The sequence below is a fragment of the Glycine max genome, chromosome 5 (genome assembly GCF_000004515.6).
Source record: "Glycine max cultivar Williams 82 chromosome 5, Glycine_max_v4.0, whole genome shotgun sequence".
Lineage (NCBI taxonomy): Eukaryota > Viridiplantae > Streptophyta > Magnoliopsida > Fabales > Fabaceae > Glycine > Glycine max.
Genome location: NC_038241.2, coordinates 29,158,274 through 29,302,452, shown reverse-complemented (window position 1 = coordinate 29,302,452; position 144,179 = coordinate 29,158,274). Strand labels below are relative to the sequence as shown.

Here is a 144,179-nt window from a genome sequence, read left to right as displayed (position 1 = left end):
GTCATGTGGAGGGAAGATTTGCAAGTTTATCCAGCTTGTCCCAAAAACTTGTTGTGAGGTTGTGGATGTATGGATGGGGGTCTGAATGACGTTAACAAAATAAATTGTATGGATGTAGGCATGAGAGACGGAATCACATTAAATTTTTCTATAATGTTTATGGTGTTACCTTTTTCTTCTATTATGTATTTTCTCATCATTGTTGGTATAAAAGATATAAGTGTGTTTTTTCCAACAATTACAATATGTCAAAATTAAAATGTAATTCGTCAAAAGATAAGTCATTTAATTTAACTGAAAACATTACTAAAATTAATCAAGAAATAAACTTATCCTATTAATTTAAACTTTGTAAATTTGTTCACTTGGACAACAAATCTACAAGATTTAATGTCTAGAATTTCAAAGCAAATTAAAAATTATAACACATTTTAAAAAAATTAACAAACCTAATTACGTCATGAAAATTATAATTACCTCTCCAAATTAATTAACAATGTCTACATGGAATAATTTTGACAAAATGTCTCATGAAAAAAAAATTATGACTTAAATATGCTGGAAATCCCTGAAATATACCTGAATTTTGCAACTGATCCCTGAAAAATTTTTGCTTCTCGTTGGGTCCTTGAAACTTCAAAAGCTTTGTGGGAGATTCTTACCGTTAGTCTCCATCCAAAACATGATGACGTGTATGTTAGTTGGGTCCCTAAAACTTTAAAAATTTTGTTGGGAGCAAAACAAATTCGTTTCATTTTCTGCAAGAGTTGGAAAGCGAGGTAGGGTTGGATGGCGTGGATGTAGGTGGTGAAGGAGGTTTTGAGGAGGGGTTTAGAGAGGGTGTGGCAGAGGTCAGAGGAGATGAAGGAGAAAAGGAGGGACTTAGCATTGAAGAACTTGCGGCAGGCGAGGAGGGGAAGGAGAAGGGAGCTGAGGGATGATGACACGTGGGTTTGGAGCCACCAGAAGAAGGAGAAGAGAGTTATGGGGTCGGAGTTGAGAGGCTTGCATGAGAGGATGGAGAGGATGAGAGAGAGAGTGAGGTGAAGGATGAACGATTCTAGTTTTTGGTGTGGCCCCAACGTGTATCATTGACGTGTCCAACTAACGAACACGTCATCATGCTTTAGACGAAGACTAATGATAAGAATCTCCCAAAAAACTTTTGAAGTATTAGGGATCCAACGATAAGTAAAAAAAATTTAGGGATCAGTTGCAGAATTCAAGTATATTTCAAGGATCTCAAACATATTCAAGCCACTATTTATATTATGACTGTCAACTTGTTTACGAAATTATGGATGGACAAATATTATGTTGTTGTAGTTTTAGAGAGTTTCAAAAGGTCCATGTTCTTCATTACTTGATTTTTTGCTCTTCGAGTGCTTACTTATCAATACACTATAAAAGAGTTAAAACAAGTAAACAAATAAAAGTGGGTCCACTCTCACGAGATTGAGTTAGGCAGGTCTCATGTAATTCAAATCATATAATTTTAACTTTTGACATTATTTATGAAATTATAACGGTTACATTAATACCTCATTTTAATTAGCATTAATACAAGTTTCAATTTGTTGCAAAAAAATTGCCCAAAATCACAAATATCGACTAACTTCACACAAGCAAAGCTTACTCTAGGATCAGAAAAAATGAATGATAGAAGAATTTGAGTGAGAGAGATAACAATCAACACTTGGGAATATAGAAAATCAGTATTTTTTATTCATCTTTATTGTTTACACATAACAAACATCAAACTACACAATAACTAACAACAAATTTCCTATAATAGAAATTCTAATTGAATTAACTGCCTAGAAGCCTAAGTATATACCTAAGTTACCCTTATACAACAATTTTCCACCTTAACTTGGTTTAACACACTTAATACTAACAAAGACTCAACTCTTTGTCCCTTCAAGGCAAACAACCAATATCTTATCTAAACAATAGTTAAACTTGCTCCTTGGTAAAACCTTAGTAAGCATATTAGCAAGATTCTCCTTTGTAGCTATTTTCTCATTTTGATCGAGCCCTTTGCAATCATATCTCTAATGAAATGCAGCTTGACATCTATATGCTTGGACTTATTATGGAATACTTGATGTTTGGTCAAATGAAAATTGCTCTGGTTATCACAATGAACTAAGATGGTTCCTTGCTTAAACTCCATTTCATTTACCAATCCCTTCATCCATAAGGACTCTTTTACTGCCTTAGTTACTGCTATAAACTCAACTTTAGTTGTTTTCAAAGCCACCACTAAACAAGGTGAACACAAAGCCAGTCAATGACTTTCTTGTGTCCATATCCCATCATAGTCAACATCTACATAACCTATCACAACTTCTTTGAGTTAACTTGTTCCATAAAACTTCAATCCTGACCCTAGTGATCCTCTAATGTATCTAATGAGCCATTTCAATTCCTACCAATGTTCCTTTCCTGGGTTTTCCATGACTCTACTCACTACATTGATGGCATAAGCCAAGTCAGGTTTCGTGCAAATCATTGCATACATTAAGCTTCCCTCCACATTTGCATAAGGAATTGTCTTCATGTAATTGCTCTCTTATTTTGTTTTTGGTGATTGATTCAGAGACAATTTGAAGTGAGGTGTTAGTGGTGTGATCACTAGTTTGACATCAAATAGAGAAATTTTTTATAGAACTTTCTCCAAAGTATTGCTCTCATGATAAGAACAACTCCTTTTTTCTGTCTATTTTTTATGATATCCACTTTAAGGATCCTCTTATCTTCTCCAAGATCTTTCATTGGACCATAACCTAATTTATCATTTTAATGTCTTAGACATATCATCTGTCTATTTTGTTCTTGGTGGTGTGTGTTTCAATACTAAATTTTATTCTATGAGACTTCCCACACACATAGTGCTCACAGAAATCAAGGCTTTTAAGTTTTGGCACATACTTAACATCTTCGAGTATTCTTTCAACTCCATCATCAGCTCCAATTTGATTGTCCCAATCCTAGCCACCTTGCATGATTTTGTGTTGCCTAATGGAATTGAGCCACCTTCCTGATCATTATAAGTTTCAAACCATTCCTTATTTGGGGTCATGTGAAAATAGCAACCTAAATCAAGTATCCACTCCATATCTACTTGTTAGGTTGCAACTGTTAGAACTTTAACACTTTCATACCCTTTAGCCATCGCTGTGTTTCCTTCAACTTGAGGTTTTTTCTTCATTTTTATTTTAGGGTAATTCCTCTTGAAGTGGCCTTCTTTATTGCAAAGATACCACACCTTCTTGTTCTATTGCTTTTGTTGTGACTTGGATCTTGATTTGCCCTTCTTTTGGGAATTCTTCTTTTCTGTATGTCCTCTTGCTAAAAGACTTTCAACATTTGTTTCTTTTGGATCAACCTTCATGGTCAGCTCCTTAGAGACCAAGGTTGTTTGGACTTCATCCATTGTCAATGACTTTGTTCCAAACATAATTATGTCTACAAAATGCTCATAGGAGTCAGACAAAGAGCTAAGAAAGATGATTGCTTGATCTTCAATGTCAAGAATCAACTTGTTGAAATCGTCAATAAGACCAACAATTGACTTTCCCACTACCATCTAGATGGCGTGTAATCTTTCCTTCAAGATTAGTCTGTTTGCTAATGATTTTGTCATGGAGAGGCTTTCAAGCTTGCTCCAAATACCAACAATTGTCTTTTCCTTTGAGAACTTTCACAATATTCGATTTCCAAGATTCAAGATGATGGCACTATGTGCCTTGTCCACGATTGTCTTCCTTTATGCTTCAAACATTTTGTTTTGAAAAGCTTTTTCTCCACCCAATATCTGATCAAGATCTTGTGTAACAAGCAACACCTACATCTTCAATCTCTATATTCCAAAATCATTTTTTCCTGCGAATTTCTCCACATCAGACTTTGTAGTTGCCATAATCACCTTGTTGAACCAAGCTTTTAGATACAATTTGTTGTGAAAACTTGTCCAAAATCACAACTATCTGATTAACTTCACCCAAAAAAATCTTACTCTAGGATAAAAAAAAGAAGATTTAATGAACAAGAAAACATGAATGACAAAAGAATTTGAGTGAGATAACAATCAACAATTTGAAATATAGAAAATCAATATTTTTCTGTTGATCTCTCTTGTTTACACAACAAGCATCAAACCTTTTATATACAACAACTAACAGATTTCTCGCAACATAAATTTTAACCAAATTAATTGCCTACAAGCCTAAGTGAGATACCCAAATTACCCATATGCAACACAATTACTATAAACATTTATTTTTAAATTAAGTTAATCCTTGTTTAATCAAGATCAATAATTTTTTTTAACATATACACTTAACATAAATAAGTGGACAAGCATTTCCATTTTTCGGTTTGCCAATTTTGTTATCCCAATATTTCTCGAAAATAACTTGTTATATTTTAAGGGAATTGTGCATCATACAAATAAGTCTTTGAGACAATGCTATTGTCATCCATTTCAAGTTTTGATTCCACTTCAGCCATTTGTATCTTTCACCATCAAAGATCAACAAAATAACCAAAAACAAACGAAAAAATGACCAAAATCGGAGGAAAAATATGAATAGTATAAATTGTATAAATAATTCACAACAACTCAGCCCCACTTAAGCTTGTATCCTTTAGTAATTTTTTCTTTAAAATAAAAAACTACGTATCATCTTGTGCATTCATCATTACCAAACTACATTGGTTGTGTCATGCAAAATAAACCCTGAAGGAATAATTGACATTAAACGAAACTTTGAGGGTTGTAGAATGAAAGCTTAAATGGCGTGACACTTGATCAAATGCTAATTATATATACATTACGTTTTTCTTCACATATTTCACGCCTACACAGGCAAACAGAATAAGATGGCAGAAACGATAGGAAATAAGATGACTTTAAGGGGGTGTTTGATTAAGGAAGAGAGAATAGAAATAGGAAAAATATTATGTGAGCTTCATGTGGATGTCAAACATTTTATATTCAACTTTAATTCAAAAAATTATTTTTTATTATTTTTTTATCCTTTAAATCAAACATGCCTTAATTGTTCGAAGATTTTTTTTTTTTTAAATGAGCACGACCGTGAAATTAAAGGTCAAATTATTAAAAGGAAACTGATATAATTAGCAAAGACAAACTAAAATATCTTTAATAAAAAAGAAGAAGCACAGTTCATAAATGGGTTATGCAACAGAAACCTCAAAACATGCACTAGGCATCTTAAGGAGAGCTTTTTTCTGGAATTACTATATGTTATTATAATATATATTTTTGAATTGTTGTGTTTTCTGAGTCCTTTCACTCACTCAGGGTCAGTGCTCAGTAGCAGACACTCAAATATAGAGTTTGATTTCCATTTCCATTCTCAGACAGAAAATGCGAGTCCTCGTCTTGTTCTTCCTTTTCCTCCACTCCCTCCAAGCAGCGCGCATCTCAGAGTACCGCGCGCTGCTCTCTTTCAAAGCCTCCTCCTTAACCGACGACCCCACCCATGCTCTCTCCTCCTGGAACTCCTCCACTCCCTTCTGCTCCTGGTTCGGCCTCACGTGCGACTCTCGCCGCCACGTGACCAGCCTCAACTTAACCTCGTTATCTCTCTCCGGCACTTTATCCGATGACCTCTCCCACCTTCCGTTCCTCTCGCACCTCTCCCTCGCCGACAATAAGTTCTCCGGCCCCATCCCCGCCTCTTTCTCCGCCCTCTCCGCCCTCCGCTTCCTCAACCTCTCCAACAACGTTTTCAACGCCACCTTCCCTTCCCAGCTCAATCGCCTCGCCAACCTTGAGGTTCTCGACCTCTACAACAACAACATGACCGGAGAACTTCCTCTCTCCGTCGCTGCCATGCCCCTCCTCCGCCACCTTCACCTCGGCGGCAACTTCTTCTCCGGCCAGATCCCTCCCGAGTACGGCACCTGGCAGCACCTCCAGTACCTCGCCCTCTCCGGCAACGAGCTCGCCGGCACCATCGCGCCCGAGCTCGGAAACCTCTCCTCCCTCCGCGAGCTCTACATCGGCTACTACAACACCTACTCCGGCGGCATCCCGCCCGAGATTGGAAACCTGTCCAACCTCGTCCGGTTAGACGCCGCCTACTGCGGCCTCTCCGGCGAGATTCCGGCGGAGCTCGGGAAGCTCCAGAATCTGGACACGCTGTTTCTTCAGGTGAATGCGCTCTCCGGCTCGCTCACCCCCGAGCTGGGGAGCCTCAAGAGCCTCAAGTCCATGGACCTCTCCAACAACATGCTCTCCGGCGAGGTTCCGGCGAGTTTTGCGGAGCTGAAGAATCTTACTCTGTTGAACCTGTTCCGGAACAAGCTCCACGGCGCGATTCCTGAGTTTGTTGGAGAGTTACCGGCCTTGGAGGTGTTGCAGCTTTGGGAGAACAACTTCACTGGGAGCATTCCTCAGAATTTGGGGAATAATGGAAGACTCACTCTCGTTGATCTTTCTTCGAACAAGATAACAGGGACGCTTCCTCCTAATATGTGTTACGGGAACCGTCTTCAGACTCTGATAACTCTCGGGAACTATCTGTTCGGTCCCATTCCTGATTCGCTTGGGAAATGCAAGTCTCTGAATAGGATTCGAATGGGAGAGAACTTTCTGAACGGTTCTATTCCGAAGGGTCTATTTGGGCTTCCGAAGCTTACCCAGGTTGAGCTTCAAGATAATCTTCTCACGGGGCAGTTTCCGGAAGATGGTTCCATTGCCACTGATCTTGGTCAGATTAGTCTCTCTAATAACCAGCTCTCTGGGTCGTTGCCATCTACCATTGGCAACTTCACTAGCATGCAGAAGCTTCTTCTTAATGGTAACGAGTTTACGGGGCGAATTCCTCCTCAGATTGGGATGTTGCAACAACTTTCTAAGATTGATTTTAGCCATAACAAGTTCTCGGGTCCCATTGCTCCTGAGATAAGTAAGTGCAAGCTTTTGACCTTCATTGATCTCAGCGGTAATGAGCTCTCTGGTGAGATTCCAAACAAGATTACTTCCATGCGGATTTTGAATTATCTCAACCTTTCAAGAAACCATCTTGATGGGTCCATTCCAGGCAACATTGCCTCTATGCAGAGTCTAACTTCTGTTGATTTTTCATACAACAATTTCTCTGGTTTGGTTCCCGGCACTGGGCAATTCGGCTACTTTAACTACACTTCTTTCTTAGGGAACCCTGAACTCTGTGGCCCTTATTTGGGTCCTTGTAAGGATGGTGTTGCCAATGGCCCTCGACAACCTCATGTTAAAGGTCCATTCTCTTCTTCTCTGAAGCTTTTGTTGGTTATTGGGTTGCTTGTGTGCTCCATACTATTCGCAGTTGCGGCAATATTCAAAGCCCGGGCTTTGAAGAAGGCCAGTGAAGCTAGAGCATGGAAATTAACCGCATTCCAGCGTTTGGACTTCACTGTTGATGATGTTTTGGATTGCTTGAAGGAGGACAACATAATAGGGAAAGGGGGTGCTGGCATTGTGTACAAAGGGGCAATGCCGAACGGGGGTAACGTTGCTGTGAAGAGGTTACCAGCTATGAGCAGAGGATCATCCCATGATCATGGTTTCAATGCTGAGATTCAGACATTGGGGAGGATTCGACACAGACACATTGTTAGACTGCTGGGTTTCTGTTCAAACCATGAGACAAATCTCTTGGTGTATGAGTACATGCCTAATGGAAGTTTAGGTGAGGTTCTTCATGGCAAGAAAGGGGGCCACTTGCATTGGGACACTAGGTATAAGATTGCTGTGGAGGCTGCTAAGGGTCTTTGCTATCTACACCATGACTGCTCACCACTCATCGTCCATAGAGATGTTAAATCCAACAACATCCTTCTTGATTCCAATTTTGAAGCACATGTTGCTGATTTTGGGCTCGCTAAGTTCCTGCAAGATTCTGGAGCATCTGAATGCATGTCTGCTATTGCTGGTTCTTATGGATACATAGCTCCAGGTAATATATTGAAATTCAACATAATTGATGATTATATGTGGAACTAGTGTGAATAATAGTAGTCTTTATTTCTGCCATATTTCTATCTAGAATCCTCAACTGTCGGAGTTTGTCTCGTTCCACTCAACATCATTGATTTAGGCGTAGATGTGAACTGTAGATGTTACTGTTTGGTGTGCCTAATTCATTAATAAATGCTAACATGCTATGTTGCCTACCTTGACTCTATTTTTTTTTTCCTTATCATATACTAATGTCCTCTTGATTTGTCCTCTAAATTAGTATGCTTCCAATTACTATTACTATTTAAAGCAAATGATAGCTAACTGTGTCCTTTGAGTCTTGATCGTAGCCCCCAACCTATAATTAGTTAAGTCCTGTAGTTATAGTTTAGAGATGTTCACAGTTGGAAACTGATTAATTGTCAACATGTACGTCAAAGTAAATGGATGCTAATTTCCTTTGCTTTTGTCACATATTGACTTTATCTTAATTGTCTTCAATTAACATGGCTGCATTATTTTTGTTCATGGTCGTTGATTTAAGTTTAAATTTTGACTGCAGAGTATGCCTACACTTTGAAAGTCGATGAGAAAAGCGATGTGTACAGCTTTGGAGTGGTTCTTTTGGAGCTTGTAACAGGCAGGAAACCAGTTGGCGAGTTTGGTGATGGTGTGGACATTGTGCAATGGGTTAGAAAAATGACAGACTCAAACAAGGAAGGTGTTCTAAAAGTTCTTGATTCCAGACTTCCCTCAGTTCCACTTCATGAGGTGATGCATGTTTTCTATGTAGCCATGCTATGTGTTGAGGAACAGGCAGTGGAACGGCCTACAATGCGCGAAGTTGTTCAAATTCTGACCGAGCTTCCAAAGCCACCAAGCTCAAAACATGCAATCACAGAATCCTCTTTGTCGTCATCAAACAGTTTAGGGTCTCCAACCACGGCATCAAAGGAACCTAAAGATAATCAACATCCTCCTCAGTCGCCACCACCCGATCTACTTAGTATTTGAAGTGCTCAGTTGAGGAGAGGGGTGTGTTTGATATTTGTTTCCTTTGGGTTGTGATAGCTTATCTTATCTACTTGCTTTCTTCAGTTTTTTTCATTTGGGGTGGGGTTTTCTTTTAAGGTGTTAATGTTTGAATGTTTATTCTCTCTCTTTATTGGTTTTGTAATTTGTACAGTAGGATTGGTGGTGGGAGTATTTTTCTTATATAAAGTCTGTCTTCATCATGTAGCACTTGTTTTATGGTACGTACAGCGCTGTTGCTGTTCTGATCCTGCACCAGGGAACAGTGTAAACATCGTGAGAAAGTTTTTTTTTTTATGGGGTACCATTGATAAGGAGAGTGAGAGGGACATGCAATGACACCATCGGGTTTTTGGTATTAGAAAGAGAGTACATCGCTTATAACACTATGAAACCAGAGAGGACAGAAGCACCGAAAAGAACTTTGAAAATTTAGAGTCACAACAATAAACTTTATGGATGTAATCTCGTTATATGACATTTGTAAATGATAAAAACCATTAGATTTAGGGTAGAGAATTACTTCCTACCAACCCTTCTTTTATATTTAAAAATAAAAGAATTCGCAATTAGATTTGCACATGGAGAGGAATTACTTTTTTTTTTTTAAATGCATATCAACATTATGATCATATGGTGTTAATTATGATACAAAAATGAGAACGAGTCTCCCCTCCTGTGACAATATAGGATTATCTACCCACTCTGGGAAATTCATTATATAGTTTACATACTTCAAGCTATGTATACACGAGTTTAAGAGATTATTATTCTTCAAAGACAAGTAAGTTTATATGAATTCATTTTTGGGTGGGCATTTCATATGAACTAGCAATAGGCATTACACATCTGTGTGAAAAAGAGTTGTCTCTTAGCTGGTACTTAGTACTCATAGCTTTTATTAGCGGGGATGTTTGGCTTTTAAGAAAAAAAATAACATTTCATATTTGATATTCAATTAATTTAGTATTAGTGTATTACTAATATTTTCAAGTTTTGCCAAGTGATTGAGGCCTGCTACCCCGAGTAAAATGAAGAAAATGCTACCATTGCTTCTTTGTAAAGTGAGAACAACTTTAAAATGGATTCACAGTTCTACAACTTAGTCAACCCCACATAACAAGTTGTGGAGTGTGTGGACCATGCTTTGAAGTATGGTTGCATTGCTGCCATGCATAGGGTCAGGGATAGATAGTCCTAAAGGGGAATTCTGGCATGGACATTTCACCTTAGCATTTTAGAAAGGGCCCCAAGTAAGGTATGCACATGACACACACGTTAGAAAAGACTTGGTCTGTTACGGCGAGTTAAGTGAAACTGTATTTGTGGTTGTTGAACCTGTTGTGGCAGATTCATCTTCATCTAGGATAAGTGTCCAAACCCTTTTCCTTGGATGGCCAATCTAGCTACCAATCTTAGGTCTGGAGAGGTTTGATGTAGTTAGAATTAGAGAGTTACGCTGGCAGTGTGATATCTCTGGTTGGTGTGTCATAACTAAAGAGAGATAAACACATGTGAAATTAAAAAATTTGGGTCCAACTTGCCCCCTGCCAATCCTAAAGGGAAAAACTAGGACAAAATTCCACTGCCTCTTTGGTTTGGATGATTGTGGAATGAGGATCTATAATAATATTAGAATAAATAAAGATAATTAACATGATGTAACAGGGTTGATAACACATAACCTTATTTCTTAAGAATGTAGTTAGGAATTCAATTATTGGATCCGTGTATTTAAAAAAAAAAATGTATGTTGAGAGAAGTGAATCTCTTAATTGAATCTTAATATAACGAAAAATTAATCTTTAACTGTAAATTCATCCAAAAAAATGAATTAGTAAAGACAAGGGTGCTTGCTTAAACATCCCTTTTGATCCTGAAATGAAACCAAATTAAAACGACATTGCATGCAGACAGATTGATTTTGCTTGCTACGACCATCATGATGGGATGTGATGGCATTCAATGGAGGGGAACATTTGGGCCACAAGTGATGGAAAAAGGAATCGGGTGTACGAATGATCGGGTTCGTAAGGTTTGATCATTAATATTATTGGAGTCCAGAGAAAATCCCCCCACCCCCCTTTTTTTGACTGACAAATTCCCCTTTTTTAAAAACAAGGTTATGTGGTAATTGTTGTGCTTTAAATAAAATCAAACCCTTTTAAAAAGGAGAAACATAGATAGATACTATAAAATTACGGAAAGCGTGAAAGAGAAAGTCATGTTTAAATTAAAAGGGATTAGGGATTGGTAGTATACATTAAAGTGGTCATTGGTTATATAAATAAATATGTTTTTTTTTTACATTTATATGTTTAGTAAGTTCAACAGGAGTTGTTGTACATTCTTTTGATTTTTTCATTCCTACATAGATAAAAAAAATATGCTAAAATTTTCAGTTTGTTCAACGATGAAATTGGGTATGAAACACTAGAATCAAAATCCATGGGTGTATGAAACCTCTAAAGAATTAGAATTCATATTCCATGGGGTGGCTGCTAGCGGATACCAAAATTAATTCTTAGAGAATGTAATGGTTTTCGAAGGGTCCTAAGGAGAAAAAACCAAACACTTGGATGCATTATTATTATTACTCTATGATTGAGGAACTGAAATTCGGAACATGAAATTCAACCCAAGATCTTGACCCTGAATAATACACCATTTAGTAGATGACAAATCATTCAAAGTTTTAGTACTAGGGGCAAGAAAAATCCAACATGGTTCACACACTAAAATTAAATAAAGCTCATCAACACGGCTTTGAAATTCAAATTGTTTGTGTTGAAAAACGAACAAAAGAATGAAAATCCAAGGTAAAAAACAATTGAAACTTGAAAGACAGCAAAGCTAATTCGGTACCAACATGACAAACAACTTTACCCCAAAATCTATCAAAAGAAGGGGAAGCAGTGGAGGGACCTGCACTTTTGGTACAAAGGTTTTCTGTTTGCTTGGACCTATTACGTTCTATATAAATATCATTTCACCCACTATATTCTCCCCTATTTTAATTTTGATGTTATCTGTTACTTCTACTGTTTTTCTTTTGTCTTATGTTACTTTTGAGATTCAATAGATTGAAAAACCTCACTTGCTATATGTTTATGTGTATAAAGATCCGAACAGTGAATTGGCATTTGGGTGTCCTCTTTGCTCCGTGTAGCTGACTAAGATATTCCTTCCATGGATTTTTCACTTAGATGTTAGTCATAGGAAATTGTTCAAAGTGAGAAACAAGGGATAATTTGTAAGACTCGCAAGCAATAGCTGGGTCAAGAACCAGAATTTAGTGGTATAAATAAACAATCAATTTTATTCTATTGGTATTTTGAAATAATACATTGTGTGTAACTAGGGTAATGATTATATACCGTTAGTTAGTATGAATTTTAAAATAATTATTTTAAACGTAAAAAAAAATGTCATATATAATAATTTATAATTGAATGATAATATAATTTTTTTTCAATATATATCCTATTTTCTCATGTAATATTATATATAATTGTTTTTAATTTTTTTTATATACTCATCCAAAATATATCTCAAACTAAAAAAGAGAAAATTTTCTTATCTCATTTTGATGTTTATAACATATTTTTCTAATCAGAAAGTTACATGTTAATATGCTCATGTGGCCTTTATTGGTAAATATTGAACTAATAATCTATACTAACCATAGCATAGTTTTAATTTTAGTTTTATCATGTAAAGTTTATATTGTTTTATGGTAAATGAGAAAAAATATTATTTATGTCCTTAAATATGTTATTCATTGCTACTTTATTGATAGAGTTGTGCTATTTGGTACAAGCAATTGATACGAAAATAACATGAATGAATTTGAAATCAATTACGAATAAGAGAGGATACACCGATACACCTATAATACCTAGAAGTACAAGAGAAAATAAATAAATCAACGTTAACACCGTGTCATTTTGTATTGTTCATGTTGATAGAATCCGTACTAAAAATATTCCCCTTGATTATTTTTTTTATGCATTATTTAATACAAACACTACGGTATGAAAACCATTACCAAAAAACTATGGTATGAAAACAACACAAATGAATTTGCAACCAATCACCGGACAAGAAAATACACAAGACCGATTTGTTTTTGGATGAAGAAAGGATACACAAGATAGTTAAGAATATACAAGAAAATAAATTAAATAAATAGCTAACACCACTTCATTTCATTATATTCATGCAAATAAATAAAATTCATACTAAAATCATTTCGCTTACTCTTAGACAACTTTAGTTAATATATAATTTCATCCTTAAAAGTTGTAGTAAGTTGTCCAGTAGTCTTGCACTATCCGTAAGACGTTGACCTCAAATTAAAAAAATGATAACTAATACTTATGATTGATATTATTTTGGCACTATCTTCTTTTAACTTTAATTCCTTTAACTATTATTTCTATCCTTGGATCCATTAATCCTTTTGTGAATTTCATGTAAGGGTTTCTCCCTCTTTAAATTTGTACATTATTATAACTCAGGAGTATGCATTTGAAAAAATCGTTAATGAGAATTTATCAAAATATAAACTATGTCAAAAACTTGGTTAAGACTTCATTTGGGTTATCTAATACTTTTCAATACAACAAGAAGGGATTTTTTAGGTATTTTTTTATTGAAAATAATTTTATTTGAGTTGAATGAATTATTATTGACGATAAATTTTTTTCTCAAATCTATAACGTAATTACATATTTATGACACAAATTCAAGATTTTTGATTAAGTTAAAATAGTGTCATATGAGTTTATATTTGGTGGTAAGAAGAGATTTGACAAAAAAAAAGAGTAAGTAATACATTAATTTAATGTTTAAATTGATATTAAAAAATATTAGTAGAGTATAATTTGAATCACCTACCATTTAAATATTATCTGAATAATAATTAAAACAATAAACAAACAAATTGTACTGCAAGTCGTCCAAATTATGTGAGTAGTCATAGAAATAACGTTCCTCCTATTTATGTTGTCAACAAAACATGAGGACTTTAGGTACCTTCAATAAAAGCAGTTGATACAGCAAGTACAATTCCATATTGTAGTTGGGCTGATTGATTATCCCTGTGGTAACCCACACCATTGTCATTTTATCATTGCTTCATCTCATTACTCTCCTTTGACTTCATTTAATGTTGCAGAGAACTCAAGTAATTATAATCTGCTGTGCATTGTATTGTATTGGATAACGGTGAGGGAACCCAGCTTGAATATTCAATTAATCTTTGCAAAGCACCAAACCATAAAAGTAAAAAAAAAAATGCACATTAATTGAAATCTTGTGCATTTGTCATATGTGATTCCTTTGGTAGTAATACCACTTTTAAAACAAAGTCAATGCAAGAGGGAAAGCCAATAAGTGAAGTAAATTAAAGTTGGGAAACTTTTCCCCTATCAATTTTATTTGAACTTGTTTTATTAATTCGACCATTAAAGTTAAGGGCTAGCGACTTTGATTGGAAAACTATAAAGTTGAACATTTGTGATGCACAACTTTAAATTCCAGTTTTAACTTATTTCAATTCATTCTTTAAAGGGTGAAAAAAAGAGGAAAAAAAGAAAGTTGTGAAAGCTAGGTCTTGACTTGATAGGTGCACATGGGCTGCGAAAAAAATAATAGCAATAAAGCAGTTTGCCCTCAATGCAAGTCCACTCCCACAGCCCCACAGTTTTACCCTATTTTAAACCATTGATTTATTTTGGCACAAAAGGAAAAAACAAACATTGATATAAATACTATTTCCTTCGTTCCATTATAATTCTCATCTTATCTTTTTTTAAATAAACCAAGAAAAACCACTAAATGAATGAGAGAGAATCACAATTTTATAAAATTAATATATTTTTAATTTTTTTAACTCATATAATTAATATTATAAGAGATATAAATAAAAAAAAATTAATGTTACATTAAAAAGTTAAAATAATAATTATTTTGAGATTTTCTTTTCTTACAGCACCATTATTATAATATCAACTTGGGGAGATAGGTTTCTCGTGAGAAGACATTTGAAGCTGATAATAATAATTTTGCTGTCAATGAGGGGTGAGGAGTGAAGAAGTACGAGTTATGGATGTACAGTGGCAGACATGCCAAGCATTTGTGGGGTCATAGCAATGAATTTGAAGGCCAAGAGGAGATAATAACTTAAAAAAATATAAAAGTGGAAATTAAAAAATTCTTAAGTAAAAGATAAGAAATGAATAAAAAATAAAAGAAACCCAGAAATCATGCAGATGATCCACGAGTGTTTCTGGATCATTGTTGTGGCAATCATTTGCGTTGCTCGTTCTCATGAACACTATGTTACTTACCATGTAGTAATCAATTACGAGCCCACGATGGTTAAAGAAATTAATAAAGAATGCATCTCTTCGTAGGCAAATGATAAGTATCCTCCTTTCAAAGATAAAAATATTAAACAAAAACTAACTTTTAAAAAAAACAATTTAGACTTTTTTATTTTAATTTCTTAATCTATTAACAATTATCTTTATAAAATTCGTACGCATAATATTTTCTTTTGTTATGGTTTTTTACCTACCAATTGCTGGCACAGTTTCGCCCAAGCACGAAAGTGCCTCGGCGTCAACATTATTGGGAGAAATGATAGACAATTTTCAAAATTTGTGTCTGAGTCTGTCTATTTTCTTGTTTCTCGGTCACACTCAATGAAAATAAAAATACAAAGAGAGAAAAACTTTTTACAAGAAACAATTGAAGCCCGGATTTATGCTAGCAGTTTAGGAATATATTGTCTAATGCGTTCATTGTTGTAGTATTCTTTTATCATAAGAATTAAAGAAATATTTCAAAAAATTTACAATACCTCACACATCTTATTTAACTAATTCAACTAAATCCTTTTAATATTCATAGTTACAGTATATGCATACCATATAAATAAAAGTTTAAAATAATGGCAGGTTTGGATCCATGTGATGAATTTCTCGCAGACCACTTCAATGAATTTCTTGGCTAAATACCAGTTTGATTTTAATGCTTGCAAATTTTTGCTGTTACTACTTCACTTCATATAATATCATCATGCTATTATCGTTGATAGTAATAATAGTAATAATGCATAACTGTTTGTTTTCACAAGAGAAAGTCTCTTTGTGGGAAGAAATTCAGTTATCAATATAGGAATGACTGGAATAGTGAAGATGATCAATTTAAAGAAGCAAACTTGCAAGAACTTGAAGAACAGTCAAAGGCTCTTGCAAGCTGCAACTATGAGGAAAACACACAATGGGGAAAAGAGGTGCCTCTCCCTTTCTTTCGCTAACACACTTTTTTTTTTCTGCGCATATGATTGCGAAGGAGTATCCAGGTCAATTACCAAGATTTTTAAACTCCTTTCATGCACTTCTCATAATGTTATGTAAGAGTAAATATGTTAAGCTAATTTAGTTATATAATATTGTTTTAAATTGTAGATGAGTTTAAAATATGGGTGTCCAATGGAGGATGTGATAACAGGATTGTCTATACAGTGCTAAGGATGAAAATCAGTGTACTACAACCCACCAAGGAAGGCTTTCTTAGGTTTAGCTCCTACTACCTTGCCTCAAACACTTGTTCAACACAAGAGATGGTCTGAAGGAGACTTGTGAATTTTGCTTTCTAAATACATCCCTGCATAGTATGGTTTTGGAAGGATCAATTTTGGACTTCAAATGGGATATAGTGTTTATTGCTTATGGACACCTAATTGTTTAGCAACACTATATTTTCTATCATAACACCCCATTTATTACAATTAGAATAACTCAAAATACTTAAATAAAATTTAAAAATAAATCAAATTGCAAACTCATAATTAGCACATTGTTATTCCACTTAGATCAAATGTATTTTGGGTTCTTCTTTCTCACTTTAGGCTTGAGGTTGTAAATGTTGATCTCTTTTTCAAGCAATATCTATTTTTCTTTCTTAGCTCTTGTCTTTGTTGTTGGGCCTCCTAGTTCAATTAGATTCTTTCTATCTCAAGTTTTTTGTTTTTTCTTCCAAGACTTCCCTAGATCTCCATCATATATTTATAAAGAAAAATAGTATGAGACCAAGTAAAAATGGTAATGTGAGCCCAAGTCAAAATAAATATGTATTTTTTATAATCACTAAAATGATAATGTGAGCCCAAGTCAAAATAAATAAATATTTTTTAAAACACTAAATTAATTTTAAAAAGAATTTAAAATTAACTATTAGAAAGTCATTAACTTGTTTAAATTAACCTTTTGAAATATTCAATCAAAATAAATATTTATTTTTTATAAGGATTAAATTAACCTTTTGAAACATTCAATCAAAATATACCACACATACAAGATCAATGACTAGGTTAAATTCTCAAGGTAATTCTAATTTTCAATTTATTTTCCAAATTCATTCTTCTTTAACTCTTTTAAAAAATATATGGCATTACATGAATTAATTAAAATAACTTGTTTTTACAGGGACTAAAAGAATTGTATTTTATTGAGACCAAAATGTTGATGAAGTCCTAATTTTATTATAGTTTTAGGAATTTTTCTAAAATTATTTATTTAAAAACAATTATTGCCAAAGATATTAAAATTTTAAGTTTCATAATGAGTATGTAGGAGAGCTCCTCTCTTCACACACTTATTTCCAAGGTACTTTTTAGTCTTCTTCAGGACTTTCCATTAATTTGTAGAAATTAGAAATTTTCCTTAGCAGGAACACTCAACCTCAACTCAACTGGCAAATAGCAACAAAATTGGGAATTTCAAAGTGTCTTGGTACTAGTAAATACCTTGGAATGTCTTCTAGGATTGGTAGAAAGAAAAAAAAGAGTAGTTTTTTGCTACCTAAGGGATAGAATATGGAAAGAAAAAATCAGCATCGGTGAGGGAAGCATTTACCAAAGGTTGGCAAGGAGATTCTCATCAAATCTGTGGTCTAAGGCTATCCCTTCTTATTTCATGAGTGTTTCTTTTCTTCTCCCCTCAACTCTTCAAGATGATCTACAAAAAATAATGAATTCCTTTTGGTGGGGAAGCAACAAAAACACAGACAAAGACATAAACTGGCTTAGTTGGGACCTTTTATCTATTAAGAAGGAAAATGAAGGTATGGGTTTTCAACATCTTTATGCTTTTAATTTGGCTATGCTATGAAAACTAGTTTCCTACTCAACACTATTAGAAAATATGCTTTCTACATCGGTTATTTATGACTTTCAACATCGGTTTTTCAACCGATGTTGAAAGTACCGACGTTGATAGTATTATCGTTAACATCAGTTTTTGAAAAACTGATGTTAACGTAAAATTACCAACATCGGTTATATAAATAACCGATGTTGCTAATATGAATTACACTCAGAAAATGTATATTAATGTTGATAGTTAACATCGGTTTTTTGTAAAAATCGATGTTAACGAATGTGTTACTGTTGACAGTTAACATCGGTTTTCTGTAAAAAATCGATGTTAACGAATGTGTTACTATTGACAGTTAACATCGGTTTTTTATAAAAACCGATGTTAACGAATGTGTTATTATTGACAGTTAACATCGGTTTTTATAAAAAAAACCAATGTTAACGAATGTGTTACTATTGACAGTTAACATCGGTTTTTATAAAAACCGATGTTAACGGATGTGTTACTATTGATAGTTAACATCGGTTTTTTCAAAAAACCGATGTTAACCCACATTAACATCGGTTTTTTATAAAAACCGATGTTAACGAATGTGTTACTATTGAATTTTAACATCGGTTTTTTTTTTACAGAAAACCGATGTTAACGAATGTGTTATTATTGACAGTTAACATCGGTTTAACGAATGTGTTGCTATTGACAGTTAACATCGGTTTTTTTATAAAAAAAACCGATGTTGTTTTCAGGAATTTTTTTTATATAATGTCTTTGTTTTTACAAAAAAAACCAAAATTTAACCTGTAAATTTAAAATCAGACCACACAGCACACAACATATATCATTTGCATTCAGTTTTCAAATAGATTTTAGCAAAAAACTAGCTATCAACAAAGGTTGTTCAATGTTAAGATGAAACAACAATTGTAAAAAATGTAATGCAAAGTACGTAAACTAATTAATTAACCTAAAGTTACATAGTTGCCTAACATCCTATGTTTGATTTCTAACTTTTAGATAATACTGTGCCCACTGTATGCGAAGTGCCTTGAATCTCTCTACTTCCAATGGTCTAACTTCATTAAAATACTGCATGATCAAATAAAAAAATAAATTAATAATGTAATAACAATTATAAAAAAACCAAATTTGTTTGTAATAAACAATTACCGTCTCTCAATTATTCCTGAAAGATCCTAAGATTATCGTGGACATCCAGTGCATCACATAGTAGCCACATTCAGTGATTCCTTTTTGTCTATTACACTAAATACATAATGAAATTTGGATATTAATTAAACGTTAACTACAATTAGTGTACACACACATAAAATCTATATAAGTAGAACTTTTATTTAAATCACGTACCTTAACAACAATCCACCTAGCAGCAGCCTTGGATTTCGGTTGTGGAGTATCATCAAGTCCTTTCAAAGCACTAGTGTTGAATATAAGGAACATTAAAATATTGATGTTGTTGAGTTATGCCAATGAAAATGTATTGAAAACAATACTGACCTGTTAATTATTCCCTTAAGGTAGTTGTCTGGCCTGTTATGCAAAGAACAAAACCAGACAACTAGGTTTTCCTTAGGTAGAATGACGACCATTTGCCAGTGTCCACTGCAGTAGAGACGAATATGAGTTATTGTAGTAGTATAGATTATTTAAATTCAATTATTGTATTTGACTTACCTATTCAGATAGGCTCCAAGGTAAACATCTCGTTTTGAACTCTGTATCCAACTCTTGATGTAACTTTCGGATTCAAATTGTGATTGCCCAGATCTCTGAATGGACTGTGGCTCGAGGAATACCAGGATTCCGTTTCAGTATAGCTGCATGGAGTGGAGAGTTTCCAAAGCACAGTGGAAGCTAGCTTCTCAACAGATAGCCTGTTTAACCAAGTATGATTAATTAATTAATTAATTAATCAATTTCTGTTCCTTGGAATAACTATAAAAAATAAAATAAAAAATTGTTACAGAGCAATCGTGAGCCACGATCAAAGGCCAACCAAGTCCTTGTATACAAGACAAAAAATTAAAATAAATATTCTCATTTCCATGTACCAAAAAAATGAAAATTCAATATAAAATATTCTTCACCGTCTTAGAAATATCCATATTCCAAGTGAATTTTGCTAATTGCCAGCTCTAGTGGTAAAGAGTGTGTTTGTTGCTCTTATGACTTAGTAAGTAATTGGTTCTCTATATACACCGAGTAGAACCTTAGTTAAGATAGCTTTCAAAAAGAGACCTTAGAATTGAAACTTATTCCCGAAAAAGGATAACCAAAATGTTAAAAAATCTGGTTCTTCTTCATATTACAAGCAGAACACCAAAAATTGAGACAACCATATGCATAAAAAATGACAAAAATTGGATGTGAACAAATTAGAATCCGAGTATTGGTGCAAATTTATAAATTAATTATTAAAATGAATTCTTTTAAAACATATTCTTAATCTGAGGTTATTTTTACTACATTAGCATAAAAATCACAACCCAATAAGGTTTAATAGAGTTGATAAATCCTCTCAAAAAACACAGTAGATAAATAGCAATTTTTTAAGCGTATTAGTAGGAGTTTGATCCCTGACAATGTGAACACAATATGGTTAGCTAAAAAAGTATCAAAAGGAATTTTTTAAGTGCATTGGTAAAATATCAAAAGGAAACTTATTTATATAAATTGTATGGTTAGCTAAAAAAGTAAACACAATATTGTAATTTAAACATAAAATCCAACAATTAAGATTTGGAAATTGCTACCCGTTAAATCATCAGAAAATTAAGTAGATTCGGTAAACTTTTGACAATATATTTTTTATTTTGGAAACTCAATCTTGTTAACAACTACCAGCTACCAAAAATAATAATTACCCTTTTTACGTTGATTTACGAATTATCTAATTAGTATCCAATTTAAATTGTCATATAATTTAAAAAATTAGTACTTAGAATAATATAATTACTAAGTCATATTTAAGGTAACCTTTAATTAATTAATAATAAAAAATTTTATACTACCAATATATCAAAAGTGTTAAGGCCCTTCGAAGTATTGAGTGCTCTTTTCTATAAAGTGGAGCAAATGATTCTAATAAAATTGCATGGGTTCGGTGGTAAAAAAAATTTGTCAATCTAAAGAATATGATGAATTAAGAGTAAAAAATTTAGAAATATTCAGCCCCAATCTCTTGGCCAATAGAAATGGCATTGTCTTGTTGATTAAAAGTTAGCTTGGTTTGGTTTATTACCTCAGAACATAGATATGAATCCATAATAAGGTGCCTCCCAATGAAGGTGGAAAATACAAAATCTACCTCAATATAGTGACAACATTTGAACAATTTTGCAAGGAAAGTAAGAAACAGGGTGAGTAGTAAGTTTTGGCATGACATATGGCTAGGGAATGCACATCTCAAACATGTTTTTCCTAGAATTTTTCAATTTTCACATGATAAGAATGCACTAATTTTTAGATGGAAAGTGGCGAGGCAATGATTGAATCTAGACAAGGAATTGGAGGAGATGAGATATTCTTGTGGGAGCATGAGTTATTTTCATAACTTTGATACATGATATCCTCGTTTTCACCATATAAAGATTAAATGATTTCTTAATATAGATTGGTGAAAGTTTGCAATCGTTTTCCACCAGATCTGCATACGATCACTACTTGTCTTCATATTTTGATTTCTCTAACCCTTCTCTTTAAGCTCTGTACAATAATAAACTGTGGAGGTATCTGTGCCTCTTAAGATGAAGACTTTTTCATGGAGATTGATGTTGGATAGATAACTTTCTAAGGTGATTCTCTTCAAAAGAGAAATCTTACAAAATGCACATGAAAATTTATGCTCTTTCTATTAAAAAAAACTGTAATCATATTTTTTTCTATGCAAAGAAAATTATATGCTCTACTGTTTATTATGTAAAGAATAAAATAAAAATTACAATAAGAAAATAAGATTAATAGCACCAATATTTTCAAGTATGTTAATTTGTTTTCTCTCTCTTTTAGAAACTCAACCCCCCGCACTCAATACTATACCACGCATCAAACATACGTCATCTCATTTATCTCTCAGAACGTTCATCAAACACCAGGTATGCATCTTATTCAACATTTAAATCTCAACACAAAGGAATCAACAGTAGCCTAAGAATTCTTGCATTGCATTCATTACATCAAACACCAGGTATGCATCTTATTCATTGCATTACTATCACTAGCCAAGCAAACAACGAAACTGAGAAATTTGAAGATAACCTGTGTTTAGTGAACGATTCAAATCAGAGAGATAATGAGGCTGCTTCTTGCCTTTCTTCTGGAAGTTTCACGCCCTTTTGCAATTCCCTCCCCTTTCTGCGGTGAAGTCAGTCCAATGAGGCTGCTTCTTGCCTTTCTTCTAGAAGTTTCACGCCCTTTTGCCAATCAAGTCCTCTCCTTTCATGCCCCTTCCGTTTAAGATGCAAAGCATCGGGTTTCTTTACTTATTTAAAAAACTATTTTGGTATCGATAATTTAATTATCAACAATTATAAATTAAAAGAATTCGTATGCACGTCTGAGTGTTATTTTATCATCATGGTCACTTTATTTGCCTTTTTATTTTTCCTAAAATATAAGCCAGTAACACATTTGTAATGTGAGGAGCATGCTTGTTGTGGACCCCTTAACAGTAGCAAATCCCCAAGTTGTAGTTTCCTTAGATTTTTTATTTATTTATATATAAATTTAGTATACAATTAATTTTGAGAATGCTTTGTAAATAAAGTAAAACATTAACATGTTGACGTTTTTTAATAAACGAATATTATATATATTAAATTAATATCCATCATGTTTTTTTGGCATGATACTCGTTATACAAATAATTCTAAACATTTCATACCAAAAAGAATATTATAATTTCGAACATTTAGTATAAAATCATTATTTAACAAATAGTTAATAACTCACCGTATTATTACATAATTACGGCATGAAGTACAGACATGAAAAAATCATGCCAAAAAACATGATGGATCTTCCCTTATTTTTAAAAATGAAAATATTGCAAGAAGTACAGACATGAAAATTCATACTCCACTAAAAATATTAATTAATGTCAAAAGATTATATTCTTCTTCAAATACTTGAAACTATTGTTGCTGTTAAAAGTAATTTTATAAAATTAAATCTACTCAAATCTTATTTAATATTAATTATGTTTAGACGATAGATTGCATTTTTTTATTTTATATTAAGAGTGGAATTTTTCTAATGATTAATTATAAAATTTGATAAATAATTTTGTAATCAATAAAAAATGTAAAATGAGAATTTATAAGTTATATCAAATAAACTTTAAATAAAAATGTTATCTTTTTATTTTTTGCTGATTTAAATAAAATGTTATCTAGGCCTTGTCATTTCCAGACTTAGCACTGAAGAAATTATAGTTAACATAATATTTTAAGATAACCTAATCATTATATAGAAAATTATTCAAGCTTTTTTTTTAATGCAGAAAATTGTTGAAGATAAAATGCATGTGTTTCGGTGCTTTTTGTTGTTTAATCTTGCCTTAGAGTTGAGTGGTTGGCTGGATGACTAGGGAAATCTTTGGACAGTGATCATGACTCATATAAGAGAGGCATTGAACCTATACAATAAAAAAAAAAAGCCTCTAAACCAAAAGCAGCCAAAATTAAATTGGAATGATAATATTTACCGATATAAATTAATTAATTGTTGTTTGTGTCGAGTTCCATCAAGATCTAATTGACCTATCTCAGCGAAATTTCTAATGTTAAAATTGGAGGAGATACCTACAAAAGGGACTCCAAGTAAGTTAATAATACTTTGAGATGTTTATATATCTATCCTGGAGTAAAAAACGTATTTAGGGATCTTTCCTGTGACTTATATATACATGTATGATATCAAGCTTAACACATTTAGTATGATCCATCATGTTTTTTTGGTATGATTTTTTTATTAAATTTATTAACAAAAAATTCACATAATTAACAAATGTGGTTAAAAATAATAAAAAAATGACAAATGTAATAAAAATAAATTTCATGTGGATTATAATTAACTCTAAATTTAAAGACTTAAAACATAATTTTCGTGTCTCATGAAAATATTTTTATTTTTGTTCTGAAAATTTTGTTTAGAAATAATGAAAATATAATTTTTTTTAAATCCTACAAATATATGAGATAACTATAATTATTTAAATTAAACCACTACAACATATATTTTCAATAAATCAAATTAATATATACAAAAATTTTAATTTGTTTTTAATTTAAAGATAATACGATAACATAAATATAGTAGGATTTCATAGAATTTTTAAACAATATTCTCCATTTACCTTTTTATGAAGATTTTTTTTATTTTTATAATAATTATATCAAAATATATTAGTAATAAATTTTAATTTTTTTACGATATAATTGATTTTACCAATATTCTATAAAAATTCTATAAAAGTTAAACTCTATTTTTAAAAACAGTTTTTTTTTTCAAATCAACTAATATCAAATAATTTATATAAATGTGTGTTATATTTAAATGATAATCATGAAATAATAAAATTAAAATTACGAAATTCATTTTAAAAATTTAGTTTAATTTTTAAATGTTTACCTTTTGAATTTATTATTGTTTATTAATTATTTTTTTAATTAAAATATAATTAATAACGCAATATATGTTTTTTTTAAATATATAAATAATTAAAAAAAAGTTTATATTAACATCGGTTTTTCAAAAACCGATGTTAATGCATACACGTTAACATGTGTTTTTGGGAAACCGATGTTAACATATCACGCGTTAACATCGGTTTTTTCAAAAACCGATGTTAACATTATTAGTTAACATCGGTTTTTGAAAAACCGATGTTAACGTGTATACATTAATATCGGTTTTCCAAAAACCGATGTTAATGTGTATGCATTAACATCGGTTTTTTGGAAAACCGATGTTAAGAATAATACTTTATTTAAAAATATGTCACCGCGTTTAACTTAACATCGGTTTTGTCCAAAACCGATGTTAATAAACCGATGTTAAAACTGCTTTTTGTAGTAGTGCAAATGCTATAATTTCAAAAGTTTTTAAGGCAAAATATTATCCTAAGGGAGAGTTCTTGGGTTCCTCTGTGGACCATAACTCAAACTATACATTGCATGGTATCCACACCTCAATGGCTACTGTCAAAGAAGGTATAAGATGGAAATTGAGAGATGGGACAAATATCAAAGTTCGTAACGAACCTTGGCATCAATAATTAGACAACTCATGTTGACACTCCTGTTATTGACGGTCTGGAGGATCTCACAGTAAGTTCTTTGATTGATCATTCTAAAATTACATGGAATGAAACTCTTGTTCATGATCTATTTTTGCCATATTTTGCTGTCCGAATTCTCTTTATGCCAATATATCCTTCAGATGACCAGGACAAGATTCTATGGAAGTTTAGCAAGGATGGGTTTTCTTTTTTTCAATTAAGTTTGCTTACTATTTTATTACGGAGCATATCCCACCTTCATGAAAATGGGAATTGGGTGTTGATATGGAAGCTAATAATACCACATAAAATGAAAGTGTTCTTGTGGAGGATTGCTCGTGAGTGTCTACCTACTAGGGACAAACTCATTCCTGATGGAGTTGATTGTCAAATGCAATATAGACGCATCAATCTTTCAGGGGCACCAAAAGCATGAAACTATGGCTTGTTTGCAAGATTCTAATGGCCATTTTATTTCTTCATTGTCATCTTGTTTCACAGGGATCCTTTCTCCTCTAGAGGCTGAAGCTAGAGCTCATAATGTTGCTCTTCATTGGCTATCTTCTCGAGACCAGAGACATGTTATTATAGAGACTGATTGCAAGCAAATCCTTGACATTATGAAGGCCAGAAATTTCCAGAACAATGAAGTAGGAGATATCTTAAGTTGCGTTCATAAAATATCAAATTTGCATAACTATAGGATTTAGTTTGAGTCGTGAAGTCAATCAAATTGTTCATTAATTCCTTAATTAAGACATCTAGATTCTGTACTTGTTTTGATCATGGTCTTCTTGTATTGAACATTTTGTTGTCAATGATTTTGATAGCAGTGGCTATCAATGAAGTAGAAGAAAATAAATGAAGAACTAATAAAAGATAAGTAGGTTGATTTTTGTTTGTGCCCTTTCCCTCATTGATATGGTATTTATAGGATTCTTACAAATTATTAATGATTAATATAATATCTATTCTGTTATAACAGAATGGGATGAGCACTAAGTTTGTCCCTTAACGAAAAGAAGGCATGAATGTTTTCCTCTAACAAGCATAATCACTTAGGTACGTAGGCTTGGTGCGATTTCTGGTTTGTCTGGTAGTGGCTTGGTTTCCACTAATGTTGTTGTTTCTATCAGTACGTTTCCCTAGAAACGCAACCTTGCCCTCAAGGTTGTAAGCAACGAACAACTCATCCCAGTTCTCCCAAGTGGTGTCCTTTGGTGACAGATCATGCCACTGAACAAGCACTAGTTTGGAAGGAGGAGAAGTGGAGTAGTCGTACTTCCAGTCCAGAATCGAAAGAGGTTTGATGACAGGGTGGTTGTCAGCCTATAAAGGAGGAAAAGAGCCAGGAGTTATGGGTGGTGGGCCCTGGTGCAGCTTCAACAGGGAAACATGGAACATCGGGTGTATTTTAGAATCCGAAGGCAAGGTGAGTTGATACGCGATAGGGCCAATGCGACCTGCTATCTGAAACAGACCATACAACCGTTTGGATAGTTTAGAATAAGCGGGTTGTAGAGAAAGTTGACGATATGGCCGGAGTCGCACTTAGACCCAATCTCCAACTTGAAAGGATAAGTTGCGGCAATGGAGATCGGCGTAATGTTTCATGGCTTCCTATGCTTTCTACAGGCGTCTCTGTAATTGGACCTAGATAGTGTGTCTAGAATTCAGGAGGGAGTCAACTGCTTCAATTGGAGACGAGCCCAACATGTATTGAGGGATTGATGGCAGCGATTTGCCATAAGTGACCTCAAATGGGGGAAAACCAGTGGTCGAATGAACGAACATGTTATAGCACCATTCCGCTAAAGTGAGATAATGGGACCATGGAGTTGGGCGATTATGAATGAAAGACCTAAGGTATTGTTTAAGAGTTCAATTGAGAACTTCGGTCTAGTCGTCGATTTCAGGATGGTACAAGGTACTCATCTTCAACTCAGTACCACTTAGGCGAAAAAGTTCACGCCAGAACGAGCTAATGAGCATTGGGTCTCTATCGGAGACCAAGCTCTTAGGGAACCTATGTAATTTGCACACTAAGTCCAGAAAGAGCAAGACCACTTCATATGTTGTGTATCGCGGCGACAAAACATCAAAGTGGGCGGAGCCTTTGGAGTAACGATCAACCACTACCAGTATTATAGAGAACCCCTATGACTCAGGGAGACTGAAAATGAAATCCAAGGATAGGTCTTCCCAGATACCGGCCAGAATGGGTAATGGATGCCGAAGGCGTGTGGGTTTGCAGGTCTCGTACTTAGTTTGTTGACAAACAAGGCACTTGGTGATGTAAGCTTTAACATATTGGCACATCCCTGTCTAATAGAAATTGTCTTGAAGACGATTTATGGTTTTGGTGACCCCCATGTGACCGCCCAAAGGAGAAGTCTGAAACTCTTCTAGAAGCAGAACGACAAATGGATGGTCCTGTGATAGCCATATTTTGCCTTTGTAGAATAGTAAATCACGGTGGATTGCAAAATCCTAGTGATCCTGTGGGTTTGCTTGAACCTGTTGCATCAAATTAGTGAAAGGAGCAAAAGCATGCAGAGAAGTGTGTAGCTGTTCTAAAAAAGTAAAATTGGGTATGGAGAGTGTTAGACATAAGCCCGAAGAAGGGTGTCGGGATAAGGCATTTGCCGTGGCGTTGCCGGTGCCGGTGCCGGGGTGGTATTGAATGGTGTAATCATATCCTAGTAATTTGACTAGGTACGATTGTTGTTCTGGAGTTTGAAAGACCTGCGACATAAGCTCCTTTAAGCTCCTATAGTCTGTGATGATGGTGAAAGGGTTGCCCAACAAATAGTGTCTCCATTTATGCACAAAAAATGTAATTGCGTGGAGTTCTCAGACGTAAGTCGAAGAACATTGCAAACATGGGCAGAGCATCTTACTGTAGAAGGCGATTGGGTGGTTGTTCTAGCCTAAAACAGCTCCCATTGACATGCTAGAGGCATCCATTTCCAGGGTGAAGCATAACAGGGGCTTGAGTCATTACTTGCTTCAGGTTGTCGAAGGCAAGTTGCGACTCTAAGGTCCAATTGAATTGGTCATTTCATAATAAAGTTGTCAATGGAGCAGCGAGTTGGGCGTAGCTGCGAATGAAACAACAATAAAAGCTGGTGAGACCCAGAAAACCTCTGAGTGCAGTGGTGGAGGAAGGTGTGGGGCAGTTGACCATGGCAGATATCTTGGCGGGGTCTGGGGCAACACCAGAAGCTGACACTATGTGTCCCACGTACTAGAGATTATTTCTGGCAAAAAGACACTTTGACTGTAGTAAGTGAAAGTAGACCTTGGCTAGAACGACAAACACTACCTCCAGGTGTTGCACATGCTCTAACAAAGAAGAACTATAGATCAATATGTCGTTGAAAAAGACCACGACATACTTGCATATGAAGGGCTTGAGTACTTCGTTCATAGTGGCCTGGAAGGTTGTCGGCATGTTATAGAGGCCGAAAGGCATAACTCTGTACTCATAATGTCCCTGGTGAGTGCAGAAATTCGTTTTGGGTATATCCATTTCGACCATGCAAATATGATGGAAGCTCTATTGCAAATCCAGTTTGGAAAACCATGAAGCTTCACACAATTCATCGAGAAGTTAGTCGATTGTCGGCATCGGAAATCTGTCCTTCACAGTTATCGCGTTCAAGGCACGATAGTCAATGCAACACCGTTAGCTGCCATCTTTCTTTTTTACCAGCAACATCGGAGAAGAGAAAGGGCTCTGGCTAAGTTAAATTAGACCAACATCCATCATAGACGAGACTTGTCTTTCAAACTCCGCTTTCTGGCTATGTGGGTAACAGTATGGTTTGACGTTAACTTGGTTTGATTCTGGGAGAAGGTGAATGTGGTGTGTTATAGGTCTGTGTGGGGGAAGTCCCGAAGGTTCAGTAAAGAGGAACTGTAATTTGGCAATAAGAGAGGTAATGGGTGGATGAGTGGTGATGTCGGAGATTGGGGAGGAAGAAGTTGGAGGTTGGGTTTGGTTAGGTACATTGGTGCTATGGAACAAAGCCGAGAGGAAGGGAGTGTGGAGCATGCGCTTAAAACGATGGGTTGAAGCTGTAGCTAGTCTAATGGGTACATCTCTAAAAAGTTGGATGGGTTGGCCCCAATGGGTGAAGGACATGGAAAGTACAGTGTAATCAATAGTTACGGGCCCTAATCCTTTAAGACATTCAACTCCCAGAACGATGTCGGCACCAGATAAGGGGAGTGCGAAAGACCTATGGTGAAGACATGGCCCTGTACTGTTATCAGAACCTGGGTGAAGAGGGATTGGCACTGCATGAAATTGCCATTACCCACCATCACCTGAAGAGGGCCCATAGGGGAAGAGGGTAACCCTAGAAATTTTGCGACCCACGTCTGAAAGAAATTGTGGGTACTACCCCCATCAACATGAATGATCACGCGTTGGTGGTTGATGACACCATAAACGCAAAAGGTCTCCAGCGTCGGCATACCAGTCATGGCGTTCAAGTTGAGCAAAGGTGTGCCCAAAGAGGAAGGAAGTGGTGGTGGTGAGGAATCTGAGTCGATAGGAGGGCTCGAAGGTGAAAGGAGAGGGTCAATGTCGTCATCTATGATAAAAAGGTGGATATGGGGCTTACAACAAAGTCCCGTAATCCATTTTTCTTTGCAATAATAGTATAAACCCTTATCGTGACAAATGGCGATCTCTTCCGAGGTCTATCATTTGAGGGAAAGCTTAGCCGTAATGGAGGGAAAAGTTATGGCCGTAGGGTTACCGTGAGTGAAGGAGCGAAGGCTACGGCGTTTATCGTTGAGTTTGTCTTCTTGTAACTTTTCAAGAGCAACTGCTTGCGAAAGCGACATTGGCTGGAAGGCTTGTACCTCCCTACAAAGCTCAGGGTTCAATCCAGAAATGAAACAACTGAGCAAGAATTGAAGGGCTAATTTGGCGACACGATTCACGAGCTTCTCGAATTCACTAAGGTAATCATTAATTGTACCTAGGTGTTGGAGTTTAAAAATGGCTCCTTGAGGGTCATCGTAATACGACGAGGCAAAGCAGGATTCGAGGGCCTGTAGCATGGCTAGCCATGATGTCAGGAAACCATTCCTGGACATCCATTGATACTAGGACAGGGCCGATCCATCCATATAGAACGACGCAATGGTAAGGTGTTCTGCATCAGGAACACACTGGTAGTCGAAGAACTGTGTAATTTTGAAAATCCACCAAAGTGGATCCTGGCCATCGAATCGTGGGATGTCGAGCTTCATATGAGGCCAAAAGGGTGATGGAGGGGATGTTGATGGTGGGGAAGTGGGTGGTGATTTCGGCGAGGAGGGAATCATTGTGAGAGCAGCGAGTCGCTCCAAGATGGAGTCTATTTTGCTATTTGTGAGGGATTGAGCTTGGGCCAGGGCTACATGGTTCTGGGTCAAGGTATTTTGCCCCTGAGTTAAGTTGTTATGCCCTTGGGTTAGGCGGTTCATGACTTCCTCGAGCCTTTCAATGGAAGATTGGCGAGTATTGTGTTTTGGCATAATGCAGGGAAAAGGATAGGTCGGACCAAATTGATAGCAGTGGCTATCAATGAAGCAAAAGAAGATAAATGAAGAACTAATGAAAGATAAGTAGATTGATTTTTGTGTGTGCTCTTTCCTTCATTGATATGGTATTTATAGGATTCTTACAAATTATTAATGATTAATATAATATATATTGTATTATAACAGAATGGGATGAACACTAAGTTTGTCCCCTAACGGAAAGAAGGCACGAATGTTGTCCCCTAATAAGCATAATCACTCAGGTACGCAGGCTTGGTGTTGTTTATGGTTTGTTTGGTACTACTGGCTTGGTTTCCACTAATGTTGTTGTTGCTATCAGATTTAATATAATTATCTTTTCCAATAAACAAAAAGAATGAATGTTTTTAAGATGAATTTATTTGAATTGTTTAACAAAATATATTTTCATAAGAATTTTTGAAAATATTTAATTGAAAGTTGAAAAGTTAATTTTTAATGAAAGATGTTAGTTGAAAATTGAAAATATTAAGTCAACCTATCAAATTAAAAATCGTTAGCCCACTACGGTTATCTTGGTAGAAGGTTTGGGTGGTTAGTGTGGATTTTAGGTTCAAATCTTATTACGGCTAGTGACTCACTATATATAAAAAAATAAAAATATATAGAATTATTTAATAAATTTAAAATAATATAAAAAATAACCAGATAATTTTAGTTTTAATTTTTAAGATAATTTTAAAATTTTATTAAATTAAATATTAAGAATAGATCATTATTGTCACTTTAAAATCAAACATTTGTTAAATTTAAAGATAATTACTATAAATAGTACAATAATTAGAAAAAAATCATATAATATTAAAAGATATTATAAATGAAGATTTTTATTAAAATATTTAGAATAAAAATAATAAAAATTACAATAAACTATAAAGTATAAATTCAAATTTTATCCTAAATACAAACTTATCATTAGTTTGAGTGGAATTGAGTTGAACACTCTTAAGTAAAGTTTTTGGTTGGAACCTTATGAATGAAAAAATATGATTAAAAGAGAAAAAAAATTCTTGAATGTGTATAGATATTGACCAAAGATTGAAAAAAACTTTTAAGGATTTCCTAGATTAACAATTATAGGAAACCAACAAAATCTTGAAACATATGATTCTCATAAATAATAGATAAAAAGTGCGTACCTTTTTCCATAGTGAAACTTCTCTTCAATTTACTTTGATTTCCTTGGAAGAAAATAAGACACAAACAAGAGTTTCGCTTCCTTGATTATTCTTTTTGTCTCTCTATACGTTCGTGATGGTTAGGGGTTACAGAGAATACTTTTATGGGTATTAACCCCTTTTATAACCACTACTCTCATTAAGTAGCAGTTACCTTTAGAAACTTAGCCTATTTAACCTAATTACAATTTAGTCCCTAATTATTAATTATTTATTTATTAGTCCCTATATAAGTCGAATGACTCTCACATGAGACATTAATTTTAGCATTCTTCCACTTGACTCATGTGACATTACTAAACACTATGGACTAAATAAATAAATAGATTAAACTAATATAATGCGCATTAAAATGACTAAACCATTCTATACATTGGGTACATCATAATTTCATGATTAAGAATATGAACCAATTTGAGTCATGGCGGTTGTACATCACTTAATCGACATAGTTCCTTCCATGTACTACAAATTAGTTTTCTCCATAATATGACCATTAGTTAGGAGTACATAATTGGTCCAACAAATGTCTTTATTTAAGACAAAACTTGCTAGCATTATTCTAATACAAATATGCATGCAAACATAGAGAACAAGTAATCAGAAACATATCATAAATGAGTTCAGAGTGTCACTAAAATGCATAAGGTAAATTACACTTAATGATCATTAATAACAATAACGTTCATACTTTCAACATGTTCTATAAATGTCTTGGGTGTTAATTCCTTTGTCAAAGGGTCAGATATCATAAAGTTTATGCTATTATGTTCTATTGACACTCTTTGTTTCTGAACTTCTTCCTTCACGACAAAGTACTTCAATTCCATATGCTTAGTACCCTTAGAACTTGTCGTTCTTTAAAAAAAATACTATTGTGGAGTTATCACAATACATTTTCAGTGGCCTAGCAATACTATTGACAATTCCAAGCCCTAAAATAAAGTTTCACAACCAATTAGCCTGAATTGTAGCCTAAAAAATACTACAAATTCAGCTTCCATGGTAAATGCAATAACATCTAATGCATACGAAATTGCTTCCATTTGTTTTCATTCCAAATCATTTAGGACATTGTGCGAGACTAAATTTGTCTCCTTTCTAAATTGGAACGGGTGATGCTGAACACTTTTCCATCCCGAATCTCTCTAGTACTTTATTGATATATATTTTCTGAGATAAGCCCAATAATCCTTGTGATTTATCACGAAATATTTCTATTCCTATCACATAGCCTGTCTCACCCATATCTTTCATTTCAAAGTTACTAGAGAGAAAATTCTTAGTCTCATGAAGAAGACTAAGATCATTAGTTGCAAGCAAGATATCATCAACATACCAAATTAGAAAAATAACCTTACTACCATTGACCTTCAGATGTATACACTGATCAAAAGTATTTTCCTTTAATTTAAAGGAAGTAATGGTTTCATTAAACCTCAAATACCATTTGCGGGATGCTTGTTTAATTAAACCTTACTACCATTGACCTTCAAATGTATACACTGATCAAAAGTATTTTCCTTTAATTTAAAGGAAGCCATGGTTTCATTAAACCTCAAATACCATTTGCGGGATGCTTGTTTAAGACTGTATATTGATTTCTTTAATTTGCACACCATATGTTCCTTTCCTTCAACTGAAAACCCTATTAGTTGGTCCATATAAACAATTTCCTCTAAATCTCCATTATGAAAGGAAGTTTTCACATTCATCTGATGTAGCTCCAAATCATAATGGGCTACTAATGTCATGATAATCCTGAAAGAATCCTTTTATGAGACCGGTGAAAACGTCTATCAATGTCATCTTTCTGAGTAAATCCCTTAGCAACAAGTCTAGCCTTGTAATGTTCAAGGTTTCTATGAGAGTCACATTTAGTCTTGAAGACCTATTTACAACCAACTCTCTTACAACCCTTTGGGAATTCTAGAACGTCCCAAACACCATTATGTTTCATGGAATTTATCTCTTCTTTCATGTCATTTAACCACTTCTCAAAATTATCACAACTTACAGCTTGTGAAAACGAAACTGGATCATTATCATTAATGCTTAAGTCTATTTTTGTTTCATGTAGGTATATCATATAGTCATTCAAAATAACTGTTCTCCTTTCTCTTAAGACCTCCTTAATACCACTTCTTGTGGTTTTTCCACAATAGGTTCATTATGTATCATGGGCTCATTCTTCATTATTTTTTAGAACAACAACTAAAGGAGCAATCACCTTATTGCTAAAGGCACAAGCTAAAGGGACTTGTACTCTAACTTCTTTAATTTCCACATCTTGTGAAACTATACTCCTATTGATTTCACCATTTTCAATGAACCTTGCATTTCCAGTTTCAACAATTCTCATACTGTGATTAGGAAAATAAAACATATACCCCTTTGACTTTTCTGGATAACCAACAAAATATCCACCGATTGTTCTTGCATCCAATTTTCTTTCTTGTGGATTATAAATCCTTATTTCTGCCTGGCAACCCTAAACATCTAGGTTCCTTATACCAGGTGTCCTATTCGTCCACAGTTCAAAAGGTATCTTTGGAATTGCCTTACTAGGAATCCTATTTAACAAATACATGGCAGTTTTCAAGGTATACATTCACAAAGATATGGGTAAAGTTGAATTGCTTAACATACTCCTAACAATATCCATTAAAGTTCTATTACACCTTTTTGATACACCATTTTGTTGTGGTGTACCAGGTATTATGTATCGCACACAAATGCCACGTTTCTGAAGGAATTTAGCAAATGGACCTGGATATTGCCAAGTTTCATTATATCTTTCGTAATACTCACCACCTCTATCAGACCTTTCAACTTTCACCTTTCTGTTTAATTGTCTTTCTACTTCATTCAAGTAAGTTTCTAAGGCATCCACTGCTTGAGATTTATCATACAGTAAGTAGACATAACCATAAAGTGAATGGTCATCAATAAAGGTGATAAAGTATATTTCCTTTTCAAAAGAATTAACATCAAAAGGTCCACAAATATCAGTATGTACAATTTCAAGAAACTGAGTGTTTCTTGTAGCTTATTTCTTTGTATATTTTGTTTGTTTTCCCTTAATACAATCCACACAAATATTTAGATCCGCAAAATCTAGATCGTGAAGAATTTCATTTGTTATTAATCTTTCAATCCTTTCTCTAGAAATGTGACAAACTTTTATGCCACAAGAAAGAATATCGTCCATTCACTAAACTACGTTTAGTGCCAACATTACGATGCATAGTTAAAACAGTTTCAGCATACAAACCATCTAATTTATATAAACCATCACAAAGAACATCGGTACCAATGAGATGATTATGCTTAAATAAACTGAAACATCCATTACCAAAATTAAAAGAATATCCAGTAACATCAAGTTTAGATAATGAAACTAAATTCCTAGATAAACTAGGTACATAAAAAGTTTCTTGTAAATCTAAATGATGTCCAACGTCGAGTTTTAAACAATAAGTCCTGACTGCTTCCACTGGAACTTTCACTCTATTTTCCTTGAAGACGAACTTCTCATTTGGGCTTATGGCTTGGATTGTAAGAAATCCCTACATAGTATTAGAAACACGTGTTGTGCATCCTGAATCAATCCACCATGTATTATGGGGAACTTCAATTAATTTTGATTCAAAACATACATGAGCATAAAGCTCACATTTCTTTTCGAACCAAGACTTACGCTTTGGGAAATCTTTCTAGAAGTATCCAGATTTTCCACAAAATTGACAATTATTGCTCATTAATACCTTCTTCTAGATTTGCAAAGCCATTGATATTTAAAGGTCATTTTCCTTTAACATGCTTCTTCATAAATTTCTTTTCAGCTCCTTAATTCCCTTGGTGGCTTACATAATGGCCTGAGTGACTTGCTTGATTCCTAAGCCTCGTTTCTTCCTGAACTAACATACTGTGCAATTCATTCACATTCCATTTATCTTTCATGGTATTATGGCTCATTTGGAACGGGCCATACTCAGACAGTAATGAGTTCAAAATGAATTGAACAAGGAAGTTCTCATTCACAGTTATTCCCAAGGTCTTAAGTCTTGCTGCAATGTTTATCATCTCAATGACATGTTCATGCATAGTACGTGAACCATCAAACTTCATGAAGGTCAATGTACTTATTAATGTCCCAGGAAGAGGCTTATCAATTTTTTGAGAGCGTTCTCCCACTAACCCCATAAATTCTTTAGCATTATCGATCTTAGGGAGAGTTGTCTTAATACTTTCTGCAGCAGTCATTCTCATGAACATTAGGCTAAGTATGTTAGATCTTTCCCAAGTTTTATAATGAACTTTCTCTTCATAATAAAATTCACATAAATGTTTTGAGAAATAAAACACATGTCATACATATGATTTGTTCAAATAACGGTTAATGTATATTGATGTTCTCCTTTGGGTGATACACCAACACACAACATACAAACATGATGATGCTAATAAAATTCTTAACATTATTTGGCAATTAAATATGCACCAATTAGTAGTACTTATTTTCTTTGGGTATATAAATAAAACTAATGATGCACATAAATTGGCTACAATTATATTCATTAATTATAAGAATAACTAATCAACCTTTGGGTGATCCATAAATGCCTTACAACAATGAATTTCAATCTACCCATAAACCAATAATCATATAACTTAACGTCTATTATTCTATGAGTAATTGAAATAATCACTAATTTGGAATTAAGTAACCTTATAGATTTGACCAATTTGGTGACTAACAAATCTATCATACACTTAATTCAAACCAAATATATGCCCTGCACATACTTATTGTTATTAATTTCATTTCAAGTCATAAAATAATATTCACATTTATTTGTCTTTTGCATTCAAACACGTTCAAACAAATATGTAACATATACATATTTATTACTATTGACAATTTCAAAGCATTTACGTTAATTTAATTCCTAAACATAAACTTTAAATCCTTTAATGACATTCAACAATAATATTTTAAAAAAATTAAGCACATGGGATTGAGAATAGAAAAAAGTTTATTGGAATAGCAATTCCAAAAACTTCCTTTCACTTGTGAGAGGAATGTACAAGAGAGAGGACTTTTGCTTTTCATTCCATTCATTCCAAGATATCACGTACGTAAGGTTCAAAAGAATTGGAAAACGTAAAAGCTTTGGCTTAACGTCCAAATCCAGGAAAATTTACTGTAGGGGGGTACTTTTAAAAACTAATTACCAAAGAGGGTCTCTTTTTAAACAATTTTCAAAGGGGTCTGTTCTTGCAAGGATGCCGCCAGAAGAATTGGCGAAAAGCTCGTACCGCCATCAGCAGTGGCGAGAAAGTTGCTGACATGGCTGGGTGCCTCCATTGAAGATGGCGAGAAGCCTGCTGAGCTGGAGGGTGCCGCCAGTGGCACAGGCGAGATGCACTCCATCACTGATCTCGTCAGTTCTTCCTGCGAGACACGAGCCCATGCCGCCAGTACGAATGGCGGGACATGCCAACATGGACAATCCCGTCATTGGCTCCTGCGAGACCAAGGTGGCCATGACTCAGGCTAAGCTAGGGCACGTTCTTGTTTTGGAGGAGACTAGGGAACTGTTGTTGCATTGGTTAGGGCAATCAGAAGCATGCAGCAGGTCACATGCATTGTAGGTTAAAGATTACGATATTCAGGTAGGCATGTAGGAGGTGACATGCATACAGTTTTTCTCTAATGGCGTGTAAATTTACGTTGCAGATAGCTTCAGCTTTGCTGTAAATTTTCTTTAAATAGAGCACTTGCAATGACACTCAGCACTTGCAAAATTTTGACACTGAAGAGAGTAACAAATAGTGTGAAGAGAGGAAGAAAGTAGTGTGAAGAGAGGAAGAAAGACTTTCGTTTGAAGTTTGCTGATTCTATAGTAAGGATATTTTGTATTTATTTAAAGAAAGCCTTCTTTCCTTTTATTTATTTATCATGTACAAATTTTTTATTTTGAAGTAATAATTTTTATGGTTAGAATCAAATTTGAAGCTCAAATTTAATATACCCTAAAACCATTTATTCTATTGAAATGAAAGACACTTTTAAAAATGAATAACTTGTGCCCCAGTGGTTTATTTTCTACTTGGGAAGGAGTCCTCTTTGGAGCCAAGGTTGGACATCGTTCTCATACCCACATTTGTAGTAAGATGCACATACCTCCAATTGATTTAGTTTTATAATCGGTGGCACTGCACATCTCTCTGTATAGAAAACCAAGTACAGCAGCTCCACATGCATATGTGCCACATTCTTCAAAGTCACGTAAAAATTGAAGGTACCATAGAGAAACTTTGTTACTGCTTTTGTCAATGAACAAGACACCTCCAATGAATCTCAGTATCCATGCACGGGCAAACCTTCGTACTTGTTCTTCGTCGTCGTCGTTATTTATTTGTGCAAAATGGTGAACCAGCCAACTTAATTTAACCACACTACCTTTAATTTCACCTTCTTTTGGTCTGACTCTCAATAATTCCTCACATAAATCAGCCCAATCAAGATTTATTGGACCGATTAATGGTAAACCATCCACACGTATACCTAACAATACAGAGACGTACGTCTTGGAGAGTAATAGTACACTCTCCGCATCTCATGTGAAACGTATGTGTTTCCGGCCTTCATCTTTCTATCAGAGCACTAATTAATGATACATTTATTTTTAAGTATCTCATCTTCATAATCGAGTAAAAACTAGATTGTCGAAGAAAAGGAAAAATTTGCTCTGGAATTTCTTCTTCCCCTTGATACGTGGGGACAACTCGTCTGATATGTAATTTCTTATCTTCTTCCCCATTCCAAACATGTTCTGAAACATGCTTAGGTTGCATCCATAATACATCACCATCGATGGGGCCGGACTTAATTTTAATATGTAATGGACATGACGATGAAGATGCCATTACTACTACAAAATAAAATATAATACAATCAATTTACAAATCAATTTATACATTATTTCTAGATAATATAAATTAAACTACGCACATTTATAAAAACATTATTAAATATATATTATACAAATTTAAATAAATAACAAAATATTATTATTTCATAACAAAATATATTCTACAAATAATAAAATTTAAATATATTCTACAAATACTAAAATTTAAAAAAATTCTACAAATACTAAAATTTAAATATATTTTACAAATAATTTCAAATACATACACACACAAATTTAAATAATTAACATAATATATTCTACAATTAACAAATAAATAATTCAATAAAATATGGACTAACAAATAAATTAAAATACAAACAAATATTGAAATGCCAAAAATTATTTAAACAATATATATACAAAAATAATAATAATGTACAATGTATCATATATTTAATAACGTAAATTTCCTAAAACATAGAATATTAACCTGCAAACTAAAAATAAAACCTACCATGTACTAACGTAAACTACCATATCATATATATATATATATATATATATATATATATATATATATATATATATATATATATATATATATATATATACTAAAAATAACTAAATCAAATAATATAACTAATCAACTCATTTATTTAAAATTCAAAATTATTTAGCCTAATATTATTACAAAACCTAAAAATTATTTAGCCTAATATTAACAAAGTTCAAAATTTACGTGTGTCTAAATTTTAGATAAATATACCTAAGCTAATATTAACTTGTGTCTAATATTACAAAAGCTAATATTACGTGTGCCTATCTAAAGCTAATATGTCTAACTAAAATATTATATATATATATAACACATATAATATCTCATAATATGTATTTAATAACGTAAGTTTCGTAAAACAAAAAATATTAACCTACAAACTAAAAATAAAACCTACCATATACTAACGTAAACTACCCTATCATATATATATATATATATATTAAAAAAATTCAAACTAAAAATAACTAAATCAAATCATATAACTTATCAACTCATTTATTTAAAACTCAAAATTATTTAGCCTAATATTACAAAAGCTCAAAATTTACGTGTGTCTAAATTTTAGATATATATACCTAAAACTAATATTAACTTGTGTCTAATATTACAAAAACTAATATTACATATGCCTAACTAAAGCTATATTACGTGTGTCTAACTAAAATATCATACATATATAACACATATAATATCTCAGGTTATATACAACAACCAAATAATATTTTCATACTAACTAACTAAATAATATTTTCATGCTAATTAACCTAACCTTCAAATACCTATTAATACATAAAAATTAACAATAGAATACATTTTAAAACTAACTAACCTAATCTTGAAATACCTATTAATACTAACTAATCTAATCTTTTTATAATATTAAGAACAGAATACATAAATATTAGACACTTCAAAAAATACTTACCAGGGATTATGGAGGAGAAAAAGCACACACGAAAATTGAAGAACAAAGGAAAGGGTAGCACACTGGAGGAGAAGCTCAGAAATTTGGGGGAGAAGAAGCTTTGTAACTTTGAAATGTAAGTTAACTTTGTTCATGGAGTTTTTTTTTTTTATAGCAGAAAAAGTAAATGCTCAACATTCAAAAACGTTCAAAAGCAACGCTAAAAAACGTTCACATGCAAACCCTGCAAGCCCTAAACACTGCAACACTAAAGCCTACCCTGGAACACTGCAACCCTAGCAGCAACTGTCTCGCCAATGGGATAGGTGTGACCCTCCAGCTCAGCGCTTCTCACCAATGCAGTTGGCGGATCCAACGTGGAAGCATCTCACCTGTGCGACTGGTGGCACCCTCCAACTCAGCAGGCTTCTCGCCATCTTCAACGGCGGCACCCAGCCATGTCAGCAGCTTTCTCGCCATTGCTGATGGCGGTACGAGCTTCTCGCCAGTTCTTCTGGCGACATCCTTGCAAGAACAGACTCCCTTTGCAAATTGTTTAAAAAGAGACCCTCTTTAGTAATTAGTTTTTAAAAGTACCCCCTATAGTAAATTTGCCTCCAAATCCATTCTCAAAAGGTAAAACATAATTGCCATATTTTATGGCCTCACAATAAATCACGTACAAGTAAATGTGTGAGAGAGAAATTGTTTATCATCCCAGGAATTGGCCATGTGCATTCAACACCAGCGTACCTTTTTGCTTTCTCCATTAATCACGTTCAAAATAATATAATTTCACGCGGTAAAATATCATTCATACGTGTGATTTAAAAGTCAATTTAATTGATATCTTTTTTAATATAAAATTTCATACTTGCACCGGAAAAAATAAAATAATTCATAAATTTCATTATTAGAGTTCATGCATAATTGGAAGAAAAAAAAATCATTCTTGGAGAATCATAAATTTCATAACAGATGTTCCGATGCCACATGTAATTTTTTTTAAGGATTCCCTAAATTAACAATTATACGAAACCAATAAGATTTTGAAACATATAATTCTCAAAGATAATAAATAAAAAGTGTGTACCTTTTTCCATAGTGAGACTTCTCTTTGGCGGGATACTTTGATTTTCTTGAAAGAAGAGAAGACAGAAATAAGAGTTCCGCTTCCTTGACTATTCTTTGTGTCGTGGCTACGGGTTAGAGAGAATATTTTTCTGTGAGAAAGGAGACTTTATTTCACATTAGTGAATATTAATGTCTTTTATAATCACTACTCTCATTAAGTAGCACTTACCTTTAGAAACTTCTCCTATTTAATTCAATTGTAATTTAGTCCATAATTATTAATTATTTATTTATTAGTCCCTACATAAGTCACATGTCTCTCATATAAGACATTAATGTTAACAAAAATATCATCATCAAGGCATTGGTCAAAGTTAAAAAAAACAATAAAAATAATTTTGATATAGATTGTAATGCAATTAATCATTATTATTATTATTGATGTTTGGAGTTTATAAATTGCATAAAACATTTATCAATATAAATTATACATAACATTTGATAAAATATCGAGAAAATATATTAATAATATTTATTTATATTTGACAATATTTTTTAAATGATACCAAAAATATTTAACAAGATTTTTATTAAATATTAGAAGAAAAAATATTGTTAAAGGTATAACATGTGTAATTGTGATCGGTGAAGTTTGGATATTGTTCACAATTTATAAAGGCAATTCTTAACAAGTAGAAGGGTGGCAAACAAACGGTTTGGATAAATTTTGTCATATTATAATAGATAGATTAAAAACAAATAATAATTCATTAATCTTGCAAGTATAAAAAAATTAATCAACTAATCTACTTTGATTCATTACAAATTCATTAAGAAAACCTAATCTATTTTTGAATCTTTTAATAAAAATGATTCAATCAATCTATAATTTATTTTTAAATTATAAAAAATATTTAATTGTTTAATATTCTCTATGTTTGATCTCCCCTTTTTTTTCCTCTCTCACCTCTGTTTCTCTTTTCTCTCTCAAAAGATTTATTTCTTATGTATAAATATTAATTTTGTTAGAAATATCAGAAAAAAATTCGACAACCTCTTCTCCCTTCTTCCTTCACCCTTTAAGTCCTCTCTTCCAAACCAAACCACCGGGCAACCTTATATCTACTTCTCTCTAGACACATTTGATCTTACGTGTATTTTGATAGAAATTATTCCCTGTTGTGCGCCCGTGAAGCCGGAAAAAATTGTAGCTAACAGTGGTAAAATTTTGCTTAAATTTGTGCGTGAATGGGTGAGAAATTTAACTGCTCTGATACTCCAATATTGGGCCAAGAGAGAGATGAAAACAGTTTGGTTTTTGTTTCATAAATTTAAAAAATTAGGTTGCATTGCAGCGAGGAAAAGTTGATGTACATATTATTCAGCGTGGGCTTTTACTTCCTGCATCTTCCAATTTGCTTCCTTCACCTGCCAATTTTAACTAGCGGTCTCAGATCATAACTTTCTTTTTTCCTCAATCTATTTCTCCTAACTCACCTCACACCCCATCTCAGCAGCCTCAGCTTCATTCATGTTCGAGTACTTCCAATTTCCTCTCCGGGAGGGCTCAACGTAGACAATTTTAAGGTACATCATTTTTAATTTTTAATTACATTCATTTTTTTGGATTATGCATTCCAGAAGAGGTATTTTGGCAAATAATTCAGAATAGGTAATTACATTCATTTAGTCTTCCGTAATGCTCATTCCAAAGTAGTTTTATAAGGCTTCTGGATTACCTGTTTTCGAAAAAATATTCTCGAATGATCATTCCCCCACGGTAAATCAGACATTAAATAAGGCATTTTATAATACCAATACTGATTTCTACCTTTATGTTTATTTGTGGCATGATTGGAGCTTATTTCTACCATTATGTCCGAATATAACTAAGCGGCATGGATAAGGAGATGTTCGATATTAATTCTGCTGCTATTAACTTCAGAGGCGCTGGGAGAAAGAATTTGTTTCTGCAGTTTTCTATATACAGAATTCTAATTGATGATTTGAGGTGTCACAACTTGGTGGGGGATGGCCTCGTCAGATAGTTACATGCCGGTTTGTTGGAGTAGAAATTCTGATTTTCTGTTAATGCGTTTCTCTTATATGTATGTATATAAGTATATTTCTATGTGGGGTATCTCTTATATGGTTATTGCATATTTATGTGTCATTATCTCATAAATATTTCATAACCATTGTGACCCAGAGCCCTATTTTAGAATTCCGACGAGGAATGAGAGGTACAGCTTCTTCATGGCTGGCAATCGGAAGGAAATTGACGGAGGGAGAAGATGCACGACAAGGGTAATTAGGGGATATTAAAAATTTAAGAGGTGCAGGAAGCAAATGCCTGCAACGTGATGGTTTGGGGAAAGAAATTAAAAATGTTTCACTGGACCCAACTATTTGGATTGGGACATCAACAACTTAAACCGGTTTTTTTTTTCTATTGTTATTTTCACATTCCCTTTATACTAATGCACTCCCCTTTCTAATGTTTTTCCCCAAACTACTACCATCTTCAATACACTCCCTTCAACTCTTTCTTCATCCCATATATTTCTCTTCAAGAAAAAACCACCCCCCTCCAAACCTCTCCAAATATAGGAAAGCAACACATTTGATAATTATCAATGACATCATTAGCTATTCTTTCAATCTCTTCGTTAATTCCTTCCCAACCCCAAGAAACAAAAAAAAATCCCACCACTTAACAAACCATTAACACCAATGCACAAGGAAACCTAAGCCTCTGAATCTACAAGTGCTAATCCCAATGGCTAATGTGCAATAAGTTTGCAGATGCATTAATGTGCAATAAGTTTACAAATGTATGTCCTTCACATATTACACATGATGTCCTACGCATCCTCAAAAAAGTAAAAAGGCACAGCCGCCCCAGCCCTTGAAGCCAACCCGTGACCAGAAATTGGTGAAAAAATGTCAGGAAGAAAATAACTACCTACAATAATTACCTCGAAAACTACCATTAAAGAACATAAATTGGGCATTCATATTTTCATTTATAATCCTTCATAGCAACAATACCCCATTTAAATATAACATAATTGGGCAATTTTAGGGAAACAATAAATAACATAGTAAATGAAAATAAATAACTAAGTCCCAATTAAGATGAATGGATCAGCCCTTTATCAAAAAAACTCCATCAATCCCGTGCACGTCATTGTTAGTGTACTCACGCGCACATCTCTGCAAGGTTGAGATGGGCACTTGCAATTGGGAGAGGCACGAAAGGGAGTGTGTTTTTCCAAAAAGCTTTTTCCCGAAGAGAATTAAATAGGAGGGAGGCACAGATGGGAAGAACGTGTTTAGCAGGGTCATTTGAGGAACAAAATGAGAAAGGGAAGTGTATTAGGACAATGGGGAAATAACAACTACCATTTCTTTTCTTCCTTTGGGCTCTATTATTGGCATAGCCCCAAATTGCTATTAAAACTTGGGAGTTGCTATTGGGTACTACTAGAATTGCTAATGCTAATGCCCACGTGGGTGTCTTTTCATGTTATTATGAAATTATCCTCTTCCATAGAAACAATATTTTGTTACAACTTGTACAACATAATTGTGTTTCTATTACACACATGGGGTTGAAAAAAATAAAAATAACGAAAATACAATTTGATTGTACACTATACAACAAAATTATCTTTTTGTTTTACATACGGAGGTGCAAAAAATAAAACAACAAAAACACGATTTTGTTGCATAGTCCGTTGTTTTATTTTTTTCACCCCTATGTGTGCAAAGGAAAAATGGTTTTATTTGTAATTTTATCAACATAATTGCATTTCTGTTTGTCCCTCTCCCTCTTCCTCCTCGAATTCCCCATCTTCTTCCCTTGCCTTGTATGCTCCATCTCCCTTGTCCTATATTCTCACACACACAAAAAAAAAATAAGAAACTAATGTTGAACAACATACATCAACCTTGGTGGCAATTCAAAATAACAACATTCATAAACAATGGCAACGAGGCGCAAATTTGACCAATGCATTAAGGGCAACGAGGCATAGATCTGGCCGATGAAATCGCAAAGGGATCCAAATTTGCAACCTTCAAACTATGGTGGTGGACAATAGGGTCATGCGCATGATGGTGGATGGGGGTGGGGTCACACGTAGTGGTGGTGGATAGTGGTGGGTTCGAGTGTGTCTTTGATTAGCCAGGAATCTAGAAAGGAAGGTTGGATAGATTCTTTTGAAAACTTTTTACCTAATCATTGTGTAGATTCAATTAAAATCAAACCCCTTATAAAATCAAGGTTTTCTCAAAAGTCTCGTTGTAAACGATTAACAACAATAAACCAAAAAATTCAAAAACCTTAGAAAACAAAATTTTATGGCTCACACATATCAATTACAATCTCAAGATTGATTCATAAAACCGAGTGTTAGAGAAAGAGAGGATCACAAACAAAATTTATATCGGTTCAATTCTCAAGAGGACTACATCCAGTTGTTCTAAACCCCTTGGAACATTTCACTATTAGAGAATCAAGTACAAATATTATGCACATACAATTCTCTAAACAATCTATTTTTCCCTTGAACCCTACAAGATAAATGCCAAAACCTTGTTGAACCTTACAACAAGAAATTTCAAGAGTTAAAACCCTATCAACTCAAAACCCCTTGGTAACTCTAACCAAGATTAAAACCTACAAAGAAATCAAAATTGGATTGAATACACATCTAATGTACAAATAACAACTTCTTAAAGTTTCATCAATGATCAACCCATGATAGAGACTCCAAGATCCTTGCTATGTTGATCATCATCATCACTCTTGGAAAACCCTCATGATAACTTCCTCCCAATGAGTCACAAAATTGGAAAATGTTTTGGAAGCTTAGAGACTAATTACAAAGAGAGTAATTTATAAACAATATGTTATATAATTGATATAATCAATTACAACCATTTTGTAATTGGTTAAACAACTAAAAACAAACATGCATTTCCATCTAAGATCAATGTAATCAATTACCAATATCTTGTAATTGATTAATTCGATCTTACAAAGCCATCTAAGAAAGTCAAAAGCATTGTACAAATTACTAGAATCTCGTAATCGATTACGAAGACTCTTTCTAATATGAGAAGCAATGTAATCGATTACCAAAAAGTTTTAATCAATTAATTCAAAAAATCTCAATTAATGAGAAGTAAACCCTTTTTGAATGAATCTTGACTTGTGTAATTGATTACACACATGTTGTAATCAGTTGTCAAGTTCATAAATTGTTCGATGACAACTTCTTATGTTCTATACCCTTAATGGGTATGCACGATGCGAACACTAGTTTTTGAGAGGGCTACATGGTGCGTGTGCCAATTACACTGTTGGAACTTGAGATAAACATGAGGATACCGCAAAACTATTCACACTAGATTTTTTTTCTTTTTTCTTCTCTATTTTTTTCTCTCTCTTTCATGGAATACCCCGTCTCCTTGCCCACAACCACCATTAAATCAAGCCTTCAAGTCGCCGTGAAGAGCACGACAATAACAAATGTTGTAAATGAAAATGTGGGTTTCTTAAAGTGCAATTCTAGATTTGGATAATTTTGGGCTTCTCCTTTCTAGAACTAGAGATTCTTGAGTTTTTTCAATGATGGGTTCTAATGGATATGAGTTTTTTGCAATAAGACAACATCGATGGTTGCACCTGAGAGCCTCCTTGTGTGGTTCAGAACTTGTAAAGGGATTTTGCAAGTTAGTGGAACTCTCAAGCGGGTTGCGTGGAGACTGGACGTAGGCACAAGGGTGTGGCCGAACCAGTATAAAACTGAGTTTGCACTTTCTCTTTCCTTAAACTCTTTTATTTATTATTGCTTATTGCTTCTATTTAGTAAGTTTAATTTGAATAATTATTTAGGAATTCATTTTAAAAGGAATCTTGGAATTTGGGTTAAAATCAAAATAGAATTTTTAATTAGGGAATAGTTTGTGATATCTTAATTCAACCCCCCTTCTTAAGATATCTAAGGCCACTTGTCTAACAGAGTTGAGACAATGGAGAAACCATATATTTCACACAAGGCTTTCGGGAGGTCTTCGAAAAAGGTGGTGTCGGCGTCTTGTGAGGCTGCTTCTTGGCATTAGCAGTCTTTGGGAAAACTTGGCTCGATAGTGTGGGAGCACAATTCGGTGGCATGATAAGTGAAAGAAACGGAGCTCGATTTGGTGATGTGGAGGATGCAAAAGTTTCAAGGCTATGTGCTAGTGCCATCCCGGTGGAAGGCATTGTGGAGGAGCACTTTGTGGTGCCACCATTAGAGTTGAAGGAAACAAAAACAAGGAAGAGAAAAATAAAAAACTTCATTTTTTTTCTTGTCTTCTCTAAGGTGGTAGTTTGTTCTTACCAACATTCATTTTAATGTTGATTATGAAGACAAGCTTTACCTAAGATGATCATTGTGCATGAGTTGTCTTTTAAGTTTGTTGAGGGAGAAGGTTTTTACTTTTTCATAAGTGTCTTTTGCAACCTAAATTCCCAAATTTGGGAAGGATTACAAGGGATTGTCAAAACCTATACATAAATGAAATACATAAGCTGAAAAGTATGTTTAGTCATTCCCAGCAAGGTTTAAGTGTGACAACTGACCGTTGGTCTTCTGTACCAAAATTGAGTTATCTTTGTTTTATTGCACATTTCATTGATGATAATTAAAAGTTTCATAAAAGGATACCAAATTTTTGTCCAATTAAGAACCATGTGGGAAAAAAATTGGTAGAAATATTTTGAAATAATTGGAGGGTTGGCTAATAGGTAAATTTTCCGTCGATACAATTAATCATACTAATTCAAATGATGTTACAATATCTTATTTCAAAAGAAGAATGGAGGATTGGAACACACGTCAATTAAAAGGAGAATACATGCATGTTAGGAGTTGTGTACATCTTTAAAATTTTGCGATGAATGTTGGATTGATGAATTATTATTCTTTAATAAGCAAAATTATGAATGCAGTTAGATATGTACATGCATCACACAGTCCCATGGATAGGTTCAAAATTTGCATTAAGAAAGCTAGGTGGAACTCCACCTACATAATGCTTGAAAGTGCATTAAAAATTCAAAAGACATTTAAGAGATTGAGTAAGAAGTATTCTGAATATGTGATGGTGAATGGTGGTGTTCCAAATAATGAGGATTGAAAAAAAAATGCAAGATAATTTATTAGATTCTTAAAAACATTTTTTGATATCACTCAAAAAGTGTCAAGGACAAATTTTGTAACTTCGCGATATTTTAATGAACATTGCATGATACTACTTGCATTTCAGAAAGGGTTAGGGCGTTCTGGCAAATTGCTTGATAGCATGACTGAAAAAAATGAAAGCTAAAAAAGATAAGTATTGGGGAATATTAAAAATTTGAACATATTGATTTTTGTTGTGATGGAGCTTGATCCTCAGAGTAAATTTCGGTTTGTTCCATGAGGCTTAAGCAAATAAATGTTAATTATGTTTATTTTTCTAAAATGCAAGTAATTGTCATTTATTGTAATTGAAATTTTAATTGATGATGTTTTATTTTACATAGGATTCAACTATTGGTGATTGGTGTTATCTTGTTGGTGTTGAAGATTTGGTGTTACGTTATTAGAGATCTACTTTCTAAGTTTCTATGGTTTTAGACTTTTAATGTCTAGTCTTTTTAATTAATGTGCACCAATAAGTAAATTAACATTTTAGTAAGACTATTTTACTTTAAGTTCAATGGTTGATAGTAAGTAAGATATATTATTTTACTTTATGTTGATAGTAAGTAAGATATATTATTTTACTTTATATTTATTTGTTGGTTTTACTTTTTAAGTTTAATAACTGACAACAAGTGATATGTATTGCAACATATGATTGTTTTAATTTAAGTTCATTGATTTTTTTATTGTTTTTACTTCATGTTTATTAATTGTTTTACTTTATGTATGTTATTGTGTTTATGATTCAACTTTGTTCATTATTTTCATTCGATGGTAGGAATAAAAGTTCTTCAAATTGTGTTTCATTTGGTTTGTTGACAGGTGATTCCTTTTTACTTTCTTATGATTATCTTCCATAACTAAATGGTTAATTTCATCGTAGATGTCGACATGTGTTTGAATAATTGGATATTTTCCACCACTAGCAACTAAATTTATGTATTTGAAGGAATTAATTAAAAAATATAGTGAGTTATTTATATGTCGATTATTTGTTGATATGTGTTTAATGGTTTTTGGTGTATTGGGCCTGAAAAGAGTTTTGATTTTTTATGATAGTGGGGAAGGTTGTGCTTTAGTAGGGCCTTTAAGAGGAGAAAAAATCCCAAATGGTTTTAAGTCCTTCTTTAAAACTTTCAAATTTTGATATATACTCTCACAAAACATCTCTTTCATTCTCTTTTTTCTCCAAGAAGAACCTGCTCCTAGAAGTTGGAGATCTTGGTTTATTTTGTTAAAAAGATATAATTTTCTCTTCTTTTGGAATCCTAAAATTGTCCATTGAAGTGTTAAGTCCATCTCATTCTCACCTTGTTCTCCATTTCATTTCCTTTCTTGAAACAACCATGGTGGGTTCCACAAAGATCCTAAGTTGTGATTCAAAATATGATTTGAGATAATTTTTTGTGTGGTTTGGTGCTTCCATAGTGTGGCCTGCTTGTTGGGGATGGAAAGCACTCTCCTTGGACCTAAAGTTTCTTATTTTGTTCTTCCTTTTTCAAAAAGCTACCTTCTTGGGTTTTGTAGGTAAGAGAAGCTTTACCTTGCTTTAATTTCCATGATTGGTATAATTTTTGATGAGAATCATGAAACTGGCCAAATACAGGCTAAAGGCCCAAGTGGAGAAGGACGAAGGCCCAAGTGGAGAAGGACAAAGCCCCCGAGTGAAGAAGGATGAAGGCCCAAGTGGAGAAGGATGAAGGCCTAGAGGCAGAGACACTATCAAGACCATTAATTGTTGCTGAAGGCCCAGATTAATTTGAAGGCCCATAATAAATATGTTCTATTTAGTTATAATTTTTATTTATTGTAATTTTGGCCCAAACTGTTTAGAAGGCCCATGTCTATTTTTATCTTTTAGTTCAGATACACTATAAGTATTGGTTTTTGTTTTGAATAAAAAAAACTTTTGGCATTTTCATAAAATTGGGTGAGAGTTTCTCTCTTGGGTTCCTTGTTGAACCAATTATCAGACTTATCAAGGTAATCCTTGTGGCGTCTACCCTGACTTATCTTCCTTCACTGGAAGTGGCGTCTACCTAGACTTATCTTCCTTCACCGGAAGTGGCGTCTACCCTGACTTATCTTCCTTCATTGGAAGTGGCGTCTACCCAGACTTATCTTCCTTCACCGGAAGTGGCGTCTACCCTGACTTATCTTCCTTCACCGGAAGTGGCGTCATCCAAACCTTCGTAGCCTGTATCAAACGATCCGCTCCTACTCAAGTTCGCATCATCTGGTATCAGAGCTTCGGCTCTTGATACAGGTTCTATCCTATCCTATTATTTTTCTTTGTAATTTGTCCAGGTTCGTGTTTTGTCCTTGTTCTGTTATTTGCGTTTTGTTTACGTCTTGTTTGGTTCTTGTTTGCGTCTTGTGTTCTGTTATTTGCGTTTTGTTTACATCTTGTTTCGTTCTTGTTTGCGTCTTGTGTTCTGTTATTTGCGTTTTGTTTACATCTTGTTTCGTTCTTGTTTGCGTCTTGTGTTCTGTTATTTGCGTTCTTGTTTACATCTTGTTTCGTTCTTGTTCTTGTTCTTGTCACGTTCTTGTTCTTGTTTCTTGTGTCTTTCACACTTTGTGTAAAAAAAAAATTGCAAAAAAAATTTGAAAAAAAAAGTGGGTGTTTGATCTTTGAACACGAAATTGAGGCATTTAGAGGTGTTTTTTTGAAAGAAAATGTGGAACAAATCCCCTTATCTAAATTCTCCTCTAAATTCTGAGCGTTTTGATATATAGTGGGCCTCAAACAGACAACCGTAGCAAAAGTTATGAGCATTTGAAGTTTAGTTGTCATATCTGTTATCTTATCTGTTATCCTATCTGTTATCATATCTGTTATCCAAATTAAATCTAATTTGTTATCCCAAATCTGATCTATTATCCAAATCAAATCAAATCAAAAAATTTATCCAAATCAGATTTGTTATCCAAATCTAATCTGTTATCCAAATCAAATCCAATCTGCTATCCAAATCAAGTCCAAGTTGTTATCCCAAATCAAATCTGTTACTCTGATAATTCTATTGTCTTTCCTTTTATTTTATATTACCTTGTGTGTCTAATTCGGTCTATCCAGGAACTTAAGAGGGAGTGAGTGGTAAAAGGCAAGAGTGAAAACATCACACAAAAGCCTATATTGAGAGCATCAAACACGAGTGAACTACCATTAAAGAGAGAAACACGTGAGTAGAGTGTGGTGAGGTCCTGATTTTTTTATTAATTTACTGCAACATTCTTTGTTCCTTAATCATGGCAAGAGCTGGTGACAATGGTGGTGTATATCATCAACTGGACGAATCTCAACGCTTATTTCTGGACGCGTGGACTACACAAATGCAACGTTTGTTGAACCGTAACAAAGAAGAGCCCTACAACGAATAGCCAAATCTTCCTCGTTTACTCTTAAACCTCTATCCCATAGAGAAGTGTGTGATGACCAAATTAGAATGAGAGAAAAGAGAGAACAAGAGAAAGAAAACAGTGAGGCACCACAAAGGAATATGAAAAAGAAGAGTGATACACCCGAGGAAAAGAGTGATACACATAAGAGAGAGAGTGATACACATGAGAGAAAATTTAATTATTTTGCAGAGGCGAGTGAAGTGAGGAAAGTGTTACCTGCTCATGAACCACTCAATCTACAGTATTGCAAAGACAGTAAAATTTCTACTGATAATTCTAATGAGTTTACTATTTCTATTTCTCCTAGTGTTCAACCATTATTGCAGGAATTTAAAAATGTCTTTCCTAAGGAGATTCCTCATGGACTACCACCTTCAAGAGGCATAGAACATCAAGTTGATCTCCTCCCGGAGCTTCATTGCCTAACAGGCCAACTTACAAAAGCAATCCCCAAGACACTCAACGTAAGGATGCACATGCCAAAGTTGAGTATGTGAAAAGATTGTATGACCAAGTAAAGGTGCAAATTGCAAAGAAGAACGAAAGCTATGTCAAGCAAGCCCACAAGGAAAGGAAGGAAGTGGTACTTGAACACGGTGATGATCCTGAACATTTGAGGACAAATGTTTTCCAAGAAGGAGGGAATGATGAGAATCATGAAACTGGCCAAATACAGGCTAAAGGCCCAAGTGGAGAAGGACGAAGGCCCAAGTGGAGAAGGACAAAGCCCCGAGTGGAGAAGGATGAAGGCCCAGAGGCAGAGACACTATCAAGATCATTAATTGTTGCCGAAGGCCCAGATTAATTTGAAGGCCCATAATAAATATGTTCTATTTAGTTATAATTTTTATTTATTGTAATTTTGGCCCAAACTGTTTAGAAGGCCCATGTCTATTTTTATCTTTTAGTTCAGATACACTATAAGTATTGGTTTTTGTTTTGAATAAAAAAACTTTTGGCATTTTCATAAAATTGGGTGAGAGTTTCTCTCTGGGTTCCTTGTTGAACCAATTATCAGACTTATCAAGGTAATCCTTGTGGCGTCTACCCTGACTTATCTTCCTTCACTGGAAGTGGCGTCTACCCAGACTTATCTTCCTTCACCGGAAGTGGCGTCTACCCTGACTTATCTTCCTTCACCGGAAGTGGCGTCATCCAAAAAACTCTACAGCCTGTATCAAGTGATCCGCCCCGTAAGGTTCACATCATCGATGATGTGAACCTGAGTAGGAGTGGATCGTTTGATACAGGCTACGAAGGTTTGGATGACGCCACTTCCAGTGAAGGAAGATAAGTCATGGTAGACGCCACTTCCAGTGAAGGAAGATAAGTCTGGGTAGACGCCACTTCCGGTTAAGGAAGATAAGTCTGGGTAGACGCCACTTCCAATGAAGGAAGATAAGTCTGGGTAGACGCCACAAGGATTACCTTGATAAGTCTGATAATTGGTTCAACAAGGAACCCAGAGAGAAACTCTCACCCAATTTTATCAAATGCCAAAAGCTTTTTTTATTCAAAACAAAAACCAATACTTATAGTGTATCTGAACTAAAAGATAAAAATAAACATGAGCCTTCTAAACAGTTTGGGCCAAAATTACAATAAATAAAAATTATAACTAAATAGAACATATTTATTATGGGCCTTCAAATTAATCTGGGCCTTCAGCAACAATTAATGGTCTTGATAGTGTCTCTGCCTCTGGGCCTTCATCCTTCTCCACTTGGGCCTTCATCCTTCTCCACTCGGGGCTTTGTCCTTCTCCACTTGGGCCTTCGTCCTTCTCCACTTGGGCCTTTAGCCTGTATTTGGCCAGTTTCATGATTCTCATCAATTTTGGACTTGGAAATATTTGTTTCAGCGTTAATTATGTGAAAATCATGTTTATGTGAAGTTGTATGAGTTTTGGAGACATTTAGAGAACCATTAATTTGAAGGAAAAAATATTAGTTTCAAAGTTCTCTACCACAACTTAAGCATACTCATTCGATGATCTAACATAAGTGGACAACTTAAGTAAATCATTTTAGAGGCAAGCTTAAGTGAGTTGTATTTTTAGAATCTTTTTAAATTACTTTCTAAAAGGAATCCATAAAAATACACCCCTATTTTATGAGCTTTTATAAATGGGTTTAAGTTGTTTTGTATTGACATTATGTAATGTATAGCTAAATGAGGATTTTCCCTTGTTTAAGATGTTGTTATGAAAAATGTGGACATATATGAATTAAGAATGTTATAAATGATTACTTTGTCGTTGAAATGATCATGATTTAATGAGGTGAACTATTATTGATGTTGTAAGGCTTTGAAAGAAGATTAAGATTGATGTACCATTTGTTTTGAAGTTTCTATTTGTCTTTAAAGATAAGTAAAAACTTTATTTTTATAAGATGTTTATATTAATTGTTGAGAAATATAGTTGTTGTCGAGATGATTATAATTTTGATAGGATGAAATGAATTATTGATGAGATGATAATGTGTGTGATAAGAAGTGTCCATACATAGCTAAAAGGTATTTGTGATGTTCTTTTGGAAAACTTTTTTTTTATAGAAAAAATAGTTGCTTTGAGAAGGTGAGTTTCACGTCAGGGCTTCGATCCACTAAAGTGACCTAGGGATCTCACTTGGTTAAATATCTTTTCAAGTACTCACCCTTATGTTTTTAACTTCGAATGACGTGTTGGAGTGATGAAATTTTAATTTTCCAAAAGGCTTAGTTGACTTTTTTAGTATATATGAGATGAATTGTCATTGTCGAGTTTTCAATCACTAAAACTTATCCTTGAGACAGCCCATGGGTGAGACGGTGGATATGAAGGTATCGTATCTCAAACCTCAAAGAAATCCAAGTATCATATGATGTATAATTATTGTTGGTGAAACTTTGTACATTGAGATAAACGATAGGTGAGTTGGTGGCTACGAAGAGATCATATCTCAAACCAAACCTTAAGAGAATCCAAGTTTAGTTTATTGTTGTTGCATATGAGTAGGCACGTAAAGCTAAGGGTGCTTGATAAGTCCTTAACTTAGTGTTTGATGAATTTGTAGGACTAACGTCAAATGAGCCTGTAGAGTGGATGAATGAGTGAACTTCTCTAAAGGTCTTAAGATCTAATTGAGGTAAGTCACCACATATACTCATCTATTCTGACAAAATCATAATTCTCCATATGGTCAGCCAAAGAGACTCCTTGAATGGTTAGAGAGAGAGAGACTATATTAAGGGATAAAACTTATGGGGGACCTCTCATATGGTGTCAAATCTCCATGGAGTAGTGTTTGTCTTTGGTGTTTATGATTGGTATGCATGGTGATGTTTGATCGACCAATTTATGATGATGATATTTAATGGTTGAGTTACGATATCAATTACTTGATTTTTTATTTATGATGCTTGTAAATGAAATGTCCTTTTTATGTGAGTTGAATGTTGTTATTAATTGATTATAAAAAGTTATGTTTTAAATATGATAATGTTTAGATGTGTAATATTTCATAAAGCTTTAAATTGTTTTAACTATGATGATCTCGAACCTTGTGTTGCGAGCATATGATTGGGCAATGAATCTTTCTTTTGGAAGTATTGTGGATGGACATACAAGGACATGAAGACACATATATGCATATGTTTTCTTTTGTATAGTGTTAATCAACTTAGGTATTTAAGATACTCGTCTTTCTAAGAGTTGTATAGACACACACATAAATATAGATGTGTGTTGAGTTGTTTTGATGTTGTACCTTGGGATAGATGTTTAAGTGCTATAAAACACATGATTTTATTAAGTTTCTCGTTTCATGTATGTAGTTTCATCTTGAAGTTTTGAGTTTGGCTTTTGGCTTTTTAATCGAGAAAAATTTACAAGTATTTTTATAAATAAACAAATTGAAGGGTTTGAAATAAAGTAAAATAAAGTCTTTTGTGTGTTAGTTTTTGAATTATCATGTAACAGTGGATCGTTACAGTTCTTAACTCCATCCAACCTCTACATAACCCATAAGCTTAAGATGAATAAAAGTAAGAAGTGAATTTTTTTGGCAGATAGCTCTATCCTTGCAATCAAGAGCAAAAAGGAAAGATAATACTAGCCTTTGAAATTCCTCTTCCAATGACCAAAGTTCACAAAAAATAAACCTTCTCCAAGGATTTCATGCTTGTGACAATAAAGCAACCTCGATGTTTTCAATGTTTATTGATCAATTTTCTTTTCCTCTTTCAAGATGTGAATTAAAATTGATTTTAAATTTTGATATGTCCAACAATTGGGCCAATGTTAGTTTTATTAAAATTGAAAATTGTTAAATATACCTCCATAAATTATTAACCATACCTCAATTCTATAATTTTTTTTTCAAAATTATCTTCTTCTCTTGTGCAGGATTCATACTTCAGTGGAAACAAATAACACACCAACAATTAACAAAATTGAATAGCCAATTGTCTATCCTCTTTCTCTCTTCTTTCATGCTTGCTCATTCACAGTTAGGTTACATGCTTGTTAATGTTGTTGTGCCTTTGTATTTCGGTGTCCAACCCTATACTCTACAAAGCTAGAGGCCCTAGGTAACCTTTCTATAGTGATACCATTTGATCTTTCAGAGATAGCCTAATGGAAGCTTTGGAAGATTTCATATATCTAGAGCATAACATTATTTGATTCCTCATTCCTGAATCCCCAAATCCTACTGCTAAAGTCCCCTATCTTTGAAAAAAAATATATTATACAAATGGAAGATAAACCAACAATTGCTTAAAAGTTAAAATCATAAAACTTGGATCTTCCATATAGTTATCTTTTTCCTTGTCACAACTAAGTTCTTACACCTTCTACTAAGTAAAGTAAAAAGGAGAAGAAAAAGTGTCGAAAGTGGTAAATTGTTGACAGAGGCAATTTGCCACATTATCGTCACTACAATTGCAAATATATTCTCCTTAATGCTTAAACTTACTGCTTTTGACTTTTGCTTTATTTTTTTCTACAAAATACTCCTTTGAAGTTACTTCTAAAGCATATTTGTTTCAATGGGTACGTATTGTGGAATTGGATAGTAGTGTTAGGTCTAGACGACCATTTTGTTAAGGTTTAGATGACCATTCATACCTACCTTAGATTTTGATGATTAATAATGAGTATAAATTTTTGATAAATTAATGAGTTAATGACAAGTGGACATGATTAATGTTATTAAATGACTTAACTATTATCTACATATATTGTTCACACTCAAAGAGGAAAATGCTTTGTTAATTATTAACTAGCATCCATTCATGATATTAACCTGTGTTAAACACTATGTATCATTATCACTCGTGTCCAATTAGTACGACTCATACATACGTTCAAAATTATCAACATAGTTTGAAAAGGCTATGATAGTCAAAAAGAGAAGTACACATATTCTTTCTCTTGAATTTTCAGTTTGCCTCTCTTTATTTGAATTGTTAATATTTGAATTTAAGGAAAGAACATGATAGAAAAGTATAGAAGGTCTACACAAAATATTTCTCATGGGTCATTTTCATCGAGTACAAGGGGCACATGTAGCTGTCTGTACTTCTGCGCATATTCTTAAAAATCAGAGAATGTCAGGTAGCCTTATCTCCCATTGTGAGACAACGGTTATTTCAAGGACTCAACACTAATACTATAACAGATCCTTCACTAAAGTTTATAAAAGGCAAACTCTACCCAAAAAGCACGACGACAAAATTATTACAAGAAAACAAGAATAACTTTGAAGCAAAACTTTGCAGAAATCATTGGACGATTCTTTTAATCTTTCATTGTTTATCCTTTGCTAAGCAAAGTTATCTTGTATTTGAGCTTTACTTTATCCATTCATTGAGTGTTATCGAATACTTGTATTCATTCTAACTACTGTTTATGAAAGCCAGGAGTAGCTTAGTGCTAAATAACACTTGGGTTTTCTTAGATACATGGGAGTCTAAGACAATGCTAGAAGTGATATAAAGAATATTTGTATAGCTAGGAGTGACAGGACCAAATACTTTTATTAGTTTTAGTCAAATCAAGATTTCAAGACAAAATCAGATTTAGCACGTGTTATGATGTATGTTGGCTTCACTTGGACCTGCATTTTTAGTGGTCAAACGTGAAAAATTCATTTGGTGTTTTGCTTGTACGTGATTCACTCCAAGGAAATTAATTTTCAGGTGCTACTCAAGGTTGCTTTTGCATCAAAGTAAAATTGATTTTTAGATTTTGGGTGTTAGATTCTCATGCTTGTCCTTCATCCCTCTCCCATTTTGTTTGCCAATTCCTTTAACCATTGATTATATTTCAAGGTATTTCATAGAGTGGATGAAACAGAGAGGCACAACACCAACACCACTGTCGGTGAAATATTTAGCTCCAAGGACTCAGAGGCACCTCTAGCCATGACTATGGTCGTGTGGTTGTTGAAGTCAAGAACCAAAACTGAGAGGTACTACTTTGGTCATATTACCAAGATGAATAATGATGAAAACACAGAAAAACATGAAAGAGGAGGTGAAAAATATAAAGTGAAAAAGAAATCATCATCATTGAAAAATAAATATTTTACTTAAATGATTAATATAACATTATTATTGTAGTGGAGTAACGTTATTTTTTATTAAAATGATCAAATAAATAAATCATCGCTAAAAAATAAACATTTTCTCTAATAATCTTAATTATTAATTCTCTTATAAAAAATATTTTTTTAACGAGGACGTTATCAACATCAATATAATAAATTAACTAACGGTGGCAATTATTTTCATAATATCAATATTAATGAGTAATTATATGCAAATATTAAAACGCATTTTCATAATAATTTAAACAAACTTACTTAAAATCAAGTTGATTCAAAATCAATTCTTAAAAACTACATATTCAAACACATGTACTTTCCTAACAATAATTAAACATATTTGATTATACTCAAAATACATTCTCATTAATCAATTAAACACTCTCTAAACTTTACATGAGAATCAAACTCATTCTCTAATTTTCTTTAATTAATAGGGTTTTTTTTTTATTTGAATCCAATTAAAAAAAAGGAATTTGAAAAGTCGAAGCAAAAGAATATAAAAATTTAGACGTTAACTGCCCGTTGGCAGAGTTGGACGTGAGTGGAGGGGTGCCTCGTGGACCCCGGGAAAGGTGCACAAACAAAAACAAGTTCAAAATTTGAAAGGTAAATAAAAGGGCTCCACCGCTGGCAAAAAAAAAAAAAAAAAATCAATAATTAACCGCAATTAAACCCTCACACACCATCTCGCTTCCATAAATCCACGAAAAAAAAGCGAAGCACAGCACAGCACTGCACTCTTCGCAACACAACAAAAAAAGACAACCCAGAGAGCGCGTCTTAATAAACGCTCTTCTCTGAAAACCCCCATTTCTTTTCTTCTTTCTTCTTCTCTTTCGCTTCTTCGATCTTCGATCTTCGTCGCTGAAAATGAGAGAGTGCATTTCAATCCACATCGGCCAGGCCGGGATTCAGGTTGGAAACGCCTGCTGGGAGCTTTACTGCCTCGAACACGGCATTCAGGTCTATTTTCTCAACCCTAAATCTCCGTACTGTAATTTTTTTAACCTACATTTTTCCGATTCAATTTGTTCGCGTTGTTGAGATGTTAAATCTGGATCCATTTACGCTGTTAGTTCTCTTTCTGCATCCGAACCTTTTCTTCACTTTTTTGTTGTGTATTATTTGTGTTTCGTTCTGTATTGCTTCAGAGATTTGCCGATCTGTGTTTGCTTTATGTTTTATGTGAACATTTTTTTGCGGTTTAGTTTCGATTGATTCTCAGATGTACGTGTACGCTGTGTATTTTGCGAACTTTTGGATCTGGTTATGTGTTGTTCGAGTGATTTGGAATGTGGATTTGATGATAACGCCTTGTTTGTTTAAATTATTTTATTTACAGTTTTTGTTGATATTTATCATTTTATTTCAAATGGACCAAAAACCGAGATGCATTTCTCTAAGTGTTTTGATGCTGTTTTTCAACTGGAATTTGAGTTTCGTCTTAGTAATTTGTGTTTATTATGCTGATTTTTGAAATGAAACTCTAATTTTAATTGGAAAATACCCTAAAAATACTGAGGGAATCTCCGATTTGCCCATTTCGAATCCGTGTTTTATTGTTATGATGGTCTGTGGATATGGATGCAGCCAGGATTTGACTCTGGTAGTACTTTCTGGAGGAAAAACCCTGCTTTGTCATTCAATTAAAAGTTATTTATCTTTTGATTGGAAATCTGAATGTATTCTGGTTGAGGAAAAACTTTTTTCAACTGTCACTTTTGAGTTTTGAACACACGGATTCTCTTTTCAAGAAGATAAACTACAAATTCTAATGTGATCTATGTTGTATGTGTTGTTTCAGCCTGATGGGCAGATGCCAAGTGACAAGACCGTTGGTGGAGGTGATGATGCTTTCAACACCTTCTTCAGTGAAACTGGGGCAGGAAAGCACGTGCCCCGCGCGATTTTTGTAGATCTTGAGCCCACTGTGATTGATGAGGTTAGGACTGGGACATACCGCCAACTATTCCATCCTGAGCAGCTCATTAGTGGAAAGGAGGATGCAGCAAACAACTTTGCCCGTGGCCACTATACCAGTAATGCTGCTCCTCTCCTTTCATTGCTTCGAATATAACTGCATTTGCAATTTTACTGTGTTGAATTGAATATCATACTAAGAAGGTTGTTTTTGATTCAGTTGGAAAGGAGATTGTTGAGCTTTGCTTGGACCGCATCAGAAAGCTTGCTGACAACTGCACAGGTCTCCAAGGTTTTCTGGTTTTCAATGCTGTGGGTGGGGGAACTGGCTCTGGACTTGGTTCCCTTTTGCTGGAACGCCTTTCAGTGGACTATGGCAAGAAGTCCAAGCTTGGTTTCACTGTCTATCCTTCACCCCAAGTTTCGACCTCTGTTGTTGAGCCTTACAACAGTGTCCTCTCCACTCATTCTCTTCTTGAGCACACTGATGTGGCTGTCCTGCTCGACAATGAAGCCATTTATGACATCTGCAGGCGTTCACTGGACATTGAGAGGCCAACCTACACCAACCTTAATCGTTTAGTTTCTCAGGTATTGTTATTGTCTGAATTAGAAATTAGAAATAACTAGTGCTTGTGTTGAGCTGTATAATATGCCCTTTAATTAACGTTCTGTTGTTTTATTTAGGTGATATCATCACTGACTGCTTCCCTGAGGTTTGATGGAGCCTTGAATGTTGATGTCAATGAATTCCAGACCAACCTTGTGCCATACCCCAGGATTCATTTTATGCTTTCATCTTATGCTCCTGTAATTTCAGCCGAGAAGGCTCACCATGAGCAGCTATCAGTTGGTGAAATCACCAACAGTGCATTCGAGCCATCATCTATGATGGCCAAGTGTGATCCCCGCCATGGCAAATACATGGCGTGCTGTCTCATGTACAGAGGTGACGTAGTGCCTAAAGATGTTAATGCAGCTGTTGGAATTATCAAGACCAAGCGCACTATTCAATTTGTTGACTGGTGCCCCACCGGGTTCAAGTGTGGAATCAATTACCAGCCTCCGACTGTTGTTCCAGGTGGTGATCTTGCCAAGGTTCAGAGGGCCGTGTGCATGATCTCCAATTCCACCAGTGTTGTTGAGGTCTTCTCTCGCATCGACCACAAATTTGACCTCATGTATGCCAAGAGGGCGTTCGTTCATTGGTATGTTGGTGAGGGTATGGAAGAGGGGGAGTTCTCTGAGGCCCGTGAAGATCTTGCTGCCCTGGAGAAGGATTATGAGGAAGTTGGTGCAGAGGCAACTGAAGATGGTGATGAAGGAGAGGATTATGATTAGAAGTTTGCACTATTATGTTACTTTCTGTGTTGTTTTTCTTCTCGTGCTCTGTGTATCGTTGTACTTTCCGTGGAACTTGCCTTGTTCCGGTACTTTTGGAGCTTTATGTGAAGTGTGGTGAAAACATTTATTTGAAATTGCTTGGTGAAATTTAGAGTTTTAAATGTATTAAACTTTGGGAACGATTTTTTCATATCTCTGAAATTTTCGTGCTATTGCTTTTTAATGCCCTGGAATAATTCTTTAACAAGATTGCAGAAAAACCTTTAGCAAAATACACCTTGATAATTCACGAAGAGTTTTTTTTTTTTTTTTGAGATTATATTACTCAAATTGTCTCGGTTTTTTTTTTGGTTTAGAATTTTATATCCTTTTTATTCCTTTCATTTTATTTTATCGCAGCAAACTGAGACTATTATTACTCGAAGTATTTACAAAAAACATGTTAATTTTTATTTTGAGACTATTATCACTCGAAGTATTTACAAAAAACATGTTAGTTTTTCTTAAAATGGCCGATCTGCAAAAGTGAGAATGGGTTTATTATTGTAAACTACCAAAATGTTGGGCAAATTGCTCTAATAGGGCTTCTTTTACAAATTAATTCCGCAAATGAGACTGTTTTAAAACAAATTTTAACATGGGGTTGTTTTATAACATAAAATTGATGCAAAACGTCAGCAACAATGGCGAAACTGCCCCTTGCAAACACGTGGCAGTGGACTCGCCACTGCAACTGGCGAGAAAGGCAAACCGTCCCTGCTGATGGCGAGATAGCCATGCGGCAGTAGTACCGCCAGTCCTAGTGGCGATTTAGGATGCAATAGGGATGTACGGCGAAATGCTTTTTTTAACCAAAAATTAAAACGAGTATAACTTTTGATAGGACTATTTGTTTGAGGCCCATAATATGTCAAAATGCTCGAAATTGAATGAGGAATCCCCTAGCAAATTCCCGAAGGAGATTTGGTCAACTCATTTTTCCAAAAAACGGATTTAAGATTCAACCACCCATTTTTTTAATCTTAAATCCTACTTTTGAGCTACTTAGAGGCATTTTTTGGAAAAATGAGTTGACCAAATCTCCTTCGATTTGAGAATTTGCCAGGGGATTCCTCATTCAATTTTGAGCATTTTGACATATTATGGGCCTCAAACGGACATTCCTATCAAAAGTTATACCCATTTTAATTTTCGGTTAAAAAAATCATTTCGCCGTACGTCACTGTTGCACCCTAAATTGCCACTAGGACTGGCGGTACCACTGGTGCATGACTATCTCGCCATCAGCAGTGGCGGTTTGCCTTTCTCGCCAGCTGCAGTGGCGAGTCCACTGCCACGTGTTTGCACGGGACGGTTTTGCCATTGTTGTTGGCGTTTTGCATGGATTTACGTAGTAAAACAGCCCCATGTTGGAATTTGTTTTAAAACAGCTCCATTTGCGGAATTAGTTTGTAAAAGAAGCCCTATTAGGGCAATTTGTCAAAATGTTGACCTACTATTTGACTGAAACTAACAAAATAGCAGTTTTTAAAATTCTCTATTCGTTAATGAATGTTGACCTGCTTCCACAATAGTAATGCATTTTTTTTTTGTTTTAGGAGAAAAAATCAGAAAGGAAAACATGCTAGTGTCTAGTAAAAGCAGCAAAATGACGTTAGGGGGTGGTTTTAGAAATTTTTTCCCTCAGAGGGTCTCTTTGCAATCTTATTCTAGAGGGGGTTCTTTTTTTAAAGGTGTTCTGCCATTGGTATTGGCGGAATATACATCCACTGATTCCGCCATTGGGAAAAACGATTACCAACCAAAAGATTCTGGCTGCTGGCACTGGCGGGATACACATGCCATCCATCTAGCCAATGACCCATGCAGCATGCATCCAGGTAACACTGATTCCGCCAGTGGGCCTGACGTTTTTTCTCATTGATACCGCCAGTAGGACAGGCGTGTTCCAGAGGACAGAGGGAGCAGGGATTCAGCGCAGTGTAGCAGGGGTTCATGCATGCTGCATGCTTTGTAGTTTTTGTAAGGTTTCAAGTATAGGGTTAGGGTTGCAGAACATACATGCACTGATTCCGCCATTGGAAAAAGTGATTACCAACCAAAAGATTCTGCTGCTGGCACTGGCGGGATACACATGCCATCCATCCAGTCAATGATCCATGCAACATGCATCCAGGTACTGATTCCGCCATTGGGAGAAACGATTACCAACCAATAGATTATGACTGCTGGCATTGGCGAGATACACATGCCATCCATCCAGACAAGGACCCATGCAACATGCATCCAGGTTGCACTGATTCCGCCAGTGGGCCTGACGTTTTTGCTCATTGATACCGCCAGTAGGACAGGCGTGTTCCAGAGGGCAGAGGGAGTAGGGATTCAGCGCAGTGTAGCAGGGGTTCATGCATGCTGCATGCTTTGTAGTTTTTGTAGGGTTTCAGGTAGAGGGTTAGGGTTGCAGAACATACATGCACTGATTCCGCCATTGGAAAAAGTGATTACCAACCAAAAGATTCTGCTGTAGGCATTGGCGGGATACACATGTCATCCATCCAGCCATTGACCCATGCAACATGCATCCAGGTTGCATTGATTCCGCCAGTGGGCCTGACATTTTTGCTCATTGATACCGCCAGTAGGACAGGCGTGTTCCAGAGGCAAGAGGGAGCAAGGATTCAGCGTCGTGTAGCAGGGGTTCATGCATGCTGCATGCTTTGTAATCTCTGTAGGGTTTCAGGTATAAGGTTAGGGTTGCAGAACATACATGCACTGATTCCGCCATTGGAAAAATTGATTACCAACCAAAAGATTATGCTGCTGGCATTGGCGGGATACACATGCCATCCATCCAGCCAATGACTCATGAAGCATGCATCCAGGTACTGATTCCGCCATTGGGAAAAGCGATTACCAACCAAATGATTTTGCTGCTGGCACTGGCGGGATACACATGCCATCCATCCAGCCAATGACTCATGCAGCATCCATCCAGGTTGCACTGATTCCGCCAGTGGGCCTGACATTTTTGCTCATTCATACCGCCAGTGGGACAAGCGTGTTCCAGAGGGCAGAGGGAGCAGGGATTCAGCGCAGTGTAGTAGGGGTTCATGCATGTTGCATGCTTTGTAGTTTTTGTAGGGTTTCAGGTATAGGGTTAGGGTTGCAGAACATACATGCACTAATTCCGTCATTGGAAAAAGTGATTACCAACCAAAAGATTCTTCTGTTGGCACTGGCGGGATACACATGCGATCCATCCAGCCAATTAGCCATGCAGCATGCACCCAGGTACTGATTCCGCCATTGGGAAAAGCTATCACCAACCTAAAGATTCCGGCTGGTGGCACTGGCGGGATACACATGCCATCCATCCAACCAATGACCCATGTAGCATGCATCCAGGTACTGATTCCGCCATTGGGAAAAGTGATTACCAACCTAAAGATTCTACTGCTGGCACTAGCGGGATACACATGCCATCCATCCAGCCAAGGAGCCATGCAGCATGCATCCAGGTACTGATTCCGCCATTGGGAAAAGTGATTACCAACCAAAAGATTCTGGCTGCTAGCATTGGCAGGATACACATGCCATGCATCTAGGTTGCACTGATTCCCTCAGTGGGCCTGACATTTTTGCTCGTTGATACCACCAGTAGGACATGCGTGTTCCAGAGGGCAGAGAGAGCATGGATTCAGCTTAGTGTAGCAGGGGTTCATGCATGCTGCATGCTTTGTAGTTTTTGTAGGGTTTCAGGTATAGGGTTAGGGTTGCAGAACATCCATGCATTGATTCCGCCATTGGAAAAAGTGATTACCAACCATAAGATTTTGCTGCTGGCACTGGTGGGATACACATGTCATCCATCCATGCCATCCATCCAGCCAATGACCCATGCAACATGCATCTAGGTACTGATTCCGCCATTGGGAAAAGTGATTACCAACATAAAGATTCTGGCTGCTGGCACTGGCGGGATACACATGTCATCCATCCATGCCATCCATCCAGCCAATGACCCATGCAGCATGCATCCAGGTTGCACTGATTCCGCCAGTGGGCCTTGCGTTTTTGCTCATTGTTACCGCTAGTAGGACAGGCGTGTTCTAGAGGGCAGAAGGAGCAGGGATTCAGCGCAGTGTAGCAGGGGTTCATTCATGTTGCATGCTTTGTAGTTTTTGTAGGGTTTCAGGTATAGGGTTAGGGTTCTAGAACATACATGCAATGATTCCGCCATTGGAAAAATTGATTACCAACGAAAAGATTCTGCTGCTGGCACTGAAGGGATGCACATGCCATCCATCCAGCCAATGATCCATGCAGCATGCATCCATGTATTGATTCTTCCATTGGGAAAAGCGATTACCAACCAAAACATTCCGGCTGCTGGCACTGGCGGGATACACATGCCATCCATCCAGCCAATGACCCATGTAGCATGCATCAAGGTACTGATTTCGCCATTAGGAAAAGCGATTACCAACCAAAAGATTCCGTTGCTAGCACTGGCGGGATACACATGTCATCCATCCATGCCATTCATCTAGGCAATGACCCAGGCAGCATGCATCCAGGTTGCACTGATTCCGCCAGTGGGCTTGGCGTTTTTGCTCATTGATACCGCCAGTAGGACAGGCGTGTTCCAGAGGGCAGAGGGAGCAGGGATTCAACGCAGTGTAGCAGGGGTTCATGCATGCTGCGTTCTTTGTAGTTTTTGTAGGGTTTCAGGTATAGGGTTAGGGTTGCAGAACATACATGCACTGATTCCGTCATTGGAAAAAGTGATTACTAACCAAAATATTCTTCTGCTGGCACTAGCGGGATACACATGCCATCCATCCAGCCAATGACCCATGCCGCATGCACCCAAGTACTGATTTCGCCATTGGGAAAAGCGATCACCAACCTAAAGATTCCGGCTGGTGGCACTGGCGGGATACACATGTCATCCATCCAGCCAATGACCCATGCAGCATGCATCTAGGTTGTACTGATTCCTCCAGTGGGCCTGAAGTTTTTGTGTAGAAGCAAGCTTCATGATGAATCAAGATTGATTCAAGGAGTTTTGATGATAACAAAGATGATGACAAAAAACCCAAAAGTCAAGAACACGTCATGTTAACAAAGATGATGACTTCAAGAATCAAAGAATGAGTTTTGGATTGAATCAAGAACACTTCAAGGTTCAAAAGGAAATTTGATTTCAAGAATCAAGTTTCAAGATTCAAGTTCCAAGAATCAAGATCAAGTTTCAAGACTCAAGATTCAAGAATCAGGAGAAGACTCAATCAAGATAAGTATTAAAAAGTTTTTTTCAATAACTGAGTAGCACATGAATTTTTCTCAAAACCTTTTACCAAAGAGTTTTTACTCTCTGGTAATCGATTACTAGATTATTATAATCGATTACCAGTAGCTAAATGGTTTTCAAAAAGCTTTCAATTGAATTTACAACATTCCAATTGATTTCAAAATGTTGTAATCGATTATAATGATTTGGTAATCGATTACCAGTGTGTTTGAACGTTGAAATTCAAATTCAAATGTGAAGAGTCACATCCTCTCACAAAAAAGCTTTGTGTAATCGATTAGACTTATTTGGTAATCGATTACCAGTGATAGTTTCTGAACAAAATCAAAAGATGCAACTCTTTCAATAGTTTTCAAGTTTTTCTAAAAGTTGTAACTTTTCCAAATGGTTTTTAAGTTTTTCTAAAGGTTATAACTCTTTTAATGGTTCTCTTGACCAGACATGAAGAGTCTATAAAAGCAAGACTTTGATTTGCATTTTAACAATTCAATCAATTCAACAATTCTTTTGACAACAACTTTTCCACTTTGATTTCCGAATCTCTTTGAACTTCTTCTTCTTCCTTTGCCAAAAGCTTTCTAAAGTTTTCTGGTTTTTCCAAACCTTGAAAACAAAACTTGTGCTATTCATATTTTTCATTCCCTTCTCCCTTTGCCAAAAAGAATTCGCCAAGGACTAATTGCCTGAATTCTTTTTGTGTCTTTCTTCTCCCTTTTCCAAAAGAACAAAGGACTAATCGCCTGAATTCTTTTGTGTCTCCTTTCTCTCTTGTCAAAGAATTCAAAACGACACAATCTGAGAATTCTTTTGATTCTTCCCTTTCCCATATACAAAAGATTTCAAAGGACTAACCGCCTGAGAATTCTTTTGTATCCCCATTCACAAAGTTTCAAAGGTTTTACCGCCTGAGAACTTTGTCTTAACACATTGGAGGGTACATCCTTTGTGGTACAAGTAGAGGGTACATCTACTTGGGTTGTTGACTGAGAACAAGAGAGGGTACATCTCTTGTGGATCAGTTCTAGTGGAGGGTACATCCACTAGGTTGTTCAAAGAGAACAAGGGAGGGTACATCCCTTGCGGATCTTTGCTTGTAAAGGAATTTTACAAGGTTGAAAAGAAATCTCAAGGACCGCAGGTCGCTTGGGGATTGGATGTAGCCACAGGTTGTTGCCGAACCAGTATAAAACTCTTGTGTGTTTGTCTCCTTCTTCCCTACTCTTTTAATTTCCGCTGTGCACTTTAATTCCTGCTTTTAGTTTTGGTTAAATTTCTTTTCTATTCTTTATTTTCTTAACAACATAGTAAAAGCCTAAGAAGGGTAATTTTATAATTAGAAAAGGTCTAGTAATAATTAATTTAACCCCCCCTTCTTAATTATTCTGAGGCCACTTGATCCAACATTTTGCTCATTGATACCGCCAGTAGGACAGGCATGTACCAGAGGGCAGAGGGAGCAGGGATTCAGCGCAGTGTAGCAGAGGTTCATGCATGATGCATGCTTTGTAGTTTTTGAAGGGTTTCAGGTATAGGGTTAGGGTTCAGAACATACATGCACTAATTCCGTCATTGGAAAAAGTGATTACCAACCAAAAGATTCTGCTGCTGGCACTGGCGGGATACACATGTCATCCATCCAGCCAATGACCCATGCAGCATGCATCCAGGTACTGATTCCGCCATTGGGAAAAGCGATTACCAACTAAAATATTCCGTTGCTCCACTGGCGGGATACAAATACCATCCATCCATGCCATCCATTCAGCCAGTGGCCTATGCAGCATGCATCCAGATACTGATTCCACCATTGGGAGAAGCAATTACCAACCAAAAGATTCTAGTTGCTGGCATTGGTGGGATACAAATACCATCCATCCATGTCATCCATCCAGCCAATGACCCATAAAGCATGCATCCTGGTTGCACTTATTCCGCCAGTGGGCCTGGAGTTTTTGCTCATTGATACCTCCAGTAGGATAGGCGTGTTCCATAGAGCAGAGGGAGCAGGGATTCAGCGCAGTGTAGTAAGGGTTCATGCATGCTGCATGCTTTGTAGTTTTTGTAGGGTTTCAGGTATAGGGTTAGGGTTGCAGAACATACATGCACTGATTCCGCCATTGGAAAAAGTGATTACTAACTAAAACATTCTACTACTGGCACTGGCGGGATACACATGTCATCCATCCATGCCATCCATCCAGCCAATGACCCATGCAGCATGCATCCAGGTACTGATTCCGCCATTGGGTAAAGGGATTACCAACCAAAAGATTTCGGATGCTGGCACTGGCGGGATACACATGCCATCCATCCCAGCCATCCATCTAGCCAATGAACCATGCAACATGCATCCAGGTTGCACTGATTCCGCCAGTGGGCCTGACATTTTTGCTCATTGATACCGCCAGTGGGACAGGCGTGTTTCAGAGGGCAGAGGTAGCAGGGATTCAACGCAGTGTAGCAGGGGTTCATGCATGCTGCATGCTTTGTAGTTTTTGTAGGGTTTCAGGTATAGGGTTATGGTTGCAGAACATACATGCACTGATTCCGCCATTGGAAAAAGTGATTACCAACCAAAAGATTCTTCTGCTGGCACTGGTGGGATACACATGCCATCCATCCAGCCAATGACCCATTCAACATGCATCCAGGTACTGATTCCGCCATTGGGAAAAGTGATTACCAACCAAAAGATTCTGCTGCTTGCACTGGCGGGATACACATGTCATCCATCCATGCCATCCATCTAGCCAATGACCCATGCAGCATGCGTCCAAGTTGTACTGATTCTGCTTGTGGGCCTGGCGTTTGTGCTCATTGATACCGCCAGTAGGACAAACGTGTTCCAGAAGGCAGAGGGAGCATGGATTCAGCGCAGTGTAGCAGGGGTTCCTGCATGCTGCATGCTTTGTAGTTTTTTTAGGGTTTCAGGTATAGGGTTAGGGTTGCAAAACATACATGCACTGATTTCGTCATTGGAAAAAGTGATTACCAACCAAAAGATTCTGCTGTTGGCACTGACGAGATACACATGCCATCCATCCAGCCAATGACCCATGCAGTATGCATCTAGGTACTGATTCCGCCATTGGGAAAAGTGATTACCAACCAAAAGATTCTGCTGCTGGTACTGGCGGGATACACATGTCATCCATCCATGCCATCCATCCAGCCAATGACCCATGCAGCATGCATCCAGGTTGCACTGATTCCGCCAGTGAGCCTGGTGTTTTTGCTCATTGATACCGCCAGTAGGACAGGCGTGTTCTATAGGGCAAAGGGAGCAGAGATTCAGCGCAGTGTAGCAGGGGTTCATGCATGCTGCATGCTTTGTATTTTTTTGTAGGGTTTCAGGTATCGGGTTAGGGTTGCAGAAGAAAAAATTGAAGATGGTTCATGGGGTCTCAGAATGCTTTATTTTTTTTATTGCAGAAGAAAAAATTGAAGGGATTCATAAGCTTTTTTTTTTTTTAGGGGAAGGCAATTTGGCTTTAAATAGGAGTGGTTGCACCTACATTATCTACCATACCATACGCATTCTCTTCTTCTCTTCTCTTAGAATTTTTTGAGTTTTTAAGTTAGAGTTTGTGGTGCTTGAAAAAAAAATTGTTGCTTGAGATTATTGAGAGCTTCAATCAGGTATGACTTAAATTTTCATATTATTATCATTGAATTTAAATTTTCATATTATTATTATTGAATTGTAAATTTTCATATTATTATTATTGAATTGTAGATAGTAATCGTTTTAGTTAGTAATTATTTTAGTTACTATTAGATAGATGTATTTAATTTTTTGAAGTATTTTATAGTGTAAAAATGATGTAATGTTATTTGTTATAGATAGTAGTAGGTAGATGTGTTTAAAAAAAGTAGATAATATTAGGGAGGTGTGTTTAATTTGTGTATGACTAGTGTTTTAATAAATTAATTTTATTTGTTATAAAAAAAGTGTAGATAGTATTAGATAAGTGCGTTTATAAAATACTATAAGTGTTTAATTTTTGATACATTGTAGTGTTAAAATAATATTTGTGTTTAAATTTTCGTAATGTTATTTGTTATAAAAGAAATTATACATAGTATTAGGTAGGTGCGTTAAAAAAATATTTGTGTTAAAATTTTCATAATTATTTGTAATGTAAAAATAAATTAATGTCATTTGTTTTAAAAAAATTATAGATAATATTAGGTTACATCCATTTAAAAAAGAGTATTTGTTTTTAATTTTTTGTAGTTATTTGTGATGTAAAATAAATTAATGTCATTTGTTATAAAAAAATTATGTGTATAATTTTTTGTAGTTATTTATAATATAAAATTAATTCAATCTTATTTGTCATAAAAAAAATATAGATAGTACTAAGTTATGTGCGTTTAAAAATAGTATGTATTTTTAATTTTTTGTACTTATTTCTAGTGTAAAAATAAATTAATGTCATTTGTTATAAAAAAAATTATCGATAGTATTAAATAGGTGCATTTAAAAAATATTATCTATGTTTAATATTTCGTAATTATTTTTTTTCATGATATAATTTTTTAGATTTTTTAATTGAGATGTTGAAATTGCAATCCTGAGTGTATTTTGACAAGCCTTAGGACCAAAATTTGGTATTAATATAATCTTTATTTAAATATATTTGAATATGAATAAGTAGGAAGACTTTTTTCTTTAGAGGACAATATTAATTTTTTAAACTAAACATATAATTTTTGTGGTGCAGTATTAATGGCTTCTTCTTCGTCATGTTCGTCAAATATTTCAATTAATTCTCGTCTCGTTGATGGTGACGTGTTGTGGATGCAAGATAAGCACATTTCACAGCATATTTGGAATGGGGAAGAAGATAGAAAACTGCATATTAGAAGAGTTGTCCCCGTATATCAAGGTCAAGAAGAAATACCAGAAGAGATTATTCCTTTACTTCGTCAATCTGGTTTTTACTGGATTATGAAGATGTGATATTTAAAAATAAATGCGGCATTAATCACTGGCTTGATAGACGGATGAAGGCCGGAAACACATACCTTTCACATGAGATGCGGAGAGTGTACTATTACTCTTGAAGATGTCTCTGTTTTATCAGGTCTCCGTGTTGATGGGTTACCGTTAATTGGTCCAACAAACCTTAGTTGGGCTGATTTATGTGAATAATTGTTAGGAGTCAGACCAGAAGAAGATGAAATTCAAGGCAGTATGATTGAATTAAGTTGGTTGACTCACCATTTTCCAGATTTAAATAACCATGGTGGTAATTTAGAACAGGTAGAAAGGTTTATTCGTGCATGGATCCTTCGATTCATTGGAGGTGTCTTATTTGTTGACAAAAATAGTAACAAAGTTTCGGTAAGATATCTCTAATTTTTACGGGACTTTAGAGAGTGCAACACATATTCTTGGGGATCTGCTATACTTGGTTATTTATATAGAGAGATGTGTAGCGCCACCAATTATACAACTAAATCAATTGGAGGTATGTGCATCTTATTACAAATGTGGACATGAGAACGATGTACAACTCTGACTCCAAGAAGGACTCCTCCCATAATAGAAAACAAATCACTTAGACATAGGTTAGTTGTTTAAAAAATTATATTTGATTTTAAAATAATTAATAATGTAAGTTATGTTAATTTATGATTTTTTTAGGTGGCTGCGACGGGGAAATCAACATATTGGTAATGATGATTTGATACTTTTTCGTCGCAAACTAGATATTATGAAACGACACGAGGTAAAAACATTTAAATTTATTGGTTAAATAATAATTTGGCATTTCATATTTCATTGAAATTAGTCAAAATTGGAACTATGTGCAGTTTGTCTGGGAGCCATACTAAGCAAATGTTATGTCAGCGTTGCCTCCAATTTGTTTAGTTGGAAGTGTTGCGTGGTGCACGATGGTGCCACTAATTTGTTTCCAAGTCATTGAGTGGCACCAACCCGATAGAGTTTTGAGACAATTTGGCATGCAACAACCAATTCCAAGTTCTCCTTCGCAACCATTTAATATTCATGGCATATCTTTAAGAGGAAAACATGAGGAAAATTGAGGGCAACTGTTAGGCCCAATGATCAATCAATGGAACAATCGGGCTGAATTTAGGGTCGACGCTTATCCACGACAAGAAGATCTACTGAGTTTTAACTGCGACTATATGGTGTGGTATAGGCGTAAAACAAATATGTTTGTTGACCCGAAAAATGCAAACATGGCAACACTGATATTTTTTATTTTTTCTGTCATATTTAACTTCAAATAATTTATAAAATTTTAGTTCATGAATTTGAACGGGTAATAATTGCAGGCTGAAGTTGTAGAGACGTTACAGTACATGGTGTCGCCACAAGGGAGAAATACATGGACGGTTGACGATCTAGTGCCATACGTGGAGAAAATAACAATTTTATCTGAAAAGTAAGAGAGAATAGTTGAACCTCTGTCACATGGTCCAACAACAGAACATGAATTTCCAGCCCAACAATTAAATATTCTCCAATCAAGTGTTGAAACTAAAGGCATAGCCAGACAAAGGGAGACTGTTGAAGTCAAACCATATGTGTACCCACAGATGGCAGAGCGTGACCATGGAATGTATTACACACCACCAGCATTTTCTCAATATCTGGCGCAGATGTATCAGTATCCATTCGAAGCTCATCAAAGTGATACATCTATACATCTGCAAGCGAACATTCATTAGGTAGTGTTGCAAAGACATATGGGAATTTTCCATGGCCTACTATGACCCCTTCATAGCAACACAATGTTCCAATTGAAACACCTAATGCCCCATTAGGTACTCAATGGAATGTACCCGGAGCAATACCTAATATCGATGAATTATTAGGTGTTGATTTGCGTCACCAATTTTCTCTTAAGGCTGACCAGTATGAAGAGGGGGTCATCGTGGCAGAAGAAATCCTGACAGACAAGCACGAAGATGGAATCATCAATGATCACCTCCTCATGACATCACCGCCATCAAGACGATTGATTTTCTTTTTTAGTATTTAAATTTTTTTTTGTTTTTATTTTAAATTTTAGACTTGTATTATCATTTATTTTATGAATGTTAACGAATTGATCAAGTTTATGGCGCACACAAAACTATGATAATAACTAATTTAAAAAACAAACTTATCATCGATAGGTTTCATTTCATTCAAGTAGACAAATAAAATACATAAATCAATTAATTTAAGAACTTCCACATTCAGATTGCAATGGACATCGGTGTCTGTTGTGTCATTCTCTTCCACATCTACTACATTTTTGTCGGTGCTCAGATGCTTCCAGCCAATCCATCTCATTCCTTATCCTTGTTGATTTTGGCCGACCTTTCGCACGAATTGTACTTGGATCGGGGATAAGTGTCCATGGCTCATCAAAAGAAGGAATAACCGCTTCATTCCCAATAGGCCACCATTGCGCGGAATAAGCTTTTAGGATGTGATCATTTGTGTAAACAACATCTACATATTGGAAGTAATTCATGCTCATGTAACCACAAGCAGCAATAATGTGTGAACATGGATAGTGAAAAGCAGAATACTTTCCGCATTGACAATAATAGTCATTCAAGTTAACTGTCCACTTTTGTCCGCCACGTTGCGTTCTAGGATTGAAGGTCTCCTCTACTTCAAACCTTGTCGAGTGGATATCATAGATGCGGACGATATGCGAACAAGTTTGTTCTGTTTTTTTTAAGTTCTTTAACAACCTTAGAAAAATATACTTGTCCTTCATTTAACTGTCTTTGGGCTTGGCGACCACGATCAACAAAGTACTTTCGACACCTACTATATGTGGATTTTACCAAAGCTGTTATGGGTTGCGATAATCCTTCAATACCTTATTAACACACTCTAAGAGGTTAGTCATCATGTGATCATATCTACATCCTTCTTTATCATAAGACATGCTCCATTTTTCCTTTGAAATGCGATCAATCCATGTACATATGGCTGGACTCAACTGACGAAACTTTTTCTAAATTATGGTCAAAGGTATGTTTGAAGGAGTGTAGGCTGCATCAAAGGGTTTTGTTAGCAACAACAATTTGAAGTATATGTCAAACATCAATTAACATCATATTATAAATTAAATCTTACCCAATTTCTTCAACATTTCTTTTTGTTTGGCATTGTTGAATTTTCGATTGAAATTGCTTGTTATGTGTCGGAAGCAGTAAACATGATAACCGTGGGGAGGTTGTCAACCAAGATGTTCATTAGCAACAACAGACTTTATACTCGCGTGACGATCAAATATGAGACAAATATCATTTTTATTTGTCACGTGTTCATGCAAGTGTGCCAAAAACCATGATCACTCTGTTAACGTTTCACCTTTGACTATGGCGAATGCTAGAGGAAGAACACCACCATTTCCATCTTGTGATGTAGCCATCAAGGCATCAACAGGGTCCCACGGTATTTCCCGTATAAATGTGTGTCATCAACTTGTATGATTGGCTTACAATAATTAAAAACCTCTTTACATTGACCGAAAGTCCAAAATACTCTATCAAACTGACGATGTTCACGACTCACCGTGTTGCCAACAATAAAATCGTCATGCAATATTTGAAAATAGGATCCAGGAGAGTGATTTTGCATGTGTTTTAGCCATGACGAAAGTTTCGCATATGACTCTTCCCAATTGCCATATTCAATTGCAATCGCTTTTTGTTTCGCCATCCATGCTTTTTTGTATGAAACCTTATAGGAAAATGCACGGTTTATCCTTTCTTGAATCAAAGAAACTTTTATTGATGGATCTTCTAATCATGCCTTTTAATAAAATAACAAAATTTAAATAACCAAAAAATGCAAAAGTAGGATAATATGAACATAAAACACGTACCTACTACACAAGTGACAATGAAATCAGAATCAAGCTTCTCATGATTTTGTGTCATAGTCATATTCAAACATGTGTGTAGTCCACCCCATTGTGTCACTTTCCATGAATCGGTTTTTTTAGATAAAATTGCCCTCATATAAAATGGGCATGGACACTTTGCGCTTTTATTTGGGCAACAAACGATATATTTGTGCGATTTGGTTTCAGGAACTTTAAAACATTGATGCACCTTCATAACATATTGTTTGAGTGCATTTTTTAAAGCATCTTTACTATCAAAATCCATACCAACATATAATTTTTGCCCAACATTAAAAGTAGATGGCCTCTCCAAACCGCAAATGTCCTCCTCATCGGGATGACTCCAATTGATATTGTTATAATGGAAAACATCATTCCAAAATGGATTTTGAATTTCATCTACACCAAATATGTAACAAAATAAAATTCATGTCAATTTCAGCAAAATTTTTATTTATCATTAAATACAAATGTTATAAAATGATTAATGTATTCAACTTTTTTTAAAATTGAAATAAATATACCTTGTCTTGGTTGAACAATGATAACTGGTTGAACCATGTCTGCGACTTCATCGTTTGTATCAGATATACCATCAACACTATCATCTTAATCTAAAGAGTCTTCAACGTATGAATTTGACACAAGATAATCATCATCATCATCTTCATCTTCATCTTCATCCTCATGTAAATTGCTTACATTTCTTGGCGGTTCCGTCTCATTATTAGATAAATTATGTCCACATGATCTAACAGAATTTGCAGAATGAAACGCAGAACCACTAGCAACATCTTTTTCTATGTATAATTCTAAAACTGACATTTGTTCTTTTTGCCGAAAACTTTCGATCATAGTTTCAACATCTTCGTCATCACAAATTTGTAATGTAATATATTTTCCTGAAACTAAAAATCTGCAGCTTATACAAGAAATAATTTCATTATTTGTTAACCTTACCTTTTCTCCTATTTTTTTTCAACGCATTATAACTCATTCCACGATTAATTTGAATTGCTTTTTTACTTCCTTCAAATATTATACCAGTATTCTCTTCATATACCCTTCCATTGAAATACAAGACTGCTATAACAAAATTCATCTTATACCAAAATATACCTACAGATTTTTTTTATAAATAATTAATCAAATAATTAATCATACTAACAAAAATTCAACTCCGAATCAATTTTATTAACTCCAAAATTAAATACTCTAAATCTAAAAAATAACACACTACGGATTATAAGTTAATTCTAAAAATATATATATAAATCTAATAAATACTACAGATCAAATAATCTTCAATTAAAATGGGTATTAAAATGGTAGACATACCAAAAAATAACAAATCTTCAATTAAAAACATTTATCTATATCTAATAAATACTACAAAATAAAACAAATGACATTGAATTATTTTTATATTAGAAATAACTAAAAAAATTATACACATATATTTTTTAAATGCACCTACCTAATACTATCTATAATTTATTTTTTAAAACAAATGACATTAATTTATTTTTACAAAGTACAAAGAATTAAAAACAAATAGTATTATTTACATGAACGTAACCTAATATTATCTAAAATTATTTTTATAACAAATGGCATTAATTTTTTTTACACTACAAATAAGTAAAAAAAAAAACAAATTGTATTTTTTAAACGGACGTAACCTAATATTATCTATAATTTTTTTATAACAAATTACATTAATTTATTTTTACACTAAAAATAATTACCAAAGTTTAAACACAAATATTTTTTTAACACACCTACCTAATACTATCTATCATTTATTTTATAACAAATAACATTACCAAAATTTAAACTACAACTATTTTTTTAACACTAGATATATGTATAAAAATTTAAACACATTATTTTATAAACGCACTTATCTAATACTATCTATAATTTTTTAATAACAAATAAAATTAATTTATTTTTACACTAGTCATAACTACGACAAATTAAACACACCTATCTAATATTATCTATTTTTTTTTAAACATATCTACCTACTCCCGACTATAACAAATAACATCTATCTAATACTATCTAATATAACATTAGATTATTTTTACACTATAAAATACTTCAAAAAATTAAATACATCTATCTAATACTATCTAATATTTTCTTGAATTCACTTATATTTTATTTTAAATATAATTACTAACTAAAATAATTACAAATAATTAAATATCAATTCTAATTATATTACTTGATTGAAAATTTAAGTAATATAATTACTAACTCAATTCATTACTAACTAAAATTATTACTAACTAAAACAATTACTAACTAAAATTTAATAATAATAATATAAAAATTTACGGCATACCTAATTGAAGCTTTGAATAACACCACCACCAGTCAAATTTTGTTTCAAACACCACAAACTTTAACTCCAAAAACTCAAAACACAATCAGAAGAGAAGAGAAGAATGCGGTATTGTAGGTGCAAAGACTCGTAGTATTTAAAGGCAAAGGAAAAACTTTCCTTACAACGTAAAAAAATAAATTAAAGTTTGTTATTTCTGAAACCCTATTTAATTTTTTCTTCATTATTTCTGAAAAGCCTATGAACCCTAGCAAAAAGACACAGCCATACATGAACTGAAACCTACCCTCATGCACACTGGAGTAGCCTGCACCAATACCGCCAGTTTCAATGGCGGAACCAGCTTTTTTTTTTTTCTTTTCCTTCACGAATCTCGCCAGACCAACTGGCGGATCCATGTGGATCAGCATCAGCAATTCCGCCACTTTGACTGGCGGAAACTGCATGATGATGGATGCGTTGATGGATGCATGGGTAAAAAAGCATGTGGGCATGTGGGCATGGGGTATCTCGCCAATGGGAGTAGCGGAACCCTATGCATGAAGAAGCCGCTTTTGGTGTTGGCGGAATACCTGAACCCGCTATTGGTACTGTCGGGATCCCTTTAAAAAAAGACCCCCTCCGGAAAAAGTTTACAAAGAGATCCTCTGAGAAAAAAAGTTTCTAAAACCACCCATCTGACGTCATTTTGCTAGTAAAAGCAAGTCTATTTCATCCACAACTAATAGCAACCTCAGCCAGAGGGAGGATCTTAAAGAACAGCTAAAAAATCCCCACAATGATTCTCCTCGCGAAAAAGTGTGATTGACAAAAGAAAAAAAAACAATTTCCTTTCCATATAATTTACTCTCTAATAAAAACAATAATAACAACACCCCCATTTGAAAGGTCATGGTACAACGACCCATATTTGGTCTATGCCAAGTTATCTACCGCGAAATACATATTTCCGTAAGTTCTAACGGTAATACACAGCATAGAACTCACTTTAAATCAGCAATAGGTGTGATGGAGGAATTCTCAAAGATCTTTCTATTTTGGGCACACCAAACCAAATATTCCACATAATAATGGGGACAATTATCCCATGTGTGGCAAGAACATGTCTCAACCAGCTACTAACAAAGACAAGTCCATAGAAAAGATGGAATCAAAACACCACACTGATAAACACAACATTTTCACGAGATGGTCATATTAAAACTCCACATGAGAGAATTCATTCCTAATTTCAACCCACAATTTAATCTGATTTACCCAAATTCAAACCCTTGCGAGCCACAAGTGGACTAAGTCCTCACATTAAGACCTATTTTAAAATGACCTTTTTCCCCCTCTAACTCAACTCTATATTGCAAGAAACTCATGAGTTACAACTATTATGGAGCATGGAAATCAATTAACACAAATTTGTTTCGGTTTGATATTAAAAAAAAAAGTTGTTTTTATCTTAAGACTTCTGTGGGGTGATCGAGAGTTTTTTATTTTTAAATGTAATTTTTAAAACAAACGTGTTTGCCAAAAATAGAATTGAAATCAATTTTAAAAACAAAAATAATTATCAATTCGGTCAAGGTTATTGGGTTAATGGTTGAAACAATGGGTCATTAATTGAACTACATGACCTGATCTTTTATAGTTTTAATCTAAATCATTCTTGATCGTAGGATTATGGTGAATATATCAATAATCCAGATAGATCAATATATATGTAATGATTTTTATTGGAAAAAGATTAATAGATCTCATTTGTTAAATTTTATATATAGATGATGTACATGTAGATGTTATCATTGAACTAACTTAATTGAGAATTTCCAATGGTTAATAATAGGAAGTTTCTCAAGAAAAAATATAATAGTTTCTTTTGAAATGAGATTATTATAATAATTGACAAGTTATTTATTATATTTTAATTTCGTACACTTAATGTCTTAGGACAATTGTTGAATGAATATTGAATATGATTAAATATTTGTATAATTAATGATTAATCAAGAAGGAATCCATCAATTCTTGTTAATGAGTTTGAACTCTATAATGATATATAATTAAGACCTTGGTCAGAGCAATTGAGTTAAAGGAAAAAAAAATAGTTTCTTAAGTCATTTATTGATTAAACATAACCTGTTAATTTATTAGAATTTGACAATAATATTATATTCTAGAGTTAACCTTGAGCTGTAAATAATGAAAAAAATATTACATTAGTCTTCTATTGGTTCTTGAGGGTAAATGATAATAATTATGCTATTTGGGCGATAAGGAGTATTGTTAGACGTCTATCTTGATTGAAAAATTAATTATGATTAACTTACTAACGATTTAGCATTGAACCTATATGGTCATACACAAACGAGTGTTATAATATTTGCATAAGAAAACATTTTATTTGATAATTAAATTAAAGAATTTAATTTAGTCAAATAAATATTTTAATGAAATATTATTATATTCTTTGCTAGCACCAATAATATAATTAATATAAATAGAGTATCATTTTTATAAATATGAAAGTTGTCCACAAAATAAGAATAAAATTTTATTGTTTCATATCAAGATCAAATCATGTGATTAGTTATCGTAATTAATCATATTATTATTTGAGAATTATCTTGGCCTTAAATCAAGAAACTTCTTAAGATATAAGATAAAGATATATGACATACTTTTTATTTTCAAATAAAAAATAAAGATATATGAAATTATTTTAAATCAACTTTCTCTTTTTTGAAAAAAGCTCAAATCCATATTTATTTAGCATTATAAATAGAAGTGTATGTCTAACAACAAAGTGTACGAGACCAAACTAGAAAAGTTTAAGCCTAATTTCTAGACCTTAAAAGCAGAAAGAAGATTTACTTTTTTGAGTTTTACTCATCAAAGAGTTGACAACAGAAATTAATTTTGGCGTGAATACACACAGAGTATTCACACTATTAAAAAAAATTGTTGCTTAATAACACACATCCGGATACACAAATCTAATTTTATCTATTTTTAATTGTTGTAGTATACTTTGAATGCAAAATAGATATTAATATTCTGCTACAAGTGTTAGGAATATCTTTTTTAAACTATCACATTCTATGTGCACAAATAAGGCAAGATCTTGGTCATTTGGTAGAGTTGAGGCATCAGTAGCCAGTCGACAGTAGGACCTTGGTAAGCATGATGTAGTCCTTGGTTAGCGTGAGAAGCAACCAGCTAGGCTGAAAGTGTATTCAAAATGTCTCATTGTGTTGGACAATGTGTATAGATCGATTTAAAGGTCAAATTGGACGAGTCAAATGGTCGGGTTTCACCAATTTTTACTAGTTTCGGTTCGAGTCAATGATGTAAGCATAGGTTGACAACATCACTGATCTGAAAGCATGATTGGACTGGCCATGGCTACGATTCATGGACCAGTAAGGTCGATCCAAGTTTTAGAATGCTGACTGAAATGATTTTTAAATTATTTTCAAAATACTTTTCCACTCATTTTCAAAACTAAGAAAAAATATTTTGTGAATTTGATTTTTAGTTTAAAAAAAAACACATTTGTCAAATTTGACAATGACACTTTTTGCTGCTACCATCGCTACTACCACCACCACGATCACCATTGCCAATACCAATATCACCTCCGTTATTGTCACTATCACTATCATTGTCACCGTCACAACTGGTTGCCACCACCATGATTACCATCATCGCCACCAACATCATCATCATCACAGGCATTGCTACCACCACCGTCGCCACCACAACCACCGCCAAAGTTATCGCAACCACAACCACAATCACCACATTGCTACCACTTGGTGCCACAACCATCATCACCATCAACATTGCTACCACCATTGTTAGCATCACTATCACCACCACCATCAACAACAACAATACCACCTCCATCACTATTATTGTCATCGCCACCACCATCCCACCATCGCCACCGACATTGCTACCACCACCACCACTAATACCACCAATGTCGTTGCTACCACCATCACGTCATCATTACCATCATCATTGACATCGTCATCACCACCAATGCCACCTTTACCACTACCACCAATGCCACCTTCACTACCACTACTATTGTTATTGCTACCGCAACCATCACTGGTATTTCTACCATTGTTGTTGCTGTTGATATCACATATGAAACTTTCAAAATGGGTTCATTTGAAACTAATAATATTTTAAAAACTAGTTAACTTTTTTTTGAAACTAAAACTAAAAACTAAAAACTTCTTGTTATTTTTTAAAATTTTGAAACTCAACTAAAAATTACCCCAAACAGGATTTTGAGTTTAAATATTGCATATGCAGTTATGTTACTTGGAGAGAATTTGATGCGGACAGTAATTCTATAAAACTCAAACATAATTATTTTTCACGAAAAATTCCTATAGTTTAGACCAAAACTCATGAGTTACAACTAACTTGGATAACTCTACCCTTTTTATTCCTAAACCATACTTAAACTGTGTTTGAATATGTTTCTAACACCAAAGATATCACATATCTTCATTCAAAGTTATTTAATTTTTGTAAATTTTATATCTTTTGAAATTTGTTCATCTCCCTGCTTAGTGATTAAGAAATTTTACAAAATATTATTAATATGAATCAGATAAGTATTACATCATAATTAAGAGATTTTAAACTTAAACATTCTCACAAGAATTTCATTATATAACTTATTTAACTCTCTCCATATCAAAAAATTGGTGTGAATAGATAAATTTACTTCAATATGCTTGAGTTAACAAAATAATGTTTTTGGTCATTCACTAAAAAGTATCCTTAATTGATAAAAAAAAAATAGAGAAATTTAATGATAATCAAAATAAAAAGAAAATCAAGGACTAAATCAACCTATGTTTATAAAAATCAACAACACATTAAAAAAGCTTAAATCTAATTTTAGTATCTTATTTTGCTCAATCTATAATTTTGGTCCATCTATTTTTAAACAAAGACATTTGATAGTTCTGTTTAACATAAAAAACAGTGATTTTAATTTTTTATTTTAAAATAGAAACATTTAGTCTTTCTATTTTATGAAATTTTTCATCTAAGTCAAATTCTCAATTTTGCCTAAGTTTTATTTCTTTTGTTTTGATATACTTGAATCTTAAACTTAACATATTCATTTAAGGTATCATAAAAAAATAATCTAATTAACTATGACACGTAAATAAAATTGAAGAATATATCAACATTATAGTTTTTTTTTTATAAATATATAAATTAAAATTGTGAATTTTTAAAAATAAAATGATTAAATATATATATTTTGAAATATAAAGTCTAAAATCATGAATTTTTAAAAATAAATGGAGTAAATATGCTTGTTTTGAAAGAAAAAACCAAAATTACAAATTAAAAATCAAGAACCAAAATTGGATTTTAACCAAGAGAAAATGATGGAATTCTTGGCACGTGAGTTGGTGCGAATACATAAGCAGTTTTCACATATAGGTAGTTCCTATTGTTTCTTACCCCTTCAAAGCAAATACAGAAAAAAAGAGTCAAGCGGCGAGCAATGGCGACATCGCTGGTGCGATCGGGTTTTCTTCGAAGCGCCCTAAGAGGAAGCGCTCGTGGCTCCCAGGTTCCGAAGCGAAACTTTGCTTCCTCTGGTCATCACGATGATGCATGTTAGGGCCCTATTTTCTCTCTCTCATCTAACCCTATTCCTTTAAGGTTTTAATAATTAGATCTCCTGCATTAGGTTAGGTTTGTTTCCCGAATCTGTATGGTTTTCGCGCGGAAGCGTGTCGCACATTAGGCCAATTTTCGTTCGGAAAGGGTTTGTGGATTTGTGAGATTGGTCTAGTTTCCTTTGATTTAGGATTAAAAAAGTTTGCCCTCAGTTTTTGTTTTTTTTTTTCTTTTTACTTTTATCTTGAACTGTTGTGCGTTCGTTTTTTTTTTTTTTTTTTTTTTTTATAGTTGAAATGGATTTGTAATTTTGTAATTCTTCTCAACTGAATTAGATTTGCGCATTGATTTGACTTCTAATTTTGTTTGACTGTTTCAAGTGCTTTTATTAGAAATGATAGATAAATAATTTTTTTCTCTCGATTATGATTACTAATTCTAGTTTTAAATCCGATAATGACGTTGTGTTTGAATTGCTGGATTTAACCTCAACGGATATGTATTTGCATTGCTATGTATCGACACTTTATTCAGATTAAACGAGCTAAGTAATATTATGATTTTGCGTCTAACGTCATCACCATATTAGATTAAGATGTTAGTTCTGATACATTCTCTTTCAAATGTTGACTTTTCTGTTAAGAATTTCATGTAGCTTCTTTTTCAGGTTGAGATTGATAGATCTTTTCTAGCTCCACCTATCTTGTACTTTGCACGAATTCTATTTGAATGCTTTGTTTTAATTTCTTGATTATTTCTCTTCTCCCAGATGAGACGGCCAAATGGGAGAAGATTACATATCTAGGCATTGTTAGTTGCACTGGTTTAGCCGTTTATAATCTATCAAAGGGCCACCCACACTTCAAAGAACCTCCTGTGAGTTTTTGTTTCTACACATCTGCAGCTATTTACTGTTGTTACTACTTACTATGGATTCCTTTTCTATCTTTTCACCATCTCCAATGCATGTTCTAGTATACTCGGTTTGTATTAGTATAAGAAAAGCTTAATTTTTTTTTAAACTTTTCTGTGCAGGCTTACCCATATTTGCATATCCGCAATAAGGAATTCCCCTGGGGTATGTGTCTTTAATTTCATGTTTTGATATCATAATATATAGTGTTCCCCAGATGTAATTCCCCAAAAATCATTCAACTAGTTATTTGAATTGATTGGATTTTTTTTCCAGTTCCTTTAGTGGTGGAAAATCTTTTTAGTTTATAATATTGCAGCTGTATGTATGGGTATTTTTTAGTTTTGACATTTAATGAGTGAAGGGCAGCTGTCTGTTGTTGATTAGTATACTGGACTTGATTTCTAATGGATGGGTAGGGTGTGGCCAGGCTGTTTTTAGTTGATTATTCACATGTGATTATGTCTGGGCTCTTTCTGTTTTTAGTTAATGGTATATCGCAGGCTCCAATTTTCAAAATTACAAGTAGGACATTGTAGTAGTGCCATTTTTTAGCTGTAGCCCCAGTGTAAAAGAATTTTTTATCGTTGAGATTTTACATGTTTGTTTGAACAGCATTTGCCAAGCCCATCCTGCTTCCAATCTAAGGATTTGTGAGAACTTAGCATTCATTTTTTATAAGCATGGCATGTTCTTGTAAGTCATTTCTGTTTTCTGGATCTTTTTGGATAGAGAAGTGATACTTGTATAGACAAAAATCCCCTAGTCTCAAAGCAGAGTGTCTAAGAAGTGACTCATTTGTTGCTTTGGAGCATCTCCAATAGTGATTTTATTTAGAGCTGCATAAGTGTTTAATTTGTAATTTTGAGTCCTACCTTGACACAACTATTTTTTGTTGTTGCAATCAAGCAATTCTCCTCTCCAGTGATGTGACGATGCTAAGAAGTTCACAAAATAGATTTCACTAGTTATCCCACATCTAGCACACTATTTTTGTGTTTTCACCATTTTCACTCTTCCACGCTGTTTTTTTAATCTTTTTACCTTTTTCATTGATAAGCACCTGAATCTTATAAAAGGAACAGTTTGCATATAATTGGTTGCCACATCAGCTCCTTCAACTTCACAATTTGTGATGCAACTGTTGCTTTTTTCTGAAAAATTATTTTAAGGGAATTAAAGTTGCTCTCAACCAACATGATATCTCAGTCACTCACTATTTTTGTGTTGTCTGCTATGTATCATCTCTCATTTGATTATCACTATTGTTTCAAGGTTGTTGTTTATGCTTTCGACCCTGTTTGGATAAGCTTTTCCATAAACACTTGTAGGAGAAGAAAAAAAAGAAAGGAAATTGAAATAAGCTTATCTGATAAGGTAAAATTAGCTTATGCAGAAGTTAACTTTTTGGAGAAGATAAATTATTTGGTGTTTCCAAAAAGCTGATTTTAACTTGTGCATAAACTAATTTTAGCTTATGGAAAAAGTATATTTTCTTTTTCATTTTTTTCCTCTTTAAGTGCTTATGACTTATCCAATCAAAGGGCCTTATTGACAAGATTACATGTTATTGTTAGCTTGTACACCGGTAATTGATTTTTTCCGTGTTGTTTGCATTGCCTGGGCTGCTGCTATTAATCTAATGCTACTGTGTCTGCCTTTGTCTTCAAATTATATTGTTGGATGGAGATTTCAGGTTGTTTGACATGGTTCTTTATGATAAACAGGTCCCGATGGACTATTTGAAACGAAGCACCATGAAGAGCATTAGTGGTTTAATGAAGGTATTTGTGGCACTGGTGGGCATTCGTTTTGTCAATGTTCAACGAATAGTGATAATGATGATTATTGTGATTTTTGAAATGTGATCTAGAACTTGCACTTGGCAACGTTAGTTTGTCATGTTTTTATCTCATGTTCGTTTGTATGGTTGAAACAAAATAAATTTGTCAAACAATATGATGCTTCTTTTTATGCCGATTCTTGTTCAGTAAGATTTTTAAAGAAAATGATCTTAAGACCCCAGACTTTTATCATGTCTCATCTCGTTAGTTTTCGTTGTTTCGATTGTGCGTGTTTTTGGGAATAAGTATTTAGGATGACCCGTCCTCAAGACGATCTTAGCTATTGTTTCGATTTTAAAGTTAAGGAATTCATTTTAGTAAATGAAGGAAGATTCAAATTATTAAAAATTTAATTGCGGTAAATGTTACCAGTCATTTTAACATCTGGACATGGAAGTAATTTTTTATGCTACTATAATTTTCCGTCATTATTAAATTTGTATTTTTGAAGTGAGCAAGTGATGTATTTATTTTATCTGAAGTCTTACAGTTTTAATTTAATTTAGTGAGCAATGTAGGAATGTATTATATAGTTTTTTAAAAAGTTCTATTGTACATTTTTTTTAATCTGCTTTCCACCAAATTTGATGTCTAATAGCAACTGTCACTAAATATTTTAGATGTCTCTTCTCTTCATAAAGTCTGAGAACTCTTGACCAAAGAATTTTATTTATCTTTTTACTTCAGTAAATGGTGTGTTAAAGATAAAAATTTTATTGACTGGAATTTGGCATGGACACATAAGAAACCCAAAGATGAACAATTTCAATATTTCCAATGGTGAGATGATGGGCTTTGTATAAAAGGATAGCAGGACAATACAACCTGTGTAGTGTGTATGTTTCATAAAATACCATTTCAAATGAGTTAGCAGTTTATACAGAGATACTACTTGAACGTAGAAATTGCTGTAAGCTATATATGAAGATGGAAATAATCTCACTGTAAAATGGAAAACTGATCATTCCACTAACTCATCAAAAGAATAGAGATTAAGTTAATAGAGATTAAATTAACATCCTAACTGATAACTGTTGTGACATGTGTCATTGGTGTTATCTTTTCAGTATCTTGCAAATAACAGGCAATACTAACATTACTATACCAATCATTTAAAAATTAAAAAATTACTATACTGATAAAATTTGACATTTTAGCATGCAGCCGTTATGGTAGCTCCATCATCCTTCTATTCTGTTAGTTGTAGAGGTGCAGTTAGAGAAAGACGAACTGCCTAGCTTGTCCGTTGTTGTCTGCAATTGAACTCTTTCTGATTTTTGACTCAAATATCAATATATAATCACATTTGTGTTAGTGTCAATTGTCAAAAATATCAACAGACTCAACCAAGTCATGAAAGCAAGAAAAGACAAAAATGAAAACAAAGATAAAAGAAGTCCAAATTTCAAAAAGATGTAAGAAATGGATGAGTGTTAAGTCCATGACAAGTGACTCGATGTTCCTTCATGATATGAAAGCCAACGTAAGGTGAAAACTCGTTCTCTTTACACCAGCTATTGTTATAAGCAGTAATGTCTCGTGGGGAAGAATTTTCCGATTTCCTTTCCATATTTTGGGAGATGTAAAAAGCATAATAAACTCATTAATTGATCGTTTGAAAAAACAGAACAATATTGGAGTGTTCAGAACTCAAATGAGAAAATAAAACTATGTACTCACACTTTAAAATATAATTTTATATTATTATTTAATCACAAATTACTATTATATAACTTTTAAATTAATATTGTGAAAGTTAACAAACTTATCCTACATAATGATTTATGATTAAATAAAGATATAAATCAATACATAACTCTTTTTCTCCATTTATAAATAAATGCTTAACACACTCCACAATGATTTATCATTTTATTTTGTACGACTTTTGATCACTTTACAGTTCAAAACTATTACATTAAACACTACATCATTTATATGATATATTCCAAACCATTTTTTACTGTCTCTAAATCCTATAATTTGACACGATTAATGATTCATGACTCAAATTACCAAGCGACTCGTGATTTAAATTTTGATTCACTAACCTTTGAAAAGTCTATAATAAGAAAAAGGTCAATACTAATAACAGAAGGAAATTTGCTTTGATGATATTTTAAACGTGATAATTATTGCTTCCATAAAAGGGTTCAGGTTACATATGAATAATAGCAAATGATTTATACAAATAGAACTCTAAGTCTTTCTAAATTCTTAATCTGACCCTGTTTAAACAAAAAAACTTGATAGCATAATAGCCAACTAAAGAAACAATACATGGCTCAACAAAAATAGAAAAAAGTAGTAGGATCAAAAAAAGCTTGATACAATTATTCTAAATCTGAATCATCACTCTTCAGCAGTAACCTCAATGTTATTGTTTTCTGCATTGGATTGTGGTAGAGTTCCCAAATCCACGCGAGATTCTTTATCCTCCCGAGTGATTGAATGATCAGAACTTCCTTGATCATTGGAGTTAGAATTGCTATCTCCATCAAAGTGTGCAGATTCTTCTTCTTTTTGTGACTCCGCAGTTTCATTCTGAGCACCACCTTCATTTTCACTCGTCTTACTCTCAACAGTGACCTCATTGTCACCCTGTCCCGCATCAGCATTGTTTTGTGCTTCCTGACTATCATTCTCATTGTCATTTGCATTTTCATTGCTGTTAGAGCCATTCTGGTTAGCATCGTTGCTGTTATCTGAGTTTGAGGATCCCTCTTTGTTTTGTTCAGATGAAGTATCGGATTGGCTAGCATCTTTTTTGTCATTAGCACTTCCATCACTGTTTGTGTTGCTTTGATCAGAGTTTACATTGTCATTCTGCGCAGAGCCAGTGTTAGTTTCCATATTCGCAGATTCATCTTTCTTTTGTTCTGAAGAAGTATCAGAGGAAGTGAGTTGAACATCTTGGCTAGCATCTTTGTTGTCATTATTGGATGATGCAGCATTTCCTTCTTGGACAGAATTGTTGTTGATGTTTTCATCCTGAGCCGAATTACTCGAGGTGTCCTTGTATTCACCGTTCGTTGCAGAATCCTTCCAGGCATCTGAGTTAGAAGAAGAATCTTCAGTTTTTTGGGTCGTACTCTGTGCACTGGAGTCTTCTACCTTGGGGTTATTTTCATTTTCAGATGCTTCAGTTCTATGAGTTTCTACACCATCCTTTGTGGAGTCATTCTGCTCTTGCTGCTGTGATTCTGACTCCAACATAACACTTTTCTGTGAATCATTCTCTGACTGTGTCTGATTTTCAGCATCATTTTCATTTCCTTGGCTGTTTGTTGTGGCAGTAGAATCAGCCACTTCTGTAGTTTCAGTACCATTTTTCTGAGACTCCAACTCAAACTCATTCTTTTCCTTTTTGTCAGATTCTTCTTCTGTCTTGGAACTTTCATCTGAGGCGTCCTGTGATTTATTGTCTACAGCACTAGAGGCATTATCTCCTGCATAATTTTCCTCTCTATGCTCTTCCTCATTTTTCCCCCCATCCTGAACTTGATTCTCAGATGAAGTCCCTTCCTGAATCTTGTCATGTTCTTCTCTCTCAGCTTCTCTTTGATTGCTCTCATCTGTTATTTCTTTACTATCTTTCTCATGATTTTCCTCCCCATTGTCCATCCCTTCAGTTTCATTCTGCTTCACCTCTTCATTCTCTTGCTGATTCTTCTCTTCTTTAGTTTCTTCAGTTTCTTTGTTCTCCACTTCATTCTCCTTCACTGTATTGTCACTCTCCTTGTTATCCATATTGTCATTCTCCTGCTCAATCTTTTCTTCTTTATTCTCTCCAGTTTCCTTGTCCTCCCCTTCACTTTTGTTCTCCTCATTCTCCTTGTTGTCTATATTGTCATTCTCTTCACCAAATTTCTCATTATGCTGTTCGCCTTCCACTTGTGTCGTTACATTTTCAGAATTTTCTTCAGTTTCTTGGTCTACCGAATCCTGTCTATGCTCAGAATTCTCTTCATTGTCATTCTGCTCATGCTTTAGGACCTCATCTTGCACACCATTAACATCATCTAGTTTGTGTTGCTCTTCTTGCTTATTTTCTTGTTGTTCTTCCTCCTCGTCCTCTTCCTTGTGCCTTGCATCTACCACAGAAGTTTCCTCCGCGCGAGGATGGAGGTCCTTCCTCCCAAACTTGACAACCTCACTGGTAGTTTTTGTGCTTTCTACATAGGACGATTTCTTCTCATTAGAGTGTTTGAGTTGGTAAATCAGCCAGATACAAACTCCAAGCAGAACACATAACTGTAGAGCATGCTTCACCTTGAAGCCTTTGGATCTTTGGCTCCTCCGGGGAGATAACCTGAACATTCTGGAAATTCCTCACTCTCCAAATTTTACTTCTTTCCAATATAACCTGATCATATGAAGATTAAACTCTATAAGGGACTCTCAAATTCACAAATAGAAACTCAACAGCACAACTGATAAGAAAGAACTAGGCAAAGGAAGAAAAAAAGATACAAATTTAAAGTTTGACCTATGTATTATAAACAAAGTAATATTTTTATCAGTTCTACTAGTGATATTAAATTACACAATGCTTATAAAATACAAGGCCACATCTGCAACCTACTCTTCAACAAATCATATAAACACCACACACATCCTAATTTCAAATTATTAGCAGAGGAAGATAAAAATAGCAACATAACATACTGATATCCGGGAACCAAATCTAGATCAACAAAAGAACGTGTGACCAGAAACAAAAATAAAACAAATGATAATGTATTACACGCACTCAAAACGCATTCACACATGTACCCAGATCAAGAATGGTTTCTCTAAACAACATCACAACTAAGTTGGCATATATTACAAATGGTAAAAGCACACACATGACATTACATGCATACATACCCGAAGGAAACTGAGATACTTAGTATTCAACAAAGATTCGTCCTTTTTTTCTGGGATGAGACAGTGCTTACAAAAGGTAGTTGCATAGCATGCTCTTCCTTAGCTCTGGGAATGAATAAGAGATCACAAAAAAAAACCTGTTTTTTGGAGTTTTTTTCTCACTGGATCTGATCCCTTCCCCGCAACAGGAATGGAAAGCAGATTTAACAATAATTTGACACTGAAAAACTGGCAAATGGCAATATCAGGCATCTCTCACTTATTTATAGTAACTCAACAACGGATCTGAAACACAAAATTTATATTATTATATCTATAATCTATAACTATTATAAAAAAAATAATCATCTTATCATTTTTTAGCATTTTTATCCTCAATTATTATAATATTTTTATTTTAACCTGTAATAAAAAATTACATCTTTCAAAAGTTACACCTAACTCTCTCTCTATATATAGATAATTTCCAAATACACGGAGTATTTGTTTGCACTGGTAGTTATATAATATATTATGTAAGATACTATATAAGATAGGTTAATTTTGTTTAACTGTTTTGTCACTCAAAGTTAAAAGAAACTTAAGATTGAGTCTAAACCGACGGTGTCTTTGGGTAAAATAAGGACCACCTCATGCGTACAGGGGGGAAAGCACTAGGCACTTGGTGGATCCAAATCCGACACGTGACGTTCCGCGAATCTCGACCGTTGATGATGTCGGTGACGCTCTTCCAACCGTCCGATTCAATCAACATACCAAGTAATTATGTTAAAATAAAATACTAATGTTTCATGTTTCTCACTTTGCCAAAGCAGTAAGATAGGGTTGAAATCGAAGCTGGTTGCTTCCAGTCTCCGCCGCCAGCTGGCAAAATCAACCCACCTCCGCCGTGACGCAAACCGGTTTATGTGGTGCAGTGTCTGGATAACCGCCAGTTTTTGTTTTTTTTTTTTTTTTTTAATTTCGGGTATTTTCATTTGAAAACTAAAGACTAATTCTTTAAAATACAAAACATCATTTAAGGAATTGATTTATTTTAACAAATGTTTTTCATACATACAATCCAAATTATTATTATATTTTATTAAAACGTTGATTTGAATGATATTGAATTTCGTTCTCTTAATCAAAATATTAAATTTGAGACTTATTTTTGAAAAATTATGATTAAAAGAATTTTTTTTTATTAAAACTGATAAGTGTTTTTAATATAGATATCAATATCATGGATATAAAAAAAACTCTTAAAAGGGTGTTTGGTAGGAGAATTTTTTTTCCACGACCTGAAAATCGTGAATCTTGGAAATAATATTTTCTTGAAATAAAGAAAATTTATTGATTCACCATTAAAAATCTTTAAATAAATTTTATAGAAATAAAAAAGTTATGTAATATTTTACTAGTAATTTTAATTATTTATCACATTAAATAATTTAATAAGAAAAATATAATATTTTTACTATAGTAAAACAAAAATTAAATTTGAGAAAATATGATTCCCACTCCCCTCTACCACCCAAATGTTTTTGCGGAATGTGAGTTAAAAACAATTCTCAAGAATCATAGCTTTTTGGGAATATATTTCTTAAAAATATGTATTAAATTTGAGAAACTAAAATTTTCAAGATTCTTGAAAAAGTAAAAATTTCTCCTTTACTAAATGTTCTCATACGGTTATATGCTTAAAAAGATAAGATTCTTTATTTTCATTTATGAAATTAGTAATGATGTTTAATATGCGTGCATTAGTTAGAAATTATAATAATTTGATTTTTAAGATAATTATTTAAAAGTTAATAAATTTATTAAAAAAATAGTTATAAATTATTTTTGAGATGTTAAAACCATTTTAAGTATACTCATCTATGAAATGAACCTACTGGCTGCTACCTAAGTAATCAGCTGAAAATTATGCTATATCAAATGTTTGATGACAAAATATTAACCTGATAACTCATAATACTTTTCTTATGTGATAGTATGTGGTTAATGTCTTGAGAGTCTGTGACAGCTAGCGTATTAGACGATTGCGTTGTAGTAAATTACTACTAACTTCTTTCTGCTGTGGATCTTGATTTTCTTTCAGAATTCAAACTTTGTTGCTCTTTATGTTTCAGTAAGAGTGCTGTTCAAACGTTTTGCTTATAATCGTCTTTATTTTTTAGTGGAAAACACATGCCCTCCCCACCACCAAAATTAGGTATATTTTTGTGCCGTGGTCCGGGTTTGCCCAAGTGGGTAGGCAGTGTTAAATAGACAATGTTAATTTGCTTCTTAAGCCCAATGAGATTGGTCTACAGGAATAGACTATATAAGGTCCAATCTCTAATAAGATTTATGTTGGATTTTTAACTGATTTCTTGGAATTGATGTTTTTTTTTTAATTGGAAAACTACTTCTACTTAGAAATTGAGTATGATTCCCTTATTTCAATTTCTTTTTTTAAAAAATTCAAATTTTGCAAAAACTAATTTTATTATCAATAAGAGGAGAAGATGGTTCTTTAAACATAAGCATAGACAAGCGAGCCAGTCAAGGAAAAATTGAAAGTAAAGGATGGTGAATTTAATGAGTACTTCAGTAAAAAAACACTTAATAAATACTAACTAATAATAGAATTATGCAACGAAATAGGTAAATAATGAAAAAATAGAATGATACTTGAAAATAAATTCTATTATTAAAATAAATGACATTCGAAATTAAATTAATTGTTAGAACGCAAGCATGTGTAGTTTGAATTGAAGGAGTTCAGATTTTTCGATATATATATAGTCTTAGGTTTGATTATCAGATTTACCTGTATGGTATAAAAAACAAATGTAGGTAGAGAGGTATCTATTTTAGTACTTTATAATGTCTTAAAAGATTAGTCTTGTGGGAGAATATTGATAGAGAAAAAAGTTGTTAAAATGCATATGAAATGAAAGTGACACAAAAGCAATAAATTAAAATGAAGTTGTTTTAATTATTTTCATTTTAAAACTTTTATTACTTATAATAACCTGATATAATAATTCAGCAAAAAAAAAAAAAAAACCCGATATAATTGTCCAGGTCGCAAATAGTATTCATTCACACATTGAATTCTTTTATTTTTCAACCAACCAAAACACTCCCCATTTGTCTCTAATTGAATGGCCAATTTTGTTAATAGATCTAATTTTTTTTCCCTTCATTTTTTTGGAGAGGGTGCGAGGGAGAAAAAGGGAATGTGATAGCATCAAATTATTACTTCTGTTGTGTCAGACAGGACTTCTGGCTGCAACCATTGTTTTGTAACTTGAAGAATAATTTTTCTGTACACCATTAATTGTCTTCTATAAATGTTTGCTATATTGATGTATCCGAGGAGCTAAACTATACCATGCTGTATTGCTGTGATCGACTTTCCGTAGTTTAACTTCATGCATGCTTACAGCTTGCTTTATGTTGATCGATGTTGATGTTGTTTTCGTAGATAAATGCCACAATTAAAATAAAAGTAATTTACATTATAACCTCGCTTCATTGTCATGTACCTTGTTGAAAATAGCTCTACTTGTGAAAAACAGGTTTCTCAAATTAAGTATGTTTAATACGACACTAGTGTGTACATTGTGATGAGAACATGATGATCTTATGGTAGTGTTCGATAGCCAGTGTAACTTATTTGAGTTATCAGAGGTTAACACATGCATGCATTAGCTGTTAAGAATCCTCTTTCAGTTTGTTGTGATCTCAGAAAGTTTTTGGGTTTAGACTTGTCAAAATGTTGACAAGGGCAATATTAATAGATTAGAAAAAGCTTGCAAAACATATTGATTTTGGCCATGACATAATTTTGCCGGACTAACATAGATTGCAAAATTGTCAATGATTGAGCCTGACACTAGTCTTTCTCGTATCTCTGAGTTATATTTCAGTTAAAGTTTTGCCTGACGGTTATTCTCTCGACGCAGTGCCAGGGATTGTAATGTGTGAATGCTAGGTTTAAAGGAAGAACACATTCGTGGGGGTGTGTAGAAACAAGAAATAGGGTTAAAAGGGTAATAAAAAAATTTAATGAGAAGAAACAGTGAGGTGTATTTAGCAAGAGCCAATAAAATGCATCCAAATTAACAAGGACGTGCGTGGAGAAAACCCCCTGACAAAGGCGTTACACAATGATTCATGTAGCTTTATCACTCACTCTCTGACGATGCGTCAGGTTCAGGCCCATCAGCATCAGATTGGAACTTGAGTTAGTGTGACTTGTTTTAAAATTTGACTTCTCTATTATCTTTCATAAAAATAAGATTAATTATATTAATATTTAATAATAATATTTAATTTTTAAAATTTTTAAAATTGTATTTTTTAAAAGAATAACACAATAATAGCACAAAAAAGAACAACAGAAAAGATAAATCCCTTGTTTTGTTACAGTTGTGACTAGTTTTTCTTTTTCCACGCCACAGGGATGGGGCAACTTCATAAATCATAACCGTGTTGTTGCTGAATGCTGATATTTACAGCACAAAAAAACTTGAAGTAAAAGGCATGCATGATAAAAGAATCAGAATCCCTTTTAATTTTTTTGTTCACGTGATCCCTCAGCTTTTCAGTTCACTCAGTCTTCACCTTTGCACCAACATTCTCTTTTATCTTTTCTGAGTCTAGGAAGGATAAATAAGTACATATTTGAAAATTGGGTGAAAAATGATTTTTGAAGAAAAAGTGATTTTGTTTAAGAATTATGATTTTTATTTTTATTCATTGAATTTACTTGGTAGCAATTTTTTTATTTGCATATCAAACATACACTACTATCTTCGTAGGGGCTCCCATCTCTCACCGTCACGTGATTTCTTCTGCCACCACCCCAGTGTTAGTGTACTCTCACATATTCTTTGATCTAAACTTAGTGACCCTACATTAAGGTAAAATGGTATGAGTGTTCAATTCTAGGATAACAGAATTGTTATTCACCTTTAACGCAAAGCTTCTGTTCTTTCTGTAGTCATTTTCCTTGGCATTTTCATAATGTCTCTTTTAATTCCTAGCTTTTAACGATTTTCCTAGGATAGAAATTTCAAATTTACAACGACTTTATCATCATTCTGTCCTTGTATAGTTTCCTTTGTTAATTGGTTAGTCTTTCATTAGGTCCTTAAGTTGTTGAATCAAAAGTTTTAACATATATTGATTTTGTACATGTGACGGCATTGGAATTTTTTTAGATATCCACCAAAGTTATCCGTGTCTCTCAAACTAGACCTATTTAATATTTATAGTTACTAAACTATAGCATTGATCTATGTCGATATTGCTTGCTCAGCTTTTTTCCATGAAGTTATGCTCACAGAAAAGAAGCTATGGATATTATATTGGGTTCTAATTTTTTTTTCGATGCTATATTGGGTTCTAATTTACTTCATGATCGACAAACGTATTTTTCAATATCAATACTGCTGTAGTTCATATTTATGCAAAAGGAAAAAGGTGTCTATTGACAATATAGAACCAATTACTGCAAAAGGTTAATTTTTAAAATTAGAAGACCATTCTAGCCCAAGTTCCAACCATAGAACTTTTTTTCTTTCCATATTTAAGACACAGTCCGATACTCGGACACCTTTCCTAGTGGGAGAAATTATTAGTTGGTTTTGGACTTGTCCATAATCCCAACCAACGTATATATATGTCACAAGTATTTAAGTTTTTTAATTTTATGAAAAACAATTAATAACATTTAATTATGACTGTGTTTGAGAATGCGTTGAACCACATTCAACGCCCAAACTGTCTCCATAATATTACATTTTGTTGTGTCTCATGATACCAAATTTGCTTCAAACAAACAAACATTACATGTCTAGTTGATCAGGACCATGAACCAAGTGGTGATTCAAGATTATCTAGTAAAAATTTAAACATTCATTGAAAAAATATTTCATTAGATCCAACCTTATTGGTTATGAATCCTACCTATGATACAATAAATAGTCTATTGATAAAAGTATACCGAAAAGCTATTTGCTAATATTACTAATTTTTTTCTTCATAATTTTCTTTCATTTGATTATTGTAAATTCAATTAAAATATTGCAGTGTAATTTATTATTATTATTATCCAATTACAGTTTCTATAGTATATTTATTGATTTGCATAATATTTATAATAATTTTTTATTGTCAATGTAAAAATTGGTTGATTTATTATGAAGGAAAATTATACTCTATCCATTTTTAACACAACTTTATAGATGATATAAAGCATTGACATTTTTTGTTAATAAAGCCTGCTGCAAATCGATCAAGTTATTGATCCTGACTCCCGACCTATTTTTATCCTTTTTAATTAATAACTTGTATTATTTTGAGGGAAAAGAAACACTACTATCTATCGTGTTATTCGTGTAGTCATGTCTTCAGAAAAGAAAAAAAAAAATATTAAATCTGAGATTCAGCATGATAGGATGTAAGAACTAGGAATGACGGGACAGAGCAGTATCCCATCTACCTTTTGTCATAATCTTTTTTTTTTCTTTCATTTTAATGTCAAACATTTCTAATAATAACAAGGGACCCCGTTCTGTTTCACGTTTATAAGGCCAAAAATGTGAAACGGGAAAAACCTGTAAACTTTTACCTTATTCAAAAATAGCACTAGTTAATCTCCTGCACCCTTACAATTGATGCAACGATCAACGGCATACAAAATGGTAACTACATTGTATCATCTGACTTTTTTTTTTTTTATCGTCTTGTCATTTGAGTGGTAGAATCCCAACTTGGGTTTAGTTTCAAATTTTAATAATAATAAAACATCATTATCGCACACAGAAGTTCATTAGCACGTTATTGGAAAAGCCATAAAAATTGGCTTTGAATATCACTTGTCTTAGGTTATGATTTGAGGAGATCCTCTGCTTCCCTTCAGTGACTAATGATCAGGTGCCTGGTGTCTGTAAGCCAGCCTATATGCTATTCATAATGGCATTACATTGGTAAAACATTTATGGAAAAAGTTACCTTGTTGTCCTATTCATCAATGTAGAGTGAGTTTGAATTAGGTTTATGCTCATTATTTTTTAAAGTAAAAGAAACACAATAAATAATTATTTTTTTATAATATTACCGTGATTTTGTGAGAGAGAATTAATTTTTATGTGCTATCCAAACATACTTTATGTGTATAAATTTTCTTAAACCCATATTATATATAGATTAAAATTTTATAATGAAAAGTTTAACTTAATTAGTTGGACAAAATATGAGCAAAATATGAGTTATTGTAAACTCTTTAGTATATGTTTTTTTATTTTTACAGATAAAAAAAAATTAAACTCTTGTAAATATTTGGTCAAGTTACAATGTATTTATAAGTATTTTGCCAAAAAATTTAACCAAGAATGGGCCATAGGAGGTTATAATTTGTTTAGGTGAATAACATTATAGTCTAAACTGTAAAGTGGTTGATCTTGTATTTGTTCAAAAGTTCTTCGAGTGGATGATAGAGGTAGTGGTCACCCACAAGATAAATACATATATATCATATATTATCCATTCTAAATCAAGGGCATGTGACGGTGCAGATGAACCATGAAAGCAACTCAATGCTAGCTAAGGACAACTAGTAAGAAGTAAAAATTCAATCTTTTTTCACGTTTCAGATAAAAATACGAAAATCAAGAGGACAATCAAAGGTTAACATGTCAATTTCTTTTATCTGTTGCTTCCTCTGGTTACACATTGCAGGGGGGTGGCTGCTATGCTATCAGAAAGTACTGACAACAAAATTTCTCAATCAGAAATGCAAAACTAAAAACAAGAGAGAACAGCAGGGCATGGCAATGTGGCATTGGGTTTTCAAAATCAAGTGTACTACTGCTTGTAGACATTAATCCACTTGGTCATTGCTGAGACATGTTAGGTGATTTTTTTTTTTTTATAAAAAAAATCAACTTATAATATCTAATTCTTCTTTTATTCTTCTGCTCAAAGTTAATATAGCACACCCCATTTGCATTTCAATAGTACCCAAAATGTTGGAAATAATTAACACAATAAATCAACCATGTTTAATTATTTAATGCTATTTGCCAGTTGATAACTTAAATAATTACTTAAAACAACCATGCAATAGAGTTAAAGCTGCCAACGATCTGTTTAATATTTAGAACAGAATAAAGCTATGAAAAAGATAGCATCTGGGGGCTATGATATAATTAAGTACAAAATAAATTAGATGAGAGCTTGTTCCAAAGAAAGAATCACTTAAGAGTGTCTAATAATCATGTACAGAATTGCCAAATTGATATCCTTGATTATATATAAATGAACTAAATGTTGGTACAATTGGATTCAGGGGTTGAAAATGAGGTTCCCACATTTGCACTTCCAACTCATGGGCTTGTAGTTGGAACTGCCACCTACCCTGGCATATGCAATTGAAGAAAACTTTGAAGAGTTTTTCTTTCGGTTTTGCGCTTGGGGGTTTGTGGGTACCTGAATTGCTTCACAGTGCTCACATGACCTACACCTTCTCTCACATTTTGGTGGCCTTGAGCCTATTCGTGGCCTCAGCATAATTTTATCCTCATTTACGGTCTGCATAAATCATAAATTCCAGGTAAAAATTAGTATTTTCTTGTTTCAAGCAAATTAACATGAAACATTTTACAGGGAAACCAAATTTTACCTGGTGAAAATGACTTAGTTTTTGAGTCTTTCTACCTGTTAGAACAAAGAGAAAAATGTTATAGTTAGTTAGAGTTGGTTTCTACATACTTGGCACTTGGAAGCCTTAAAGATTGCTCATATACCTTCAATAACCAAACCCTTCTGAATCAAGCTTGAAATAATCAGAAACAAAAGACAAATGCCAACGAAGCCAAGTCTTTGACCACAAATGACATAATGATCAAAACCCATTTTAGGGAGAAGGAAAAGTATGAAAATTTTGTAAGGTTGGAAAGGTTATGGTGTAATGAAAGAGAACTCAACTCAAGCAAGAGAAAATGCAATTTGGTTCTAATTATAGGGTGGAGGGGTAAAAAAAAAGAAAGAGAAAAAAGAGAGACATAAGACAAAGAGGATTATGGTAACTGAGGGAATGGACGAAACGGGATGAAGTGAAGATCAGTAACTAACAACTAATAGGAAGCAATATATATTTTGGCAAGATTTGTTTATATTGTTGAAGTGATGGAACATGGAAAGACAAATGAGAAAAAAAAATGCAGAAGTGCAAGAAAAAGGAGGAGCCCCGAAAAGGGAAACACTTGTCCTTGGGTTGGCGAGCCCCTACTCAAACAAACAACAACCCGAGATTGTATAATAATTGTTCGAAAGGAGAAGCATCAGAATAGAACAGAACCCTGATGAGTATAACAAGTAAGATGATATGAAAGACAAAGAGGACCAGAGAACAGCAAAACGCCACAAATTTTTCACCAGATGTGAGGGGCAAGTTCCCACTTACGGACATGCATTTACAGCTGTGGATTTTGGGTTCTTTGTTTCTTATATATATATATATATATATATATATATATATATATATATATATATATATATATACATATGCATACATGCACACAGAAACATTGCATATAACATTTGCTTTGGTTGGTACATAGTAGTTTTTATTATTTTTATTTTATATGGATTTTGATTAATTTAATTTATAGTGGGAAATGATAATGGGGGTGTTGTACACTTTTATGGGTTTGCTGTACTACGTGATCCGTGCAGTCCCATATTATCACGGCACATCCTTAATCCTTCTTTCTCTTTCTTCTTCTGAGAAATAACATTGCACAAATTTCTTGCTATTATTATGGTATTATCTTTTTTTAAGAGGGATATGAGTGAGATTGTATCAACTTAAAAGAAGAAGGAATTTTAAAATAAAACACTTTTTAAAAATATATTTTTTAAGAAATATATAGAATTTTTTTTCTTTAAAAAAAGGAAAAAAAACTATTTATTTTAAATAAAAACAGTTAGATAAACATGTTAGAAAAATAAAAAAATGTTTATTTTATTAAAAAATACTTATTTTAAAAAATAAGTTTAAATAAACTCCCTCAATCTATAATTATAATTAAGATAAATTATGTTTTTTCTTCAAGTAATTTTAGTAAAATTTGATTTTATTCCTTATATTTTTAAATTGACTATTTTAGTTCTTAAAGGTTGAAAAATAAATTTAGTCCCTAAATTCAATCATTTGTATTAAAGAGAAGAGATTAAGTTTACATGTTTTTCAAAGTCTCACTATCACATTGGTGAATTTGAAAGTATGGAACTAAAATCAAATTTGACTGAAAATACAAAGAATTAAAAATATATTTTATCCTTATAATTATTATACAATCACATGAGAAAATGACAATCACTTCTATTTCTGCATTTCGGAAATCTGATGGGAAAATGCTCATGGAATCTCACATGCTAATATACACTTACACTTGCACTGTGTGGATGATATATTTCTTAGGAGAGAAGATAAAAGAAATAAAAATATAAGTTTTCTCTTCCTTCATCAAAGATAAGAAAGAAAAGAAATATGTATAAAATGATATAAATATTCTTAAAATAAAATATAATAAAACGAATAAAAATATAAAGTATACTCTCGATAATACAAAAGAAATACATAGTGAGGACCCAAGAAAAAAAATAAATTAAAAAATAAGTTAAATTATTCATTTGATCTTATAGTTTCACAATTAGTACTTTTTAGTCCCTATAATTTAAAAGTGATTTTTTAGTCCCTATAATTTATATTTTAATTCTCTTTTAGTTCTTATAATTTAAAAGTGGTATTTATAATTCTTATAGTCCTTATATTTTGTATTTTAATTTTTTTTTAGTTCCTATAGTTTGAAAGTGATCTTTTTAGTTCATATCATCTGTATTTTAATTACCTTTTAATCCTTACTAAAAAATATAAAAATAATTAACTATAAATTAGTTATAAATTATCAATTATTTTTTATTATAAATTATCTTGTAATAAATTAATTATGAATTACTTGTTAATATTATTTAGTTAATTATAATTATTAATATTACTTATTTTTTGATTTTAAAGATTAAGAGATAATTAAAATATAAAATATAGAGACTAAAAAAAATTATTTTTAAATTATAGGGACTAAAAGGAAATTAAAATATAAATTATAAGGACTAAAAAAACCACTTTTAAATTACAGGAACTAAAAAAATTAAAATATAAACTATAAAAACTAAAAAATTACTTTAAAATTATATAAACTAAAAAATATAAATAATAATACTATAAAGAACAAACCAATAATTAAACCAAAAAAAAAATATTTTGCTTCATGATTCTTAAGGCCCAACTCTCGAGCCAGTCTTTCGGTGTCTATCCTCGTGACTCTCGAGGACGGGCTAAAGTGTTTAATATTTTTTCTATTTTCTTAGTGTGTATTTATATATGCATTGAAAAGTATTCTTTTGAATAATTTTGATTTATGTTAATTTTTTTTTAAATGATGTAATTTATCTTTAATTTTTTATTTATGTTAAAATTGTTTTTAAAACAAAACTACATAAAATTATTTTAACTTAAAATTAATTTTGGACACACCTAGTTTCTTTTAAATTAAAAAGAAAAATAATTATGGTATCAATTAATGATTTTTTTTAGAGATTTTAAAAATAAAGATCTACTTTTTATATTAGCTAGCGGAAACAAATGCATCGTCGCACCTTGTGTTCGTATTTCTATTGCATTATATTATTTTTATATTTATAACATTTTTTAATTGATGTTTATACTAATTTTAGTTCAATATATTTTTTAATGCATGATGATTTATATGAATTTTTTTATTATATTATTTTTTGTGCATTGCAGTAGTGGTCTATCATATTTTAATAATATTACAAAATACCTAAGTCAAACACACACACAACACATACACAAGAGTAGGTACTCATTGTTAGAGATAAAAATTATTATTGAATATCTAAGATAAATGTAATTACTCAAATTTATTCACTTTTTAAAGAATTTTTTTTTAATCAAATACATATTGACACATGTCAAGATTATGTAAAATAAATAAATAAGATGTTAATAAAGAAAATAACCTAAAAAAGATGGGACAAAAGAAATTATAATGAATCAATAGACGGAGTTATTATTTTTTTCTAATGCAAGGAGGGAGTAAAACAAATAATGATTTGAAATTGATACTGATTTTGAATTGCACTCAAACGTCTTGAAATGAAAATGTTTTCCTTCAAGAATTGAAGCAACTAATTTGGTAGGGAAGAGAAAAAATAACTGATTAATGAATATATTTTTTTAAAAAAATAGTGAGCACTCGCATAATATTATTAAATTGATATCTTCAATGATTTGCAATCACATAATTATTGGAAACACAAGTGTCCTTCAACAAATTAAAAATACTTTTCTTCAATGAGTTAAATTTTGACAAAGATGTTGTGGGTTGAAGATATATAAAATATAAAGATAAAATGTGTATTGTAGACTTGGAGATGAGAGATAATCAGAAAGAGAATACATTAGTGATTATAAAGTCATTTGTGTATATAATTATTTTAATTTTATGATAATGAAAATTTATTGGATTAGACGAATTTAGTGATCCAATTAAGTTTGGATGTTATGAATATCAATATTTATTTGGGTAATTTTAAAAATTATGTTTTCGAAAAAAAAAGAAAGGGAAAGAAACTAAAAATAAGACAGTTATGAAGCATGACAATGTGACTGTGACTACGGTCACGTAATGGAAGCAAGGAATTTATCAAGTTTGTATCAAAAGATAAAATCTTAAATTTGGAAAATAGAAAAAATCTAAAGAAAATAATCATGTTAACGGTGACATACGAGCAGGAAAAGTAGAAAAGTAGGAGGAGTGGAGTTGAAAAATTCTTGTCAGACTAATGGGTGAGGAGAACGAGGAAGTTATTATCTATTGTTACAGATAAAAAAACAATTTAAGATTATTTTTAGCTTCTAATTATTTTAAAAAGCTGAAAGAAACATAAAGGAAAGTAAAAATAAATCTGTCAAAAAAATTGTAACAAACGAAGACTCCATAGCCAACTGCTTCAGCTACGTTTGCAATTTGGCGATGACATCATCCGTTCTGAAACGCCTCGTCTATTCCAATTCCATTTGGCAACGCTTCTTAAGGTCACCAATCAACATCCCTCTTTCTCTCTCTGTTACTGAATCGAATTTAAACTTCACAGGGAGGGTTCAAGTTTCTCGACTTTGATGCACACGCTTGCTTCTCCAGAAACTCACAGGTTTCTATTATTATAATTATAAAGATTAGTAGTATGTAGCAAATTTGATTCTTCAATCTTAAAAAAATTGATTTTGGTAAAAGTCTTTCAAATTTAAAATGAAAAGAAATTATATTTCCTTTTTTTTTCACTTCCAAAAGTATCCTTAGAATATTTTTGAGTGAAGGAGACTTGTGTAGTTGTAAAAACCAATAAGGACACTGGACAAAATTGTTAAGGGGAATCTCCCAGTATCTCTTAGAATTTGATCTTCATGCAACTGATCTTACCTAGTCGGATAAGGTCTTTGTTGGTGGTGGTGAATTAGCTGTATTTGTTCCCTAGCTAGTACAACATTCCTAGAATTATAATCTGTTATTTTGGGTTCCCAAGTTGAATATCTTTTCCACCTAGAAACTTAAACTACATGGAACTCGGGGTGAATTCGCTTAATCTCAACTAAAATAATCAAACTGCAGGTGGTTGTTTCCCCTTAATGAAATGACTTCAGTATTTCAAGGTGATATGCAAGGGGAGCAAAAGGTTTTAGTTACCTCCAGCTGCGATCACTCCATTGTCTGTGGTGGAAGGTATTGATTAGATAAGTAAAATTGTTTCAGTCGCCCATGCCCATGTACACATTCTTAATCCTGTTATTGCTCATTTTAGGGTCTTGTTAGGGAATGACTGGCTTAGGAGGACCAACACCTCCAGAGAATAAGGAGAATTAGAGAAGAACAGAGTCAGAGGAATTTCCAGCTTTTTCATATCTCTGCTTTTGTTATTTACAGGTATTTATAAAATCCTAGGAATGGAATAATCTTCTAGAAATGGAATAATCCTAGGAATATTACAATAACCAATTTGTTATGGCTGCTTCCTCTGGTAGGAAGCATCAAGCAAGAAGATTTGAAGATGAGCTGGCAATTCCATTTCCTTTGTCGCTATCCTCAGACGAAGTCATTCAAGTAAGTGAGCTTCTTGATCCTTCGTTTGGGCTTTGCTTCTTTTGGCACCACCTCATTTGCGAATTCCTTCTCTGTTGTTGCTATGTCGTTACTGTCCTCTTGTGCTTGAGCTTCTGTGTTCGTATCACTCTTCGGCCCTTGTAAGATCACCTTGTCCTCAAGGTGATAATCTTGTTGTAACTGCGTCCAATCTTTCCAAGAGGTCTCATCGGGAGAGAGACCTTGCCACTAAACCAGCACCTCCCAAGCTCCTTCTTCTGAAGCTTTACGAAAATCCAAGATAGCCAAAGGGTACACCAGCGGTTGATCGTTGAGAAATGTTGATGGCAACTTCAGTTCTGTTTGCTGCTCTGGAATTCCTCGAAAAGGTTTAAGTTTAGAGCAATGGAACACAGGGTGGATTTTAGCTGTTTCCGGCAATTTCAGTTTGTAGGCCATAATGCCAATGCGATCTATTACCTGGAAGGGTCCATAGAATCGTTTTGCGAGTTTACCAGAAGCTATTTGAGGCCCTTTGGCTGATGTCTGGTGGAGAGGACGAAGCCGGAGCAAGACCCAATCACCTATCTGGTATTGCCTGTTGCGCCTCTTGCTATCGGCCTACTTTTTCATAGCTTCCTGTGCTTTAAGAAGCTTTTTGCGAATCGTTTGGAAAGTGGCATCTTTTTCAGTCAATAAGCATTCAATGCTTCGATGTTAGATGTTCCTTTGATATACTCTGGAAAGTTAAATGGCTTTCTTCCAAACGTCACCTCATAAGGAGTTGTGCCTGTGCCGGCGTTCCAAGAGGTGTTATGTGACCATTCGATCCAAGGTAGAAGCTTGCCCCACTGGTTCGGTCGTCGGTGGACGAGGCCCTTAGATACTGTTCAACAATCCTGTTCAACACTTCTGTTTGACCATCACTTTGAGGATGGTAAGCAGAGTTCATTCGCAAATGGGTTCCACTGGCCTTGAAAAGCTCTTGCCAGAATTTGCTAATGAAAAGGGGGTCCCTGTCAAAAACCAAATTGCGAGGAACTCCATGTATCTTGACCACCATATCGATGAATAACGATGCCACCATGTGTGCTGTGTGGGATGCCGGTAACATGCCCAAATGAATTCCCTTTGAAAAACGGTCCACCACCACGAGGATTGTGGTGTTGCCATGGTATGCTGGCAAGCCTACGATAAAATCTAAAGAAAGATCTTCCCATGGTCGATGTGGTACCGGAAGGGGGCACAACAGCCCTGCCACCTTCTGCATCTCATACTTTGTAACTTGGCATTCAATACAATTGGCCACAAATTGCTTTACATCTTCTCGAAGACCCGACCAAGTGAAGTTTTCCGAAATCCTGGCCATTGTTTTTGCGACTCCAGCATGCCCCCCCCCCACTGGGGTGGTGTGATACTCCTTAAGCAGTGTTGACGCAATTGGGATTCCTCGAGGTAACCAAATATGCCCCTCGGTCAACACCAAATCCATCGACACCGAGAAAGTAGGGTGGTTGGTTGGAGCTTCCATAATCTCTTGCCGGCGGCGGCGATATTCTGGGTGATCCTCCAATTGATGACGTAGTTCTTCCAAGAAGGTTAGAGAAGGGACAGAGAGAATCATACACTGCGAGGGCTCATGTTTCGGCTGCCGGGATAGAGCATCAGCGACCTGGTTGTGGTGACCTGAGCGGTATTGGATGACATAATCATACCCCATCAAGCGAGCCAAGTATTTGTGCTGTGCAGGTGTTTGAATTACTTGAGTCAGTAATTCTTTGAGACTTCGATGATCTGTGATTATGGTGAAGCGCTGACCCAAGAGATATTGACGCCACTATTTGACCGCCGTGGTAATCGCAAATAATTCGCGGACATATGTCGAGGCACCAATGAGCTTAGGCGTGAACGGTTTGCTGAAAAACGCAACAGGATGGCCTTTTTGGGTGAGGACTGCTGTTTTCAGTGAAAGGCAGCTTGAAGTCAGGCAATGCAAGAACCGGGGCTGTGGAGAAAGTTGTTTTCAGTTGTTCGAAGGCCAACTGGTCTTGAGGAGTCCAAGCAAAAGGATCCCTGGTGGTAAGTTTGACCAAAGGGGCAACAATCGTGGCGTAATTTTAGATGAATCTCTGATAAAAACCCGCGAGTCCCAGGAAGCTTTTTATAGCCTTCGTTGACCGTGGTGTCAGCCATTGTTGAATGGCTTTGACCTTCGAAGCTACTGGTTCCACACCCTTCTGCGATACCACGTGGCCAAGATACTCCACCTGTGTCTGCGCGAAAAAACATTTAGAGAATTTTAAAACAAAATGATTGTCAAGAAGGACCTGGAACGCTGTTGCCAGGTGCTGGAGATGAGCTTCAAGTGAGGTTCTATAAACTAAGATATCATCGAAGAAGATGATGATGAACTGGCGAAGATGCTGCCGAAATATACTGTTCATGGTGGCCTGGAAAGAGGATGGAGCATTACAGAGCCCAAATGACATTACTTTAAACTCGTAATGTCCATGGTGGGTTCTGAAGGCGGTCTTGGGTATGTCAGAGTCATGCATGCGGATCTGGTGGTAACCCTGCAACAAATCAAGCTTTGAAAAATATTGCGCTCCTCCTAACTCGTCCAATAACTCATCAATTGTTGGAATAGGGAATCTATCCCGGACGGTGACGATGTTCAGGGCCCTATAGTCCACGCAGAAGCGCCACGTCCCATCCTGTTTGCGCACAAGGAGGACCGGCGACAAAAAAGGACTCGTGCTGGGTCATATTAATCCTTTCTGGAGCATATCATCTACCTGCTGCTCGATTTCCTGCTTCTGGTAGTGCGGGTACTGGTAGGGGCGCACATTGACAGGATTGGATTGTGGTAGCAGATGGATATGATGATCTATGTCTCTGGTTGGAGGGAGCCCGTGTGGACTCTGAAACAGGAAGGAAAAACGTTCAAGCAATGCTTGAATTGTCTGGGGCAGGGCCTGGTGTGGAGGAGGATCCCAATTATCAGAGAGCATCGCAATATGAAAATAAGAAGCTTGGGTTTGTGTCCGATAGAGCCACCGGAGTTGGTGGTGGGTGATGAGGCCTGAATCAGTTGTGCTGTCCCCTTTCAATTCAATCAAGCGGTCCTGATAGAAGAATTGCAAGCGTAGAGAGCCATAATCTGTGAGAATGGGACCTAAAGTCTTAAGCCATTGGACGCCCAAGACGACGTTGGCGCCGACAATGGGTAAGACGTGCAAGTCCATGGTGAAGTGGACATCTTGAATTTGAATAGATACCCCTTCACAGATACAAGAGCAGTCCAAATGTTGGCCATTACCAACCATGACACGTAGCGGCGAGTGCTCCGGCAGGGAAGGCCCAGCTGAGTCACGAGGGTGGGTTGCATAAAGTTATGGGTGTTGTCACCGTCAACGAGCAACACCACGCGGTGGTTGGCCATGATTCCCACTAAGCGTAGTGCCTCGGGTGCCAAGTGGTCTGATAATGAATTAAGACTTATTTGGGCTGGGTATGGGTCAGGTTCATCTGGTGGGTCGGGGGGTGGGTCATTTGCATCTATTTTAGGGTCAGTTGGCTCCTCTTCTTCAGTCACAAGGAGGAAAGCCCTAGCGGCGCAGTGATGGCCCTGATGATATCGCTCGTCGCAGGTGAAGCATAACCCATGTTCTTGGCGTAAGGTTATCTCCTCCGGGGTGAGACGCTTCATCACAGGTTGTGGTGGGCGAGGCGGAGCTGGTAGTAACGGCGGAAGAAGGGCGTGAACGTCAGCATTTGGGTTGTTGGCGCGAATGAGATTTGGAGCTAGTGGTGGCGCTCTAGCTCGCGGAGGGTTCCGGCTATCGATGAGCTTTTCTTCCTGGAGTTTTGCGAGGCCCGCGGCCTGAACCAAAGTGAGAGGTTGGTTGGCTTGGACCTCCCTGCGAATCTCCGAAGTAAGGCCGGAGATGAAGCAACTTAGGAGGAAAGGAGATGGCAGCCCGATAATTCGATTCGTGAGGTCTTCAAACTCTGACAGGTATTGACTCACTGATCCTTTCTACGTTAGCTTAAATAAGGCACCTGTTGGGTCTTCTTATTGTGACGGAGCAAAACGGGTCTGCAAAGCTTGTAAAAACCATGGCCATGAAGTGAACTGGGCATTGCTTGACATCCATTGGAACCAAGCAAGCACCCTGCCTTCCATGTAAAAGGAGGCTATGGTGAGGCGGTCGCGGTCAGGGGTGCCATGGTATTCGAAATATTGATTAATTTTGAAAATCCAGTCGAGAGGCTCTGTGCCATCAAAACGCGGAACTTCTAACTTCATTTTGTGGTGTGTTGCAGGGACGGAAGGAACAGGGAATGGTCGGGTTGTGGTTGAGGGGAAGAAAATGGGGAAGGACGGTGGAGGAGTTCATCGAGTTTCAGATTCATGGTTTGCATGGTGTCAGTGAGGCGGGTAAGGATGGCCTCAAGGTTACCCGAGGTGGTATCATGCGGAGAGGGACCAGACATGGAGGCACGAAACGAGAGCACCAATGTTAGGGAATGACTGGCTTAGGAGGACCAGCACCTCTAGAGAATAAGGAGAATTAGAGAAGAACAGAGTCAGAGGAATTTCCAGCTTTTTCATATCTTTGCTTTTGTTATTTACAGGTATTTATAAAATCCTAGGAATGGAATAATCTTCTAGAAATGGAATAATCCTAGGAATATTACAATAACCAATTTGTTATGGCTGCTTCCTCAGGTAGGCAGCATCAAGCAGGAAGATTTGTGGAAGATTTGAAGATGAGCTGGCAATTCCATTTCCTTTGTCGCTATCCTCAGACGAAGTCATTCAAATAAGTGGGCTTCTTGATCCTCTGTTTGGGCTTTGCTTCTTTTGGCACCACCTCATCTGCGAATTCCTTCTTTGCTGTTGCTATGTCGTTACTGCCCTCTTGTGCTTGAGCTTCTGTGTTCGTATCAGGTGTTCTTATTAGGAAATGTGGAAAGGAGAAAGGAGAGTGAAAACTGAAAGTGATGGAAATATTATAATTTCCCCATTTTAATGCTTGATAGAGAGGTTGGATAATGATATGTGTGCGAAGTATGTTTATCCCTCTTTTATTTTGCGATCAAAAGTAAAATAAATAGACAAATACTTGAAGTTGTTTTATGCTACGATTCAATTTTCTATTCCTTGTGCTGTATTCTAGTATGTTCAGGATTCTAGCAAAAAAAAAAAAGGTACATCAATTTGTTCACTTGTGCTTGCTCCTTGGAAACAGTATTTTCTTTTGACAAATTTCGCTTGGATGCACTTTAGCAAGATGAACCTTGACGCTATCAAGGCAAGTTGTTCTTTATTTTGTTCCTATTTTTATGCTGACTTTGTTTTCATCTTTTCTTTTATGTATTGGCAAGTGGAGGAAAAGATGGTACCGTTTGACTATGGTCCCTTGGCTCAAGTGGCAAATGAGGACATCGTGCTTTGAAGGCTACACTCTGTGGGCATGAAAAACCTGTAAATTTGATCTCAGTTGCCGGGTATGAGTTAATCTATTTTAGTATTACCGATAGTCTGATACTATACTTTCCTTTTCCTGGTATCATGTTTGGATAATGAAATATGGGGTAGCATGTGGGTAAATTAATCACAATATTCTTTTCTCTCTTGACTTTAATTTTGGCTGATAAGGTTTTGTGTGGGTAGTTATGCTATGTCTGGGCATTTTAAACTTGTGATCAAACTTTTATTCTAATTCTTGTATCGAAGGGATGGCTATTGTATAAAGATTCATTTGCATTTACTTTTTGTTGATTTGTATCTCTCCTTATGGATCTACTATAACTTTGGGATGCATGATTGTTTAAATTGAATACTAAGGATTCTTATAATTTTCACTTGTATGTATTGCCTGATTAGCTGGCAGTGATTCAACTGATTGAACGTCCTATTTGTTAAAACCAGCTTTAGAATTTGTTAACACTAACACATTTGTGATTTGTCAATGACCAGCATAAAATTCTGTTGATCTTCATGACATGGACATACGTTTTGTGTCCCACTTTGCGGGAAGGGCTTTGTTGTTGTAAATAGTAACACATTTAATGTAACTGATTCAAGTGTCCTGGGATCTTAAACTACTAAGAGATTAAGAGCTAACTTGAGAATTTTACAAGCATGCTCATGTTGAACTTTAGAATTTTACCAGCTTTAGAATTTGTTAACACTAACACATTTGTGATTTGTCAATGACCAGCATAAAATTCTGTTGATCTTCATGACATGGACATACGTTTTGTGTCCCACTTTGCGGGAAGGGCTTTGTTGTTGTAAATAGTAACACATTTAATGTAACTGATTCAAGTGTCCTGGGATCTTAAACTACTAAGAGATTAAGAGCTAACTTGAGAATTTTACAAGCATGCTCATGTTGAACTTTAGGTGGGATTTTTTTTATTATTTATATCATTTCATTTTTAATGATTTGGGCTGATCATGTTATTTTCATGTTATTTAATGTAACTGGGACTTTAGTGTTCAATAAAGTTGTGATAAATTCATATTTTTATTAATTCTTGTATTAATGGGTTGGATTCTGTGATTTTTTATTTCATAGAGATACTCTGAACGTACTACAGATTGAGCTCGATCCATATAGTGACCACACTAGGCTAAAATGTCACGATAGCTGAAAATCACAAGTGTTGACTGAGGTTAACACCTAGTGAACACTAGTAAGAGGAAAACTAAAATACATTCATAAACGGTGAATTACACTTCAATTAAGAATAGAGTTACATGTTGCTACACCAAAACAAAATATTATTACCCACACAAGGCCTTGGGCTTGTGCTAGGGAATCCAACTCATTTCTGACTCCTATATATTCCATCAAGTTAATGTTGCACATAAGCATTTAACACACATCGTCACTTTGGTAGATTACTTACGGACTTGATCGTCATAGTGTTTTTTGCAAGCATCCACTCATTTTTCACTGTCTCAACTGCTGCACTTGAGCATCAACCAACCTCAAGTGAACTCAAACAAGTCCAATAAACGCTCGCTAGTCAACACTCACCAAAGCATATTCCTAAGTCAATGGTCCACTTCGGACACATCAGCAGCCCACTTTAGACAAGTCACAGCCATCCAATTCAAACAAATCAGAACCTTAATGGCATTATACTTAATTTCTAGGTATTTTGAATTTGTAAGATGATGAAAGCATGGTATGATTTATTTCTCTCTTGGATCATCGGCTGCAAAATATGCTGTTCTCTACTTATGCAATTTGTTATAAATATATTTGTTTTTCATTTTCTAACTATATTAATACCAACAACATACAACTATGTAAACTGTTAGTTTTACACCAATGCAACCCTTTTGTCATTGTTTCTGGTATATATTTAACATAGTGTATCAATAGAGTGATAAGAGGAGATAGTAGGTCAATGCCACAGGCAAGGCCATGAGCATTCCTAGCAAGACCCTGAGACCAAAACAACAACAACATTTAATCTTAGTTAGGCTATACACAAAGGTTTATCAGAGAGATGCTAAAAAGTTTTACTGACCCAGTGCTTAAAATGCCTGGATTGACATTATACTCTCTAGCAAAAACAAAAGGAACAATTCCTTGTGGTAGAGCTGCCTGCACATACAAAAACATATAATTAAATTTCAAGTACCTTTCCATAATCTGAAAAGGGAAAAAAAGTCAGTATTTTAGTAGTTTGTTATCCTTCCATTAAAATCATGACACTTGGCATTTGTGATTATTTTCTTAAATTTTTTTTTAGATAAAAATAAGAAAAGACTATTCTAATCAATTAAGAGTTTTAACGGTCAAAAAGGAGTAAGTAGTAGTACCATAATAAGATTATTGAAAATTTGGTCCCAAAAAAGAGTACAAAAAAGAAAGAAATTGTCACCTGAATAATTGCCACTTTGAGCATTCTATCTCTTAATCCAATCACAATGGAGGCTACAGCCATTATGGCAGGCCCGGCAAGAAATTTTAGGCCCATTGCCACCAGTGTCATCCTTGGCCCACATACTATGATTCTGTTGCTTGATGCCATAAATAGACCTGTTTAAAATTCACTCAAGAAATAGTGAACAAGGCTTTCCAACTCTTGATTTATCATTTCATTAGTTCCTAACAGGAAACAATTGATCCATTCTCTTACCTAAGCTGAAAGTTGCCATGCCTAGACCTCCACTGGCCAATATTTCTATTGACTGATTAACAACATCTGGCATATCTACTCCCCACCTGCAATAGGTTTATCTAATTATCCATTTATCCTTATTTCTCCCCTATGGTAATATGATATGTAAACTAAAAAGAGTTTAATGCCAATGTTAAAAAAAATTACACCACCAATCAATCAGAAATCATTGTTATAACTTTTAAGGTAGTTATTATAATGATTTCTAGCCATGACTTGAGTGAGGTAAACAAATTTGATGTGACATTTAGTTTTCATACCTGAAGTGTATGCTTGCCCAAATAAGACCTATGAAAGTTGCATAGGTATTAGGATTAATGATTAATTTATTCCCCACTTTCATAAGAATGAGCAACATTCTCGTTTTACTCTGCGTTCTGTGTTCTGCTTCTTCTTCTTCTTCTTTTGATTGTATCTCCAGAGAAGTCTCAGAGTCTCCTTTAAGCAGAAAGTAAGAGTGGAAGAACATATAAATAACACCACTTCCATCGCATAAAAAGTAATGTACTTACAACCATAACAATTTTTTTTATGGGACAGTTTTGATATTATATACTCCCTCTATGTTGTCATTTCATTTGTCTTTTAAGATAGTATACACATCTTAAGCCCCAATTACAATGATGAAATAATTTTCTTTAACACAAATACTCTTATTAAAAGAGTTAAAATTTAGTTACGAACTATTTGAGTATTGAAGTGAAATACCAATGAATGAAATATTTTTAGACAAACTAAAATATTTGAAGAGACAGATTATATGCAATGGAGAGGATACTACTAACAAGAAGCTTGGTCATTTCAGTGATAGAATTCAGTTTAACTAATTTGATGTGTCGACAATAAGATAATTTATCAACTTTAATTACATTTTAGAGGAATAAGTATTCAAATGGAATCTGATTGAAGTGAGAAAGAAAGAAAAGAATAGAAAAAACAAAGAGAAATTTAAAATAGGTTCTGGCCCCACTTTGATTGTCATAGATTACTTCAGTTGACTGAAAAAGAATAATTTATAAATACGTAATTTAAAAATGAAGAAAGGTTATAAAATATCAAATATCAAGCAAATCAAAATTAGTTTTGGATTAGGATGTGCTAGGTATGCAAGAAAATTGGAAGGAGAAAAACGAAGAATTTATCAATAGCTATATATATATATAATATTTGTTCAAGTACCTATTCGTTTTTCAAGCCCTTATTTCCCACTTTTTTTTATTCCACTCTTATCATACCATACACCACCCCTTATATCTCTCTTTCTCCATATCATGCAAATCAACAAAATCTAAACTAACCCGTGTCTTGTGATGGTGGTGCAACAACAGGCATGGTCCTTGCAGGAATTGCTGCATCTAGCTCATGAAGAAACAATAACAAATTGTACCACACCATGCTCTGAAGGAAGATAATCTGGGGTAGGAGAAGAGAAGCTTCATCCCTATACATAGCCTTCATGAGTGGGATTCCTAGGATCAAAGTGTTGGGAAGTGTTGATAGTGAGAGACCAGTTATGATCCACTTCAAACCCCCCCTGTCCTTGATCCTAATGATTGCCGTGAAGACTAAAAATGCAAGCAATTTCTGAACAACGTCGGCATATACGAGTTTGAGGCTCATCTTGTAAATGTTATTGGAAGAAATGACTTGGAATGACAAAATTGGGACTGAGAAATTGGCCACAAATTTGTTTATGCCTGAACATTGTTCCGGTGTGAAGAGCTTCCACCATTTCACAGAGATGTAGGCTAGAAACATGGTGACATATAATGGAACAGTGGCAGTGACTACATGATAGACATCTGCTAAGGAAATCATGATGCCTATTTACTAACTGTTGTTGAAAGATTTAGGACATGATCTACAACTTATAATATGCTATCCTACATGCTTTTTAGGTTACTTTGCTGAATTTTCAATTACTAGGATAGAATAATTTCACTAGGAGTAGCATAGAATAATCTATTTTACAAGATGCTTCTTCAGTGACCTATCAGCCTTTTCTCTATTCTTCCCCTAATGGCCTCATGCTTTTCTGAACCAAAACAATAAAAGAAAATAAAAGCTTTTTTATTCCCTAAAATTTAGGGGCAGTACAGTATCGAGGCATCTGCCATTTCTTGTTACGATTACTTCTTCTCCATGCCACTGACTGCACCACAATCCACAGCAGTGATTGTGATTTACATCTGAAGAGAATAATTTCGCAATGATAATGACTCCATTGGGCGATTCTCTAGTGTCGTTGCTGCTCCATCACACGGCATGCATGCGTTCTCCACCGTGTTCCTCATGGACGTGCTGCTACTGCTAAATATTTGAAATTACTACTTTGGCTTTTTTGCAATTTGTAACAAATAAATTCCATATACCCTGAAACTGATAACTACATGTTTGTGATGCGGCATAAATCTCTGTTTATGTCCCTGCTGTATAGAGAATCTAATTGATTTTTTCGGGATATCGTGATTTTATAATTGTACAATAAAAAAGAATAATAATCAATAAACAAAAGTGAAGGCATTTATGTTCACACGAGCTAAAGAAGATAGATTCTGATTTTGATCATGACTTGTCTTTGGATTCATAGATTCTTTAGCGAAGGAGACTTACATATATGTAAAGAGTTACAATAGCATGCTGACCAAAGTTCATAAATCCTAGTTAGATCGATTGGAAAATCGTGATAGCTTAATTTTTTTCTTTCTAATGTCAAGTACTCTATTTTTCATTTATCTTCTATATATAAAGAAACTTTTCAACGCAGAGAGGAATAAAGAAGTGAATTGCGGGTGAAGTAATGAATACTTGGTTAAGAACAATGTGAAGAAGAGTAATTTCCCAATTTTGATGAAAAGTGCAAGAATATGTGTTCCAACTTCCACCAGAGAATTTGCTTTTCAGAATGATATTTTTTTCGCCGCAAAAAGAGCCATCATCTCTTTCTTTAGATGTTAATCTATGAGAATGCAAAACACAAATCCATAAAAGGTTATCATCATAAGGATCACAAATAATGAGTAATGGAGGAATTATCGTTATTGTGGGACTACACTTTTTTCATTTTGTTAAAATGTTGCCAATATAAAACTCCCGGGAATTTGGATTGAATTGGCTTAATCTGAACTGAAATAATCAAACTGCAGGTAATTGGAGGCGAAATGCAAGGGGAGAAAAATATTTTAGTTACCTCCAGATATGGTGGAAGGTATCGCTTAGTAAAGCAGCATTGTATGAGTCCCCCATGTCTGTTAATGCCCAGCATGTTTAGGGTGTTGTCAGTAGGAAAGGTGGAAATGAAAAAGGAGAGTGAAAACTGAAAGCCATGGAAAAATCTTATAATTTTCCCATTTTAATTCTTGATAGAGAAGTTGGATAATGATGTGTGGGAAGCAAAACAAATAAATACACGAAGTTGTTTTATGTTACAATTCAATTTTCTATTCCTTTTGTTGTATTTCTGGTATGTTTAGGATTCTACAAATTTAAAACAAAGTACAGCAATTTGTTCACTTGCGCTTGCTCCTTGGAAAACTATTTTCTTTTGACAATTTTCTCTTGGATGCACTTTAGCTAGGCAAGTTATTCTTTTATGCTGATTGTGTCTACTTTTTGTAGGGTTAGAGGTCACAATGGCCCTGTGGTGTTCCTATCGAATAAATTATTGGAAGAGGATAACAGAGCAAAGCATTGGCAAGTGGAGGAGAAGATGGTACTGTTCGTTGTTCGACTATGGTCCCTTAGCTCAAGTGGCAGACATGATCAGCGTGCTTTGAAGGCTACACTCTATGGGCATGAAAACCTGTAAAATTTGTTGTCAGTTGCCGGGTATGAGTTAATCTATTTTATTATTTACTATTGGTATTCTTTCCTTTCTCTTTGGATAATGAAATATGGGGTAGCATGTGGGTAAGTTAATCACTATTCTTCTCGGTTGACTCTAATCTTGGCTGATATAGTCTGGAGTGCATTTTAAACTTGTGATAGAACTTTTATTCTAATAATAGTTAATGTGTTTAGTGACATATCTAGTAACAAAGGTTACTATGATTGGATGAGAGCTTAGTTCAGAATGGGGTGCTACACTGCTACTGTGGGTTTGGTGGTCATGGTTCGATTGGGTAGCCAACACCTATGCATGAACCTATTGGATTAGGGATGCCATGAAATACCCTAAACTGTAATCTTTGAAAGACGTACTTTTCTGAAATAAGAAGCTTAATTTAATAAGGATTTAGGATGATTTATACGAACTGAATTGTGTGAGAATTCAGAGCATTTAAATCTCTATTGGCTTAAGCTTGTCCTTGCTAGTGTTTCTAACTTCTAGAAAATTTGTTATTGGTTGTTTTATTATATTGTTCATGTAATGGATTGTGTCATGTGATAGTTATTATATTGTTGTTCACGTAATGGATTGTGTCCTGTGATGGTTGTTATACTGTTTTTCATGTAATGGATTGTGTTCTGTGATAGTTATTAAACAATTGTGTATTGTAGGTGTGTAGTGTTATGGCTTATGAGGTTTTGTTAAGTAGAGAACAACTAGCACAGCAAAACTTATGAGGTTATGGACTTAATGCTAAAGCCATAAGAGGGTAATGTAGCAGAAAAATTGGCAGTGCACATAGTAGACGTTGCAGACACAAAAGTTTAAAGAAAAGCAAGATGTGTCATACAAAATTTTCCTCATTATGTCATTATTGGTAACTACTGATGTCATGCAGATTATATACCGGTTTTTACTTTTTTGCGTAATATTATAGTTCATGTTCTATGTTTTAGGATAATTTGATCCCAAAAGGGCATCATGTGCTTATCTTTTGTTAGACTCGCAAAATGCTTAATCTTATTCAGGTTGGTTTAGAAATTATTTCCTAATATTTTTGAATTTGCATGTGAACCATGGAATAGTCAAACATTTGCTCAACTGTTTCATGTTTTATATTTGATAGCGGCACAAATTAGATTGGCTTAAATTATACTATTGATCACAATAGCCCATGAGCTTGAGTGCCACTTCCTCCTGCGAGTCACACACACACACACACACACATATATATATATATATATATATATATATATTAATGTTAGTCGATTCAAAAAAGCTAGGCTTAAATTGGAAGCACTAAGAGAAAGGAATGCACTAATCTTGTTGGTATTCTTCTAGAGTCTGCCAGGGAGGGGGATACAAATTTTGAGAGTCGGTTGAAAAGCTCTTATGCAGATTAAAAGAACACAGTACAAACAGACTGTTCTTTTTGGTTCTAATGCTGCGAAAGATAAAATATTCTTAGATAGGGGCTTTATTTGGACATTTAGTCTCAGCAGTCATATTCTATCATGGATGGTGTCACTTTGATTAAATGGAAGATTGAAATGTGTAAGGGAACTGAAAGCACGAATTTTATAACTGTCGTGCAATGGTAGCAGAGACTGTGCTGTACATTGTCTTTCGGTTAGTTGAAGGGGTGGGCTGAGTTCTTTTTAGCTTTTGTATGCTATTATCTGTAATGTCTAGTCTATGTTATCTATAATGTAATATGCCTTCGTGGCTCCAATGCATGGAGATTTAAATACCCATTTCACACAATTACACACCTCCAACCCCTACCCCCACTTGTAATCAACTTAACACCTGTTGCCACCAAACTACAACATAAACATGTTAAGGTCTAAGTGCAACACGCCAAAATATGATGGTTAACCCACAAAAAATCACAATGCCCATAAATATAAGTAAGACTATTATCCCATCCCTTCCGCATCCATCCCACTAATCATGATACGGAGGAGCAACCACTGCAATCTAATATAACAGAGGAACAAGCTACTACAATGGCAGCAACTCAGGAACAGGATGAAAATGCAGAGGCAACAGAACAGAGGGTACAATTAGCAAATAGGCCCAAAAGAACAGTTATTAAACCATCGTACCTGAGAGATTATGTATAAGGGGCGAGATGGGAATTTAGCTTGGTATTTTAGCTTGCTTGATGCTTGCCTGGTAGTGGGGGACAAACTTAACGAATTCTGATTCCTTGAGCTGCAAAATATCCAAATTCTGTTAGAGACAATAGTATAAATATATGTAAATAAAATCAAGCAAGGCATGAATGAAATGAGAATTATCTTTTGAGCTTTTCTTCTTCTTTGGAGGTCCCTGGTTCCTCGAAAACCAGTTCCCTTTTCTTCTCAACCCCGTATCAGTGGTGCTTTCATTGCCTCCCATGTTTGACCCAACCCCGTTATCCTCTTCGACCAAGCTCGAAGAAATTCTCGTAGCCCTCACCACTCAACAATTGTCCTTGTCTCACAAAATCGACAACCTTATCCAACATCTCGCCCACCCCACACCTTCCATTTCCTCTTCTCTGCCTCGCGTGTACCACAATCCTGCACAACAACACAGACTCAAATTAGAGGTTCCTCGTTTCAATGGAACGGACCCCATTGGCTGGATTTTTAAGGTGAATCAATTTTTTGATTACCATGGGACCCCTGAGCACGAACGTCTGTAGATTGCCTCCTTCTACATGGAGGGTCGAGCCCTCTCATGGTTTCAGTGGATGTCCGGCAACACGCAATTCACGTCGTGGCCGACGTTCATCTAGGTGCTGCATACCCGGTTCGTGTCATCTTAGTATGAAGATCTCATTGGAACCCTCTGCAAGCTCACTCAGAAAACCATAGTCACCAATTACCTATCGGAGTTCGAGGATCTCGCGAACAGGATCGTCGACATTCCCCCAACCTTCCTCCTTGGCTGCTTCATTTCCAGCCTCACGCCAGAAATCTGCCGCAAAGTCCAAGCCCACCAACCCCTCACCCTAACCCAGGCCGCTGGTGTGACACCCTCTACCCTCACAAATAACAAATACAAGGAAATAAAATCATGCGGATTCTTTTTTAAACATATTGACTTTAAATTGATTTCAAAAGATAAAGGGTTCACATTCACTTAATGAAAACATAGTAGAAATTGTTCAAATAAAAACAACAAAGTTATTCCGGCTCAAAACAAGGCCGTCCATACTGAATGAATAAATAAATAAAAAACTAAAAACATAAAACATAACTCAACAATATTGTTTACGGAAAATATAGCATGCGAAGTAATTCCTATGTCCCAATGTCACACTTATCAGAGCTTGTCTCTATCACAAATTAAGTCTCTCCGGCTCTAACATGGAATTCATCATATGATGGCTCACCTGAACAAATGACAATCAGCCCAAACACAAACACACACCGGGAGTGAGTTATCGCATTCGTATATAATAAAATATTAGAGCATGTGAAACATATAATACTTAAAGCTGAATTTATATAAATAATATTATTGCACAAAATCGCACACATTATTCACACCCATTCCAGTTTACACACTCCATAAAATAACATCAACCACATTTGTTAACTCAATGAAATTCAAACACAAGCGTTATGCAACAATTATACTAAGACTCAAGCCTATATGCAATGTGGTACCATTTTTCAGTGAAAAACCTCGTCGGGCGCCTAGGAGTACATGACAAGACATGCCTCACAATGGGTAAGTCAGGTCACTCTCACTAAGTGAAATCATAGGGAGACCAGTCAGGGTCACGCTGTTTTGCGAGAATACTCAAACCGGATGACCCCCAAGGCCTACACTCCGAAGAGTCCGTCAGGGCCTCTCCCTCCTGATTCAGGTCCAACAAAAAAAAACATTTGAACACACAGACTCTACCTATGAATTATGCAATGCACACAACTACTCAATTATTTTCAAAATCTCGATTGTATATATTTTAACTCAGTGCACCTCAAGTGATTAACTCGTCGGGTTCCCACAGTGGATCCCATCACAACTCATCGCGCATTAACTCGTCGCCCTTAAAGGGTCTTATAGTTGTGTGATTACATAATTCATGACTCACAACTCAAAACATACAACATCTCAAGAGTCATCTAATTCACAATCCATTACGTATCAATTGATTATCACTTACACATCATCTCAATCACATTTTCATAATAAAATAACTTATTGCATCTCATGCACCCTACACATATGATTCAATAGTAACATTTACTTGACATCACAAAATATAAATTAAATCGAAATGTATTAATTCAACAACATAAATAAAAAAACTTCTATAACAATTAATCTATAAAGTCACAACAATAATCACTATGAAACAATAATACCTATAACCTTATTTTTATTTATTTATTATTATTATTACACATCACAGTAAAAGTGTTTACTTGGAATACACTAAGACAAAAATAAATAGAGTACTAAACCATTTTTTTATACTTTCAAATGTTTCCTAATGCTCAAATATACTAATTCAACAAAATAAGAATAATTATTATTGAACAATAATTTTACACAATATTTAATTTATTATTATACAGCTGTAACATATACAACTAAAAAGAAATAAACTAATAATTTCACAACACTATTTAATTTATTTCTAAAAAGCAATAAACAATAGTTTCACAAAAGTATTTAGTTTATAATATTAAACATATCAATTTGCACAAAAAATAGCTTTCTTACGTATGTATTTGATAGTTACAATATAGTATTTTTTTTTCTAACAAAAACTTACTTTATTATTAATTGTATTTTCTAAACAAATATTAAAACATGTAACTAACATGAAAAAAAAAATACGTACCTGCCACTTCCAAAATAAAAATAAAAGACGTGGTTATAAAATCTGTCATATATATGTACCAAAACCAACGTGCTACAATGAGTGGATTGCAAGCAAATATATATATATATATATATATATATATATATATATATATATATTTCAACAAGTCCAGTACGGTACAAGCACCAATTAACAACAATCATACGCGTTAATGTTTAGTAATATATGTATCCGCGTTAATCTGATTTCATTATATGATTAGATATAATTCAAAATCAGTCATATAGGCATCCGGCAAACGTGGGTAAGCAATTCAGTCACATGACAAGCATAAATTTGAGAAAATCAGTTAAGAAACAACCTAAAATACCCAAAAATTGATCCTCTAGGGATCTCTATACATGTTCATTCTAATCCCCAAGCGTGAATAACTCATCCCTTACCTCGACGTAGTCCCTCAATCGTTCTCTGTTAGCAATTGTGGCGTTTCTGGTGCTCTCTAGAGCTCCTCCTCCGGTTGCTCTGTTAGGGTTCTTGTGCGTCAGAAGAAGAAAAAAGGACAGAAGTGTTTTGTAAAAGCTGCTCTAGGTTAACATTTGGTTTATATAGTGGAGATTTATGACCTAATTATATTAACTTATTACTGTATTATTTTTTTATTTATTAACTTATTACTGTATTATTTATTTATTAACAGTTACGACTGTTACAATTCCACCCCCCTAAAAAAAATTTTCGTCCCCGAAACTTACCAGTATCGAATAAGGTAGGATATGCATCACGCATCTGACCTTCTAGTTCCCAGGTGGTATCCTCACCCGAAGCACTTCCCTATACTACTTTGACCAAGGGAATCTCTTCCCCCTTAGAGATTCTGGAGATTTGAGAGAGATGGTGGAAAAGCCACCTGATACGCAACTGGGCCGACACGCTTTAGGATTTCAAAGGGGCCAATGAATCTAGGTGTGAGCTTACGGGACTTCAGTGCCCTACCAACCCCAGTCCACGGAGTGACTCTCAAAAATACATGATCACCTACAGCAAATTCAAGATCTTTTCTTCTCTTATCATAGTAGCTCTTCTGCCTACTTTGGGTTGCTCTCATCCTTTCTTGGATCAACTTGACCTTTTCTGTGGTCTGTTGAACTACCTCAGGTCCTAAGGCAATGCTCTCACTGGAATCTACCCAACATAGAGGTGTCCTACATCTTCTACCATACAATGCCTCGTAAGGCGCCATACCTATACTAGAGTGAAAACTATTGTTGTAGGTAAACTCTATCAAGGGTAAGAAACTATCCCAACTACCCCTCTGCTCTAACACACAGGCTCTTAAGAGGTCCTCTAAGGATTGGATGGTGCGCTCGGTTTGACCGTCAGTCTGTGGGTGGTAAGCAGAACTCAACCTAAGCTTGGTCCTCAAGGCTTTATGAAGACTTTCCCAAAATCTAGAGGTAAATCTGGGGTCTCTATCAGAAACTATGCTAGAAGGAACACCGTGTAGTCTAACTATCTCACTGACGTACAAGCTAGTCAACCTCTCTAAAGAATATCTAATGTTTATTGGGATGAAGTGAGCAGATTTGGTCAACCTGTCTACAATAACCCAAATGGAATCTAAACCTTTGGGGGTTCTAGGTAACCCCACCATGAAATCCACGGAGATGCTATCCCACTTCCACTCAGGTATCTCTAAAGGTTGCAACTTCCCTGAAGGCTTATGATGTTCTATTTTAGCTTTCTGACACGCTAGGCATGCAAGGACAAACTCATAAACTTCTTTCTTTATACTCGGCCACCAAAACATCTGCCTAAGGTCCTGGTACATCTTAGTCACTCCCGGGTAGATACTCAGACTACTTCTATGGCCCTCTTCCAAGATCGTTCTCCTAAGCTTGGGTACACTAGGCACACACACCCTATCCTGAAACCTTAAGACTCCATCAGTTCCCACTCTAAAACTACTCTCTCTCCCTGCGACTATGGACTCTAACTGAGCTAACAAGAATGGGTCAGACTTCTGACCCTCATGGATCTCGCTTAAGAGTTCACTAGTGACTCTCAACATACCCAACTTAATGCTACTAGAGGTGATCTCACATGCCAAACTCATGTCTCTAAACTGCTCTAAGAGATCCAACTCTCTAACCATCAAAGTAGACCTTTGAAGGGATTTTCTACTTAAGGCATCAGCTACTACATTGACTTTACCTGGGTGATAGCTAAGTTCAAAATCGTAATCCTTAAGGAACTCTAACCATCTCCTTTGCCTCATGTTAAGCTCTTTTTTATCAAACAAATATCTAAGGCTCTTATGATCACTAAACACCTCAAATTTAGATCCATAAAGGTAATGCCTCCAAAGCTTAAGAGCAAAAACTACGGTTGCTAACTCAAGATCGTGTGTGGGATAATTCCTTTCATGTATCTTAAGTTGTCGAGAAGCATAGGCCACTACCTGTCCTCATTGCATAAGCACTCCACCCAAACCCATCTTGGACGCATCACAGTACACCACAAAAGGTTCACTCGGGTCAGGTAACACTAAAACTGGTGCAGTGGTTAACCTTTCCTTAAGGGTACGGAAACTACTCTCACATTGGGCATCCCACACAAAAACTTGACCCTTACGAGTAAGCTTAGTCAAAGGTAAGGCAAGCTTAGAAAAACCCTCTATGAATCTACGGTAGTATCCTGCTAAGCCAAGAAAGCTCCTAATCTCAAACACTGACTTAGGACTCTCCCAACTCATCACTGCCTCTACCTTGGAAGGATCTACTGCTATCCCTCCCTTAGATATAACGTGCCCTAAGAAGCTCACCTCCTCTAGCCAAAAATCAGACTTGGACAACTTAGCATACAGTCTATTGTCTTTAAGGGTTTGCAACACAACTCTCAAATGCTCTTCATGTTCCTCTCTAGTCTTAGAATACACTAAGATATCATCTATGAAGACCACTACAAAACTATCTAGGTAGGGATGAAAGATCCTATTCATATAATCCATGAACACACCAGGGGCGTTGGTCACACCAAAAGGCATAACCAAGTACTCATAATGACTGTAACGGGTCCTAAAGGCAGTCTTCAGAACATCTTCAGGCTTCACTCTAATCTGGTGGTAACCTGACCTAAGATCTATCTTACTGAACACACAAGCCCCTACTAATTGGTCCATCAAGTCATCTATCCTAGGCAAAGGGTACCTATTCTTAATCGTTACCTTATTCAACTGACGATAATCTACACATAGCCTCATAGTCTCATCCTTCTTCTTAACTAACAACACCGGTGCTCCCAAGGGTGACACACTAGGCCTCACAAACTGTTTCTCTAAAAGTTCCTCTAACTGTTTCTTAAGCTCACTCAACTCTTTAGGGGACATCCTATAAGGTGCTATGGATATGGGTCCAGTACCGGGCACTAGGTCTATCGAGAACTCGACCTCTCTCTCAGGTGGTAATCCTGACACCTCCTCAAACACCTCTGGAAACTCTCTCACCAATGGTATATCACTCACAGGGGTTTTGGTATCAACACTCATACTTGCTAAGATCATGTATACCTGTGCATCCTCCCTTAAAGATGCCTCAACTTGGTTAGCAGACAAAAATATATCACCTTCACTCACACCAGACTCAGGAAAGACAACATATTTCTCAAAACAATTTAATAAGACATGATTGGAAGATAATCAGTCCATACCAAGAATAAAATCAATCTGACTCAAAGGTAAAACAACTAAGTCAATAAGAAATTGTCTATCAGAAATTAAGACAGGACATTGCAAACACACATCAGAAGTTAAAACAGACCCACTAGCAGGTGTATTCACAATCAAGTCAAATTTCAAGAAAGACATAGGCAAGGCAAGTTTTTCAACACAGACACGAGAAATAAATGAATGGGTTGCACCTGAATCATACAATACAACCAAGGGAACTTGACTTATGAAACACATACCTTGAATGAGATCATCAGATTGTGCGGCATCAGCACCACTAAGAGCAAACACTCTCCCTGTGGTCTTTGGTCGTCCGTTCTGGTTATTCAGACTTCCACTCATCTTCTCCCTCCTCGGATGTGGGCAACTGGTACTGAGGTGGCCCTTACCCCGACAGTTGAAACAAGTCACATCACTATCTGGGCACTCACGAGCAAAATGACCCATCCTACCACACTTAGCACACCGGATTGGTGTAGCAGGTGTAACAGGAGCACCACCACCACCTCCACCAGCAGACTGAGAACTCCCACCAGCTAGGTGATGTCCTCCACTGGTCTTTTGTCCTCCAGAATGGTTTCCATATTTCTCGGGAGAGGCAGAATATGGCTTAGCACGACTGTGAGTCACAGACTTCTTCTCTTTCCCATGACTAGCATTGGCATTCCTGTAAAAAGCAGCCTTCTCCCGCTGATCTTCATCAAAGATTCTACACATGTTGGTCAATTGTGCAAAGTTGTGAATACCATGATAATTTACCATCATCTTTACTTATGGTCGTAGGCCATTGACAAATTTCACGCATTTGGACCTCTCCCCAGCTTTCCCCTGATAATGAGGAAAATACCTTACAAGGTTCTCAAACATCACTGCATACTCTGCCACCGTCATACTCCCTTGTTTAAGCTCAAGGAACTCCATCTCCTTTCTATTCTTCACATCTTCTGGAAAATACTTCTCCAGAAAAGTCTGTCTAAAGGTCCCCTATGGAACAACAGCACCACCTGCTCCCTCCAAACGTGGGCGAGTGTTCTCCCACCAATACTCTGCCTCATCTGCTAGCATGTGAGTAGCAAACAACACCTTCTGATGGTCCTGACATTTCATCACCCGGAAGATCTTCTCAATCTCCCTCAGCCAAGCCTCAGCACCCTCATGATCATAACCCCCTTTGAAGATAGGTGGTTTGTTCCTCTCAAAGCGATCTAAACCATGGTACATAGTTGCTCCTCCATCGCCTCCCTGATTGGCCATAACTTGCGCCAAGTTGTTCAAGGCCTCGGTAAGGAGTCGTTCTCGTTCATTTCTCCCAGCCATTACTCCCTATGTCACGCAAGTAACAAAACTTTGAATATATATATATATATATATATATATATATATATATATATATATACCAACACAATAGAGTACACTTCTAATCAAACAAAACAAACACAACGCATCAGAGTACACAAGGAAACACAGAAAGCTCATAACACACATGGCCGAAAGGTTCGATCTGCTCTGATACCACTAAATGTGACACCCTCTACCCTCACAAATAACAAATACAAGGAAATAAAATCATGCGGAATTTTTTTTTAAACATATTTACTTTAAATTGATTTCAAAAGATGAAGGGTTCACATTCACTTAATGAAAACATAGTAGAAATTGTTCAAATAAAAACAACAAAGTTATTCCGGCTCAAAACAAGGCCGTCTAAATAAAAAAAAAAACTAAAAACAGAAAACATAACTCAACGATATTGTTTACGGAAAATATAGCATGCGAAGTAATTCCTATGCCCCAATGTCACACTTATCAGAGCATGTCTCTATCACAAATTAAGTCTCTCCGGCTCTAACATGGAATTCATCATATGATGGCTCACCTGAACAAATGGCAATCAACCCAAACACAAATGCACACCGGGAGTGAGTTATCACATTCGTATATAATAAAATATTAGAGCATGTGAAACATATAATACCTAAAGCTGAATTTATATAAATAACATTACTGCACAAAATCGCACACATTATTCACACCCATTCCAGTTTACACACTCCATAAAATAACATCAACCACAATTGTTAACTCAATGAAATTCAAACACAAGTGTTATGCAACAATTATACTAAGACTCAAGCCTATATGCAATGTGGTATCATTTTTCAGTGAAAAACCTCGTCGGGCGCCTAGGAGTACATGATAGGACATGCCTCACAATGGGTAAGTCAAGTCACTCTCACTAAGTGAAATAATAGGGAGATCAGTCAGGGTCACGCTGTTTTGCGAGAATGCTCCAACCATGTGGGATCGGCACAGGCTTACAAGAGCACTCAAACCGGATGACCCCCAAGGCATACACTCCGAAGAGTCCGTCAGGGCCTCTCCCTCCTGATTCAGGTCTAACCCAAAAAAAAACATTTGAACACACAAACTCTACCTATGAATTATGCAATGCACACAACTATTCAATTGTTTTCAAAATCTCGATTGTATATATTTTAACTCAGTGCGCCTCAAGTGGTTAACTCGTCGGGTTCCCACAGTGGATCTCATCACAACTCATCGCGCATTAACTCGTCGCCCTTAAAAGGTCTTACAGTTGTGTGATTACATAATTCATGGCTCACAACTCAAAACATACAACATCTCAAGAGTCATGTAATTCACAATCCATTACGTATCAATTGATTATCAATTACACATCATCTCAATCGCATTTTCATAATAAAATAATTTATTGCATCTCATGCACCCTACACATATGATTCAATAGTAACATTTACTTGACATCACAAAATATAAATTAAATCGAAATGTATTAATTCAACAACATAAAAAAAAAACTTCTATAACAATTAATCTATAAAGTCACAACAATAATCACTATGAAACAATAATATCTATAACCTTATTTTTATTTATATATTTATTATTATTATTACACATCACAGTAAAAGTGTTTACTTGAAATACACTAAGACAAAAATAAATAAAGTACTAAACCATTTTTTTAATACTTTCAAATTTTTCCTAATGCTCAAATATATTAATTCAACAAAATAAGAATAATTATTATTGAACAATAATTTTACACAATATTTAATTTATTATTATACAGCTGTAACATATACAACTAAAAAGAAATAAACTAATAATTTTACAACACTATTAAATTTATTTCTAAAAAGCAATAAACAATAGTTTCACAACAGTATTTAGTTTATAATATTAAACATATCAATTTGCACAAAAAAATAGCTTTCTTATGTACGTATTTGATAGTTACAATATATTATTTTTTTTTCTAACAAAAACTTACTTTATTATTAATTGTATTTGATAAACAAATATTAAAACATGTAACTAACAAGAAAAAAAAATACGTACCTGCCACTTCCAAAATAAAAACAAAAGACGTGGATATAAAATCTGTCATATATATGTACCAAAACCAACGTGCTACAATGAGTGGATTGCAAGCAAATATATATATATATATATATATATATATATATATATATATATATATATATATATATATATATATATATCAACAAAGCCACAAAATCAACGTGCTACAGTAAATGAATTTGCAAGTAAAAAAAAATATATATATTTCAACAAGTCCAGTACGGTACAAGCACCAATTAACAACAATCATACGCGTTAATGTTTAGTAATATATGTATCCACACAAAAAAAAATCTAATTTCATTATATGATTAGATATGATTCAAAATCAGTCATATAGGCATCCGGCAAACGTGGGTAAACAATTCATATAATTCATATAATGTGCCTACATATATGATCATTATTATGTAATTTAAATTGAAATCAAAACATTCAAACAATAAAATAATTCATACGAAATCAAGACTTGCAATATATGTAAATAAATCAAATTTGTAAAAAGTGAAATTCAGTCACATGACAAGCATAAATTTGAGAAAATCAGTTAAGAAACAATCCAAAATACCCAAAAATTGATCCTCTAGGGATCCCTATACATGTTCATTCTAATCCTCAAGCGTGAATAACTCATCCCTTACCTCGACGTAGTCCCTCAATCGTTCTCCGTTAGCAATTGTGGCTTTTCTGGTGCTCTCTAGAGCTCTTCCTCCTCTGGTTGCTCTGTTAGGGTTCTTGTGCGTCAAAAGAAGAAAAAGGGACAGAAGTGTTTTGTAAAAGCTGCTCTAGGTTAACATTTGGTTTATATAGTGGAGATTTATGACCTAATTATATTATATTTTTTTACTTATTTATTTATTTATTTATTAACTTATTACTGTATTATTTATTTATTAACAGTTACGGTTGTTACAGCTGGCCTCGCCAAACTTCAAGAAGAAAAACTCCTCGACTCGCGGCCCATCCTCACGTCCAGCCGTCCGCGACCACCCTCTGCCCCTTTTTTCTCTGCCCCACCTCTCCGTTCTCCTTGCCCACCTTCTTTTCCCTCACCCTCTCCCAAACAGACACCTCCCTTACCCCCCCAAACCCTCGCCCCAACCCACCCCCGCCGTTTAAGCGCCTCACCTCGGACGAGATTGCCTTTCGCCGGGAACGAGGTCTTTGCTTCAACTGTGATGAGAAATACCATCGAGGACACCAGTGTGCCTCTCGGGTATTCCTCCTTCTCGCTGAAGACCGTGACACCATACCCATACCTGACTCCCCTCTTATAACCAGTTTGGACCCTGACCCGGACCCGTCTTTTGACCCGGCCCATAACCCAGACCCGTACCCGGCCCAGTTAAGTTTAAATTCCATGGCTGGCCACCTGGCCCCTGAAACACTTCGTTTCATCGCCACTATTGCCAGCAACAACGTAGTGCTCCTTGTAGATGGCGGGAGCACTCATAACTTCATTCAACTGCAGCTCGTGACCCAATTGAGCCTTCCTTGCAGAACCACAACTCCCCTGCGTGTCATGGTTGGCAATGGCCACCAACTAGAGTGCAACACCATCTGCGAGGAAATTCCGGTCACCATTCAGGCTCACAATTTTCACGTTGACTTATATGTTCTCCCCATTTCGGGTGCGAATGTGGTGTTGGGAGTTCAGTGGTTGAAGTCACTGGGACCAGTATTGACTGATTACAATACGCTGCTCATGAAGTTCTTTCATAATGGTGGTCTGATCACATTACAGGGAGACATGGATGCTTCCTTGACTTCCCTATCCTCTTTCCGCCGTTTATCCCAAAAGCCTGATAATGCCATGTATTATCACATTACCTTATTACTAGACCTCAATTCCGCAACCCACCTCCATTTCAAATGAAATTATCCCCATTTGATCAAAAGGCCAGTTTCGAGACAAATCAGACTTAGGCTTCAAGTTAATCAAGTTAGGGTGTCACATTAGGATATATATTTAGGACTTCGAGTTAGCCAAGATTATGTATCATAAACAAGACTTAGGCTTAAATTTATGAATTAGGGTAAAAAATGATAGTTAAGACTTCAAGTAAGTGAAATTTAGGTTCTCAGAAGAAGAAAAAATACATTAAATATAAATTTATGCTATATAAGTTTTTTTTTTATAACTTTGAATAAAAGTAATATAGGGTGAGTTTGTTTAAGATTAAAATAAGTACGTATAAAAAAGTGATTTATTTTTAAAGTGATTTTTATATAAGCAGAAATTGTTTCATGTTTGGTTTCAACTATAAAAAGTGTTTTTTTTATAATTAAAAGTGATTTTAAACTTGTTTGTGTGTGACAATTGTATAAGTGATTTTTTCATCACAAATTTACATAAAAGACCTTATAAGCATCCAATACATTGTACATCCAAAAGAATAGAAGATTCAATTTGATGGGATAATCTTTCACCCAATACATTTCTTTGGAAATAAAAGCATGCTTAGCTAATCCGCTATGTTCCCAGCTCTTTTGGTAAAAGTTACTTGACTATCTTAAAAAAAAATGGCATTGAGCTTTGCAATCTTCCAACAAGCATTTGAAGTATATGCGTGCAACACTCTCAACTCCTTGTTTCCATTCATTGAGCACTTGCAAATTTTCAATTCCAAAAATGACATACTAGAAGCACATTTAGACCGTCACTCTCTTTTGATTATGCAACATTCACACAAAATGCCAGAGCAATGAATTCACATTTACAATTCAATTTAGCTAACAAATGGAAAGCTTACAAAGAAGTCATCCTCATCTTTGAGTCTTTAATGATACTTCATTAAGAGCAAAAACACTATTAGATCAAATTAGCACAACAAAAGATACATATGATTGTCTCAACCTAGGTGGTTGGATGGGGTGTTCTACAATTCATATCAGTTGCCCATCCTTTTTTGTTTTCAATTCCAATTTTAGTCACAGAATCTTGATTTTTTACTTTTACTTGTAAAGCAAAATGAAATTTATTAAAAACCAATAGTTAGGAATGAAGCACAAGGTGTGTCTTACCCCAAACCACCTAAGAGCACAAAAGGAAGCACAAACTCACAACAATTTGATTAAAATTCACATAACAACGTCTCACAAAGTAATTCAATTAGGAAAGAAACAACAACATCTCACAATCTCCAATACTTTTCTTCTAACTAAAAACTCAAACAATCTCCAATTAAAGCCTTACACATAAACCCAAAGACCCATAATCATACAATTGAAATTGAAAGGAGAGGAGAAATTACCATCCCTTGATACAACATAAACCTCACCTGAAGAACAACACTTATGCGGAGGGAAGCCTGGAGTTAGGTCACAATGAGAAAGGAGGAAGGCCACGAAATGAGGGCTTTGGATGAGTGAGGGCTTTCAAATTGTTGGAACAATAAAGTTCTCACACGCACTCACACTATGCACTCACTGTCACTCTATGTTAGAGAATAAGAGAAAATGATGAAGGAATTGATTGAGAGAAAATAGAGGGGACTTTTCTGAAAAAAACTTCTGCACTCTTATACTTCTCATTGATGATCACTATTATTTTTATACACACTGCACATGTAGCTATAAAAAACTTTATAGTTGTCAAACTAACTTCAAAATGAGTTACTAACTAACTCCTAACTAACTAACTGAATTACAACATACATCAACATCCCTCCTTAATTTAGATTTGTCAAGGATGTCACTCCTAACTTGTCTCTCAATTCCTTGAACTTGATAGACTTCAATGGCTTAGTTAGTATGTCTACAACTTGATCTTCAGACCTACAAAACTCCAATTCAAGCTTCTCCTTACTCACTTGATCACGCAAGAAATGAAACTTGGTTTCAATATGTTTACTCCTGCCATGTGCCACAGGATGCTTGGCTAAATCAATTGCTGATTTGTTATCAATCAACAACCTCATAGGACTACAACCTCTCGTTCAATTCTTCCGTTAAAGCTTCCAGCCATAGAGCTTGACAAGCTGCCATAGCAACAACTATATATTCTGCTTCACATGTTGACAAAGCAACTACACTTTGCTTCTTTGAGCACCAAGAGATTGGTGTTGTTCCAAATTTGAAAACATACCCAACAGTGCTTTTCCTATCATCCTTATCACCACACCAATTTGAATCACTATAACCAAACACTTCTCCTTCTATACTCTTCTGACGGTAAGGATATAAAATGCCAAGATCTAATGTTCCTTTCGCATACCTTAGAATCCTCTTTGCTACCAGGAAGTGAGGTGTCTTTGGTTTCTCCATAAACCTGCTTATCAACCCAACACAATAGGCAATGTCAGGTCTGGTGAGACATAGGTACCTCAATGAGCCTACAATTTGCTTGTACAAGGTAGGATCGACTTCTTTTTCATCCCCATCTATTTGCAGCTTAATTCCAGTTTCAGTTGGTGTGATCACATAATTGCACTCCATCATTTGAACCTCTTCAGAATGTCTTATGCATACTTCTTTTGATGCATGAAAATCCCTTTACTAGTAGAAACAAATTCAATACCCAGGAAGTATGATAGTTCACCAAGATCAGACATCTCAAATTCTTCCATTATTCTTCCTTTGAACACTCTCATATCTTCTTTACTGCTGTCAGTCACTAGCAAATCATCTATATAAAGACATATTATCAAAAACTCACGAGAATCTGTGTTTTTGACATAAACTCCATGCTCAGTAGTGTACTTGGTGAAATTCTGCTGGACTAGGAAGCTATCAATTCTCATATTCCAGGATCTAGGAGCCTGCTTAAGGCCATATAGTGCTTTATTCAACTTGTAAACTTTATCCTCTTGACCTGCCACTACATAACCAGGTGGTTGAGTTATGTAGACTTTTTCTTCAAGTGGCTCATTCAAAAATGCTAACTTCACATCAAGTTGATATAGAGACCAGTTTCTATTGCTAGTAGCTGACACAATGAGCCTAACAGTTTCAAGTCTTGCAACTGGAGCAAAAACCTCATTGTAATCCAAGCCATGTTTCTGTAGAAATTCCCTTGCTACTAATCTTGCCTTATACTTGGATACATCTTCATTAGGCTTTACTTTAGTCTTATAGACCCACTTCACATTAATTGTTCTTTTTCCTTGAGGTAAGTGGACTAACTCCCAAGTTTGGTTCTTCTCAATTGATCTCAATTCTTCGTCCATAGCTGCTCTCCAATGTGAACTTTGTGAGGTTTCATCATGACTCATTTGGTTCTGATTCAGCAAGTAGAGTAAAGTGCACAAAATCCCCTTCTATAGTGATTATTGTATCAAGATACAATTCATACTCTTTAAGTGTTTGTGGTACTTGTATCCCTCTTTGTGACCTTCTGAGTTGCTCTCCACCAGATGGTACATCATCTTCACTTTGTTTGTCTTCAAGGTTCATAATCACCTTTCTTTCACCATTGTCAGCAGCATTTATTTCCCAATTCCAGCCCTTTGTTTCATCTATCAAGACATCTCTTCTAATCACAACCTTCCTCATTCTAGGATCATACAACTTGTAGGCACCGGTTGGATGATATCCAATGAGTATCATTGGTTCAGCCTTGTCATCAAGTTTCTTTCTAATCTGCTCAGGCACATGCTTAAAACACAGCGAACCAAATATTCTAAAATGACTCACACTAGGCTTCTTTTCTAACCATGCTTCTTTAGGTGTGTATCCCTGTAATCTCTTAGTGGGACATCTATTTAGAATATACATAGCAGTAGAAGTTGTCTCTCCCCAGAAGTAATGAGGCATTCCTTTCCCTTTCATCATGCTCCTGGCCATGTTCATAATGGTTCTGTTTCTTCTCTCAGCAACACCATTATGCTGAGGTGTATAGGGAGATGTCACTTCATGAATTATTACCTCTTCATCACAAAATACTTGAAATTCATGTGAGTTATACTCACCACCTCCATCTGTTCTAAGCACTTTGATTACCTTATCACTCTACTTTTCACTCAACAGCTTAAACTTCTTAAAGATGTTAAACACTTCACTTTTCTGCTTAATGAGATAGATCCACATTTTTCTAGTAAATTCATCAATGAATGACACAAAGTAACTGTTACCTCCTAGGGATTTCACTTCAAAAGGACCACACACATTAGAATAGATCACTTCAAGCTTTCTTTTGGATCTGATTAGAATTTCTGAGTTGAAAGAATTCCTTGGTTGCTTTGACACACAACACTCAACACACAACTGGTTTGGTATCTCAATTTGAGGGAGACCATGAACCATTTTCTTACTTTTCAATTCACTTAAACTCATGAAATTTAGATGATCAAACCTGTGATGCCACATCCAGCTTTCATTACTTATAGAAGTAGCCAGCCATTGAAATTCTACAATCTGAATTCCAATCTTGAATGCTCTATTTCTTGAGAAAAAGGCCCTTAGAATCAACCTTCTATTGCTATCAAACATCTTCAATTGATTGTCCTCCATCTGCATTGAGTAGCCCTTTTCTAGCAACAGTCCCAAACTCATCAAATTATTCTTCATATTGGAAACATATAGCACATCATTGATAAATAAGTGTTGTCCATCCTTCCTTTGAATCATCACCTTTCCAATGCCTTTTGCAGTTACAGAACTGTTATCTGCAAACTTGATCTTGCTCTTCACCTTATCATCAATGTTTACAAACCATTCTCTATGTCCAGTCATATGATTGGAATAGCCTGTATCAAGATACCACATATTAACATTGTCTTCTTCTGAGTTTGTAGTTGTCATTAGTAACACTTTATCAAAGTCAGTATCCTCATCTTGTGCCAATCGAGCCTCATTTGCATTTCTTGGAACCCTTTTATTTCTGCATTCATCTGCAAAATGTTCCCATCTCTAAAAGTTATAACACTGAATCCCTTTCTTGTTGAATTTCTTCTTGCCCACTTTGTGATTCCCTCCACTTTTCTTGTCAGTTTCTTCATTCTGGTTATGATTTCCAGAACTGCTGGAGCCCTCACCTGACCCCTTCCACTTATTGTTCTTCCACTTTCCCTTTCCCTTCTTATTCTTGTCACCATCATAGTTGTTCTCTTTGGTTGTTTGGGCTTGCATAGCTTGCTCAATTGTTCTTTGTGAGTTTCTTTCATTAAGCCTCATCTCTTGAGCTTCAAGTATTCCTTGCAGTTCTTCAATCTTCATTTCTTCAAGATCCTGACCTTGCTCAATTGCCACCATATATGATCGAATCTTGGTGTCAAGGTTCTTAATACCTTGTCAATGATCCCCAAGTCTGATTGCTTGTCACCATAAGCATTCATTTGATTTATAATTTCCAAGATTCGAGAAAAGAACTCACCAATGCTTTCCTGATCACGCATTTGTAGAAGTTCATACTGCCTTCTCAAGGTCTGCAACTTCACCTTCTTGAGTTTGCTATCCCCTGCATATGATTTCTCTAGAGTATCCCATGTCTTCTTTGCAGTATCAGCTGATCTAATTTTCTGGAAATTATCTGCATCTACACACTGATGAATAATGAACAATGCCTTTGCATCTCTTTTCATCAAATCACGGCGAGCCACCTTCTGTGTATCAGTTAGGTTCTTTTCAAGTTCTTGAATCCCTTCTTGCACCACTTGTCACATCTTGAAATCGAAAGATTACCTTCATCTGAGCACACCAATCATCATAGTTCTTGCCTATGAGAACAGACATAAATGCTAGAAAATTTCCATTCGAGGAAGCCATCTCAATTTTGGTATCCAGGGATCTTGCACCTTAGCTCTGAATACCAGTTTGTTGGAACAATAAAGTTCTCACACACACTCACACTATGCACTCACTGTCACTCTATGTTAGAGAATAAGAGAAGATGATAAAGGAATTGATTGAGAAAAAATAGAGGGGACTTAGAATTCTGAAGAAAAAAAACTTCTGCACTTTCATACTTCTCATTGATGATCACTATTATTTTTATACACACTGCACATGTAGCTATAACAAACTTCATAACTGTCAAACTAACTTCAAAATGAGTTACTAACTAACTTCTAACTAATTAACTAAATTACAACATACATCAACAGAAATGTGAATGAATTTGAAATAGAATTTTCTCTGTTTCTCCATGTCGCTACAGCCAAAGCCATTGGTTGGCACGTCCACTAGTGCAAATTTGCCTCGTTGAGCTAGATCCGAGCAGTGCTGGAAGCTTCGCAGGAGCGCCTTCACTTGAGGGCGAGGATGAGGATGGCCACCATACACATATGTAAACTAAAGCTTTGTCTCTTAAAAAGAGGGGTAGTTTCGTCCAAAATTTTCATTAACCCATCTCGTGTTTTTCTAATTCCTACTTCTGAACCAACTTATTTAGATAAGCTACTCAAGTAACTTATCAAAATAGGCTATTTTTAGTTTATTTTCAGCTTTTGCTTGTTTAAATAAGTTTGTACAAACATTTAAAATTTTATAATAAGCGATTTTTTTTATAAAATAAGTGTTTTTTTCCTAAAAAAAAACTTAACCAAACTCACCCATAATTAGGTGAAGGAAGACTTGTATGTGTATGATAAGGTGAAGTCCACAATTTAATGAACAATCCAAAATACCATAATTTAGAATACCAATAATATTTTTACGTGTATCATCAGGTGAAGGAAAACTTAACTTCTTGATTGCAATAATTTATGAAACGCGATAAATTATGATGCTCTGATCATATTCAACTCCATTTGATTTTGGAGGGTCGAACCTATAATCCACTCTGACTCACTTATCCTATATGCTACCAAATTCATGACCTTAATTTTGATAACACCCATTAAATCGAACGCGTAACATTAGACCAAAAGTTGTAATTACAGAGTACTATAACTTTATCTATTTAATTCTGTCAGCAAAATTCATGAACTTGGGCCTTGCTAGCTCAGTCTCGCATCCATAAGTACATTAAGCATCTCACATACAAAAAGTGTAGAGGTGGTTGTCGCACCCAAATCAAATTAAGAGCAAAACGGCAAAGTTTCATTGTTCTGCAACTGCTTTATATAATATGTAGTATAGTCTATCACCCTTTATATCCATTCACTTTAGGACAACAACATTTAATGTAATCACATTAAGCTGCTATTTAATAATTTATTATGGATACACCAAATTAAGGGTTGAGAACGTTCTAATCCATGAACAATAACATATGGTGTTTATACGTCTACATCTGAATGGAAAGGGTTCATTCAACTGATACAATAGATAAACTGTAACTCATCATCTGGAAATTTGTCCAAGTCCTTCAATTATTTCATTCTGTATGATGGTGCTTCATAAGCCATCTACGTCAATGTTTATATTTCAAATGAGATCTATTTGATAGTTCTGCGCGCATTATGAGAAAAAAAAAGTGGGAATCTTAATCTGTTTGAAATTCTCAATAAAGTGACCAACATTGGCTCTGTACTGAAAGTGATTCATGTATTCCAAGCCACAAGAAATTCCAGCAAACTACACTGTATGATATTGACCCTGCAACATGTCTCCAACAGATCTCATCAGGATGCATAAATTAGTTGTTATACCTTAAGTGGTATGTTCAGCGATAATTTGAAATACGAGAATTCACCATATGGTACCTACCTATGCTTACAAATCTGGGGATTTTAACACAGGGACTAGGAATCTGGTTCCAATATGAAGAACATGTGAAAATTTATAGCCAAAACTAGTAATTGAGTGGAAAACTATAGTAACAATGAACTTGTACAGCTAATTTTGTTCAATTATATTAATTATTATATAATAATCATAAAACTTGTCCAGCTATATATATTTAGTCCAACCAATGCAATAATTGAGCTAAGAGGTCACGACGAATCTAGAAGTGTATTAGGGGGTGGGGGGTTTACATAATTATTTAAATATTTTACTTCAGATAAATAATAAATTTCAAAAAATATTATTATTAATTTTATGGATAAAAGTAGAGATATGAATTACTACTTTTAAAAACTTATTTTTCTTATATATATTTTTTATTAATATTTTATTATTTTTTCTTCTTTTCATACTTATACAAAGAATCCTAAGAAAGATGAGGTGGGGGGGTGGGGGGTTTGGATCCTTTCCTGTAAGAGGTGTAATCAAACTTATCAATAGCAACCCCTCTGTTAAGAGTTATATTAGATTGTTAGAAATGACCTCTATATACAGAGCACTTACCTGCGGTCAATGTATCTCTTCTGTCATTTTAATCAAATGCAATGAGTTACTTTGTTGGTATTCCTTTCTTCTTCTTTGAGTTCAATGATGTGTGGCTACATCAGTTACGTGTTGCTTGCATCTCTTCTCTTTTATCTGAAAATCTCCGTTAGGAAAAAGTTTTTATTTAACCTTGCTCATAAGAACCCCTAAACATGTTGATATCCTGTTATCTTCACCAATGTGTTATGATACATTACACATTACGATTTTTAAAAGGAATGTGTCAATAGGTAGAATAAGAAAACTATAATATCTGTCTCCATATTTACATTTTGAAAAACATCTACGTTGACTGCCTCTAACAATTTTAACATCTGTATCCTTACCCAGATACTTTCGCATATTTTAAACCTATCACTTGCATTTTTGTTAATACTAAAGTACAGAACTCGGAGTTTATGGGATTTTTTACACCTTTCAATCTGCGTAAGATAATGAAAGTTCAGAATTCCACAAGTGGAAACAAACTCTAAGCTGGAAATTAGAAGGATGAATGGATAAGATTGTTCTTTAGAATCTGATTGGAGCTAACAAGAACCCAGCTAGTCCAAGATTGAACATTTGATTAAGCATTTTGAAAAGGTTAAGGTATTATCAGTGGTAGTACGTGCAACCAAATCTAGTCAGAGAAACCAATTTTTTTTGTCGGTAGCCAACTCCAGCAGATTCTAATTAATAGCCATAAAAATATACATGAATTTAGTAAGATAGTTGTGCATTATTTGATTTGATTAAAATGTCTTTTACTAAACGAAAAGGAAATTATTGTCGCCATCTCTATTTTATGTTGGAAGAAACCACTCAAACACAGAAGATAAATGAGAAAAGAAATAATAGTAGTTTTGTATTGATTACTCTAATGTACATATATACACTCTGTATCTCATATAACACACGTACTCAAGCGTGCTTTTATACAATAAACATTAATTGACTGAACCACATACGGTGAAAAGGCAAGAAAAAAAACTCAGATAGAGATTTGAGAATTGGTTTAGATTAGTCTTTCACATCCAGTTCTGTACTTGCAAAGTTGACAAGAAAATCTTCTGAATGATAAAAAAAATTACAAGAAAAAAGGGGGAAATTGCAACGGGAAAAATTATTTATGGTTTAATTAAGATTGTAATTAAAATGTTCCCTCATCTCTTAGGTTATGCTTTTGTTAATCTCTCAATATGTTAGTCACATTTTACTCAACAAGATTCACAATGACATTTCTTTTTCATTGTTTTTAGAGGAATACTCTTTCTGTAACTTTTTCTAAATTGATTGAAATTTACTTAAAATCTTTTCAATATGTTACATGTTTTACTTAACATGATTTATAATGACATTTTATTTTCATTGTTTTTAGAGGAATGCTAGTATCATTCTCTTAGATGCTTTCTTTCTAACATTTTTTCTACTATTGAATGAAAATTATTAAAATTTACCAATTAGAAAGAGGATGCAACAAAGAGTATCACTAGCATTCTTCTTATTTTTATTCAGAAAATAAAAATATGAGTTTTCATATCTAACAGTTGGGATATTTTTTGTAGAACAATTGATGTAAAACATATTATTAGATATGTATTTATTTGGAGCCTATATAAAGGATAGAGGAGTCACTTTCTACTTTCCTTCTTAGTATCAATATAATTCATTTTGAGTTTATCACACTTCTTCCCATTCCCTCTTCTCTCTTGGGTCTGAACCATTAGATATTTATTTTTTGTTTTAGTTATATCTAATATTAAATAATTTTTATGATATAAAACATAAAAATAAATTATATTGAGAAAAGATATTTTAGTAAAGATATAGTTTTTCTGCTTAAATTAAAAATTGAAATTTATATTATTATTATTATGAAAAAATATTTCATACAATTTAGATATTTCTTTTTACACTATTTTTCACCCATTCAAGAGGGAGGAAATTTTTTTTTTATTAAATTAATTTTTTGGTCATCTAATTTAATTTTGTAGGTTCTATTTGGTTCTTTATTTTTTGGGGTACAATTAGAGTTCTTCTAATTTTTTAAAACAAGTTCAATTTGATCATTTCTTTTAAATTGAACTGTGTTAAGAATATTTAGTGAGATAGCATTAGCATAACACACATTTTTCCTATCACCATTAGTTCAATTTAGATGACAAGGTCAAATTGAGCCAATTTTATAAATTAGAGAACCTCATTGAACCCAACAAAAGACTAAAAGACTAAATCAAACCTAAAAAATAAATTTGAGAAAAAAAAAACTAATTTAATGAAAAAATTGACTACTTCTTTCTTCTTCTTTTTTTTTTTTTCATTCAAATAACACATTTTTATTTTATTTTTACTTTGTTTCTCTCTCTCTTATGATTTCTTTCTTACTTATTTCTACCTCATCCAAATGTTGGGAAAGTCATTTTAGTTAGGTTCTAACTTTTTTTCACTAGCTAAAAAATTTGTTTAATTATTAGGAAAACAGATTTTTTTAAGTAGCATCTAGTATTTTTTTAAATGTTAATAACATTTTTTTAAAGAGTTAGCTTCTAGGTTTTTATATTTTATTCCTTTTATCCTTAAAATATTTATTTAATTTTCTTATTTCTTTTTTTTAAAATATGTTATTCTTGTTATTTTACATTTTTCAATTACTTCAATAACTAATTTTAACAAGCATTTATAATTTAATAAACTAGTTCCAACTTTCAACTACTAACTTAATTTTTAACTCCCAGCTAGTTTTTATCAAACATACCCATAACATTCAAAAATATGATTTTATAATTATGATTCTATGAATCACATTTTTTAAATTAGTAAGTCTATTGGATGAGATGAGGTAAAAACAATATCTTACTTCCGAAGAAGCCAAATTAGAAAGAATTTTATCATCTTAAATCCCAACATATGAGTGATGTGGTTGTGGTTGGTCAAAAGAGTAAGCAAATATGTAAATAACATAAGTGTATTGTATAAATTGAATGGTGTCATAAGTGAACTATTTTGAGGTAAAAAAAAAAACAAGTGCTTGACCCAACGACTCACCGGTTTGATCTCTAAAGTCTAAACCCATCAACTCAAAGCAACTCATACCGAATCCGTCACATGGTCAATTCATTTAGCGGCTCAAACCAATTTCCCGGCCAGTCCGAGCCGAGTATGATAACGTTGAGTACTTAAACTGTGTCCAATACGATGTACGAATACGATTCATGTTTTGATTGGCTCAGTTGATGATTATGTCCTTTCTCACACTAAGAATTGTGATGGAGTGAATATACATGTCAGTGTCATTTTCAGTGTTTCGCTATCAGCTGTACTATGTTGATTATTTGTCTCTTGTCTTTTGGCTCCTCACTCTTCTAAAATTTCTTTTCTTCCATGTTTACCAAAATACCAATGTTTTTTTTTTCACTGCCAAATAATTATTATATATTATAGAAAGAGAATCTGGTACCAAAATACCAATGTAAATGTAATAAAGTGATATACACAAATAATCTTACAAGTTATAAGAAAACAGAGACATGATTTACACACGTGCTAATTTTAAAACTTTTTTCATTCCCTTTTATAATAATTTTCAAATACATTTGCGTTGCTTTCTAGAATTTTAATAGCCATGCATGATGTTGGTATTTTGGCATGCATTAATATGAATGCCATTATTATTTTACAGTATTTTCAGCGAATATAAATGCGAAGCTTCATCAAATTAGTGAGACTGAAGAAGTG

The 144,179-nt window shown here is 34.5% G+C and overlaps 7 protein-coding genes and 1 long non-coding RNA gene across 14 annotated transcripts; 4 read left to right on the top strand and 4 right to left on the bottom strand.

Moving 5' to 3' along the window:
• The first annotated feature begins 5,300 nt into the window (after positions 1-5,300).
• On the top strand, positions 5,301-9,211 carry RLK1 (receptor-like protein kinase 1). The gene is made up of 2 exons (NM_001248136.2): positions 5,301-7,973; positions 8,538-9,211. The coding sequence occupies exons 1-2, from the start codon at positions 5,399-5,401 to the stop codon at positions 8,987-8,989; spliced, it is 3,027 nt and encodes a 1,008-aa protein (NP_001235065.1). The 5' UTR covers positions 5,301-5,398; the 3' UTR covers positions 8,990-9,211.
• Positions 9,212-59,583: 50,372 nt separating this feature from the next.
• Positions 59,584-62,329, top strand: LOC100787058 (tubulin alpha-3 chain). Its single transcript, XM_003524659.5, has 4 exons — positions 59,584-59,894; positions 60,736-60,970; positions 61,072-61,442; positions 61,539-62,329. The coding sequence occupies exons 1-4, from the start codon at positions 59,802-59,804 to the stop codon at positions 62,190-62,192; spliced, it is 1,353 nt and encodes a 450-aa protein (XP_003524707.1). The 5' UTR covers positions 59,584-59,801; the 3' UTR covers positions 62,193-62,329.
• Positions 62,330-84,240: 21,911 nt separating this feature from the next.
• Positions 84,241-87,360, top strand: LOC100527245 (cytochrome c oxidase subunit 6a). The gene is made up of 4 exons (NM_001250011.3): positions 84,241-84,407; positions 85,181-85,287; positions 85,447-85,489; positions 87,052-87,360. Exons 1-4 carry the CDS (start codon positions 84,293-84,295, stop codon positions 87,093-87,095), a joined length of 309 nt encoding a protein of 102 aa, NP_001236940.1. The 5' UTR covers positions 84,241-84,292; the 3' UTR covers positions 87,096-87,360.
• A 1,925-nt stretch (positions 87,361-89,285) lies between these two features.
• LOC102661936 (uncharacterized protein DDB_G0290685) lies at positions 89,286-92,505 on the bottom strand. Of its 2 annotated transcripts, none has more exons than XM_006579903.4 (2): positions 92,041-92,505; positions 89,286-91,534 (listed from the first exon to the last, which is right to left on the bottom strand). In XM_006579903.4, exon 2 carries the CDS (start codon positions 91,486-91,488, stop codon positions 89,521-89,523), a length of 1,968 nt encoding a protein of 655 aa, XP_006579966.1. In that variant the 5' UTR covers positions 91,489-91,534; positions 92,041-92,505; the 3' UTR covers positions 89,286-89,520. The 2 variants fall into 2 exon arrangements, with proteins under 2 accessions (XP_006579966.1, XP_006579967.1); XM_006579904.4 differs by having other exon boundaries at positions 92,112-92,311.
• Positions 92,506-100,266: 7,761 nt separating this feature from the next.
• Positions 100,267-101,511, bottom strand: LOC100785999 (EPIDERMAL PATTERNING FACTOR-like protein 2). The gene is made up of 3 exons (XM_003524657.5): positions 100,830-101,511; positions 100,706-100,740; positions 100,267-100,614 (listed from the first exon to the last, which is right to left on the bottom strand). Exons 1-3 carry the CDS (start codon positions 100,936-100,938, stop codon positions 100,369-100,371), a joined length of 390 nt encoding a protein of 129 aa, XP_003524705.1. The 5' UTR covers positions 100,939-101,511; the 3' UTR covers positions 100,267-100,368.
• Positions 101,512-104,904: 3,393 nt separating this feature from the next.
• On the top strand, positions 104,905-119,327 carry LOC121174890 (uncharacterized). Of its 6 annotated transcripts, none has more exons than XR_005891480.1 (8): positions 104,905-105,324; positions 105,783-105,893; positions 105,973-106,094; positions 106,193-106,271; positions 110,577-110,888; positions 110,983-111,764; positions 118,080-118,289; positions 118,962-119,327. It is a non-coding gene; the product is annotated as an uncharacterized lncRNA (long non-coding RNA). The 6 variants fall into 6 exon arrangements; XR_005891481.1 differs by lacking the exons at positions 118,080-118,289; positions 118,962-119,327 and adding an exon at positions 112,237-112,428 and having other exon boundaries at positions 104,909-105,324; positions 110,983-111,324; positions 111,642-111,764; XR_005891477.1 differs by lacking the exons at positions 118,080-118,289; positions 118,962-119,327 and adding an exon at positions 112,237-112,428 and having other exon boundaries at positions 104,911-105,324.
• On the bottom strand, positions 113,650-116,279 carry LOC100795531 (auxin efflux carrier component). Its single transcript, NM_001280578.1, has 6 exons — positions 115,760-116,279; positions 114,722-114,899; positions 114,420-114,505; positions 114,162-114,319; positions 113,805-113,881; positions 113,650-113,719 (listed from the first exon to the last, which is right to left on the bottom strand). Exons 1-6 carry the CDS (start codon positions 116,277-116,279, stop codon positions 113,650-113,652), a joined length of 1,089 nt encoding a protein of 362 aa, NP_001267507.1.
• Positions 119,328-134,177: 14,850 nt separating the features above from the next.
• Positions 134,178-134,690, bottom strand: LOC121174859 (secreted RxLR effector protein 161-like). Its single transcript, XM_041015284.1, has one exon. It carries the CDS (start codon positions 134,688-134,690, stop codon positions 134,178-134,180), a length of 513 nt encoding a protein of 170 aa, XP_040871218.1.
• Positions 134,691-144,179: the final 9,489 nt, after the last annotated feature.

What these genes read in the sequence shown, in the direction of transcription:
- RLK1 (NM_001248136.2), top strand. Translation starts at nt 5,399, where the DNA reads ATGCGAGTCCTCGTCTTGTTCTTCCTTTTCCTCCACTCCCTCCAAGCA. An exon ending in TTATGGATACATAGCTCCAG is followed by an intron (nt 7,974 to 8,537) that starts GTAATATATTGA and finishes TTTTGACTGCAG; the next exon opens with AGTATGCCTACACTTTGAAA.
- LOC100787058 (XM_003524659.5), top strand. Translation starts at nt 59,802, where the DNA reads ATGAGAGAGTGCATTTCAATCCACATCGGCCAGGCCGGGATTCAGGTT. An exon ending in GCCTCGAACACGGCATTCAG is followed by an intron (nt 59,895 to 60,735) that starts GTCTATTTTCTC and finishes GTGTTGTTTCAG; the next exon opens with CCTGATGGGCAGATGCCAAG. An exon ending in TGCCCGTGGCCACTATACCA is followed by an intron (nt 60,971 to 61,071) that starts GTAATGCTGCTC and finishes TTTTTGATTCAG; the next exon opens with TTGGAAAGGAGATTGTTGAG.
- LOC100527245 (NM_001250011.3), top strand. Translation starts at nt 84,293, where the DNA reads ATGGCGACATCGCTGGTGCGATCGGGTTTTCTTCGAAGCGCCCTAAGA. An exon ending in TGGTCATCACGATGATGCAT is followed by an intron (nt 84,408 to 85,180) that starts GTTAGGGCCCTA and finishes CTCTTCTCCCAG; the next exon opens with ATGAGACGGCCAAATGGGAG. An exon ending in CACACTTCAAAGAACCTCCT is followed by an intron (nt 85,288 to 85,446) that starts GTGAGTTTTTGT and finishes TTTTCTGTGCAG; the next exon opens with GCTTACCCATATTTGCATAT.
- LOC102661936 (XM_006579903.4), bottom strand. Translation starts at nt 91,488, where the DNA reads ATGTTCAGGTTATCTCCCCGGAGGAGCCAAAGATCCAAAGGCTTCAAG.
- LOC100785999 (XM_003524657.5), bottom strand. Translation starts at nt 100,938, where the DNA reads ATGGGTTTTGATCATTATGTCATTTGTGGTCAAAGACTTGGCTTCGTT. An exon ending in GAAGGGTTTGGTTATTGAAG is followed by an intron (nt 100,741 to 100,829) that starts GTATATGAGCAA and finishes TTGTTCTAACAG; the next exon opens with GTAGAAAGACTCAAAAACTA. An exon ending in AACTAAGTCATTTTCACCAG is followed by an intron (nt 100,615 to 100,705) that starts GTAAAATTTGGT and finishes TGATTTATGCAG; the next exon opens with ACCGTAAATGAGGATAAAAT.
- LOC100795531 (NM_001280578.1), bottom strand. Translation starts at nt 116,279, where the DNA reads ATGATTTCCTTAGCAGATGTCTATCATGTAGTCACTGCCACTGTTCCA. An exon ending in CATGGCAACTTTCAGCTTAG is followed by an intron (nt 114,320 to 114,419) that starts GTAAGAGAATGG and finishes AATTTTAAACAG; the next exon opens with GTCTATTTATGGCATCAAGC. An exon ending in CCAGGCATTTTAAGCACTGG is followed by an intron (nt 113,720 to 113,804) that starts GTCAGTAAAACT and finishes TTTTGGTCTCAG; the next exon opens with GGTCTTGCTAGGAATGCTCA.
- LOC121174859 (XM_041015284.1), bottom strand. Translation starts at nt 134,690, where the DNA reads ATGGAGTGCAATTATGTGATCACACCAACTGAAACTGGAATTAAGCTG.